Source organism: Hypanus sabinus, chromosome 24 (assembly GCF_030144855.1).
Source record: "Hypanus sabinus isolate sHypSab1 chromosome 24, sHypSab1.hap1, whole genome shotgun sequence".
Taxonomy (NCBI): Eukaryota; Metazoa; Chordata; class Chondrichthyes; order Myliobatiformes; family Dasyatidae; genus Hypanus; species Hypanus sabinus.
Genome location: NC_082729.1, coordinates 19,593,163 through 19,737,341, shown reverse-complemented (window position 1 = coordinate 19,737,341; position 144,179 = coordinate 19,593,163). Strand labels below are relative to the sequence as shown.

General features: G+C 42.7%; 1 protein-coding gene across 1 annotated transcript; it reads right to left on the bottom strand.

Moving 5' to 3' along the window:
- Positions 1-34,318: 34,318 nt before the first annotated feature.
- On the bottom strand, positions 34,319-131,458 carry LOC132380688 (deleted in malignant brain tumors 1 protein-like). The gene is given in 18 exon segments (XM_059949674.1): positions 34,319-36,416; positions 46,862-47,176; positions 48,894-49,154; positions 49,157-49,207; positions 50,063-50,163; positions 51,272-51,665; positions 53,404-53,718; positions 56,062-56,376; positions 81,869-82,183; positions 83,720-84,034; positions 84,976-85,336; positions 86,964-87,262; positions 95,474-95,788; positions 112,225-112,539; positions 125,342-125,377; positions 130,402-130,513; positions 131,035-131,091; positions 131,423-131,458. Coding segments are annotated over 16 exon segments (3,894 nt in total). The 5' UTR covers positions 130,433-130,513; positions 131,035-131,091; positions 131,423-131,458; the 3' UTR covers positions 34,319-36,261.
- Positions 131,459-144,179: the final 12,721 nt, after the last annotated feature.

Sequence of the window (144,179 nt, the reverse complement as noted above, 5' to 3'; positions counted from 1 at the left end):
AATTCATTTGTAGGGTGATATCCAACTTTGCCTACCTGCGTGTGAAGAGTTGTATGCCTGAAAAGTACTTCGCATGTCAATGGTTTAATTTATCGAAGGGCGAGACATCCTTTCTGACTAGGAAAGAGACGTTTGGTTTCACTGAGTGTACACCAGGCTACATAAGAACGGTGGCGACATTAAACCTGATTCTGATTCTGGTTTTGGCTCCAGATCTGCAGCTGACCGTTACTGTTATTCCAACTACTTGGCTCGCTGAAGAACGTACCCAGTAACGTGATAACTGGGTCAAAAAGGACACAAACATAGTTGTCTTTACTGACAGAATTCTTCTTCATAATTTGATAAGCGAGTAACAGTCAGGAGAGAAGGGCAAGAAGCAGATTCTACAGTGTACCCCTGTCGCTTTCCCCTTACAATAAGTACTATTTGAGTACTGATCAGGAGTATGTCCTACCTAGGGGAAGTTACAGTGTATGCGCCTTGGTACAGAGTCTGCCCTGTGGCACAGAAGGGTAGGGAAAGGAAGAGGATGGCAACAGTGATGCGGACTCTGTAGTTGGGGGGTCTTACAAGCAATTCTGTGTATACAGGAAAGAAACGAGGATAGTAGTTTGCCTCCCAGGTGCCAGGGTACGGGATGATCTTGTTCGCCTCCAGGACACTTTCATGTAGGAAGGAGAACAGCCGGAGTTCATGGTACATATTACTACCAAGGACATAGGTAGGAAAAAGGAGGAGGTCCTCACAACAGGCTACAGGGAATTAGGAAGGAACATGAGAAGCAAGACCTCAAAGGTGGTAATCTCGAGATTACTGTCTGTGCTTCGTGACAATGGGTATAGGAATAGAATGAGGTGGAAGATAGATGCCTGTCTGAGGGAACGGGGGCAGTGATTCATATTTGTGGATCATTAAGAACTCTTCCTGGGCAGAGATGACCTGTACAAAAAGAATGGGTTGCACTTGAATCCCAAGGCGACCAATATTCTGGCGAGGTGGTCTGCTAAGGCTGTTGAGGAGAATTTAAACTAGATTTGCTGGGGACTGGGAACCGAAATGAAGTGACAGAGAAAAGGGGGATTGGCTCACAAATAGGAAAAGCTTGGAGACAGTGCGAAATGGAGGATAGGCAGGTGATAGAGAAGGGACACGATCAGACCGCTGTTTTGAGATGTGTCTACTTTAATGCGAGTGTTATTATAAATAAAACACAAGAGCTTAAATCATTGATCAGCACTTGGAGCCATTTCAGAGACTTGGATAGTGCTGGGGCAGGAAAGGCTACTATATTTGCCAGGCTTTAGATGTTTCAGAAAAAAAAGGAAGAGGTAGGCAAAAGAGTTGTGGGCGTGGCACTATAGATCAGAGTTAGTGTCACGGCTGGAGAAAAGGAACAAATCATGGAGGGGTTGCCTACGCAGTTACTGCGGGTGGGAAATGGGAATAGATCGGGATCAATAACTCTACAGGGTGTTTTTATTACATATAGTGACAGGGATATCGGGGAGCAGATAGAAAAACAAATTCTGGAAAGGTGTAATAATAACAGAGTTGTTGTGGGAGATTTTAATTTCCCAAATATTGATTGGCATATCCCTAGAGTGAGGGAATTAGGTGTGCTGGAGTTTGTTAGGTGTGTTCAGGTAATTTTCTTGACACAAAATGTAGATAAGACTAGAAGGAGAGAGGCTGTGCTTGATATGGTATTGGGAAACGAACCTGGTCAGGTGTCAGGTCTCTCAGTAGGAGATCATTTTGCAGATAGTGTTCACAGTTCTATACCCGTTACCATCGCATTGGAGAGAAGTGAACAGATAAATTAGGAAAAAGTTTATTTGAATTAAGTGGAAACATGAGGCTATCAGGCAGGAACTTGGAATTATAAATTGGAAATAGATATTCTCAGAAAAACGTATGGAAAAAAAGTGGCAAATGTTCAGGGGATATTTTCATGGGATTCTGCATAGGTACGTTCCAATGAGACAGAGAAAGGATGGTAGCGTACCGGAGCCGTGGTGTACAAAGTCTGTTGTAAATCTAGTGAAGAAGAAAAGAAGAACATACGAAAGGTTCAAAAAATCTAGGTAATGGTAGAGATCTGGAAGATTATAAGATTAGCAGGAAGGAGTTTAAGAATCAATTTAAGTGAGCCAGAATGCGCCATGAGAAGGCATTGACGGATAGGATTAAGGAAAACCCCAAGGAATTCTACAATTATATGAAGTGCAGGAGGATAAGACGTGAAAGAATAGGACCAATCAAGTACGAGAGTGAAAAAGTGTTGATGGAAACGGAGAAGAGAGCAGAGGTATTTAATGAATACTTTACTTCAGTATTCACTACAGAAAATGACCTTTGCGATTGTAGAGATGACATGCAGTGGACTAAAAAGCTTAGGCGTGACAATATTAAGGAACCGGATGTGCTGGAGCTTTTAGACAACATCAAGTTGTTTAAGTCACAGTAACCGGACGGGATGTACCGCAGTGTACTGTGGGAAGCGAGGGAGCATTTGCTGAGCCTCTGGCGATGATCTTTGCATCAGCAATAAGGACGGGAGAGGTTCCAGTGGAATGGAGGGTTGCGGATGTTGTCCCCTTATTCAAGGAATGGAGTAAGTACAGCCCAGGAAATTACAGACCTGTGAGTCTTACTTCAGAAGTTGGCAAGTTGATGCGGAAGACCCTGACAGGCAGAATTTATGAACATTTGTAGAGGAATAATATGATTAGGAATAGTCAGCATGGCTTTGTGAAAGGAAGGTCATGCCTTACGAGCCTGATTGAATTTTTTGAGGATGTGACTAAACACATTGTTGATGGTAGAGCGTACATGTAATGTGTATGGATTTTAGCAAGTTTTGATAAGGTTCCCTGGCAAGGCTTAGGATCCAAGGGGACATTGCTTTCTGGATCCTGAACCGGCTTGCCCACAGAAACTAAAGAGTAGTTCTAGACTGGTCATATTTTACATGGAGGCTAGTGAGCAGTGGTGTGCCTCAAAATCTGTTCTGGGACCCCTACTCGTTGTGCTTTTTATAAATGTCCTGGATGAGAAAGTGGAGGGATAGGTTAGTAAATACGCTGGTGACACAAAGGTTGGGGATGTTGTAGACAGTTTGAAGGGCTGTCAGAGGTTACAGGGGGACATTGATAGGACGCAAATCTGGGCAGAGAAGTGGCAGAAGGATTTCAACCTGGAGTATTGTGCGGTGGTTCACTTTGGTAGGTCAAATATGTTGTCAGAATATAGTATTAATGGTACGACTCTTGGCAGTGTGGAGGATCTGAGGGATCTTGGGGTCCAAGTCCATCGGACATTCAAAGTGCTGCGTAGTTTGACAATGTGGTTAAGACAGTATTCGGTGCATTTGCTGTCATAAATCATGGGCTGAGTTTAAGAGCCGAGAGGTAATGTTGCACCTATGTAGGACCATGGGCAGACGCCAGTTAGTGTATTGTCCTCATTACACGAAGGTCGTGAAAAACATATAAAGGGCGCAGAAGAGATTTTCTGGGCCATTGCCTGGATTGGGGAGCATTCCTTATGAAAATCGCTTGAGTGAACTTTGCCTTTTCTACTTGGAGCGTCGGAGGATGAGTGGTGCCTTGATAGAAGTGTACAAGATAATGAGAGCCATTGATCATGTGGATAGAGGTTTTTTTGCAAGGGCTGAAACGGCTAGTATGACAGTACATAGTTTTAAGGTGCTTGGAAGGAGGCATGGAGGTTATTAAGAAGTAGGATTTTGTGCAGAGAGTGGTGAGTGCCTGGAATGGGCTGCCGGCTTAGAAAAATAGAGGGTTATGGGTAACCATTGGTAGTTCTAAGTTTACGGCAGATTCGGCACAGTTTTGCGGGCCGAAGGCCTGTATTGTGCTGTAGGTTTTCCATGATTCTATGTTAGTGTAAAGGGAGTATCTTCTTTTTCATTGTTACTGTGTATGTTACTCCGAATGGCTTATTTGTTTTGTTAAAAGTAGGAAAGGTTTTTGTTGCGAGAGAGTGCTGGAAGCTTGTTTGGGTTAAAATTTACTGATAAGGAGAATTGTATTCCTTTGTTAACCAATTGGGATTAATGTTGTTCCTTCTTCTGAGTCTGTAAAATATTGTTGGCGGGCTTTTGGTAGATTCGGCGCGAGGGGGTGAGAGAGAGAGGACACGATACTGTAAACTGAGCGAGGAACGGGCCAAGTGGGGGTCCGAGGCTAGGAGGTACCCCGAGGAGAGGAGACGCAGATAGATGTGTTTGGTTGACCACTTCGGAGGGTCCTGAGCTGCGAATCGAGGAGTTCGGAGGGGGTCGAATGGTCGCAAGAAGACTTCAATAATTGAGCTCCAATGGTTGTGCACGAAGTGGTTTGAACTTTGATAAGTCTGGCGCCTTTTGCTCTTTCTTTTCTGTCATATATATATTGCATTGTCTAGTACGCTTCTAGTTTTAGTAAACTCTTTAAAGTGTATTCCGTAACGGTATCTGGTGTGAGTTTGATATTGTGTGTGTACGCACGGCATAACCTTGATTCCCACAGCTCCTGCGTGTAAGGGAGGTGGCGTTGGTGAGTGGCTGGATCTCCTTTTCCCCTGGGCATAAACCAGCCTGTTGGATAAGTGTTACAATTCTATAATAAATAACGTGTCGTTGGTCACTACTGTTGTAGAAGATTGGCATGGGGCTCTTGAATAATTGGATTCACCAAATGGAATTATGGTTTATAACCGTCATTCACAGTGATCGATGCTCCAGTAACGTATGCCGAGTAGGCTGGTCTCTTAACAATTCATGGCTGAGGAAAAGTTTCTGAAAAGACAATAACGAGGTATTATTTTCGTGGGTAAACTTTCTAAAATATAAGTAACTTAAATACGCGAAGTTTTGATGCTGCTGTATTAAAATACAGCATGAGAGTTCGTCCACTTTTTCCTGTCGGTGCTTACTGCTGGGACTACCATTCTCCACCTTACATTGATAGAACTTTTTCAAATTTACCGATATCGCACCTAATTTTCGCAAACTTTTCGGGACGAAACGGGCTGCTTTAATCGTAATTGCATTTACCTATTGAGCACAGTACAGATCCTCTGAAAGAATAACACCAAAAAGTTTAAACTTCCAATACGCTCGACTTCTGATGAGGACTGTTTTTGGACCTTCGATTTCATCCTCCTAAAGTTAATAATCAGCTATCTGGTCTTGCTGTCTTGTTGTTTTTCTGGTATAACTCACCACGATTTCAATCTCCCTAGTCACTGCCTATGATTCCACGAACGATGTTACTGTCGTCAGTAAACATATGACATCATAACTGTGCTTAACCTCATATTCATAAGTATATATTTATTTTTATTTATTACTGAGAAACAGCACAAAAGTAGACACCCCAAGCCCTCAAGCCACGCTGAGCAGCAATCCCCCGATTTAATCCTAGCCAAATCACGGGATAATTTACAATGGCCAATTAACCTACAAAAGGGTGAGTCTTTGACCTGTGATAGCCAACAGGAACCCTAGGTTGTATCAGAGAACGTACAAAATCCATACAGTCAATGGCAGAAATTGAACACTCGTCATCTGTGCTGTGAATTGTCTGCTAACCACTATAAAACGACTGTGCACATGGTGATGGTGAGAAGATGCGGTTAACAAACCGAATTCACTGAAATTTACAGTGTCTTGAATTAAAGTTCCTTTAGAAGGGAACTTCTGGTCCAAAGTCATAGCTCCCTGAAAATAACAACACTGGTTGACAGAGTGCCAAAGAAGGGAAACAAAAAAAAAACGCTACCTCCGTTTATTGGCGGAGGAGCTGAGTTTAAAAGTTATAAAATCATGTTCTACTGTCAAAAATCTCCAGGCAGACTGCATCCGGTATATTCCATTCAGCTAGTATAGGAAGGCTGGGGAGATTTTGCGACGGCTGGGGGATAGCTGCAGCAGATGCTTACGAGAAAGCTACTTGGATTTAAGGGCATGTACTGTCAGAGATAATGGAAAACACCGCGTTGTTTTCTCAGGAGCGACGGAGATTCAGGTGAGATCACGTATCCATCAAGCAGATATTTGTGTCCGCAGAACGCAAGCGTAGAAGCCGACCATATTTTTTGCTCACAATTTTTCATGATATAAGTGACATCTCGTCGGTATTTTTGGTGTTCACTATTGTTGATGAGCGGGGCGCTGTCTATCGTTAACTGAAGCAGCCCAATTTCAACGGGATGTTCACCAACGCATGTTATGTTGATTGTTTCCCCTGGCACATAGTGCGCATGATCAGGGCTCTTGCAGATTTTGGGTCCAGAGGGAGGATCTGAAACGAAAAACGTGCAGAAGTATTTCATGAGTGCCCGTTCAAACATGCGAAAAAAACATTCTCCCTCATCTGCTGCTGTATTAATTAATTAGTCGAAACACAGGTGAAGACTGCATGTTCAATTACCAACTGAACAAACAGCTGAAATTGAATTCAGCGATGTTTATATTCAGGAGTTGACGAAATAATGCTTTCCCTTTGCTCTTATGCAAGCTGTGTATGTTGTCACGTGTAGGACACAGTGTAACATTTTTGCATTGAAGGTGAAAGTTCAAGGTGAATGTATATTTACTTAAAAATGCGTCAATACTGCTGGCAATACCCTGACTGTTATTTTCTACATTCATTTACAACAAAAACAAGGAACACAAGAAAGAGACGTTGCACAGAAAGGAAACTGTGTAGAAAGGAAATACTTAAAAGATGAGTTGTAAAGACTACGCCATTAAAAAGTAGCATATGGCATTTGATTAAAATCATCCGGAACCTGGTGATACGCAATCCATTCATAAACAGTTGTACGTAAACAGTGAATTGAACAGAATTACGGAGAAAGTTGCCAGGCCAATTCCAAAGATTTGCAGGTCTGAATCCCTTTTCCGTGGAATTCAGAAGAATAAAGGGGACTTTGCGTTTAACGTTGAGAGGCCAGGAATATGTCTGTCTCGCAGGCAAATAACCTCTGCAAATCTCTGCATACGTGGCTGGTAGTGACTTGATCGTTAAATATTATAAGCTGATCATAGATACATGATTGTAAACTCGGAGGTCTGAGCGCTTTGGGAGCTGAATGTGGAAGCAGGCTTCTGGGAAGCATACAAGCAGCCTTACAGTATACGAATCTTATAAGGGTATGACCTTGTAGCCTATGCCTGCTGGTATTTTTTTTCAATTACTGTGTAGTCCTCCTGTTTTTATTTTCCCAATGTGTCGCAGCTTTATAATAATCTTGTGAGAGCGAATTGGAAGTATTGGATTCAGTTGGCTTAGGTTTTGGTTCGGCAGGATTTTTCTCTCTCCTGTACACGCTAAGCTCAGAAGGCTGTCATCTCCAGCTCTAAAATCAGTGATTCATTTCCTACTCTCGCATTTTCCTCAAAGCGTTCTTAGTACATTTTGCTGCGTTTCGGTGAAACATGAAATTTTCAGTTGGCGATGCAGCTGACGATGGTGGTTTCTGAAGAGCTGGAAAATCTAACAATCAGGGAGCACGAAAGCTTTGCTATCCCGAGGATATTACATAAAAGTACATTGAAAGTTAAAGTAATAAATGTAATAAATCTTTCTCAATTTAGAGTGTACAGGGGGAAGATGTGTGCAGAAAACATGTAACAATCGCAGGTTGGCTGGGCGGTTGTATTACCGGTTGTATTATCACTTACATTTTGCTCTGAGAACATTCCAGGGAAAAAAAACAGCTGATCTGTGAGATTTTTTAAATAGATTGGCTTGCGAAGGAACGCAGTCATCGACCAGAGACTTGTGTCAGAAGGAAACAGGTATATTTTCCTTCGCTGTTGGAATTCAGGTTGTTAGTTCGATGGGCGAAATAATGTTGGTCGCTGGTGCTGCTCATGACTGGTATGGAATCCGTCAATGACTGAAACTGTCCAGGATATCAACCAAATGAGAACGCTTAATTATATACACGCAAGTTAAATGCAATTGATCGATGAAGCTCCTGAGATGTAGCACAAGATATTTACAAATCAACATACATGTACGCATAGTTCAGTTTGGAGAGATGAAAGGAGTTCGTAAACAGAGATTTTTTTTTTTGCCTAAGTCCATCTGGAAGGTAAAATAGAACCACGCTGCTACATGGATATTATATTGTCTGAGCGGTGCATTAAAGAACGACAAATAAATATTAGCAGCTTTCCAGGGAGATTAGAGATACACCGGTGCCAGAAAATTCATTTCATAACTCCAGAATATTGAATGTAGTATTTGTCTACCTTAACCTAAACACTACAGTCCCAATGCGTGAGACTCACCTGTGGCATGAACGCTAACAACATTGCTGGCTGGTGTCTGGATCCATCGGCCGGAGACATGCGGCAACATGATGCAACTGTAATTTCCAGCTCTGGACTTGCTCACTTGTTGAATGCGATAGGTGAACTCCCGTAGATTTCCGGTGCTGTTAATATGTGGAACAGCTTTTGTTTTTCAGCTGAAGCTGGCCGGCTGTTTGGGAATTGCAGCAGTGCAAGTGATAATGATAGATTCCCCTGGCACATACGCAGGATATTTCGGAATCAAAGAAATTTGACGTTGTGGTGGTAAATCTGAAATACAAATATCGCATGCCCTTTACATAGGTAGTGATAACAAAAGGAAATTATAATACCAATATAAAACACTACATTGTAAAATAATTATTGCTAAACAGTCTGTCACGCCACGTTATGTTAACTCTCAAATAGCATGTATCTAAATAAATTCATTGGCTTACTAGCGATTAAAATAACGTGGGCAGGTGCCGTTGCTCCGAATATGCCAAGTGTCATTTCGGCTTTGCGTACCAGGAAGACACTAAATTCTATAACAGCGATTAAAATAGCATTAAGTCCTGAAGCCTCTCAGGCACATTCTGCAAATGTTTATACATGAATGCTCGGGTTGTAGAGGTAAAAATTAGTTCGCCTAAATAATTTTCGACTAAGTGCGTCACGGTTATACAGCTAGAACGAAGAAATGTTCAGCACTGGTAATGACATTCGGCGCATCATGCGCTGCACTCCTGATGCCCAATTATAGTAAAAGTCTTTCTCCTATTTATCAGTCATACCATTCAGATCACTTTAAAGCCATCTCCTGAACTAAACATATCTAGCATCCACTATTACTTCTGATAATCCGTTCCAGGGACATACCACACGATACATTCTATCTCTCATATTCCACGAGAAACTGATATTTCCTTATCAATAGCCCAGTGAGTTTTCGGAAATTTTCACTTAAAACGTCCATGTTTGTTATGCTTATTTTCTTGTAAATTAGGAAACACGCTGATACCTCCTTATAGTTTTGGCTTATCAACACTGACAAGGCAGGAACTTAATTAGAGCCATAAAATATCGACAGTGCTCCACTGAACAGACAGTTGGATTGTGATTATCGCTGTACCTTTAGAATCATTTCCCAACTGCATCGTATTAAATGAGCTGATTTCTTTATCTCTTGCTAAATATTACAGTCCCAATGTGTTTGATTGACCTGCGACAATAGGATGCCTGGAAGGCGATTGTATCCATTGACCTGAGACTTGAGACATCGTGACGCACGTGTAGTTGCCTGTTGTGGAATGGCTCACGTGCCGAATGTGGGAAGTGAAGTCCCCTTGGTCGCTGGCGCTGTTTATGAGAGTGATGGAGTCTTTTGACAACTGAAACTGGACAAGTACCTTAGGTTGCGCAGCCGTGCAATTGATAGTTACCGATTCTCTGTTATATACACTGGGAATTCCGGAGTCAAGTGAGATTTTGGGCCGAGGCGGAAGATCTGCAATGGTAAGTTCAAAGCGAATATTGACATAGATTCTTATGGCGAAGGCAAATCATGCAATAACATAATTTAAATCCGCATAAACAGTCCTAAGCCTGAAGACAAAAGCTGGAGAGTTGGAAATGCGTTTAGCAGAAATCCTGAAAATCCTCAGACCGACAGAAAAGACCATCAAAGCAACAATGAGCAGATCCCTAGGAGAGCATGGATCGTCTAAGATGTGCTTCCCCTGGGGAACATTTTAAAGACTGAACAAACACAAGTACTCTGGCGAGCTGTTGTCAACAGTCTACGAAGCAATAGGGGTGACAGTTTATCCAGAAGAATAAGAAACACAATACTGCCCCACAATGTTATACGAATAAGTGTCAACTTCCATCTACCTAAAAGCAATCAGCAGTTTACTTGATAGCGATAGAATTACCGCACGCAGGCGTTCGTTTTACTGATTCATCATCATATAAAAATAGTTCCACCTATAATCAGGCTGCTATTTCCATGTTGCATTGGCTTTACGGTGAACTGCATAAAGGAAAACGCATTAGCATCTCTACAATGAACAGATAGGTGTGTTGAAGATATCGTAGTACCATTATTGTATACCTCGTTAATTTCCAACGTGCTATTTGTTGATCACAGGCTAAATACTGCAGTTGCAATGCGTCTGAATGACCTGCCGCAAGTACGCTTCACGTGAGCTGGAAGGGGAATGCATCCCTCGACCAAAGTCCTGCGACATTATTACACACATGTAGTTGCCTGTATTGGGGGGACTTCCTCAGCTGCCGAATATAACAGGTGACCTCCCTTTGGCAAACACTGCTGTAAACAATGCAGCTGTGATTGGTGGATTGCCGTCGCACATGCGTTGGGAACCTGGCCTCAATGAGATTTGCGCTTGACGTGGAAGATGTCAAATTAAATGTTACAATAAACATTTTACATGAATCGAGGTTTACATAAATGTCAAGTATATTAGAACATATTTAAACTCCAACAATTGCAAAATAAGTACTGATTAACATAGCATCACGGTCGACTATTTTGCAACTAATTCACAATTAACATGCTTATCAACAAATTTACTGGTTTAGTTGCTGCAGATAAACATAATATAACTAAGGGTCTGTCGTTCCATATGTGCAAAATGCCATTAGGGGACGTAGTAACAGGAGGACGCTAAATTCTATAAACACAACTGAAACATTAATTGTAGATTTTAGGGGACTTTCTACAGCTGTTTAAAAATGGAATGTATCTCTGGGTAACTTTCGGCTTGGAGAGGTAAAATCAGTTTGCAAGGCGGAGTTTTCGATTCAGTGTTTCATAAGTTGTACAGCAAGAACGTAGAAGTGTACGGCGTTGTTAAGACAATTCAGCACGGAATGCTGTTCCTCTTGATCCGGTTTCATAGTAATTTTCCGGTTCCTGTTTGTTGCCCAACTACCTTTGTTACGTATTCAGGCAACAGTAAATATATGAGTTAGGCAAGGGTTTATATAACAAATAACACGTTTATTAAACACTGAAAACAAACCCCCCAAAATGTAAACAAACACTGACGTAACCGGAAATCAGATGCTATGCGGCAGCTTAAACAGTTCTGAAATCGATGAAGCTCAAACAGTTCTTAAAGCGATGCAGCTCAAATAGTTCTTAAACGCAGTTTTGCCAAAAGATCAAAAATGCTCACAGTCCATTTGAAAGGCGAAACTTTATAAGACGATTTAAATTCTCTTCCACGTCGTTTTGCTTCGATCCCCGACGTCGAACTTTTCCCACGAAAAATTTACGAAACGAAACGAAACGGCTTAAAGGCACTGACCTTTCCTTTATCACACTGTCCTCAATCTTTTCTGCTATCCCGCAGAGATTAACACGAGAACAGTCAACGATATCCTTCCGAATAAGGATTAAACAAGGTCGAACCCGTTTCACCGTCGAGAATCGATTCTCCTCGATCTTTAACTCCGGAACTCCGATCTTCACTCTCCACTGATTCTCAACTAGCAGTATTGTAAAGGAACTGCTGGCAATGACCTTTTAAACTTTAGGCATTAGATAAAAACTTCATCTTTCAACTAAACTGCGTCATCACATTAAATCACGCAGCGGCATGAAGTCAACATGGCAAATCCCGCCACGAACTGCCCCCCCCCCCTCACAGGGTGGGGTCTTCCTTTTATAACCTTTAAAAAAAACCTGTCACATGATCTCTACTGGCGGGAAAACGACATCACTACACCATCACAAGACCATTACCTCAAGTCCAGTATAGATTCAACCCCAGTCAAGTGACAAGGGTACCACTGTCATGTGTCACGAGTACGTAACACCTCCCTCCAAAAAAAACATTTTTGGTCTGACAAGAACAAACATTTTTAACAATTGCTTGCAAGAAAAACAAATGTATAAATTTTATCACATGCATAATATACAATACCATCATGTAACAGCTTATAACTCACAATATAGTAGGAGTGTTACAATTGAAAAAGAAACTCCAAAAAAAAATTGCATTGCACATTCAACATCGAGATAGAGAATCAGCAACCACATTATCTTTACCTTTAAAATGAGTTATAACAATATTATACTCTTGTAACATCAAACTCCAATTTAATAATCTGTTTTTGTTTTTCATCTTTCTCAGAATAACTAACGGATTATGATCAGTGTAAACAATGTGGTTTTTGAGTTACACCAACGTATACCTCAAAATATTCTAAAGCTAAAACAAGAGATAACAACTCTTTCTCTATTGTCGAATAGTTTCTTTGATGCTTATTAAATTTTTAGAAAAGTAAGCTACTGGATGATCATCCTCATCACCCTCATTCCTTTGCATTAATAATGCTCCCGCAGCCTCATCACTCGCATCTACATCTAATGAAAAATGTTTTTCAAAGTCAGATGCCTTAAGCACAGGTTGTTGGCATATCATTGTTTTCAATTTTCCAAATGCTTCTTGACAAGGCACTGTCCACACAAACTGCACATTCTTCTGCAGAAGGTTAGTTAATGGAAGGGCAACATTAGCAAAATTCTTACAAAATTTTCGATAATATCCTACCATTCCCAAAAACCTTCTGAGAATTTTTTCCCCCCGTTGGAGTGGAAATCTCTAAAATTGCCCGAACTTTTGCCTGAACAGGTGCTACCTTACCTTGACCCACAACATAACCAAGGTAAGTCACAGTGGCATGTCCAAATTCACTCTTAGCTAAATTAATAGTTAAGTTAGCTTTTGAAAGCATTTCAAACAATTTCTCCACCGCAATAATGTGTACTTCCCAAGTATCATTTCCTGTCACTAAATCATCAATATAAGCATCAACATCTTTCAATCCCTGAATCACTGAGTTAATCATCCTCTGGAAAGTACCTGTGGCATTCTTCATCCCAAATGGATGAACATTATACTCATATAACCCACATAGAATTATTAATGCAGAAATCTCTCTACCTCTGTCCGTTAATGGAACACACCAATACCCTTTCAATAAATCAATCTTTCTAAGGAACTTTGCTTTTCCAACTTTAGCTACACAATCATCTACACTAGGAATTGGATATGCATCTGTTTTCGTTAGAGCATTCACCTTCCTATAGTCCGTACAAAACCTATTACTACCATCAGGTTTTGGCACCATATCACATGATGAACTTCAATTCGAGTTAGAATATCTAATGATATTATTCTCTAACATATATCCAATTTCTTTCTCCGCAAGTTCACATTTTTCTATGTTCATTCTAAATGGATGTTGTTGAATAGGTTTGGCATCTCCAATATCTACATCATGTGAAGCTGTAATAGTCCTTCTCGGAACATCTAGAAACAACTCCTTATATTTAAAAATTAATTCCTTCATCTGTTGTTTCTGCTCTAGCTGTAAATTTGCTAATTTCTCATCAATACTTTCCAGAATGGTTGGATTTGGTTACCTAACAGAAACAATGTTGGATTTAGAATGAAAGTCAGATGAATCATCTATCATGTTCCTAGTTAAATGAAATTCATTCTCACTAACCACAACAGTCACAGTATTAGATTGTTTCTCAAAATATGGTTTTATCATATTTATATGGCAAATTTGTGTTAACCTTCTACGATTTGGATTTTTTTTTTATCACGTAATCCACATCATTGATTTTCGACACAATTTCATAAGGACAATGAAATCCAGCTTCTAAAGGATTGGTCTGCACTGGGAAAAGAACCAACACCTTATCTCCAGGCTTAAACATCCTCATCCTAGCTTCTTTATCATCCCAAGGCTTCATTTTCTCCTGAGCCAATTTTAAATTTTCCTTGGCTAAGCTACACGCTTTATGTAACCTGTCCTTAAATTTCAAAGCATAGTCCAACAGGTTTGTGTGTACTTCCTTACTAATCCACTGTTCTTTCAATAAAGCTAAAGGTCCTCTAACTCTATGCCCAAACACAAGTTCAAATGGACTAAAACCTAAAGATTGCTGTACCGATTCTCTTACTGCAAATAAAAGTAAGTTTATACCCTCTTCCCAGTCACTTTCATTTTCCACAAAATATGTCCTAATCCTATTCTTGAGGTTAGAACGTAACCTCTCCAAGGCACCTTGCGATTCTGGATGGTATGCAGAGGAAATGATTTTTTTAGCTCCCAATTTATAAAATATCTGTTGAAACAATCCAGACATAAAATTACTGCCTTGATCAGTTTTTATTTCCTTACGTAATCCAAAATAAGTAACAACTTTTGTAAGAACCTTTGTCAGAGTTTTAGCTTTTATATTCCTAAGTGGTACTGCCTCTGGAAACCTAGACGAAGTACACATGATAGTCAACAAATACTGATAACCAGTTTTTGTCTTTGGTAATGGACCAACACAACCTACAATACCTTTAGAAAACGGCTCACCAAATGTTGGAATAGGTTGTAATGGAACCTGATTTGGTGTAACCTGATTTGCTTTACCCACAATTTGACAAGTATGGCACGTTTTACAAAACATCTCCACATCTTTTCTTAGACCAGGCCAGTAAAAACGTTTTAAAATCTTGTCCACAGTTTTCCTTACCCCGTGATGTCCACCTAAAGGCACACTATGAGCTAAAGTCAAAATCTCATTTCGATAAACTTTAGGGACAACTACCTGGTAAACAACATTCCAATCCTCACTTGCAGGAATTGCAGGCGATCTCCACTTCTTCATCAACACTCCTTTTTCCTAGTAATATACTACTGGCACATTCTCAATTTCACTACCTAGTAAAGCTTGCTCTCTTAATTTTATAATCTCAGGGTCTCTATTCTGCTCTGCTACCATCTTTTCCACCTGCCATGTAATTACCTAACAATAAAGAAATACCCTTCACAGGTAAGCTATGCTGTAATCCTACTTTAACAAATCCTGTAACTAACCCTGACTTTCAATTTACTTTATGCAAATATACAGGCATAAAGTCACTCCCAACACCTCTTATGTAATTTACCTCACCAGTATCAGACTCTTCATTAAACTTCAACACACTGTCTAACATCAGTGATTGAGAAGCTCCAGTATCCCTAAGGATTTTTTTTGGCACCAGAGTAGATTCTTCTTTCAAGGATACAAACCCTTCCTTGATAAAATGATCATATCACTTTTTAACTTGGTCAGACTCTATCAAAGCCTCATTTGTGTTTATCAAACCCTGTAACTTTACAGGTGCTTTGGTATGTTGCACACAAGCATCTGGAACTGCTTCCTTCTCCTTCTTTTTCAATCTGAAACAATTAGCTATTACATGGCCAGGCTTCTTACAATAGTTACAAATAAGACCAAACTGTCTTTCCTTCACACGTTCTCCTTCCTCCTTACCTTTCTCGTTAACTTCTGATTTAATTTCTGATTTACTTTGAGTCTCCATGTTATTTTTCCTCTGAAAAATTCTGCCCTGAGAAAATTTATTCTTATGAATTAAAACATACTCATCAGCTAATCTAGCACAGACCTGCAATTTATCAGTATCCCTCTCATTTAAGTAGGTCCTAACTTCAACAGGAATGCTTCTTTTATATTCCTCCATTGAAATCAGCTCTCTCAGTATATCATAGTCCCCATTTACATTTTTAGAAGAAACCCATCACTCAAAACACACAGCTTTATCATAGGCAAATTCCAAATAAGTTTTTATTTTCCACAGACTTTTACAAACTTCTGAATCTTTCTCTATATGCTTCTGGGACTAATTCGTATGCGTTTATGATATGCCTCTTCACAATATCGTAATCAAGTGCTTGCGCAGCATTTAAAGCTGCGCCAACTTGCTGTGCTTTACCTTTAATTACACTCTGTAACAACACTGACCATTTATCGCTCGGCCACTCTGACATCCGAGCAATAGTTTCAAAATGCTGGAAATATCTTTCCACTTCTGTTTCACTAAATGGAGGGACCAGTTTAATTTCTTGAGTAGCAACAAACGGATTTCCATAACCAGAAGACTGATTCCCAGACCTTAATTCCGACATTGCATATTCAAATTCCCTCTTCTTTTGATCAGCTTCTAACTTACAACGCTCCAAATATGCTTTACTTGGTTCCAACCTCATTTGTTCGATTTGGATCTGCATCTCCAGATTACATATTGGAAATGACCCTAAAATCTATCCATCAAACACACCCGAATCCACATAGTGTGACGCAATTTTCCTCTATATAACAGCTTTAGATGTCGTCTGCAAAATACCTTTCAGTTGAAATTTACTAGCTATCTCAGACACCTCAGTCTTATTCGCCTTCGCTAACAACTCCACATCAGGCGAAACAAGAAACTCATCAATATTTATTGTTGCCGAATACCACTCACAAGCCAATCAAACAAATGAATCGAGTATTCCCCTTTTCCAAAACACCGATTCAAAAGTTAGCAAGCAGTTAAACTCAAACGATCCAATCCGGACGCAGCCCCCACATTTATGTTACGTATTCAGGCAACAATAAATATATGTGTTAAGCAAGGGTTTATATAACAAATAACACGTTTATTAAACACTGAAAACAAACCCCCCAAAAGTAAACAAACACTAACGTAACCGGAAATCAGATGCTGTGCGGCAAGTTAAACACTTCTTAAAGCGATGCAGCTCAAACAATTCATAAACGTAGCATTGCCAAATGCTCAAAATACTCACAGTCCATTAAAAGGAGAGACTTTATAGGACGATTTAAATTCTCTACCACGTCGTTTTGCTTCGATCCCCGACGTCGAACTTTACCCACAAAGAATTTACGAAACGAAACGAAACGTCTTACAGGCACTGACCTTTCCATTATCACACTGTCCTCAATCTTTTCTGCTATCCCGCAGAGATTAACACGAGAACAGTCAACGATTTCTTTCCGAATAAGGATCAAATAAGGTCGAACCCGTTTCACCGTCCAAAAATGATTCTCCTCGATCTTTAACTCCCGAACTCCGATCTTCACTCTTCACTGATTCTCAACTAGCAGTATTGTAAAGAAAATGCTGGCAATGACCTTTTAAACTTTAGGCATTAGATAATAACTTCGTCCTTCAACTACACCTCGTCATCACATTAAATCACACAGCGGCATGAAGTCAACAAGGCAAACCCCGCCATGAACTGCCGCCCCCCGCAGAGGGTGGGGTCTTCCTTTTATAACCTGTAAAAAACGGTCACATGATCTCTACTGGCGGGAAAATGACATCACTCCACCATCACAAGACCATTACCTCAAGTCCAGTATAGCTTCAACCCCAGTCAAGTGACAAGGGTACCACTGTCATGCGTCACGAGTACATAACACCTTGTAGAAATGCTTCTATCTAAAATCTTCTTAACACCCACTTCTAACTCTGGAAACACAGTCCTGGCTGCTACCAAGCTTTCCATCTCTAAAATTCAATCTCTCACATTCTATCAGACCGGAAGGTTATCGGAAATTTTCACGCAAACATCATCGACTATTTGGTTTTTCTACCGTAAGTTGGCATCACGCTAATGCTTTCGCATTCTGTTGGCTGAGCCAGACGAAAAAGTGAGGAAGAATATAAAAGCAGTAAATTATTATCGGTTTTCCAACGAACGGGGCGAACAGTTTTATTTAACTATTTATCTATCTATCTATCTATCTATCTATCTATCTATCTATCTATCTATCTATCTATCTATCTATCTATCTATCTATCTATCTATCTATCTATCTATCTATCTATCTATCTATCTATCTATCTATCTATCTATCTATCTATCTATCTATCTATCTATCTATCTATCTATCTATCTATCTATCTATCTATCTATCTATCTATCTATCCAACTATCTATCTATCTATCTATCTATCTATCTATCTATCTATCTATCTATCTATCTATCTATCTATCTATCTATCTATCTATCTATCTATCTATCTATCTATCTATCTATCTATCTATCAGTTAATTGGTTTCTTTGTTTACTGACATATAGCTAGGAATATGCCGTACAGGCACTTCGGCTGCGCCGCCGAACAACTCCCGAATTAATCTCAGCCTAATCACGGAACAATTTCAACTAACAAATTGACCTACCAGCTGGTTCGATTTTGGACTGCAGATGAAGCGGAGCTCTCGGAGGGAGTACATGCAGTCACGGGGAGAATTTAAAACTACTAAAGACCCATTATGGGTATTCTTCTACCTTGCCATTCTTGCCACATCACGACGATATTAATTGCGCCGATTTGTATACCTGATACTATATGCTACATTCTCGGTATGTCAAATTGACCTGTGCCAAGTACGCTCACTGGAGAGCTGGCAGGTGAATGGATCCAGAGACCGGAGATCTGCGAGATCATGACGCACTTGTAGTTGTCTTCTTTGGACTGTCTCAGGTTTCCAATATCATGGGTGAACTGCCTTTGGCTTGTTGTGCTGTTGATGAGAGTGACGGAGTCTTTTATCAACTGAAACTGACCAACAGTATCAGGGCGTGAAGCAGTGCAGACAATAGTGATGCATTCACCTTGCACATACACGGGTTATTCCGGAATAATGGAGATTTGCGGATGAGGCGGAAGCTCTGAAACATAACATCACGGGAAGCATTAACAACAATCGTAATGTTATAAGGTAAATACGAAATAACACAATTTAACTCTCCCAACTGTAAAATAAATGGTTATAAACATCGCGTAGAGCCACATTGCTCTGCAGTTAATTCTCAGTCTCCATATATCTAACTAAATTTAAGATTTGTATTTGTGGACAAAAAAAGTATACTTAATGTAAGGGTAACCGTTTCATTCCTGCTCAAGTTTGGCAACTCTATTTCGAAAGAATTAACATCTGACAGTTATTGACTATATAAAATATTGGAAAGAATAAAACAAAAGAATGCCTATGCTGTAATATGCGGGAATTAATACTGTTGGAAGGACGCAGCTGTATCTGGCGAGAGAAAAAAAATGTTTGATTTGCAACTGGACTGGATTTGCTTCGTTCCTATACACAGTGATATATGATCAACTTTCAATAAACGGGAACCGTATTATTAGCACATTACATATATAGAACCATGATAAATGATGGGGGGGGGGGGGTGCGGGAAGAAATAAGTACAGCCCACCATTATTGACTTATTGTAGTGTTCCAATTCAATGGACAAGATTCACATTTTGCCTCGGCATATTTATCAATAAGTAATGGACGGAATTATTTATCGGGTTTCTCCTCATTTGTTACGCGTGCACTCGTTGCTGCCCTTTGGAGAAATCTTGTTACGACACACATCCAACAGACCCGGCTTCCGCGTTTAGGCTCCCCGGAGTATGGAAAGCTTGCGCTGTGTCTTCAGTGATTTAAAGAAAGTGTTTATTGCTGTTTGGTTCTCGATCTAGTTTGATACACTGTCTCGATTCTTGCTTCGGATACTACAGCATTTGGGTTCAAGCCATCCTCGTCGAGGACTCTCGGCCGAAATCCACACTTTATCAGGACCTGGAAATGCAGCATCTGGTGAAGTACTATCGCAGCAAGAAAACAAAGTAAGCCTTTTTGAATTTGTAGTTGCGTAATGTTGAAAGCGACATTTCCTTTTCGGCTGCCATCCTGGATGGTAATGCTGCTTTGCTAAAGCGTAATAATTACTCTGCAGAATATTTAGAAAATAGAATTATGACAACAAACTAATCGCTCATGTTACTAATATAAATTCGTTCACAAACTGACGAGTGGCATTAGCAGTGGTTATCGTGTTTATACCTCTGTTGTATTTGCAACAGGACAATTTTGAAGGAAGCTGCGGACAATTACAGGTTCCTACATTCATCGAAAAATTGCAGGCAAAGTGTGATATTAGATGACAAGACCTTGAGGCTTTGGGAAGGATCTAGTAAGCTGAACACCTGAACATCAGATTACAAAATTATGAATGATGCTGTCAAGGAAACTTTTTAGGTACCAGTGGTAAAACCCTCAGAGTTCGTAGATCGTTGTAGGGGAAAAGGGCTGGATATAATAGACTTACGGAAAGGAGGTACAGCAGTTGTCTTGCTGGACTGTGGTCCAGTGTGCATCAGTTGACAATGTTGAAGGAAAACTCAAAATAAATGCTTGAATATACTTTCACTGGGGCAACGTCGGTGCAAGCCAATGAATGCAAATTACTCCTTCTCCATCCGGAATCTGTAAGACCACGCGTGTATTAACGGACAGAAATCGAATAAAAATGAGATTCGGCAAATCCATCAGCATCAGATAAAAAAAACTTGCATTACGTAGTCACTTATCAACAATGCCAAATTAACTCCAGAGAGCAGAAAATGTCATTCATCTTCCGCCAAATATGACAGCTGACAATAATCATGAAATCCTGATGCTGACATGTAAAACGCGTCATTAGGTGTTCTGAGCACATGAACATTACAGTGGATCTCTGAACGTGAGTTTTCGGTTCTTTAACTTGAGACCGTATCTTACGTCCATGTTTGTTCTTCGTCAACAATGATCGGCTACGCCTTGTGGGCTGTGACATGACCAGTTATTCTGTTTTTGTGAACTGCACATTCGTTCCGTTTCTTTGTTGCGACCATAACGTTTCTGCAAATATGTATTCCAGCCAACAACAGGGCGAGAATGAAAGCTGAGACTGATCACCAACATACGTGCACCGTTGACTGTTAGTCTTCACGCTGACTGTTAACCCTGTACTATAAAAATTCCAGACAACTGCACTCGAATTCAACCATCAGAAATCAGGGGTTATAATTGCGAATTACCAGCCATCATTTGGCGTCCAGGCTTACGTGTATAAGGCAAAAGAATAGTTTCTAAAAGGACAATATGTTAACCATGACTGAATGGCGAAGCAGACACGATGGCTCCAGTGGCCCAATACTTTCCATGTCCCTTGAGGCGTTATGATCTAAGATAGTAACCAGCAGCCTTCTGTTGAGTGTACGAGGTAGAATGCAGCTTTTACTGTTTATAGTGTTTTTCCAATAGTTGTGATTAAATTTAACTCTGGAATACGGAACCACAATTATGAATAAGTTTACATCTAATATTTTGTTTGATTTTTTTTGTATTCTTGTTGTTGCCAACTATTAATGTTAGCGTTCTTCAGATTTACGATATAGTCCCAACTCGATGTCCTTTAATAAAATCCAAACATTACCTTTTCAGAAGGCCAGTAATTTGGGGCATTTGCTGAAGTGTCATTTAGTTCAGAAAGTATCAATAATAATTGGTAAAAAGTAAACATATCTAAATTGAGTATCAAACGCTCTTAGTTCTCCTTTAACAAATGGAAACGCGTCATAAAATAATATGCGTAATTCAGCTGCAAATATTTCTTCAGTGTTCAGCACTAGGCTAGAGATTTGCCAACTTAACTATACAAACCCTAAGTTGAAAGTAAATATAAATAAGTATCTGACAGAAAGTTTATGCTTGACATACCTTTCATTTTTTTTTTATTTTCTGGAGCAAGCAATTCAGGATGATCCTAGAGTCTGCAACTCTATACGCCAACGAATGAGACGTTATTGTTAACGAAAGACACTTGCCAGCGTATTAATCAATATTAAACTAACAAATCTTGAATTCACACCACTATCAATACTCGGTATATAAAAAAAGACTCTGTTGGGCCTACAAAGTCATTCTATACCTAGCGGAATTCAGAAATTATAGAGTATTCGATGTTAACTGTAGCCAGAATGAAGTACCAAAAATGTCCGTCGTTCTATATTTGCTTTCGCACAGTTCTCACTAGCATCTATTCCGTGACAGCAATTATTAATCCCCATACTGCGAAAGAGCATTCCAAAAGGGAGGATACATTTCCATTTCAGGTAACATCAAGTATCCAGATATTCCCGCTGCTTTCCCCGAAGTGTGATATCCGGAGGGCTATTGCGCAGGAGGGACAGCCCAATCGATTGCAGTCATAGAAAAAATACACCACAGACGTAAGCCCTTCCGCCAGTTCGTGCCGTATAATTTAAGCTGCCTCGTCCTATCGGCCTGCGCGGGAACCACAGCTCACCGTACATCAAGCATCTGTAAACCTATTCAAACTTCTCATAGATTTTGAAAGCGAGTTCACATGCACCACTTCAATTCCCCCCCCCCCAAATTCCCCTTAAAGATTTTATATTTCAATCAGAATCAATGACCTCTTGTTTTAGTGCTACCCAAACTGTGGAAATAGCCTGCTTGCATGAAACCTAAGTACAGCCCTCATAAATTTCTATACTTCTCCAATAAATGTCTTCGCAATCTACTATGTTCCAGGAATAGAATCCGAACCTATTAAATCTTCCCTTAAACTCCGTTCTTCTAGTCCCAGCAAAATCTTCGAAAATTGTCTTTTCACGTTCCCAAACGATTGCATATCTTTCGTGTATGTAAGAAACCAAAGCTATACACAATGTAGCAAATTAGGCCTCACCAGAAATTTATAAAACTTCACCATAACTACTTCTGTATTCAGTACGTTGATTTATGAAGAACAATGTGCTATAATCTTCCTTTGTGACCCTATCTAATTCAGGCGTTAAATTTAATGAATGATGGATCTGTATTCCGAGATTTATTCGTTGTAAAACTCCACAGTAATCTGCTGTCCACTTACTAAGACCTGTAAAAAAAAGTTGAACGAAGTGCATTATATGATAAACCTATAGTGGTGAGTATGTTGGTGGACAAATCAACACGTACAAAAGCTGGATGAACTTAGCAGGTAGGACAGCATCCATTGACTGCTCATTTCAACGGCTGCAGATCGACCTGCTGAGTTCATCCAGCTTTTGTGCGTGCTGCTTTGACCACAGCATCTGCAGTGTACTTTGTGTTGGTGGACAAGATACTCATAGGCAGAATTTATCAGAATTTGGAGAGCCATGATCTGATTATAGATCGTCATCATGACTTTGTCAAAGGCTTACGAGGCTAAATGAATTCTTTGATGATGTAACAGGACAATTGTGATGAAGGTAGTGCAGTGGGTGTGGCGCAAGGGGATTTTAGTAAGGCATGTGATCAGGTTCCCCATGAGAGGCTCAGTCAGAAGGAAATGAGGCAAGCGAACCAAGGTGTCCTTGCTTGTTGGATCTAGAATTGGTTTGCCCACAGAATGGAAAGGGTGATTGTACATGGGTCTTATTCTACATGAAGGGCGGTGAGCAGTCGTGATTTTTTGGGAAATGTTCCGGGACCCAGCCCCATTGTGATTTTTATAAATGACCTGAATGAGGAAGTGGAAAGGTGGGTTAGTAGGTTTGCTGATAATACACAGTTGGGGTTGTTGCCGAAAGTCTAATGCGTTGCTGAGAGTTACAACGCGACATCGATAAGATGCAGAAATGGGCTAAAGATTAATAGATGGAGCTCAGATATGTGACAAGTGGTTCATTTGGGTAGGTCAAATTTGATGACCGTATATAGCATTAAAGGAAAGACTCTTAGAAGAGTGGAGGACCAGCGAGATCTTAGGGTCCATGTCCATGACATTCAAAGCTGCTGCACAGGTTGACAGTGGTGTTAAGAAGGGGTATGGTGTGTTGGCCTTCATGGACCGTGGGTTGAATTCAGGAGCCGTAAGGTAATGTTTACAGCTATGTGAGACCTTAGTTCGACCTCCATTTGGACTACTATGCTCATAAAAAGGATATGGATACTACAGAGAAAGTGCAGAGGAGATTTATGAGGATTATGCCTGGATTGGGAGCATGCGTTATGAGGATAGGTTGAGAGAACATTGCCTTTTCTTCCTTGTGCGACACGAGGGGCATTGTTTCAGGATGCATGGAAAAAAGAACAAGGGGGATTTCAGGGGCCTGTTTTAAACACAGAAGGTGGTTGTTGCGTGCAATACACTGCCAGTGAAGTTAGGAGATGAGGATAAAATAGGGTCCTTTAAGAGACGCCTAGATACGTACATCGGCCTTGGAAACACAGAGGGCTATGCAGTAGGGAAATTCTGGGGAGATTCTAGAGTAGCTTTCATGGTCAGTACAACGATCTGGGCCAAAGGGCCTATAATCTGCTGTAGATATTTATATTTCAATGTAAATGCTTCCATCCAGCAGTTGTCTGCATTAAATGCAATCTGCTCATTTTCACCCTATTGCGCCAGGATTTCTGGATCATGCAGCAGGCTCTGAATGTCATCCTCACCAGGTAAAGGCTTCAACTCAAAGTGGAAATGATTTCCTGACAGTCTCTTGGTCATCCCAAATCCCAATGTTTATCTAATTTGCTACCTCATCATGAATGCCGAGCGACTGAATCTTCGTGACAGACTTCCATTGCTGAATCTTTTTCAAATGCTTGCTAACGTCCATGTAGACAGCATCCACTCCTTAGCATTTATCCACCTTGCAGTTAATTTCCTCGAGAAACTCTATACGTTTGGTGAGGTACGGTCTACAACGCAAGAAACCGTGCTGACTCTCCATAATCAGTCCACGTCTATTCAAATGTTTATATATAATGACATACCTATCTGTATATTTTTACTGCCTTGCCCGAAGCGTGCACTTACTGTTGCTGCAGCGACAGTGGGGCAGCCCAACTGTCTGCAATCAACCTTGGAGTCGTCTGTTCCCCATCCATCGTCGCATTCCGTTCCCCATTGTGAATTGTACCACACATCCACTCTCCCTGAGCAACGATCGCTGCCGGCTACCAGTCTTACCTCGGAATCTGGAATGATATTCAAAGAAGAAATTACTCTGTGACGCAGAGGTACCTGTACTTTTCAGAGTGACCCTTACAGCTGAATTCAGTTCCATGTTTCCAACACTAACACAACATCTGAATGTTTCCTCAAGTGGAGCCAGCATTGCTGTAGTGGTAGTTGTTGGTCTAGGCCAGCACTGAGAGTTGTATTATTGCAGAAACAGAAGAGGGAGTGTCGTGTGCGCGTAAGGAGCACTCAGTAGTCAGACGGATGGAAAAATAAAGTTCTGTTGATGTAAAAGGGACACACGGATGGTCCTTTTCCTCGCTGTGCTAGTGTAATGCACAATTCCGATCGCGTACATAGCATTTTGGAGAGCGACTGCGACGGATACTGTTACGATACGGCAACAATGAATATAGAAATTAGACAGGTCTTTTTAATAAACAAATAAACATTTCTTTAAACTTTGCTAAATTGATAATGAGAAATAATGAAACGGCTAACTTAACCGGAAGTTAAATGCTATTACGTGCAGAGCTTGGAACTGTCGACATGATATTTGCTACACGCCAACTCCAGGAAAAATGTCACGAGCAGCATAACAACCTCGTTATGACCTTCGTCGATCTGACAATGACATTTGATATGGGCAGCAGCGATGGCTTATGGGAGACAATGGAGAAGTTTGGCTGCCCTATCTGGTTCATCGCTATTGTTCGGCAGATCCACGATGGCATGTTGGTGAAAGTTTTGGATGATGGTGACGAGTCAGATGCCTTCCCAATGACGAATGGTCGGAAGCAAGGATGCGTTCTCGCCCCTAAACACTTTAGCATGGTCTTCTATGCTATGCTGACTGAAGCTTTCCGCGATTGTCAGGATGGTACACACATCAGATACAGGACTGGCGGTGGGCTATTCAACCTCCGGCGTCTACAGGCTGTTACAAAGGTAAAGGAGACGGTCGTCAGAGACCTCTTATTCGTTAATGATTGCGCCCTCAACGCCAACACAGTGCAGAAGATGCAGCGAGAAATGGACTGCCCCTCAAGAGCCTGTGACAACTTCGGACTTACAATCAGCAACAAAAAGACCGAAATTCTGTACCAGCCTGCACCCTGAAAACCCTGCCAGGAACCCCACATCACAGTAAAGTGGCAGAAGCTACTGGCAGTCGACAGCTTTACTTATCTGGGCAGGACTCTATTACGAGCGTTGAACAGAGATGCAGAGATCAGCAACAGAATTGCCAAAGCCAGTGCCGCCTTTGGGAGACACCGTGAGAATGTATGGGAGCGGAGAGGACTCACCCTTACCACCAAGCTGAAGGTCTACCGAGTAGTGGTTCTCACCATCCTCCTCTGTGGCAGCGAGACCTGGACTGTCTACAGCAGACATGCTACGCAGCACAATCACTTCCATTTGAGATGCCTCCGCAGACATCACCACATACGATGGCAGGAGAAAGTTCCAGACACGGAGGTCCTGGAGCGGGCTAGCACCCACAGCGTCTACACCCTCTTACAGAAAGCCCAAGCCAGATGGGCTGGCCATGTCGTCAAGATGTCTGACAGTCGACTACCAAAACAGCTATTGTATGGAGATCTGAGCCAGGGCAAGCACTCGGTTGGAGGGCAGAAGAAATGTTTCAAAGACAGCCTCAAAGTGTCCCTCAAAGACCTCAACATCAATCCCAGTAGCTGGGAATCGGTTGCTCTGGACCACCCAACCTGGTGGAGCAGGAACACTAAAGGAGCGTATGCAGCAGAAATCAGGCTCACCACAGAGGCTCTGAGGAAATGCAACACGATCAAGGCTCGAGCTACCTCCATCTACACGGCAGCACCTACCCTCATGTGTCCCATATGTGGGCGAGCATTCAGGGCCCGAATTGGCCTCACCAGTCACCTCCGAACCCACAGTCACAAACCCTCCACCTGACAGAAGTCGTGGTCGTCTTCGACTCCGAAGGACGAACAGCACCAACAACAACAACATTATCATATAGCACTTTACAAACTAATATACAGTAGGAGTGTTACAGACGTTAAATTCACACTCCAATAAAACATTACATTGTGCATTCAACATCTAGATAGACAGTCAGCAATCACATTATCTTTGACTTTAATATGAGTTATCAAAATAATATATTCTTGTATCATCAAACTTTTGTTCCTATATTGGAGTTTGATTTTGTCATAAGGTGAGCGTTGGTTCAGGACCCAAATGCAAGACACAGACACTGACGTACTAGCGAGGGGACAAGGTGTATCAGGAAAGCAAGGAAAGTGGGGAAGAAAAGCGGAACCAGGAACTGGAAACTAGGAAGTAGGAACCTGGACAAGTACTCCGAACCAGAGACTGGACTGGGACCCGGAACCTGGGTCTTGACTGAGGATTTGACTCAGGACCCAGGCGAGGACTGCACGTGGGAAAGCAACAGGGCTGGACGTGTGGGCAGGACGCGGGAATCCAGGGCTGGACGAGGACAGGAAGCTCAGACTTTGACGAGGACATGAAGCTCAGACTTGGTCTTGATCGAGGAAGATCAGGATCGCAGAGCCTAGGTCGAGGAAGAACAAAGCAGCAGCGGGGAGAGGCATATCGGGACAGCGACACTGAACCTGGACGACCCCAGGACTCAGGGCCTAGGCTACGGCTTGGACTTGGACACGGACTGGAACCTCCTTGGTTCCTTGGACACGGACTGGAACCTCCTCGGAGCCTTGGACTTCAGTACAGGAACACTGAGCCTTAGACTGGTGCACAGGAACACAGAGCAGAGAGCCGGGACCCATCCTTGGGAACAGGAAGTAGGGCCGGCGCTTTACACAGAGTCAAGACCCCTCCTTGGGGACAGGACATACGGCCGGGACTCATATGCGGACACTAAACACAGGAAAACCAAGAGACAGCTCCAAGATCAACGATAGATAGTACCTTCTGATGGCGTGGCAAGGCTCCAGTCTCACTCCGGAGGCTGAACTTGACGGCGATACAGGCCAGGACGCAGGCGAATTTACCGGGCAGGCTTCAGGCGTGGGTAGCAGGCAGTGCTTCAGGCCAGGCTTCAGAGAGAAGAAACAGAACAGTCCATCCTCAGGGTAACGGCAAAGACGGCCTGACTTACCTAACGGAGGCAAGGACAGTAAGGGACAGATCCCACCGTAGTGTATCGTCAGGAACGGCCTGCCTTACCCCACAGAGGCTAGGACAGGATACCAACGAAGCGATCCAGCCACCCAACTCGAACGCAGACCCACCTATATTCCAAACTCAACCTGAGAATCAGGTGCCTGTGATTAAGCCCAACTGAAATATCGGACAGCCAGAAGACGCAGAGTCCGGGTTCCACGGAACAGACAGTGAACCAGAATGCGATTTTCATGGACCAGATAATGACAGGTTTATTTCCTTAACCATTTTCCTTAACCGAGCCTGGACCTACAACATAACGAAGGTAAGTCTCAGTGGCATGGCCGAATACACTTTCAGCTAAGTTAATAGTTAAGTTAGTTTTGAAAAGCCTTCTAAATAGTTACTCCACCGCAGTAACATGTGCTTCCGAAGTATCGTTTCCAGTAACTAAATCGTCAATATAGGCATCTCCAACATTTACATCATGGGAAGCTACTGTGGTTCTTTTAGAAACGTCTAGAAATTAATCCCTATATTTAAAAATATAATTGCTTCATCTGCTGCTTCTGCTCTGGCTGTGACTGAGCTAATTGCTCATCACCATTTTCCAGAATTGCTGAGTTTTGTAATCTGGCAGAAATAATATTGGATGTAGAGCGAGTTTCTGATGAATCACTCATTAATTTCCCAGTGAGATAGGACTCATTATTATTGACTACAACTGTCATAGTAGCAAACTGTTTCTCATAATATGGTTTTATCATATTTATATGACAAAGCTGGATTTGCCTTCTTCGAACTGGCATTTTTATCACATAACTTTCAATTTATTGTACTCCGTATTCATATCTTCAGAGGAGAAATACCTCTCAAGACACACAGATTTATCGTAGGCAAATTGCACCTAAGTTTCTCCCACGGATTTCTTTAAGTTCGGGATCTTTCTCTGTAAGCCTCTGGAAGCAGTGCATGTGAATTCAGTATATGCTGCTTCATAATATCATAATCAAGCGCTTGCTCAGCAGTTAAAGCTGTATGAAATTGTTGTGGCTTGCCTTCAATTACAATCTGTAACATTACTGGCCATTTCTATTTCGCCCACTCTGGAATCTGAGCAGCATTCTCGAAATGTTGGAAAAATTTGTCCACTTCTGTTTCATTAAATGGAGGAGCCAACATAATTTCTCGACTAGCACCAGAACCTAGAACCAGAGGACTGATTCTCGGACCTTAATTTCGCATCGCAAGTTCAAATTTCCTATGATATTTGCAGCTTCTAACCGACTTAGTTGCAAGTCAGCTTCCAGTTAGTATTGTTTTAACTTAACTTCTATTCTAAACTTTTCTAACCCTACCTGTTCCAGGTGTAACTGGATTGCTGCTTCATTTACGGAGCCTCCATTGCTGGAGCGTTGATTGTTGCATAGGCCAGTAGTGATAGTGGCATTGTTATGCTTTGCATGAAAATTTTCGAATGGGAAGAGGTCCTAGCTCTGGATAACTTGGCAGGGCTATTTACTGTAGGTTAAAGATCCCTTCGGTGTTATTCACATCGATGTTAGAGTCATGGAGCCACACGGGCAACTATATGAGCGTGAGGTGCATCCAGCTGCAGCTACTGCAAGACTGTATCACGGATCGAGAGTAACAGCTGCAGGACCTTCGGCATGTAGAAGACAGTGAGGAGATCGTCCATCGCAGCTTCTGGGAAATAGTCTCAACTAAAGTGCAGGAGCTTAAAAACTGTCTGACTATAACTGGAAGTGTCAAAGCCGGATCGAGCCATTGCAATAGCGCGAAGTTGCTCGAACTCAATAAAACCATAAAACAAGCGATACTTCATCAAACGTCACTCTTTGTTCATTACATGCTATGGGGAAATTACAGACTAATCAAGGAGCCACTGTGGGAAATCCACCCTGATTTCCAATTCTGCACTTTTTTATAACATTAATCGCAGGAAACCTTACAATTACGCGCATTCAGACATTTTTAGAATAGTTTCGATCACATGTTAAAGTACAATTAGATGTAAACTCATTATTGGTCAGTTATAATTATTTTTGCCAAAGCTATCCTGGATACAACGCCAGTTCCCCATATTGGCACATCCCCTCGACTCTTACCCCTTCTCTGGAAAGTTTTGTCCCACATTTGGTTATATCATGAGATACATCTTCAATCATTCTATACCCGTATTTGGTTGTGCTTCGCACGTTTAGAAAACAATGCCTAGTACGTCACCTGTTGCTGGGTAGAGTTTATTTGTTACTACTCGTCAGTATAAAATACCTATATGACAATGGATCATAAGCCAATCATTTCCCACAATCCATTCCTCATTTACCTATCCCTCTACCTAACTTTACCTCTTCCTTCTTCATTCCCCCTTTTATAATTTCATTATACCCAGATAAACGGGGATCGAAAAGGGCATCATCATCAGCCTCTCCGCGAAGATTCTTCTTCCAGTATTTAGGCAGATCTTCATCACAGAACAGACAACAATTATTACAAAGAAACCAATCAGCCCCTCTAGTAGATAACACCCCCCCCCCAAGATACTCCTATCAAACATCCTGCCCAACTCACTCCTGTCTTAAGACCTTGCCTGAAGTCATCCAGCTGTTTCTTAATAGACTGGATGGCATGGGTTACATTGTAGGACTAATCTGTAACTTTTGTCTCCGAGGACGGCGCAGTCCCCTCCATGCTGGGCCGGCTTATAGTCTGGTTTGCTGTGCATAGAGTCGTAACTCCAACAATTCTGTTAACAGCTTCCAGGCCTTCCACCGTACTGTTTCCCAATGCCGTTATCCCACATTTAAGGTCGTTACGGATCTTTGCAGCTATGACTCCTGCCGAACCCCCGAAAGAGAGAGAGCACACAGAAGCCCAGAGACCAGATTAACAGGATTCCTCCAGTCAGCGCCGAATTATTACACACAGCCCAGGCTGTCAGTCGTAGTCGAACGTGGGCCTTCTGTAGGCAGGGAACTGAAAGTGGTACAATTGTCCCTAACGCAAAGAGGGTAGATGGGGTGCTGTTTGCCGTACTACAGGTGCCGCTAAACAGGAACACATATCCTGGCTTGGCCCCGCAGCAAGAGTTTTCAAGGATTCATTTTCGATCATACCATGAACTCTCCTCAAAGATACAGGGAGGCACATTCAAAAGTCTCTGAACCAGCTGACACATGCGGCCCATTACAATATCCATATATATACCGAACTCCCCGAGTGAGGAGCACACATTGTTCCTCTATGCTTTCACAAGAGAATATTCCCTTCTCCATCTTACATCGGATGTTCTATCACTGTTACTCCAGGAAAAGTTTTTCCCGGGGTACCCTGGCAAGGACACATCCCCATCCCTTCCCTGTGAAACAGAGGGAATAAACCCTGATGATTTTACAACGTGCACCAGGTACCCACTCGTGCTTGTCCCCTGTTACACGCCGTTCGTACGTCTCCACACCTCAGGTGGTCCGGCATTGTCAGCACCTGTGCTATTTTCTCAGTACAACGTCTGTTAGCCCCTCTACGAAACTTTAACTCTATTCCTTTACATTCTGTCCCTGATCAATCCTCCACTATTATGTTATCCTTCCCACAGAATGGCCCCGACCTGTTAGCTACAAACGGTGCTTCCACAGATTGTACCATAGGGTAGCATGCAGTACGGTTACCGTGCAGGCGTTTATGTGCTTGATAAAAACAAGTTGTCCTCTGAGGAATCAGTTGCAACACACAATAAAGAAACAAGTCTACAAATGGTTAATTGCGGCCAGGGATCCATCTTTTACAGTCACTGAGCTGTATTTTTACTGCCGTCAGTGTCTGCAGTAATATCTGGAACGGTCCCTTCCACCGGGGTCCACGTTTGAGAAGCTTCCAATCCCTGATCAGCACCGAAATTCCAATTTTTAGCACCGCCAGCTCCGTTTCTTGGAGTCCGGAATCCTAAAGAGTATTCTTTACCTGGGACTAGAGAAACCTTAGAGAGTATGTTAATTGTCGAAAGTAGTTCTGCAATTCGACCCCCATGACGTTAAGGTCAATTTGGGCTGGGGACTGCATGTCATCGTCATATGAGATCCTTCTAGGACGCCCGTAAGCAATTTCGGCTGCAGATACCTGGGTTTTGGAATGTGGGGTAATTCACATATGGTATAAGGCTAATGGAAGGACCTTTAGCCAGCTCAGTCCGGTTTCGCATATTGAATTCGTCTGCTTATATTTCAGGGTGCCGTTAGCCTGTTCCACTATTCCTGCAGCCCTTGGGTGGCAGGCAGAATGGCACTGCTGTTCAATGTGCAGCACCCGGCAGAGTTCTTAATTTATTTTCACCACAAAAGGAAGGCCATTGACCGAACGTATCTGTATGAGTACCCCGAATCTTGGTATTATTTCTGTAATCAACGATCTTACCACCGTGAAGGGTTTATTACTGATAGTCGGAAAGGCTGCAATCCACCTACCGAACACATCTACAATCACTAAACAGTACTTATAACAGTGTACACGCGGTAGATCAATAAAATCAAGCTGAATGCATTCAACAGGAGAACTTGGCAAGGTTTTTTTTCTGGGGTACACTTTACTCCCTTTCCCGTATTTGTCTTTTGACAAATAAAGCAGGCTTTTACTTTTGCTGTGGCAGCCTCCTCCAGACTTGGGTTTCACCATGTGCGCAGCAAAATATTACTCATTCGCTCCTTGACAAGTTGGGTGTCTGTATGCAGGCAATGAATAAGCAGCGGTAAGAAAGCATGAGGAATACAAACGTAGCCACCTGGAGTATGCCAGTCGCCTGTGGACCCCGAATACGCACATCCGTGTGTCTTACAGAGTTATTTCTCTGAATCAGGGGCGTCCCGCTGGAGTTTCAGAACTATAGTCCTGTCTGGGATGCCCGGCGCCCGAAGCGATTTAGTCGTGCTTAAGGCCAATCGCTCTGCAGTGACAACTATAATAGTCGCCGTATCCGCAGCCTGCTTGGCTGGCAAGTCGGCCCTGTTGTTCCCCTGAGTCTCTGCCGATTCATCTGTGAGGTCTGCCGAACGTCTAATACCGCCCAGTTGTTCGGTGAAGAGTGTAGCCTGGAGGAGTTTCTTTACATACATGGCATTCTGGATGGGGCACCCGGAAGAGGTGACAAATCCACTCTGTGCCCAGCCTTGTTTAAAAACATGGGCAACCCCAGATGCGTATCAAGAGTCTTTATAAAGTTTGGCCCTTTTATCCTTGGCTAAAATGCAGGTTCAAATGAAAGCAAAAGTTTCTCCTTTTGGGCAGGGACTGGGGTCAGGACAGCGCTACTTTTAAGCAAGTGGTCGTCGCCGACAACGGAGTACCCACAGAGGCGTTCCCCCGTCTCAGAGACTGTGGAACTGCCGTTCATGCAAAGGCTTAGTTGTGCCTTTGAATCAGGTGCATTGAGGGGACGGAGCGTGGTGAAGTGAGAAAATGGTTCCGGAACAGGTAGTCTTGAGAAGGCTTAGTAAACTCAACGGGGGTCGTCTCTAAAAACGTAGCGGGGTTCATGGCAGTACAGTAGGCAAAGGTGAGGAGTGGGTAATATTATTTGATAGCGACTCAGTCTGGCTCGAATAAGATGTTGTGTTTGGTGGGAGGTCAGCAGAGCTGCAATAGCGTGGAACGAATACACTGTACAGATGATGTAATGTTGGAAGCAGCCGTCACCAGGGAGTAAATGGCCGGGAGCATCTGCGAGCTAATCTCTGGCTACAGCATCTAACTTGTTGGAATAGTAGGCAACAGACCTACATCTGTCCCCATGAGCCTGAGTGAGAACTTCAGTGGCGCAGCCTTCAAAAACATTCACAAAAAGCTAGATCGAACGGTCATAGAGTGGGCGGCCGAGCGCGGCCCTACTCCAGCGAGTTTGCTTCACTTTTGCAAAGGCATGTTTCTGTTGCTCAGTAAGAGACAAAGGCCCCTTAAGTGTACTGGAAGCCAGAAGGCTCAAATATCTAGTATACCGAGCAACAATGTTAATCCACTGTCTACAAAATTTAACCGGGCCAAGGGAAGCACACATGGCTTTCGGCGTCAAAGCCGGATCTACCCGATGCAATGGCGCAATTGACCATGAACTCAATAAAACCATGAAACAAGTGGTACTTCATCAAATTTCACTCTTTATTCATAACATGCTGTGGGGAAATTACAGACAAATCAAGGAGCCAGTCTGGGAATTCCACCCCGACTTACAATTCTACAGTTTTTATAACATTAGTCGCAGGAAATATTACAATTACGCGAATTCAAACAATGTTAGAATAGTTTCGATCACATGTTAATGTGCAATTAGATGTAAAATCATTATTGGTTAGTTTACATGTATTTTTGCCAAAGCTATCTTGGAGCAACAGTAGTTACCTATATTGGCACCTCGCAAAGACGACACTTCACCCTTCTCTCGAAACATCCTTTCCCAATTTTAGCTATGCCTTGAGATACTCCTTTAATCATTCTATACCCATATTTAGTTATATTTTGCACTTTTAGAGAAAATGCCTAATACGTCACATGTTGCTGGGTCGAGTTTCTTTCTGACTACTCAGCAACATAAAGTAACTATAAGACAATTGATCATAAGCCAATCATTGTCCCCCAGCCCATCCACCTATTTACGTATCCCTCTACCTAACTTTCCCTATCCATTATCATTCCCCCCTTTTATCATTCCATGATACCAAATAAACGGGGGTCGAAAAGAGCATCGTCATCAGCCTCTCCGTGAAAATTCTACAGCCAGTATTTAGGCAGTTCATCATCACACAACACACAACAATTATTACAAAGAAAACAATCAGCCCATGTAGTAGATTAGCCCCCGCATCCCAAGGTCCTCCTAGCAACCATCCTAACCAAATCTCTCCTGTCTTAAGACCTTCCCTGAAGTCATCTAGCTGTTTCTTTATAGACTGAATGGCATGGGTTACATTGTAGGACCCATCAGTAACTTTTCTCTCGTTCTATGGCGCAGTCCCCTCCATTCTGGGCCGATTTATAACCCACTGCATACCTGGTTTTCTGTGCATAAAGTCGCAATTTCATCAGTTTTCTGTTAACAGCCTTTAGGCCTTCCACTGTATTGTTTCCCATTGCCGTTAGCCCACAAATAATGTTGTTACCGTTCTTTGCAGGTATGACCCCTGACGCACCCCCTAGAGAGAAAGCACTCAGATGCCCATAGCCCAATGAAGAGCCCAGAGTAACATAATTCCTCCAGTCAGCACAAAATTCCTTGCTCACGACCCTGGCTGTCAGTCGTCGTTCAAAGTGGACCTTCAGGGGCAGGGAACAGAAAATGGTCTAATGGTCCCTACCTCAAAGAGGGTAGGTAGGGTGTTGGTGGCCGAAGTATAGGTGCCGCTAAAACCATATCCCGCCTTGGCCGGAGCAAGAATTCTCAAGGATTAATTTCTGATCATACCATGAACTCTCCTTGGGATACAGGTAGGCATATTCAAATCTCTCTGAACCTGCTGACAAATGCATCCCATTACAATATCCACAGACACACTGAACTCCCCAAGTGAGGGGCGCACATTTTTCTTTCATACATTCGCGAGAATATTCCCTTGTCTATCTTACATCGGCCGTCCAAACACGGTTTCTCCAGGCAAGGTATTTCCCGGGGTTCTCTGGAGAAGACACATCCCCATCCCTTCCCCGTGAAACAGAGGGCATAATCCCTGTTGCTCTTATAGCGTGCACTAGGTAACTGCTCTCGCTTGTCCTCTGTTACACGCCGTTTGTAGGTCCTGGCACAATCAAAGGCTCCGTCATTGTCACCACCTATGCCTATTTTCTCAATACAATATCCCCGAGCCCCTCTACGAAACTTTCACTCTATCCCTTTAAGTTCTGCCTTCTTTGGTTACAAACAGTGTTTAACAAACAGTGGTTGTACCAAAAGATTGCATGCAGTACGATTACCGTCCAGGCGTTTTGTTTATGAGCTTGATAAAAGCAAGTTTTCCTGTAAGGAATGAGTTGCAACACACAATAAAGAAATTAGTCCACAAATGGTTAATTGCGGCCAGAGAGCCATCTTTTAGAGTCACTGAGCTGTATCCAACGTTCCTGGTCTTGTACTTTAACTGCCGTCGGTGTCTGCAGTAGTATTTGGAACGGTCCTTTCCAGCGGGATCCAAGTTTGAGAAGCTCCCAATCCCTGATCAGCACCGAATCTCCAACTTTTAGCTCCGGCCACTCCGCTTCTTGCCCTCTGGAATCTAGAGTATTTTTTATCTGTGAGTGGGGAAATTTTAGAAAGGATGTTAATTGGCGATAGTAGTTCTGACATTCGTCCACCATAACATTAAGGTCAATTTGCGCGGGAGGTTGCATGTCAGCATCCCATGGGGACCTTACAGGACGCCCGTAAACAATTTCGGCTGCAGCTACCCCTGTAGTGGAATGTGGGGTAATTCTCATATGGCATAAAGCTAATGGAAGTACATTCAGCCAGCTCAGTCCGGTTTCGCATATAAATTTAGTCATCTTATATTTCAGTGTGTCTTTAGCCTGTTTCACTGTCCCTGCAGCCCTCGGGTGGTAGTCACAATAGAACTGTTTTTCAATGTGCAGCACCTCACATAGCTATTTATTTTCCCCCCACAAAATGTGTGCCATTGTCCGAACATCATTCTGGGTATCCCGAATCTCGGTAATATTTCTGTAAGCAACAACCTAACCACCGTGCAGGCTTTATTATTAGTGGTCGGAAAGACTTCATTCTATCTACTGAAGACAGCAACAATCACTCTACAGTACTTACAACAGTATACATGAGGTAGCTAAATAAAATCAAGCTGCATTCATTCAAAAGGACCACTTGGCAAGCGGGTATTTCCTGAGCCACAGTTTACTCCCTTTCCCTCATTTGTCTTTTGGCAAATCAATCAGGCTTGTATTTTTGCTGTGGCAGCATCCTCCAGTCTTGAGGCTCGCCAAGTGTGGAGCAAATTATTATTCATTCCCTTCTTGCCAAGGTGGGTGTCCGTATGCAGGCAATCAATAAGCAGCGGTAACAAAGAATCAGGAATACATCCTTGGCCAACTGGTGTATGGCAGAGGTCTGTGGGCACCGAATACGCACATCCATGAGTCTTACAGAGTTGTTTCTCTGAATCAGGGCGTTCCGCTGGAGTTTCAGAACTATAGACATGTCTGGAGTGCCCGGCGCCCTTAACGATTTAGTCGTGCTTAAGGCCAATCGCTCTGCAGTGGCAACTACAATAGTCGCAGCCTGTGCAGCCTGTGTGGCTGGTAAGTCGGCCCTGTTGTTCCCTTGAGTCACTGCAGATTCGTCTGAGGTGAGCCGAACTTTTAATAATGGCCAATTGCTCGGTGAGGAGTATAACCTAGAGTAGTTTCTTTACATACATGGCATTCTGGTTGGGGGTCCCGGAAGAGGTGAGAAACTCACGCTGTGCTCAGAGTTGTCCAGAATCATGGGCCACACCAAATGTGTGGCGAGAGCTTGTATAGACGTTGACCGTTTTGTCCTTGGCTAAAATGCAGGCGCGAGTGAGAGCAAAAGGATCTGCTTTTGGGCAGAGTCTGGGGGCTGGATAGCGCCACCTTCAGGCGTGTGGTCGTCAGCGACCACGGCGTATCCGCAGAGGCGTTCCCCGGTCAACTGCCGTATATGTAAAGGATAAGTTGTGCCATTGGAACAGGTGCATTGAGACGTCAGCGCGTGGTGAAGTGAGAAAATGTTTCCGGAGCAGGTACTCATGAGGAGGTTCAGTCAACACAATGGGGGTCGTCTCTAAAAACTTAGCGAGGTTGATGGCAGTACAGTCAGCAAAGGTCAGGAGTGGGTCATTTAGTAATGCTATTTCATAGCGACCCAGTCTGGCTTGAATAAGATGTTGGGTTTGGTGGGAGGTCAGCAAGGCTGCAATAGCGTGGGACGAATACACTGTACAGATGATGTGACGTTGGAAGCAGAAGTAACTAGGGAGTAAATGGCCGGGAGCATCTGCGAGCTAATCTCTGCGCTACAGCATCTAACTTGGTGGAATAGTAGGCAAAAGGTCTACCCTGTCCCCGTGAGCCTGAATGAAAACTGTAGTGGCGCAGCCTTCGAAAACATTCACAAAAAGATGGAACGGACGTTCATGGAGTGGGGGGCATGGAGCAGGCGCCCTCGAGAGCGATTGCTTCAATTCCGTAAAGGCCCGTTTCTGTTGCTCAGTTAGTTCCCGATGCCCTTTAAGTGTACTGGAAGCCAGAGGCTCAAATGTCTAGTATACACAGCAACATTGGTAATCCACTGTTTACAAATTTTACCAGACCAAGGAAAGCACACATGGTTTTCGACGTAGTTGGCGGGGTGCGGGGGAGGTCGCGGGGATCAAGGTCACCCTTTCAGGAGTTGGTGCATTTCAGTTGCGCTCGAAAGCGTTCCCAGAAATCTCACTTGCGTTGGGCTCTCCGTACCATGTGGGGATTAATCACGTAACCTTACAAGTGCAGCCATTCAGAAGTGCATTGGTGTCCTGCTCATTTGCTGTTTCTGACAGGCTGGCCAGTGGGAGGTCGTCTACGTACTGACTTACCGTAAGCCCCCCGGGAAATTGTAAATCTCTCAGCTGCCTATGCAAAATCTGCGAGAGAATGGTGAGCGAGTCCACAGACCCTTGGGCTAACCGAATCTAAGTGTACTGCTGACCTTGAAAGGTAAATGCAAAAAGGTATTGCGAATCAGGAACCAGGGGAATCGCAAAAATACATGCTGCGATCTACTATGTTAAAGACCTGGGTGTTCCATGGGATGCTTCTTATAATCGGAGCGGGATTAGGAACTACGGGATGTATGGGCTGCACAATTCCATTAATCTTACGGAGATCCTGCACTAGCCGCCAATGTGGCCTTCCCGGCTACGGATCCAGCAAGATATTGCAAGGGGATTGGCACGGGACTAGAATGCGCTGCTTGCAGAAGGATTCAGTGAGATGGGTTATGTCTTCAAACGCCTCCTTCTTGAGAGGATAATGAGATATAGATGGGAACTGAGTCCCTTCCCGAACGTCTATTTTTAACGGAGGGACCGAGCTGACAGCGACCTTCAATTTTGGAGACAGCCCAAAGATCCTGTACAGTTTCATCAGTTGACATGTGGCTAGGGTAATGGTACTGCAGCCAGCCCAGGACACTGAAGGGTTGTTGGTAAAAGGTGAGTGTCATATAAAACATAAAAATCTGTGGCATGTCTACCACTGCTAGATTAGCCTCTCCTTCGAGTTTGTTGGGCAAAAAGCCCAACTCCATGGGTTGGTGTCCCTCCGTGACGGTGAGGGTCTAGTGGGGAGAGACCAATCCCGATTGGTGCTATAATTCCACGGGCACCTCAACCAGCAGAGCCAAGCCCTCCTTTCCTTCCACAGTACCGTAAACTGTCTCAGGGACAGAAACCCCAAGATAAGGAGAGTAAATAGCCTCCGATTACCGTGAATTGCTCAAGAGGTAATATGCTAGAGTCACACGGTGATCAAGAGGTGCTTGCTCATAAGTTAATAGGTCGTCCCCTGTGATATCATGGGACTACGACTGGGGTGAGTGGTTGACCAGAAATCCTTCCGGGAATCAGAAATACCGACTGGAAACCCGTCATCATAAGCACTGGATGCGCAGGTGGAAGGCGCATAAAAGATTTCGGCCGGCTAGATTGAACCCAATGTCCGGGGTCATAGCAAACCGTACCGCGCCTTGCCGTTCCCAGTAAGATACCCGCAGGGGAATGGTGAGCGAGTAGGATTTTTCCTTTCCTGCCAGGCCACTTAATTTTAAACAAGTAATCTGACAGAGCAAAGCTATGCTGAGTAAAACAAGAAACCCATAGGGTTGATGCAGTGGCATTGGTGTCCACCATAAAGGCTATGATTGCCCTTCTACGGGCAGACTGATAATCGGCTGGCTTCGGGGTGGCATGTAAGGGCAGGGAACTGTCGTTGCCCTCCTTCTCCGCCCCTATTTTCATCGGCTAGTCAGGAGGCAAAGGGATTGTCGGCTGTAAAGTGCTGGCGCATGCCGGGCTGCCTTGATTGATGTTGGCGCTGGGGGCAGTCACACAGCCACTGATCAGCCGCACCGCAACCATAGCACCCGGTAAGACTAACATCTCTCAAGGCGGGTGGCTGCTGAGTAGGTTGGGAGCAGCGGTACCTTGGTCCTGTGTAGCCCCTACGGGTACCTCGACAAGGGTGGGGTATGGGGTGGTTCGCGGGCCGAAGCCTGAGGCCCATTCGGGGAAGTTATATTCCCATATCCATAAGGGGCCACCCATCCGGACTCCCTTTGTTATCCTGCACTGTGCGGCTGCCTTTATTGTGGCGCGGCAGGACGCGGCATTTCTTGCTTTAGTCTGGTTGGCCTGGAATCCCTACTATGATTCCAGAAATTCTCAACTGCCCTTTTCATCTGCTGTTTATTCTTATCATGCCAATCCATAGCATTAATTCTCATAGTCTTGTGCAGATCCTCGCGGAGACACTGCAAAATCATCGTGTTAAACTGGTGCGAGGTATTACGGGCAATATAAGCAGCATCCCCTGCATAGGTTGCATGGACATTGCAAAAGTGAGCCCAGAAATCGCTGCCGTCTTACCCCGCCTTAGGGTAGCACTCAATGGCCTTTGTAACGTCTACTGGCTGCTGCAGTGCCTTTCGCAAAGCCCGCCGAATCATATTCACCTGATTTCCTGACTGTGGAACAACCTGCTCGAACGCCTGCCAATCTGGATGATTTCCTAATACCTCCAGCCATCGCTCCTGTTCACTAGTGGTGAGGGACATGCAACACAAACTAAAGAGTTCCCGAAAGAGTTGCCTGGAACATTCGTATTGTACCAATCATAGAGTCAATAAATCCCTCACGTTCATTTTTCCTATTTGGAGACTGATTCATTATCAAACACATCTCTGGGGGCTTCCAGGTAGTACAGACATTTATCGTTGGCCGCTGACCCGCTTGTCTAGCATTAGGATTAGGCAGAGTGCGCATAGGAAATTACCTACGATGTGCTCTATTTGTGGCAGGGGCTGGTCGGGGTCCTCAGAGGCATCACTACCCGTGCCTGAATCTTACTCCGTATCTGCCTCAGGTTCCACGAGGGGTCCATCACCTACAAGAAAGTTTTGTCGTCCCCTACTCTGGCGCCTGTTATCCTGCCTTTGCCGAATTGTCCCCTAGATCGGGTGACTATCGGGCTTGAGGAGGGCGTATTCTGGGGTTGGGCGGCGGTAGCGTTATATGGGGGTGGCAGTGCTGAGGGTTGGGTTCGCCAGGCTTCCTCCATCTCAGGCTCATTATCGTCAAACAGAATGGGCAATCCAGACAGGACAAGAGGTACCTCAGTTTTTCCTTTGCCGGCTTCGCCTTTATCTTGTCGCCTGTACTTAACCGCCTATCTTTCGTCTCCCTATCCTGTTTTACCTTATTGTGATAACCCTCACACAGTCCTTTTAATTTCGCCCACCATTTCATATTTCCATCATAGACATTTACAATAATCCCTCTTCGACGTGCATTGTGCTCCCAACTACTTTGCTTAGATTTGTTAATTCTTCGACCGTTTTTCTCCAATTGGACATTAAAACCTCCCATTTTTGTCCAGCTTTACATTTCCAAATTGCTTCTTCTGCCTTTAGACATTGGTCCAAGTCCCAGGTCCCACCCAAAGGCCAAATTTCACTACACAATTTCAGATTCAGGCTCCGGAAATCATTTTCTCTCTCCGGGTCATCTTTACATAGTTTAAGTAATGGCGTCACGTGTGTATCTGCAGATGCTGGAAATAAATAAAAACACAAAATGCTGTCAGAACTCAGCAAGCCAGACAGCATCTATGGGAGGAGGTGGTGATGACGTTTCGGGCCGAAACCCTTCATCAGGAGTAATGGCGTGTTATGTACAAACTTATCTAATGTTTGCCCCATACTTCCTAATAAAGTGGGTCAGCCGCCTCCTTTTCTCACATCCACTTCAGGGTCCGGACATTCGAGTTGGAGATTTCCCCTCTTAACAACCAGTTTAAGGCTGGATGCTGATACTTCGGAGTGCAGATTTACCACCAGATAACCTATAACGCCCCTTCCCCGTTAATCTTTTGCCGTGTCTCCCTGCATCCACTTCAAGTCCTGACCTTCGCCTGGGGGATTTCCCCTCTCAACAACCGGTCTAAGGCAGGATGCTGAGACAGGCAAATTATTGCAAGCCTACTCCAAAACATATTTACAATGTAAGTATAGACTGAAGGGGAGAGCCTCTTCCCCTGTGTTTGGCCAAGCTTCTGTTCTGTCCTTCTCTGGTAAATTTACTGTGCTACACACCCCGGCCCCCACGTCAATTAAGATGCTCACCAGCTTCAAATGTAAGTCACTGTCTATAACCCACTGCCCAATTCGCCGCGATGCACCCAAAGAAAAATTTAATAGATCACTGATGATGATCCACTGCCCCATTCTTCAGCACGCACATACTTCAATACTCACAATACCTCGTAAACTTTAATACTCGCAATAATCCCTATACCTAGTCGGGTCCTGTATCTACCCAAATCCGCTGACCTGTGGCAATATGGCGATCTTTAACTCAGGTTTCAGAAGGAGTCCGTCAGAGAATTATCCGCCAGACGAAGGGGTCGCCGAGGTGGACAATTACTGAGAGAAAGCAAGGTCAATCTTTCCTCGTAGGCCCAATCCGTCTCAGGTCACTGCCACCCAGCAATCACTGACCCTGTCACACGGGAATACGTCGTCCTGCCTGGCTAGCCAAATTTTCAAAGGCGGATCAACCCGACGCAACAGCGGAAGGTACCACGAACCCAACACAACCATAAAAGAAGCGATACTTCATCAAACTTCAGTCATCATTCATAGCATGCTATTGGGGATATTACGACTGATCAAGTAGCCAGTCTGAGCAATCCACCCCGACAGACAATTCTACACTTTTTATAACATTAATCGCAGGAAACCTTACAATTACGCGAGTTCAGGCAATTTTAGAATGGATTCGATCACATCTGAATATACAATTAGATGTAAAATCATTATTGGTTATAAATAATTATTTTTTGCCAAAACAATCCAGGATACAACGCTAGTTCCCTACATTGGCACCTACCCCTGACGCTTCCCCCTTCTCTCGAACGTCCTGTCCCATATTTGGTTATAACTTGAGATACCCCTTTAAACATTCTATACCCATATTAATTGATGCTTAGCACTTTTAGAGAACAATGCCAAGTATGTCACCTGTTGCTGGGTGGAGTTTCTTGCTGACTGCTCGGCAACATAAAGTGCATATAAGACAATTGACCATAAGCCAATCATTGCCCCCAATCAATCCGGCTATTTACCTATCCATCTACTTAAGTTTACTTCACTCTACGTCAGAAGAACTGGATGCTGAATTGGCATTCAACTCAGAACAGCTCTTGGGTAATTCCCCTGAACAATAACTGTATCATTTGTGACACCGTGTTCACAAAACCTCGTAGGGGAATGCCACTGAGAGCACGTGAGTCGCACTGAGCATAGGGCTTTCTTGCAGAAACGGAAGAGGGAGGGTTGGATGCGGATAAGAGGGTGTATTCAATCGTCTGACGGATAGAAAATAAAATTCTGTTGATATAAACGGGACACACGGGTGGTCTTTTCCGTCCCACGTGCTGGGGTAATGGACAATTCCGATTGCGTCCGTAGCATTTTGGAGAGTGTGCAGGCGCAAGCAGTGTGTTGGTACAAAGTGTCTGCAGAATGGATTTAAAAGATTTAACAGAAAACGGTAACGCAGGGAATTGCGCATTATGGCAAGTGGCATGCCTCAGTATGTGTAGAAACAGAATGATTTCTCTGGCTGAGAGTTTGGAGCACGGAGGGCATTGCTTCAGATTCTTGCATCATTGGAATCTATTCTGCGGGCCGTTTGAACTACACAGAAGCGAAGAGTTGCAGCTTAAGGACCACTATACTCGCACAGTCGTTTCTACCAGCTATTGAAGGAGAGATTAAACGAATGTTGCAGGGGTAGAAACCGAAGGGAATGGGCTTCGGATAAGGCAGATGACGAACAAGCAAAGATAGGATGCAGTCAGACTGATAAGGGGGCAGGCTGATCGAAATAAACTGCTGCCGGCAGAGTGCATATCAGTGCATTGCGATGCAGAATTAAAAAGGCCTCTCAATACTGTTCTTAAAGTCCTATCAAGTATATAAAACGAGTGTGCTCGCAGATTATCACTCATACAGAGACAGATGCCAGGGAATAACACAGTTCTGCTCTCCCTCCATGGGAATGTTACATGTACCCACGCTAACTGCAGTCAATAGTATCGTATCTCAAATCACATGCGGCGCTGTAGAATCACCGACAATATTTACTGCACACGCGTCCTATGTCAGCCAGAGAATGTAGTAATATGAAGGGTTGCTGTGCTCAAGCTGGTCGCTGTAATTTGCCACTGTATGCTATCATGTGGGGATCATTACATACATTCACATCGTTTTACACACAGCAACTGGAAGTGGATGGCCGAATTATTAAAAGGTAAACTCTTCATTATTCCCAATAGAGAGAAAAAAGGAAGAAATATGTTTTTAGTTCTCTGCCTATCATCTGTACAATTCACTCCCGCATCCTGTCCGTGACTGCAGTTATGACTACCCCACCCTGGGAAAGAACATTCCCCAAGGGCGGATTCATTTCCATTGCATGCAACATCATCCATCCAGATCTTGCCGCTGCCTTGCCCGAGGTGTGCACTGGCTATTGCCGCTGGTCCAGAAGGGCAGCCCAACTGTCTGCAGACAAAGTTGGCCTCGTCAGTTCCCCATCCATCGTCGCATATCGTTCCCCACTGTGAATTGTACCTCACTTCCACTTTCCCTGAACAACGATTGCTGCCGCCTACCAGCCTAATCTCGGGCTCTAGAATGACATTCAAATAAGAAATTACTCTGTGACGCAGAGGTACCTGCATTTTTCAGAGTATCGCTTCCAGCTTCCAGCTGAGTACATTTCCACGTTCCTGACTATAACACAGCATGTGAGTGTTTGCTCAAGCGGAGCCAACATTGCTGGAACGCTGATTGGTGGCATAGGCCGAAAGTGAGAGTGGTATTGTTATGCGCTGACTGAAAGGAGTCTTCAACACGGAAGAGGACCTTACTCTGGGTAAGTTGACAGTTCTGCCTACTGTAGTTTAAAGGACTCTTGCGTGTTATTCCCGTCGATGTTAGAGTCAAGCAGCCTCACGGGCAACTACATGAGGGTAATGCGCATCCAGCTGCAGCAAAGTGAGGACTGTATTATGGATCGACAGCAACAGCTGCAGGACCTTCAGGATGTAGAAAGTGTGGCGATCGTCAATCGGAGGTTTTGGGTAATATCCATAACTGATGAGCAGGAGCCTGCAAACTTCCTAGCTGTCACTGGAAGGAACTGGAAGGTGAATAGGATTTCAGCTCACAGCAACTCTTGGGTAATTCCTCTGAATACTAAATTAGCATTTTGGACACTGATTTCCAGATAACCTCTTAGGGAAATGCCATGGAGATCACGTGTGTCGCACTGAGTATGGGGCCGTGTTGCATAACCATAAGTGTTAGAGTCGGGTTTGGGTTAGAAGGTGTACTCAACAGTCAGTCGGAGCGAAAATGAAATACTGTTGATATGAAAGGGACACATGGGTGCTATTTTTCCCTACCAGGTACTAGGGTAATGGACAATTTAGATCATGTCCATAGCGTTTTGGAGAACGTGCGGGAGCAGGCAGATATGTTGGTTTCCGCAGAATGATTTTCCGCAGATGAGTTTCCACGGAATTGATTTAAAAAGCTTGACAGAAGGCTGAGACACAGGGAATTGAGCATTTCTGTGAAGCTTCAGTGTGGGTAAAAACAGAATGATTCGGCAGATAAATGTGTGCCTGAGAATTTGGAGCAAGGGTTAATGATTCAACTCATCGGTTTATTGGTATCTCTTCTGAGGGACGTATGACCTATGCAAAATCGAAAGGATGCAGCTGAAGACGATGGGGACCACTATACTCTCGCCCTGGTTTCTATAGTCTATTGAGGAGAGTTTAAGCGAATGCTGCAGGGGGGTAGAAACCGAACATAATGGACTCAGGATAGGGCAGATGATGTACGAGCAAAGATAGCGTGCAGGTAGATGATAGAAACAAACTGCTGTCAGCAGAGTGCATATCCGTGCATTAGGGACACAGAATCAAAGAGCGTCTCAATACCGTTCTCAATCTCCTAAAAAGTATAAGAATAGAGTGTGCTCACATATTATCAATCCTACAGAGACAGATGTCAGTAAATCTCACGTATTAGTGTCCCTCCACATGATTGTTACAAGTTGTCACGCTAACAGAAATACCAGCCAATAGTACCGTAACTCAAATCAGATGCGGTCCAGTATAATCAACTACAATATTAATTGCACACCCGCCTTACGTCAGCAAGAGAATGCAGTCAACATGACGGGATATTGTGCTCTCACAGGTCAAAGATATTTGCCTCTGTATGCTATTATGAGAGGATCAATACATAAATTCATATCGTTTTACTCACAGCAACTGCAAGTGCCTGGCCTAATCATTTAAAGATAAAATTTTCATTATTCCCAATAGAGTGAAAGTAGGAACAGGGATGTTTTTAGTTCTATGCCTACCTCCTTTACAATTCACTCCTGCATCCTCACTGTGACTGCAGCCATGAATACCCCATCCTCGGAAGGAACATTCCTCAAGGGCGGATTCAGTTCCTTTGCATGTAACATCATCCATCCAGATATTCCCGCTGCCTTGCCCGAAGCTGGCACTCAGTATTGCCGTTGCGCCAGAGGGGCAGCCCAACTGTCTGCAGACAACCTTGGCGTCCTCATCATCCCACAAATCGTCGCATACCGTTCCCCACTGTGAATTGTGCAAAACCTCCACTCTCCCTGAACAACGATCGTTGCCGCCTACCAGCCTTATCTCGTGCTCTGGAATGAAATTCAAAGAACAAATTACTCAGTGACGCAGAGGTACCTCTATTTTTCAGAGGATCGCTTACAGCTGAGTTCGTTTCCACGATCCTGACCATAACACAGCATGCGTATGTTTGCTGAAGCGGAGCCACCATTGCTGGAGCAGTGATTAGTGGCATAGGCCAGTCGTAAGAGCGGCATTGTTCTGCGTTGGTTGAAGGTAGTCTTCGACATGGAAGAGGACCTGGCTCTGGGTAACTTGACAATGACATTTACTGCAACTTAATGGCCCTTTTCGTGCTATTCACGTCCGACATTGGAGTCATGGAGCTTCACAGGCAAACACATGAGCGTGAGGTGCATCCAGCTGAGCTACTAGGAGTCTGTATTACTGACCGAGAGCAGCAGCTGCAGGACCCTCATTATGTACGGAATAGATTGGAGATCTTCCATCGAAGCTTCTGTGAAGTAGCCTCAACTAAAGTGCAGGAGCCTGAAAACACCCTGAATGTCACTTTAAGTAAATGGATGGTGAAAAGTCATTCAGCTCAGTGCAGCTGTTGAGTTATTCCCCGGAATAATAATTATATCGTTTTGGACACTGTTTTCCACATAACCTCTTAGGGGAATGCCACGCAGCCCTCGTGTGTCACACTGAGTATGGGGCCGTGTTGCAGAAATGAAATTATGAGAGTCCGGTGCTTGTGAAAAGGGGCATTCAATGGTCAGACGAATCGAAAATAAAATTCTGTTTATGTGAAAGGGACACACGCGTGGTCTTTTCCATCCCAGGTGCCCGTGTACTGGCCAATTCCGATCGCAACCATAGGATTTTGGAGACGGTGCGGGAGCGGGAAGATGGGTTGGTAGAAGAGACATTCCGCAGAATGGATTTAATGAGCTGGAAAGAAGACTGAGATGCAGGGATTTGAACATTACTGCCAGTGGCATGTGTTGTAGTGGGTAGAAACGGAGTGATATGGCAGATAATTGCGTGGCTGAGAATTTGGAGAAGAGGGGCTGTGCTTCAGCTTCTTTGATCATTGTGATCCCTTCTGGGAGCCGTTTGATCTATACAAAAGCGAAGAGTTGCAGCTGAAACCAATTAACCAATTATCATGCGCATTGAATTCTTCAAACTATTGGGGAGAGTTTAAACGAACGTTGCAAGGAGGTAGAAACCAAAGAGAATAGGCTCAGGATAGGGCAGATGATGAATGAGCCATGATAGCGTACAGTCAGGCTGAGAGGAGGACAGGCAGATGATCGAAACAAACTGCTGCTGGCAGAGTGCATATCAGAGGATTAGGGGCGCAGAATCAAAAAGCGTCTCAATACGGTTCTCAAATTTCTGTAAAGTACAAGAATAGAGTGTGCGTACACAGGATCACTTCTACAAAGAAAGATGTCAGTGAATACCACGGTTCTGCTCTCCCCACACAAGAATGTTCCATGTTGTCACTGTAACAGCGGCCCATATACCTGTCAATAGTATCGTAATAGGAACACGTCTTACGTCAGCGAGTTAACGTAATCGTATGAAGGGTTATTATGCTCGAACAGGTCGCTGAATTTGGCCCCTGTATGCTATCATGTGTGGATCAGTATATATATTCACGTCGTTTTGCTCACAGCAATTGCAAGTGGCGGGCCTAATTATTGAAGCACAAAATTCTCGTTATTCCCAATAGAAAGAAAGAAGGAACAAAGATGTTTTTAGTTCTGTACCTACCATGTGTACAGTTCACTCCAGCGTCCTCTCCGTGATCGCAGAGATGAATACCCCAACCTGGGAAGGAACACTCCCAAAGGGCGGATTCATTTCCCTTGCATGCAACATCATCCATCCAGATGTCCCCGCTGCCTTTCCCAAAGTGTGCACTCGCTATTGCCGCTGCGCCAGAGGGGCAGCCCAACTGTCTGCAGACAACCTTGGCGTCTTCAGTTCCCCATCCATCGTCGCACACGGTTCCCCATTTTGAATTGTAAAGAACTCCACTCTCCCGGAACAACGATCCGTGCCACCTACCAACCTTATCTCGGGCTCTGGAATGACATTCAAAGAAGGAATTATTTTCTGACGCAGAGGTACCTGTGTTGCTCAGCGTGGCATTCACATCTGATTGCAATTCCACGTTCCTGACCATAACACAGCATATGAATTTTTGCGCAAGTGGAGCCAACATTGCTGTCATGTTGATTGTTGGCAAAGGCCAGTAGTGAGTGTGGTATTTTTATGCGTTGTCTGAAAGGGATCTTTGACAAGGACGAGGACCTGGTTCTGGGTAATTTGAAAGGCCTATTTACTGTAGTTTAAAGGCCCCTTGCTTGTCGATGTTAGAGTCATGGGGCCACACGAGGGTGAGGTGCGTTAAGTTGCATCTGCTAGAGGACACTAGTACTGCTCGTGAGGAACAGCTGCGGGACATTAGGCATGTCGGGGACAGTGAGGAGATCGTCTGTTGGAAGTTCGGGAAATAGCCTCAAATACAGTGCAGGAGCCTGGAAACTGCCTGACTGACACTGGAAGGAACTGGATAGTGAGCAGGAATTCAGCTCAGTATTCCCGAGTAATCCCCTGAATAATAACTTATAAATTCGGACTCTGATTTCCAGATAACCATGTAGGGAATGCCACGGAGACCACGCGTGTCGCGCTGAGTATGGGCCGTGTTGCGGAAACGAAGGAGTTAAGAGTCGGATGCGGGTTAGAAGGAGTACTCAATAGTCAGACGGACCGAAAAAGCAGGCTTGGATACGGAAGAGGAACTGACCCCGGGTAACTTAACAGGGCCATTTACTGTAGTTTAAATGTCCCTTGCTTGTTATTCACGTCGATGTTAGAGTCATGTGGTCACACGGGAAACTATATGAGTGTGAGGTTCATCCAGCTGTAGATACTAGAAGACTGTATTGCGGAAAAGAGCAACAGCTGCAGCACCTTCGACATGTAGGGAACAATGAGGAGATCGTCCATCGGAGGTTCTGGGAAATAGCCGCAACTAAAGGGCAGGAGCATAAAGGTTGCTTGTCCCTCGAAGGAATTGGATAGTGAATATGTATTCAACTCAGAGTAGCTCTTGGGAATTTCCCTGAATAAAATCAATATCATTTTGGACACTGTTTTCCAGATGACCTCATAGGGGAATGGCACGGAAAACACTTCTGTCGCAATGAGTACAGGGCCGTTTTGCAGAAATGAAGGAATGTGAGTCGGGTGCGGGTGAGAAGGGGCACTCAATAGTCAGACGGATCGAAAATAAAATTCGGTTGATGTAAAAGGGACACACGTGTGGTCCTTTCCCTCCCGCGTGTTCGGGTAATGGACCATTCGGATCCCGTCCATACAATTTTGGAGTGCGCGTGGGAGCATGCAAATGTTTGCTAAAAAGAGTTTCCACAAAAAGGATTAAAAAAGCTTGACAGACGGCTGAGACAGAGGTAATTGAGCAATACAGACAGTTCCATGCGTCAGTGCGGGTAGAAACAGAATGACATGGCAGATCAATGTGTGGCTGAGTCTTTGGAGAAATAGTTTCCTGGATCATTGGGTTGCCTTCTGCGGGCCGTTTGACCAACTCAAAAGAAAAGGCTGAAAGCTGAAGCCCATGTGGACTACGATACTTGTGTACAGTTTTCTGGCAGCTTTTGGGGAGAGTTTAAAGCAATGTTGAGGGGGTATCGAAACAAAATGCTTCCAGCAGTGTGCATATCGGTGCATTCGGGTCGAAATATCTAAAGGTGTCTCAATAATGTTATCAAAGTCTTGTAAGATTAAAAATAGAGTGTGTTCACACATTCTTACACCTACAGACACAGATGTCAGTGAATACCACAGTTCTGTTCTCCCTCCACATTAATGTAACAGGTTGTCTCTCTAACTGCATTCCCTATACCAATCAATAACATCGTAACTCAAATCGCATGCGGTGGAGTAGAATCACCTACAATATTTACTGCACATGCTTCTTACGTCAGCGAGAGAATGTAGTCACATGAATGTCTATTCTGATATAACAGCTCAATGAAATTCGCCACTGTATGCTATCATGTGTGGATCAGTACATAAATTCACATCGTTTTTCTCACAGCAACTGCAAGAGGCTGGCCTAATTGTTAAAAGACAAAAAGTTTGTTATTCCCAAAAGAGAGATAGAATGAACAGAGATGTTTTTAGTTCTATGCCTACCTTTTGCACAAACCACTCCCACATCCTCACCGTGACCGCAGTTATGACTACCCCACCCTCGGAAGGAACATTCGGAAATGGCGGATTCATTTCCATTGCATGCAACATCATCCATCCAGATCTCTCCGTTGCCTTGCCCGAAGTGTGCGCTCAGTATTGCCGTTGCGCCAGAGGGGCAGCCCAACTGCCTGCAGACAACCTTGGCGTCTTCAGTTCCCCATCCATCGTCGCATACAGTTCCCCATTTTGAATTGTACAGCAACTCCACTCTCCCTGAGCAACGATCGGTGCCACCTACCAACCTTATCTCGGGCTCTGGAATGAAATTCAAAGAAGAAATTACTCTGTGACGCAGAGGTAGATGTATTTTTGGAGTGTCGCTTAGAGCTGTGTAGATTTCCACGTTCCTGACCAGAACACAACATGGGAATATTTGCTCAAGTGGAACCACCATTTCTGTAGCAGTGATTGTTGGCATAGGCTAGTAGTGTGAGTGGCATTCTTCGGCGTTGTCTGAAAATGGTTTTCGACACGAAAGGGGACCTGGAACTTCGGAACTTGTCACCTGGTTCTGGGTAACTTGTCAGGGCTATGTACTGTAGTTTATAGGTCTCTTGCGTGTTGCTCCCGTCGATGTTAGAGTCATGCAGTCACACGAGCCACTATATGAGCGTAAGCTGCATCGTGCTGCAGCTACTAGAAGACTGTATTACGGAACGTGAGCAACAGCTGCAGGACCTTCGACATGTAGGGGACAATGAGGAGATCGTCCATCGGAGGTTCTGGGAAATAGCTGTAAATAAAGGGCAGGAGCCTGAAGCCTGCCTGAGTATCACTGGAAGGATATGGATGATAAATAGGCATTCAGCTCAGAGCAGCTCTTGGGTAATTTCCCTGAATAATAACTGTATAATTTGTGACACTGTTTTCCGGAAAACCTCTTCGGTGAATGCCACTTAGTCTGACTGACTGTGGGCCTTTCTTTCAGACATGGAAGCTGGAGAGTCGCGTGCGGGTAACAAGGGGTTAGTCGATAGTCAGACGGATCAAAAATAAAATTCTATTGATGTGAAAGGGACACAGGTGTTGTCTTTCCTCTCCCTGGTACTAAGATAATGTACTCTTCCGACAGGGTCCATAGCATTTTGGAGAGCGTAAGCCAGCATACAGGTGTGTTGGTACAAAGAATGGATTTAAAAAGCCAGAAAGAAGGCTGAGACGCAGGGAATTGATCATTATTGCATGCGTCAGTATGAGTAGACACAGAATGAGTGGCTGAGAATTTGGAGCAGAGGGGCAGTGCTTCGGCTTATTGGATAATAGGTATCTTTACACGGTGCTGTTCGGCGTATACAAAAACCAAGGGTTGCAGCTGAAACTGATTAGTACCAATATTCTCGGCACTGGCTTTTACCAGCTATTGAGGAGAGTTTAAAGCAATATTGCAGGGCGGAAGAAAACGAAGAGAATGGGCTCAGGACAGAGCAGATGATGTACGAGCAAAAATAACGTGCAGTCAGACTGATTGGAGGGCAGGCAGATGATCGAACCAAACAACTGGCAGCAGAGTGCATATCAGTGCATTAAGGACCCAGAATCAAAAAGCGTCTCAATACTGTTCTCTATGTTTTATATAGTATAAGAATTGAGTGTGCTCACACGTTATCACTCCTCCAGAGAGGCATGTCAGTGAATACTATAGTTCTGCTCTCACTCCACAAGAAAGCTACAAGTTGTCACACTATCAGCAGTCCATAAACCAGTCAAAAGTATCGTAACTCAAATCGCAAGCAGTGCAGTAGAATCACCTGCAATATTTATTGCACACCCATCTTAGGTCAGCGAGAGAATGTAGTCGCATGAGGGGATATGGTGCTCGAACAGGTCGAAGAAATTTCCCTCTGTGTGTTATTATGTGAGGATCAGTACATGAATTCAGATCGTTTTACTCACAGCAACTGCATGTGTCTGGCCTAATCATTTAAAGATAAAATCTTCGTTATTCCCAAAAGAGAGATAGAATGAACAGAGATGTTTTTAGTTCTATGCCTACCTTTTGCACAAACCACTCCCGCATCCTTTCCGTGATTGCAGTTATGAATACCCCACCCTCGGAAGGAACATTCTTCAAGGGCTGATTCAGTTCCTTTGCATTTAACTTCATCCATCCAGATCTTCCCGCTGCCTTGCCCGAAGCGTGCATTCCCTATTGGTATTCCGCGAGAGGGGCAGCCCAACTGTTTGCAGACAACCTTGGCGTCCTGATCATTCCACAAATCGTCGCATACCGTTCCCCATTGTGAATTGTGCCTCACCTCCACTCTCCCCAAACAACGATCGTTGCCGCCTACCAGCCTTATCTCGTGCTCTGGAATGACATTCGAAAAAATAAATTACTCTGTGATGCACAGGTACCTGTATTTTTCAGAGTTTCACTTACACCTGAGTTCAATTTCACGATCCATGCTGTGATAACACAGCATGCATATGTTTGCTAAACTGGGCCCCCGTTGCTGGACCGGTGATTATTGGCACAGGCCAATCGTCAGAATGGCATTGTAATAAGTTGGTTGAAAGTTGTCTTCGACACGGAAGAGGACCTAACCTGGTTAACCTGACCTGGCTATTTACTGCAGCTTCACTGTCCTTTGCGTGCTATTCAAGTCGGACATTGGAATCCTGGAGCACCACAGGCAACGACATGAGCGTGAGGTGCATTCAGATGAGCTACTAAGAGTTTGTATTACGGATCGAGAGCAGCAGCTGCAGGACCTTCGTCATGTAGGGGATAGTGAGGAGATCGTCCATCGAAGCTTCCGGGATGTAGCCCCAACTAAAATGCAGGAGCCTGAAAAGTCCCTGGCTGTCACTTGAAGGAACTGGACGGTGAAAAGTCATTCAGCTCAGTACAGATGTTGAGTTAATCCCCTGAAAAATGTTTAAGTCGTTTTGGATACGGTATTCCACAAAACCTCTTATGGCAATGCCACGGAGACCTATTGTGCCGCAAGGAGTATGGGATCGTGTTGCAGAAAAATTGTGAGAGTCGGTTACTTTTGAGAAGTGACACGCAATAGTCAGGCGAATCGAAAATATAATTATTTTTAAGTGAAAGAGACACACGGGTGGTCTTCTCCCTCCCAGGTGCTAGGGTCATGGCCGATGTTGATCACGACCATAACGTATTGGAGACGGTGTAGGATAGGGTAGATGTTTTGGTATGAGAGCCATTCGGCAGAATCGATTTAAAGAGCTGGAAAGAAGGCAGAGATGCAGGGATTTGAGCATTACTGCCAGTTGCACGCGTCGTCATGGGTAGAAACGGAATGATTTGACAGATAAATGTGTGACTGAGAATCTGGAGCAGAAGGGCAGTGCTTCAGCTTTTTGCATCAATGGGAACTCTTCTGGGAACCGTTTGACCAATACAAAAGCGAAGGGTTGCAGCTGAAACCGATTAACCAATTGTCACGCGCATTGGTTTCTTCCAACTGTTGGGGAGAGTTTAAACAAATGTGGCAGGGAGGTAGAAACCGAAGAGAATGGGCTCAGGATAGGGCAGATGTTTTATGTATTGCTCGGCCTCCACAGGAATGTTACAAGTTGTCACACTAACGTTAGTCCATATAGCAATCAGTAATATCGTAACCCACATCGGATGCGCACCGAATCAAAAATAAAATTCTGATGATCTAAAAGGCACACACGAATGGTCTTTTCCCTCCCAGGTGCCAGGGTGATAGCCGTTTCCGATCGCGACCATAGCACATTCGAGACGGTGCAGGAGAAGGAAGATGTGTTGGTGCAAGAGACATATTGCAGAATGGATTTAAAGAGCACGACAGAAGGATGAGACTCAGGCAATTGAACATTACTGCGATTAGTGCGTATCACTGTGGGCAGAAAAAGAATGATGTGGCAATGAAACGTGTGGCTGAGAATTTGGAGCAGAGGGGCAGTGCTTCAGCTTCTTGGATCACTGGGATCTCCGCTAAGGGCCGCTTGACCTACACGAGAGGGAATGATTGCGGCTGGTGGCGTTTCAACCAACATTCTCGCGCAATGGTCTATTCCAACAATTGGGGAGAGTTTAAACAAATGTGGCAGGGAGGTAGAAACAGAAGCGAATGGGCTCAGGATAGGGCAGATGATAAACCAGCAATGAAAGCGTGCAGTCAGGTTTTTAGGAGGGCAGCAGATGATCGAAACAAACTGCTGCCAGCAGAGTGCATATCAGTGCTTTGAGGACGCAGAATCAAAAAGCGTTTCAATGCTGCTCTCAAAGTCCTATAAAGTACATTAAACGTGTGTACTCACACATGATCACTCCTACAGAGACAGACGTCAGTGAATATTTATGTTTTGCTCGGCCTCCACAGGAATATTACAAGTTGTCACACTAACATTAGTCCATATAGCAATCAGTAGTATAGTAACCCACATCGGATGCGGTGCAGTGGGATCTCCTACAATATTTACTGCACACACGTCTTAAGTCAGCGAGAGAATGTAGTTATATGAAGGATTATTGTGTTCGAACATCTCGATGAAATTTGCCCCTGTATTCTATCATGTGAGGAACATTGCATAAATACACATCTTTTTACTCACAGCAACTGCAGCTGACTGGCCTGACTATTACAAGATAAAATCTCGGTTATTTCCAATAGCGAGAAAGAAGGAACATAGATGTTTTCAGTTCTATGCCTACCTTCTGTACAATTCACTCCTGCATCCTCTCCGTGACCGCAGTTATGAATACCCCACCCTCGGAAGGAACATTCCCCAAGGGCGGATTCATTTCCATTGCATGTAACATCATCCATCCAGATGCTCGCGCTGCCTTGCCCGAAGTAGGCACTTGCTGTTGCTGCTGCGCCAGAGGGGCAGCCCAACTGTCTGCAAACAACCTCGGCGTCGTCAGTTCCCCATTCATCGTCGCATACCGTTCCCCATTGTGAATTGTACAGCACCTCCACTCTCCCCGAACAACGATCGCTGCCGCCTACCAGCCTTATCTCGAGATCTGGAATGACAATCAAAGAAGAAATTATTCTGTGACGCAGTGGTAGCTATATTTTTTAGGGTGTCGCTTACAGCTGAGTTCATTTCCACGGTCCTGACTATAACACAGCATCTGAATGTCTCTCAAGCGGAGCCACCATTGCTGGAGTGGTGATTGTTGGCATAGGCCAGTAGTCAGGGTGGCATTGTTATGCATTGTCTGAAAGGAGCCTTCGACACGGAAGAGGACCTGGCTCTGGGAAAACTTGACAGTGCTATTTATTGTAGTTTATAAGGCCTTTGCTTGTTATTCATGTCAGTGGTTGGAGTCATGAAATCCCACGGGCAACTACATTTGCGTGAGGTGCATTCAAATGCAGCTCCTGGAATTTCGTCCAACGGATCGGGACCAGTATCTGCATGACCTTGTTATAAGTTAAGCGTTGGGAACGGATCCAAATGCAAGACACAGGCACTGAAGTACTAGGGGAAGGACCATGTGTGTCAGAAACCAAGGGAAGTGGGGGAGAAACAACGCTGGAAAAGACTAGGGTGCAGGGTCTGGTCTAAGACTAGACTAGGAAAGTGGTACCTGGACGAGGAACTAGGAACTGGGAACTAGAAACTACGAACCCGGACAAGGGCTCCGAGCCAAATCCTGGACAGGGATACGTTTCATGTGTCTTGACTCGGGCGATAACTCCGGATCCAATCCTAGACGTGGCAAGGCAACAGGACTGGACGTGGGAGCAGGATGCGGGATGATAGGACTGAACGAGGATATGAAGCTCAGGCTTGGTCTTGCTCGAGGGAGAGCAGTAACGCAGAGCCTTGGTCAAGGGAGAGCAAAGCAGAATCGGGGCGAGGCGTAGATGGAACAAGGACACTGGCCATTAACGAGACTAGGACTCAGGGCGTGGGCTAGGACTTGGAGTAGGACACGGACTGGAACCTCCTCGGAGCCTTGGAGACGGACTGGAACCTCCTCGGAACATCGGACACGGAATGGAACACCCTCGGAGAACTGGATACGGACAGGAACCTCCTCAGAACCTTGGACACGGAATCCAAGATCTGCTGAGCCTTGGAGACGGAACAGAACCTTCACAGAGCCTTGGACAAAGAATGGAACCTCCACAGAACCTTCGATTTTAGCACAGGAACAGTGAGGCTTGGACTGAAGCACAGGGACACAGAGCCGGGACCACTTCTTGGGAACCGGACGTAGGGCCGGGACTTTAAACAGAGTTCGGTCCTCTCCTTGGGGAAAGGACATTGGGCCAGGACTCATACACGGACACTAAACACAGGGTCACAAAACTACAGTTCCAAACTCAACGATAAATAGTCCCTTCTGTTGGCCTGGCACGACTCCGGACTCTTTTCAGAGCGGGCAACGTCGAGCGGGCAGCGGAGTCCGTGGAAGCAGAGACCTGGGCTCTGGCTAAGGCGGAGTCCGTGGAAGCAGAGTCCTGGGCTTTGGCTAAGGCGGAGTCCGTGGAAGCAGAGTCCTGGGCTTTGGCTAAGTGGGTTTCGGCGTAAGGGGACTTCGGTAAGCCTGTGTGATTGCTCGCTGAGGGGAAGAAGGTAAGGTCGCTAGGAGCTTTTTAGACTTATTCTATTAATTCAGTTCAGGTATGGGGGAGACAGTCAGAGCAGTGGTGTGCTCCATATGCAGTATGTGGGAAGTCAGGGTCAACACAGTTGTCCCTGATGACCACACCTGCAAGAGGTGCGTCCAGCTGCAGCTCCTTTCAGCCCGAGTTAGGGAGTTGGAGCTGGAGCTGGATGAACTACGGATCATTCGGGAGGCAGCGGCAGAGATAGATAGGAGTTATCAGAAGGTAGTCACACCAAAAAAACCAAGAGGTAGTCATGTCGGTGACGGTCCAGAGAGGCGGGGGAGCAGGCAGAGAGAGCAGAGCACCCCTGCGGCCATTCCCATTAACAATAAGTATACCGTACTGGATACTGTTGATGGGGATGACCTAACAGGAATGAGTTGTAGTGGTCCTGCCTCTGGCACAGAGGTTGAACCCTCAACTAGAAAGGGGAGGAGGGAAGAGAAGAGAGCGATGGTTTTAGGGGTTTCTATAGTTAGGGGGGCAGATCGGGAGTCTCGGATGGTATGTTGCCTCCCTGGTGCCAGGGTCCGGGACATCTCAGATCGGGTGCAGGCTATTCTTGAGAATGAGGGCATGAACCCAGATGTAGTAGTCCATGTAGGGACCAACGATGTAGGTAAGGTGAGTGAGGGGGTCCTGCTTAGAGAGTTCAGGGAGTTAGGAGTGAAGCTGAAAGGCAGGACCTCCAGGGTGACAATCTCGGGATTGCTACCTGTGCCACGTGCGAGTGAGGCGAAGAATAGAATGATTATGCACATTAATACGAGGCTGAGAGCATGGTGCAGGAAGGAAGGGTTCAGGTTTTTGGATAATTGGTCTTTGTTCCAGGGACATTGGTATCTGTTTCGAAGGGACGGTCTATATCTGAACCGGAGGGGTACTAACATTCTTGCAGGAGTGTTTGCCAGTGCTGCTCGGGGGGGGGGGGGGGGGTTAAACTAGATGTGTGGGGGGGGGGATCCAGATCCAGAGGGTTGGTCAGAAGGAGCATGGGGTAAAATGTGTAGAAGGTTTGGGTGATCTTAAGAAGGTCATCACAATTCAGGGTGCAATTAGCCCGATGGAAGTTCAAGGAGCTGGGTTAGGTACTGTAGACAGTGTCTTAAGGAAAGAGAGGAGGAATGGGCTAAGAATTCTATAATTGAATGTGCGTAGTGTCAGAAATAAGACAGATGAGCTTGAAGCTCAGATGAAAATGGGGAACTACGATATAGTTGGGATAACGGAGACATGGCTGCAAGGGGATCAGGCCTGGGAATTGAGTGTACCAGGGTATACGTGCTATGGTAGAGACAGAAATATGGGAAGAGGGGGTGGGGTGGCCCTGTTGGTGAGGAATGAGATTCAGTCCTTAGCAAGAGGTGACTTGGGAACAGGGGAAGTAGAGTCTGTGTGGATTGAGCTGAGCAACAGTAAGGGTAAAAAGACCCTAATGGCTGTTGTGTACAGGCCCCCAAAACAGTAGCGTGGATATTGGGTACAAGTTGATTAGGGAGTTAACATTGGCATGTGCTAAAGGTAATGCAGTCTTTATGGGAGATTTCAACATGCAGGTGAACTGGGAGAATCAGGTAGGTGCTGGACTCCAGGATAGGGAGTTTGTGGAGTGTCTAAGGGATGTATTTTTGGAACAGCTTGTACTTGAGCCAACCAGGAACGAGGCTATTTTCAACTTGGTGATGTGTAATGAACAGGAATTGATAAGTGATCTTGAAGAAAAGGAGCCATTAGGAAGTAGTGATCATAACATGATAAGTTTTTATCTACAATTTGAGAGGGATAAGGGCAGATCAGAGGTGTCAGTGTTGCAATTAAATAAAGGAGACTACGGAGCCATGAAGGAAGAGCTGGCCAAAGTTAAATGGGCGAATGCCCTGGCAGGAAAGACAGTGGATCAGCAGTGGCAGATATTCTTGGGCATAATACAAAAGATGCAAAAGCAGTTCATTCCAATGAGAAGGAAGGATTCAAAGAGGGGGAAGGGGCCACAGTGGTTGACAAAGGAAGTCAGAGATTGTATAGCATTAAAGAAAAATAAGTATGACACGGCTAAGATGAGTGGGAATACAGATGATTGGGAAAGTTTTAAGGAACAGCAGATCTTAACTAAAAAAGCAATACGGAGAGAAAAAAATCAGGTATGAGCTCAGTCTAGCCAGGAATATAAAAGGGGATAGCAAAAGCTTTTTTAGCTATGTGAAGAGAAAGAAGATAGTTAAGAACAATGTTGGCCCCTTGAAGAATGAATTGGGAGAAATTGTTATGGGAAACAGGGAAATGGCAACAGAATTTAATGAGAACTTTAGATCTGTATTCACCAGGGAGGACACAAGCAATCTCCCAGATGTATGGATGGGCCAGGGTCATAAGATATCAGAGGAATTGAGACAGATTGACATTAGGAAAGAAACTGTGATGAGTAGGCTGGTAGGACTGAAGGCTAATAAATCCCCGGGTCCAGATGGTCTGCATCCGAGGGTTCTAAAAGAGGTGGCTCAGGAAATTGCGGATGCATTTGTAATCATTTTCCTATGTTCCTTAGATTCAGGATGATTTCCTTAAGATTGGAGAGTGGCTAATGTTATCCCACTTTTCAAGAAGGGAGGGAAGGAGAAAACGGAGAACTATCGCCCTGTTAGATTAACGTCAGTCGTGGGGTAGATGCTTGAATCCATTATTAAGGACGAAATAGTGGCACATCTTGATGGCAGAAATAGGATTAGGCCGAGCCAGCATGGATTTACCAAGGGCAAATAAAGCTTGATTAATCTGTTGGAGTTTTTTGAGGGTGTAACAAGGATGTTAGACGAGGGTAAGCCAGTGGATGTTGTGTACCTAGATTTTCAGAAGGCATTCGATAAGGTGCCACATAGGAGATTGGTGAGTAAAATCAGAGCTCATGGCATTGGGGGCAGGGTTTCAACATGAATAGAAAACTGGTTGGCAGATAGAAAGCAAAGGGTATCAGTGAATGGGTGTTTCTCGGACTGGCTGGAGGTGACTAGTGGGGTACCACAGGGCTCTGGATTGGGACCACAGGTCTTTACGATTTATGTCAACGATTTAGATGAGGGCATTGAAGACTATATCAGCAAGTTTGCTGACGATACTAAACTGGGTGGCAGTGTGACATGCGAAGAGGACGTTAGGAGAATACAGGGAGACTTGGATAGGCTGGGTGAGTGGGCAGATACTTGACCGATGTCATTCAATGTGAATAAATGTGAAGTTATCCACTTTGGAAGCAGGAACAAGAGGGCAGAGTATTGACTGAACGGTGTAGAGTTAGGTAAGGGAGAAATGCAAAGAGACCTAGGAGTCCTAGTTCACCAGTCAATAAAGGTGAATGAGCAAGTGCAACAGGCAGTGAAGAGGGCAAATGGAATGTTGGCCTTTGTTACAAGGGGAATTGAGTACAAGAGCAAGGAAGTCCTTTCGCATTTGTACAGGGCGCTGGTGAGACCACACCTGGAATATTGTGTACAGTTTTGGTCCCCAGGTTTAAGGAAGGACATTCTGGCAATTGAGGAAGTGCAGCATAGATTCACTAGGCTGATTCCTGGGATGGCAGGGCTGTCCTACGCAGAGAGATTGGAGAGATTGGGCTTGTACACGCTGGAATTGAGGAGATTGAGAGGGGATCTGATTGAAACGTTTAAGATAATTAAAGGATTTGATAGGATTGAGGCAGGAAATATGTTCCAGATGTTGGGAAAGTCCAGTACCAGGGGGCATGGATTGAGAATAAGAGGTCAGTTATTTAAAACAGAGTTGAGGAAGAGCTTCTTCTCCCAGAGAGTTGTGGAGGTGTGGAATGCACAGCCTCGGAAGACGGTGGAGGCCAATTCTCTGGAGGCTTTCAATAAGGAGCTAGATAGATATCTGATGGACAGGGGAATCAAGGGATATGGAGACAAGGCAGGGACTGGGTATTGATAGTGAATGATCAGCCATAATCTCAGAGCGGCAGTGCAGACTCGAGGGGCCGAATGGTCTACTTCTGCACCTATTGTCTATTGTCTATTGTCACTCCGGTGTCTGAACTTGACGGCGATACAGGCGAGGACGCAGGAATCGTTTGTCGGCAAGGCTTTAGGCGTCGGTAGCCGGCAAGGCCACAGGAGTCGGTAGCATCAAAAAGGGGAAGGGAAGGGAACTGTCCAGCCTCAGGACAACGGCAAGGACGGTCTGGCTTACCCAACGGACGCAAAGACAAGGAGGATCAGATCCAACCGCAGGATAACAGCAAAGACGGCCTAACGTACTACATAGAGCCGAGGACAGGATACAGACAAGACGAACCAGCACCACTTATATTACCGAAGACGAGATTCAGGTGCCTATCATAAAGCCCAAATGAAACAAGGGTCAGCCGTGAGATCCTGAGTCTGGGATCCATGCACCGGACAGTGAACCGGAAAGTGGATTTCACGGACCGGAGCATGACAGACCTTCGGTTTCTACGGGAGAATGAAGAGATCTTCCATCGGAGATTCTGGGATGAAGCGACACTTACGGTGGATGTAGCCTCAAATCAAGAGGTATTGAGTATAGAAGTAAAGAGGTCCTTTTGCAGCTGTACAGGGCCCTGGTGAGAACCCACCTGGGGTATTGTGTGCGGTTTTGGTCTCCAAATTTGAGAAAGGACATTCTTGCTATTGAAGGAGTGCAGCGTAGGTTCAAAAGGTTAATTCCTGGAATGGCGGGACTCTCATATGTTGAAAGATTGTAGTGACTGGGCTTGTATGCACTGAAATTTGGAAGAATGAGAGGGGATCTGATTGAAACATATAAGTTTATTAATGGATTCTCGGTACAATTCACTGTACCAGCTGTTATGGTCGAAATGACAATAAAAGTTTCTTGACTTGACTTATCCCCTGCCTGACCTCCGTATTGCTTCATGTCTTGTCATCACGTATCTATCAACCTTTGCCTTAAATATACTCGATGTCTTGGCCTTCACAGCTGCCTTTGGCAACGGATCCCACACATGGGCCACACACTGGGATCTTATTCCCTCCACTTAAATTTCCTCCAGAAATGTAGCATTTGAAATATTAGTGTGGTTCTCCGCTGCATATACATTATAGATGTCGTCGCGTATAAGACAGGCGACTAGAGTATGAAAAAGGATGTAACCATTCTTTGACGAGGCACTTGAAAATATAAGTAACGTTTAACAGATGACTTGCCGAAATTATTGAAAATAGACTCGTGTTATATTCCGACAGCGTAGAAAACTCATCTATTCTCTGCCAGAAACCAACACAGTAGTTTGTTTGTTTGCTTGTTTCGTAGCGGGACTAATGCTTCCACACACGAAAAGTAATTTGGAGAGTCATTGATGTGCATGCCACCCCGGGAACATGCTCTCCTCCCAGTCCATGTAGTCCAATCTGGTTCAATCATTCGTCATGTCCTCTAGACCTGGCAATATCCTTGTAAATTTTCTCTGTACTTTTTCAACAATATTTACATCTTTCCAGTACGCCGGTAATCAAAACCGCACCAAATTCGGCCTCAAGACAGGTACAATTTCAACATACAGCTTATCTCAACATCCCATTCCTGTACTGAATACATTGATTTGAGAAGGCTAATGTTTCAATTGTTTTCTTTATCAACCCACCGACAGCTGTCAAATTGTGAATCTATATTTCCAGTTCCCTTTATTCTACCACAGTCCGTTTTACACTCGCGAATTTCTATGCCATTTCTCAGCTGATGCAGAATTCTCTGGAAGCCATGATTACCTTCCTAGCAGTCCAGTACATCCCCTTACAATAGCGGGTACAGGACATATTCCTGCGACACAGCATTAGTCACCGTACTCTAGTGAGTGAGGCAACCATCTAATATCACATCTAATATCTAATATCACTAATGTTGCTATTTCAAAAAGCCAATATGCAGTCCAATTTACTGCCTCTTCTTGAAGGCCAAGCGACCGAATCGTCTTCACGAACCCCCTATGCGCGACTCTGTGTAATGCTTTGCTGAAGTCTATGTAGACATTATCCACTTGCTTACTTTCATTTACTTTCCAGGTAACTTCCAAGAAAAAATAAATTAGATTGGTTAGACATGACATACCACGCAGGAAGTCATGCTGCATATTCTTAATCTGTCTATTTCTTCCCATATACTTATGCATCCGCCCCATTAGAATACCTTCCAATAGCATCACTCAACAGTTTCACGCAACCGACACATCCACAAATAAAACACCCGTCAATATGAAACACGAAACAAAAGTCCGGCCAAAGCAAATTCCTGCTGAACTGAAAGAGGACAAGTATACCAACCGGATGGTTTGCAAGTACTGTCCGGGGTAGGGGAGGGTGGGGCTTTAATCTGGAGCTGCAGGCAGTGGAACTGAAGTGCCAGAACAGATAGTGCGGAGGTTGATAAAGCAGATGTTTTAAGATTTCAGTCAATATCAGAAATCACAAGATTGAGCATTGAGCGACTAATGACATGAGCTGCCTATATTGCAATGACAGGAATATTGTAGGAAAGACAGATATCCACAGGACATGGATCAACAGAGGATGGCATGCAGGATATTGCAGCGATTAGTTCGACTTCTTTGCTGGACGGGCAGGACTGGCACCACAATATTCCGGGGCTCAAGTTCTTAAAACGTGACAAACCGTCAGGTGTTCAAGAATGAGGGATGTCGTTGCAAGTCAGGAAAAAAGTGTCACGGCTGTGCTTAGTCATGACAGACCAGAAGACTCACCTAGTGAGGCATTATGGGCGGCACTGAGTAATTATGAAGTTATGACGACATTAATGGGACTGCATTACAGACCATACAACAGTCCGAGGTATTTAGAAGAACAAAGTTGGATAATTCGCAGACTGTTGCAAGAAAGGAAAGGTAATTTTAACTTTCCAGATTTTGACTGGGACTCCCATACTGTAAAAGCACTAAATGGGGCAGAGTTTGCCAAACGTTTTCAGGAAAGATTCCGCAATCAGTACATAGAACCCCCAATAAGAGAATCGGTGATGCTTGAAATTCTATTAGTGCATGAGACCGAGCAGGTGACAGCAGTATGTGTCGCAGTACTCTCTGCATGTAGTGATCAAAGTGTCGTTAGTTTCAAAGTATTTGGTTAATATATCGGTCTGGTCCGTGGGTTGAGATTCTAAACTGAAGAAAGGTCAATTTTGATGGTATTGGTAATGGTCTGCGAAGTGTAGTCTGGGACACGTTGCTTGGTTTGGGAGAAATGCGTCTGACTGAGAGCAGAGATTTGATAGAAGTGGTGTGCATTCACACGAGAGACAGCAACGAGTTTAGAGCACATATTTCAACCGACAATTACAATCTATCACTGCTCCCGTTTTCCGTCGAAGTGAACTTCAAGTCGTCATTATCAATGTTCAGCGATATCACATAGACGTAAATGTTATTCCCACTCAATACCATAACCCTTAATGGGAGAGAGTGGAGAACAATTTGAAAACTGGCCCATCGTGTCTGTTCCAGCATCCATCATGGCCGAATTATTATTCCTGCCAACACCATTCACCTAACTTCTTACTGTAACAATTTGAAGCCCTGAAAATATATATCAGGCTCCACTTTAAAGGTATCCAATGATTTGCCCTCCAGTGCCGCCTGTGGCAATTAATCCCAGAAATTCATTGTTTTCTAGCTAAAGAAATTCCTCATCTTCGTTGTTCAAAATGAAACTGTCCCTATTCCCTCTGTTCCTAGACTTCTCCACTATAGGTAATATCTTCTTCAAAATACTTACTTAGTTTTCTGAATATTAGAATGTTTTCAACAAGATAGTTCATCGTTCTACTAACCTCCAGCGCGTACAGGACCAGATCTATCAATCCCATCGTATATGGCAGGCTTTTTATTTTTTTTGGAATCACATTGCTGAACGCTCTGTTAACACTTTTGAATTAACAACCTGCGTTTGTTTTGTAATGTTTCTTAATTCATCTGATAATACTACAACAAAATTAGTAATCTGAGATTAGAAAGCAACGTTGCAGAATTATTTGGCAATTAACCCGATTACTCTCTGCCAAATTTCGATTGCAATATGTCCTCGATGTGTAAATAAATGAAACTGCAAATCTGAGAAATCTTAAGCGGAAACAGATAATGATGCTAATTTTCAGCAATTCATGGAGTTACACTTTGAGCGAAAAGATGTTAACTTTACTAATCTGTGGCCCTTCTGAGCCTGTGACTTAAATGCCTTATATGTGTGTAATTTTTTTTAATGCAAATCACTTATTTCGGCTATGGCATGCCCAAGATTGCAAAGATATTCCTCTGGGTACATTTTCTTAAATGAAGTAGTAATAGCAATTTATCTTAAAATGTTTCCAATAAACAACTTGACTATTACCCAGATAATTTTGATACTCCTTTCAGTTATAATGAAAGTGAACTTGCTTCAAATATAGAGTACGAGACTGCTACCCGTCTCCGGGATTGAGTTGCTTCGCGTAGTAAATTCCATGTTGCCTAACTCCTCTCCCCACCCCTACTCACTCTCCCCCTCGCTTTCTCTTCCGCTCTCTCTCTCACACTCTGTCTCTGTTTTTCTTTCGTAAACAGCGGAGGTGCATTGTTTCTAATTCTACGGTAGCACACACTTTGCTAAAGATGATTAAAGTAGTTCGGCTGGGGCCACGGCAAAGTATCCATAGGATCCGAGCTTTAGGGATTTATGCAACCGATTTAACTCAAGACAGCAGACGCCTTCTCCTTCGGAAATCTGTACAGGACCATTCACGCGCTGCTGATTTGTCTCCTTTCAATAGACTGTGTTCATCTCTCGAGTAAATAAAGCTGTAAAAGTCCATTTAACATCACCCCATCTCATGGCTGCACGCATGGATTAACATTCTGCTCTTCCCGTGGATCAATTCTGTACCTTGACATCAGTTTAATCTTAACATGTGTTTTGAATGCCTTCGGATTCTTCTCTCCTTGCCTGCTGGTACAAATTCATTCCTTCTTTTATCCTTCCTGACTTCTTTCTGGTGTTCTTTTGCATTTCTTATATTACATTACTTACTAGATCCATCTGGCCTATTCCTGCTGTGCAGAATATTAATGTTTCTCAATATCTCTTGAGAATCATAAGATCAAAAGTCAGAGGAGCGGGATTAGGTCATTCAGACGATCGAGACTGAGCCATTCCATCATGGCTGATACCGGATTCACTTGCCTTCTCGCTATATGATTTGATGTCCTGACCGAAAAGGAAACTATGAACTTCCGCTCTAAGTATACACTGCTCTGCTCTGCTCTGAGCTGCTCTGCTGTCTCTAGCAGAACATTCCACACATTCCGAGTTTCTTGGTAAAACAAAATCCTTCTACCTCTGTCCTAACCGGATGCTGCTCAATTTTCCGGCAGTGTCTTCTTTTTTCAAAATGGTACACGATTGCAAACATCCTTTCCACATTCATCCTATCTAGTCATTTCATATAACCATATAACAATTACAGTACGGAAACAGGCCATTACCACCCTTCTAGTTCATGCCGAACGCTTACTCCCATCGAGTCCCACCGACCTGCACTCAGCCCATAACCCTCCATTCCTTTCCTGCCCATATACCTATCCAATTTTACTTTAAATGACAATATTGAACCTGCCTCTACCACTTTTACTGGAAGCTCTTTCCACACAGCTACCAATCTGAGTAAAGAAATACACCCTCGTGTTACCCTTCAACTTTTGCTCCTTAACTGTCAACTCATGTCCTCTTGTTTGAATCTCCCCTACTCTCAATGGAAAAAGCCGATCAACGTCAACTCTATCTACCACCCTCATAATTTAAAATACCTCTGTCAAGTCCCTCCCACACCCTCCTACGCTCCAAAGAATAAAGAGCTAACTTGTTCAACCTTTCTCTGTAAGTTAGGTGCTGAAACACAGGTAACATTCGAGTAAATCTTCCCTGTATTCTATTTTGTTGACATCTTTCCTATAATCCGGTGACCAGAACTGTACACAACACTCCAAATTTGGCCTTACCAATGCCTTGTACATTACAACCCAACTCCTGTACTCAATGCTCTGATTTATAAAGGCAACCATGCCAAAAGCTTTTTTCACCACCCTACCCACATGAGATTCCACCTTCAGGGAACTTCGCACCATTATTCCTGTATCACCCTGTTCTACTGCATTCTTCAATGCCCCACCATTTACCATACATGTCCTATTTTGATTATTCCTACCAAAATGTAGCACCTCACACTTACCAGCATTAAACTCCATCTGCCATCTTTCAGCCCACTCTTCTAACTGGCTTAAATCTCTCTGCAAGCTATCAAAAACTTACTTCATTATCCAAAACGCCACCTAGCTTCGTATCGTCTGCATACTTACTAGTCCAATTTACCACCTCTTCATCCAGATCATTAGTGTATATGACAAACAACATTGAACACACTGCAGATCCCTAAGGTGCACCACTAGTCACCGGCCTCCAACCTGACAAACAGATATCCACCACTACTTTCTAGCATCTCCCATCACGACACTGTTGAATCTATTTTAGTACTTCTATAGTACACCTAAAGATTGAACCTTCCTAACTAACCTTCCATGCGGAACCTTGTCAAAGGCCTTACGGAAATCCATATAGACAACATCTACTGATTTACCCTCGCCAACTTTCCTAGTAACCTCCTCAAAAAAATTAATAAGATTTGTCAAACATAAGCTACCACGCACAAATCCCTGTTGACTGTTCCTAATCAGATCCTGTCTATCCAGATAAATATACATATATATAATCTCTAAGAATACTTTCCATTAATTTACCCACCACTAACGTCAAACATGCAGGCCTATAATTGCTAGGTTTACTCATAGAATCCTTTTTTAAACAATGGAACAACATGGGCAATACCCCAATCCTCCGGCACCATCCCCGTTTCTAATGACATTTGAAATATTTCTATCAGAGCTCCTGCTATTTCAACACTAACTTCCCTCAAGGTCCTTGGGAATGTCCTGCCAGGACCCCGTGATTTATCCACTTTTATATTCCGTAAAAGTGCCAGCACTTCCTCCTCTTTAATCGTCATGGTTTCCATAACTTCCCTATTTGTTTCCCTTACCTTACAGAATTCAATATCCTTCTCCTTAGTGAATACCTAAGAAAAAAAGTTTTTCAAAATCTCTCCGATCTCTCTTGGCTCCACACATAGCTGTCCACTTTGATTCTCTAAGGGACTAATTTTGTTGCTCACTATCCTTTTGCTATTAATATAACTGTAGAAACCTTTTGGATTTATTTTCACCTTACTTGCCGAAGCAACCTCGTATCTTATTTAGCTTTTCTAATTTCTTTCTCAAGATACTTTTTTACATTTTTATATTCCACGAACACCTCATTTACACCATGCTGCCTATATTTACTGTAAATCTCTCTTTTTCCGAATCAATTTTCCAATATCCCTTGAAATCAACGGCTCTCAAACTTTTAACCATTCCGTTCAACGTAACAGGAGCATAAAGATTCGGTACCCTCAAAATTTCTCCTTTAAGTGACCTCTTTTTATATATTACACCCTTCCCATAAAACACATTGTCCCAATCTACTACCCCTGCTAAATCCTTTCGCATCTCCACAAATTTAGCCTTTCTACAATCAAAAATCTCAACCCTGGGTCCAGTCCTATCCTTTTCCATAATTATTTTGAAACGAATGGCATTGTGATCACTGGACCCAAAGTACTCCCCAACACATACCTCCGTCACCTGACCCATCTCATTCCCTAATAGGATATCCAACACTGCCCGTTCTGTAGTTTGTACCTCTATGTATTGCTGCAAAAAAACTATCTTGCTTACGTTTTACAAACTCCAAACCATGCCGCCCTTTAACAGAATGGGCTTCTCAGTCTATGTGTGGAAAATTAAAATTTCCCACAATCACAGCCCTGTGCTTACTACAAATATCTGCTATCTCCTTACAAATTTGCTCCTCCAATTCTCGTTCCCCATTAGGTGGCCTATAATACATCCCTATAACTGTTACTGCGCCTCTCCCATTCCTCAATTCCACCCAAATAGTCTCCCTAGACAAGCCCTCTAATCCATCCTGCCAGAGCACCGCTGTAATACTTTCTCTGACAGGCTCTGCAACACCTCCCCCACCTGTCCTTTCGATTCTATCACACCGGAAGCAACGAAATCCGTGAATATTTAGTTGCCATTCACACCCCTCCCTCAACCATGTTTCACTGATAGTTAAACGTCATATTTCCTGGCACCACTCCATGCTCTAAGCTTATCCACCTTTCTTTGACGTTGCAAAGAAATTTACTATATTCTTCTTTCTCCCATACATATATTCCTACACTCTGGTTCCCCTCCTCACTTTCATCTATTTTAAATCCACAGCAGCCTCTCTTGCCAACCAACCTGCAAGAATATTTGTCCCCCTCCAGTTCAGATGTAAACCGTCCAGCCGGAACAGGTACCACCTTCCTTGGAAAAATGCCCAATTATCTATAAATATGAAGCCCTCCCTCCTGCACCATGTCTTCAGCCACGAGTTGTCCTGGGCTATCTCACTATTTCTAAACCCACTTGCACGTGGCACTGACAGCAATTCTGAAATTGCTAATCTGGAGGTCCTGTCCTTTAACTTGGCGCCTAACTCCCTAAACTCAGCTTTCAGGACCTCCTCACTCTTCCGACCCACGTCATTGGTCCCTACATGGAACACGATATCCGGCTGCTCACCCTCCCTCTTGAGAATACTGAGAACTCGATCCGAGATCACACGGACCCTGGCACCAGTGAGGCAACACACCATCCGGGATTCCTCTATCACTACTGCTCTCCTCTTTTCCTCCTTCCTTTCTAAGCTGAGTGTCCGGTCTCGGTTCTAGAGACGTAAACACTTCAACCTGTCCCTGGTAGGTCGTCCCCACCAACAGTGTCCAAAACGGCACACTTATTATTGATGGGATCGGCCACAGGAGTGCTCTGCTCATTCTATCTAATGCTCTTCTCTCTCTCCTGACTGTCACCCATCTATCTACCTGTCTCCTGAATATTAGGGGTGATAATCTCCCTGTAACTCCTGTTTATTTCAGTCTCTGCCTCCCGAATGATCCGAAGTTCATCCAGCTCAAGTTCCCTAACACGGTTTTCAGATGATGCAGCTGGATGCACCTTTTGCAGGTGTCGTCATGAGGAACAATGGTGCTTGGTCTGACTTCCCAAAAACTGCTGACGGAGCACTCAACTGCCCAACCGCTGCCTCCAGTACCTACTCCTAAGCTAATTAGGTTAATTAAAGGAGCTTACTCAGCCTAACCTCACTTGGAGTGAAGCTCGTCCTCAGCCTCTGCTCGCTTTTTTAAAATTCTTCCGCTGATCTGAGGCCGACTTTCACACGCTTGCATAGACGTGCCCCGTTTAAAGCACGCCTCTGCCTGCTCTTGCCCAAGCCCGATTGAGTTAAAGCCTTCCCACACTGCCTCAGTCCACTTCGACTATGGCCACTGTATATGGCAGTCTTTAAAAAAGAAACGTTTGGGGCTCTGTGTCACGCGCCTGCGCAGTCTAGCCTCTTTTCCCCGATCATTTAAAAAAAACGGCTTCTCTCAGAGATGCCTTTACTTTTACCCATACACTTTGCCACAAACCACCAATTACATCATCCAATTCACTGGCAAACAATATGAAGAATGGCTGTACCAACAGTGACCACGAAGGAACACCACTATTCATTGGCAGCAAACCAGAAAATACCCCCTTTATTAACTCTAGCTGGCAGCCATTTCTCTATCCCAGTATCTTTCCTGTGACGCCATTAAATGTCAACTAGTTAAGCAGCTTCATCCTTGGCTCCTTAACAAATGGTTTCCAGATATCCAAATTAGTTACATTCCCTGCCACTGCTGTGCCTATTCTGCTTGTATCTTCCTCGAGAGTCTCTAACAGATTTGTCAGGCAAGATTTCCATACACAGAAGACCTGCTCACTTCCACTTATTTTATATTTAGTCTCCAAGTACCCCGAAACCTCATCCAACCAGGGAGGTCAGGCTAACTGATCGATAATTTCCTGTCTTTTGCTTGTCTCCCTTCGTTAAGATGGGAGTATCATTTGCAATCGTCCTGTCCTCCAGGATCATGCTATCAATGAATCTTGGCAGATTATGATCAATGCATCCATAATCTCTTAAAAAATCATTTGTCATAAACCTATCGTCACCTATGATCCTGAAATTCCCATAGAATATTTCTTTTCCACTCAAAGTCTCGCATTGAACAAATCGCACCTCCAACTACACATTTGTCAGAAAACATTTTCCAGTCCACACCTACCTTTCTCATACCATGAAAATCCGCCTTTCTTCAAATTAAAACCCGTGGACCAGAACTATCTCTTTTGTATCATGACTTTTAAAATAACGGCACTATGGTCCATAAATGTAAAATGTCCCACCACACTAAACTTTGACACCGGTCATATCTGATTCCCCCACATGAGTTCAAGTACCACACAACCTGTCCTGAGGACTTCTACGTATTGATTAAGGAATTTTTTTTCAACACAGTTGACAACCTCTATCCCAGCTAGATTTAAATTAAGTAGCCATAGATTTAACGCGAATCAGCAAATATTTAAGTGAGGGAGATGACTATAACGGGAATCCAAGTGAAATATCCTGACAGAGAGGGGGGTTCGGGTGCATATAGGGAACGAGCTGCAGCAAGAAACGGTGAGGAAGGTACAATCATAAAGGTGTCCAAATAGCGTGTAAATAGCCATTAGGACAGCTTCATCGATAGCACAGTTTCAGAAGAGTATGCAGCAAGCCCGAGCAGAAAGGACGATCCTAGCTCAGCCAGCATTGACGAGTGGCGCCAAAGGAACGTTTTGCACGTGGTTTTCGTCAATTATAGACAATAGTTGCAGAAGTAGACCATTTGGCCCTTCGAGCCTTTACAGCCATTTTGAGCTCATGGCTGATCATCTACTATCAATACCTGGTTCCTGCCTTGTCCCCATATCCCTTGATTCCCCCATCCATAAGATACCTATCTAGCTCATTCTTGAAAGCATCCAGAGAATTGGCCTCCATTGCCTTCCGAGGCAGTACATTCCAGACCCCCCACAACTCTGGGAGAAGACGTTTTCCCTGAACTCTGTCCTAAATGACCTACCCCTTATTCTCAAACCATGCCCTCTGGTACTGGACTCTCCCAGCATCTGGAACATATTTTCTGCCTCTATCTTGTCCAATCCCTTAATAATCTTATATGTTGCAATCAGATCCCCTCTCAATCTCCTTAATTCCAGCATGTACAAGCCCAGTCTCTCTAACCTTTCTGCGTAAGGCAGTCCAGACATCCCAGGAGTTATCCTGGTGAATCTACGCTGCACTTCCTCCACAGCCAGGATGTCCTTCCTTAACCCTGAAGACCAAACCTGTACACAATACTCCAGGTGTGGTCTCACCAGGGCCCTGTACAAATGCAAGAGGATTTCCTTGCTCTTCTACACAATTCCCTTTGTAATAAAGGCCAACATTCAATTAGCCTTCTTCACAGCCTGCTGCACTTGCTCATTCACCTTCAGTGGCTCATGAACAAGGACTCCTAGATCTATTTGTATTTCTCCCTTACCTAACTTTACACCGTTCAAATAATAATCTGCCTACCTGTTCTTACTCCCAAAGTGGATATCCTCACACTTATTCACATTAAACGTCATCTGCCAAGTATCTGCCCATTCACCTAGTCTATCCAAGTCACCCTGAATTCTCCTAATTTCCTCATCACATGTCACACTGCCTCCCAGCTTAGTATCATCAGCAAACTTGCTGATGTTATTCTCAATGCCTTCATCTAAATCGTTGACGTAAATTGTAAACAGCTGTGGTCCCAATACCGAGCCCTGTGGCACCCCACTAGTCACCACCCGCCATTCCAAGAAACACCCATTCTCCGCTACCCTTTGCTTTCTATCTGCCAACGAGTTTTATTTCCATGTCAATGTCTCCCCCCCAATGCCATGAGCAGTGATTTCCTAAGTGGGTCCTTATCAAATGCCTTCTGAAAATCGAGGTACGCTACATCCACTGGATCTCCCTTGTCTAACTTCCTGGTTACTTCTTCGAAAAATTCCAATAGACTAGTCAAACATGATTTACCCTTGGAAAATCCATACTGTCTCGGCCCAATCCTATCACTGCTATCTAGATATGCCAATATTTCATCTTTAATAATGGACTCTAGCATCCTCCCCACTACTGATGTTAGGCTGACAGGTCGATAATTCTCTGTTTTCACCCTCCCTCCTTTCTTAAAAAGGACTGTATCAGTGTGACTGTACGCAGTTTATCGACCGAATATAACTCTATTACCTATCACAGCTTGAAAAGTTTTGCAAACTGCAGAGGAGCAGTCAAAATGAGAAACGTGAAAGCACACAGATACAAAACTATTGAAAAAACATTATTGACATTAGATCGAGAACTAATCCGGGAGCATCAGCACCATGAACTGGCAACTCAATTAACCTTATTTGAAAAACGATATACATTTTTTTTGAAAATTAAAGTCATTTATCTTGCGAATTAACAGAACTGAACGTGCTGAACGGCCTCTTCACATTCAGCATACTATCTCGTTCCAAGATGTTCCTAAGGGCCAAGATAATCTTTGCCATCCTCTCCTATCCCCTAATCTTTGCCTATCCTTCCTTCCCAAGGGATGATAACAGAAGCTGATTTAAAGGATAGCTGACTTTAGAGTAATCCTTCAAGAACGTCCGCTAGTACCCACTGAACCCAAGGAAGGAGCCCAAGGCGCTAACAGTCTGGTGGCTTAGCCATGTGGTCATCATATCGACTTCAGCCGAATCCGTAGAACTCCATCTCATGATTCTATCTGCCCAACATAGCTGACAAGTGTCTTGGAGAACTGGCACTTCTTCGGAGGAAAGTATTAACCCTTCAGCTTACAGGCAGTCAGCAACTTCAGCAGCCTCCCTTCATAATCCTGCAAAGTGGACCTGCACTCTATGAGATCTTCCAGGTATACCAATACCTCAAGCAAGTTCATAACCCCCATTTCGCCACGACATGCTGGAAAGTCGCTGGAACTCCTGATAAACCGTGGCGCATTTTCTTAAAATGGAGGAATCCCAAAGGAGATATGAATTCCGCCTTTTCGTTGTCAGCCATGGGAATATGATAATCCGCAATCGTCAAGTCTAGTACACTGAACGGCTGGCATTAATTATGCATGTCAGCGTGTCCTGACAGTCGGGACCGTATGCTGCTCATGGACCGTATACAGCTCTTCAGAGTCTGAAGGATTCTCCCAGTCCTCAGATGTGCCGCTTTTTCTGGCTAATTTGTATGTTTCTTCTTTGGAAATGATACTATCCCTAATTTCCCTTGTCAGCCACGGGTGCACCACCTTTCCTGGTTTATTCTTTTGCCAAACTGGGATGAACACTGCTTGTACTTCATCCATGCGATCTTTAAATGCTCCACATTGCATATCCACCGACAACCCTTTAAGTGTCATTTGCCAGTATATCTTAGTTAATTCACGTCTCATACCTTCAAAGTTACCCTTCTTTAAGTTCAGAAACTTTGTTTCTGAATTAACTATGTCACTATCCATCTTACTGAAGAATTCCACCATATTATGCTCACTCTTACCCAAGGGGCCTCGCACGACAAGTTTGCTAACTAACCCTTCCTCATTGCTCAATACCCAATCTAGAATGGTCTGCTCTCCAGTTGGTTCCACGACACGTTGGTTCAGAAAACCATGTATTCCATGTATTCCAAGAAATCCTCATCCTCAGCACCTTTACCAATTTGGTTCACACAATCTATATGCAGATTGAAGTCACCCATTATAAATACTGTTCCTTTATTGCAAACATTTCCAATACCTTGTTTAATGTCATCCCCAACCTCACTACTACTGTTAGGTAGCCTGTACACAACTCTCACCAGTGTTTTCTGCCTCTTAAAGTTATGCAGCTCTCCCCATATCGAATCCACATCCTCTACGCTAATGTCCTTCCTTCCTATTGCGTTAATCTACTCTCTAACCAGCAACGCTACCCCATCTTTTCTTTCCTGTCTATCCCTCTTGAATATTGAATATCCCTGAATGTTGAGTTCCCAACTTTGTTCACCGTGGAGCCATGTCTCTGTGATCCTAACTATATCATATTCATTAATAACTATCTGCACATTCAATTCCTCCACCTTGTTACGAATGCTCCTCGCATTGACACACAAAGCCTTCAGGGTCGTTTATACAATACTCTTAGCCCTTATACAGTTATGTTGAAAAGTGGCCGTCTTTGACTTTTGCCCTGGATTTGCCTGCCTGCCACTTTTACTTTTCACCTTAGTACTTTTTGCTTCTACCCTCATTTTCCACCCCTCTGTCTCTCTGCATTTGTTCCCATCACCCTGCCTCATTAGTTTAAATCCTCCTGAACAGCAGTAGCAAACGCTTCCCCTATTGGTCCAAGCCCAGCCCAAGTACAGACCATCCTGTTTGTACCGGTCCCAACTCCCCCAGAACTGGTTCCAATGCCTCAGAAATTTGAATCCCTCCACCTTGCACCATTTTTCAAGCCACGTGTTCATCTGAAATATCCTCCTATTTCTACTCTGACTAGCACGTGGCACTGGTAGTCATCCAGAAATTATTACCTCAGTGGTGCTACTTTTTAGTTTAACTCCTAACTCCCTAAATTCACCTTGCAGGACCTCATCCCGTTTTATTTATATCGGTGGTACCTATGTGCACCAGGACCAATGGCTGTCCACCTTCCCTCGCCAGAATGTCCTGCTGCCGCTCAGTCACATCCTTGACCCTTGCACAAGGGAGACATTATACCATCCTGAAGTCTCGTTCGCGGCCGCAGAAACCCCTATTTATACCCTTACAATCGAATCCCTTTTCACTATAGCTCTCCCAGTCCTTTTCCTTCCCTCCTGTGCGGCAGAGCCGCCCACTGTGCCATGAACTCGACTGCTACTGCCTTCCCCTGATGAGACATCTCTCTCAACAGTATCCAAAGCAGTATATCTGCTTCGGAGGGAGATGACCTCAGGGGAACCTTGCACTACCTGCCTACTGCTACGCTGTCTAGTGGCCACCAATTCCCTTTCTGCCTGTGTAGCCTTTACCTGCGGTGTGCCCAACTAACCGAACGTGCTATTCACGACTTTCTCATCATCGCGGATGCTCCAGTATGAATCCAATCGCAGCTCCATCCGCTCAATGCGGTCTGCCAGAAGCTGCAGCTGGACACACTTCTTGCACACATAGTCGTCAGGGACATTAGAAGTATCCCTGATTTCCCACATGCTGCAGGATGAACAAACCACGGGGCCGATCTCAGCTGACATGACCTACCCAATTCCTTGCCTCAACCTTTGAAACGTTCTCTTTTAAAAGAACGGTGGTTTGGACTGGTGATGCCACACAGTCCCCCGTTTATGCTCATCATCCACCCAGTGCCGCATCGCACTTTCTCAAAAGCAGATGGGAACAAATGATGAATGCACTTTTTTTAAAGAACGTTTTCTCCAACTTTCTCCTTGAAGGCTTAAAAAAACAAGCCTCCTCACAGTAGGACTATTTGTCCCACAACAATTAGTTACGCCCTTCTCGTCCAGACAAACCAACACTAATGTAACAAGGACATCAGCTACTCCCAAATCTGCCTCCAAAATACTCGAGCTGCAACGAGAAGTAATCATCATACAGATGGTCATCCGTACTAAGGACCATAAAAGTATAGAAGAATAGGAGGGGAACTAATAGAAACTTCTCGAATGCTGAAAGGGTTGGACAGAGTATATGTGAAAAGTCTGTTTCCCTTGGTGGGTGAGTCCAGGACAAGACGCCACAGTCTTAGAAAAAGAGTGTACCCATTTAAAACAGAGAGGAGGAGACTTTTTTTAGCCAGAAGGTGGTGGATTTATGGAATTCGTTGCCACATGCAGCTGTGGAGGACCGATCATTGAGGTTGTTTAAGGAGGAAATGGATAGGTATCTAATTAGTCAGGGTTTCAAGGGATATGGGGAAAAAGCCGAAAATTGGAACTAGATGTGAGAATAGTTTAGCTCATGGTAGAGTAGCGGAGCAGACTCGATGGGCCAAATGGCCTAATTCTGCTCAATTGTCTTGTGATATTGTGACCACAGATCTCTAGAGCATTGAGTGGCGTTAATGGCAAATGCGTTAAACACCGGTCGTAAAACGAAGCAGAGTAACCTTTGGTCCGCTGTCAAGTATGGCTCTAGCATAAAAACTGGTGCTAGGCCCCACTAAACCTTCGAGAATAGGGTTTTTATTTTGCTTTAAGAGAAGTTCCTTGATATTGCTGGAAACGTGTTCCCTACGACAGGCCAGGCCATTCCGTCACTAGGTCTGCCTGCTCAGGTAACCGGAAGCTTACCCTCTCAAGGTTTTCCCATCCTTCAGACTCTCGAATAGAGTGTCCGTTTTCTTCACAGTTGCATCATACAATAGCGGTCGCTCCACTGCTCGAGGGGCCTCGTTCACTAGCAGCCCCTAATTATTCCTCTTCTCATCTAAGTATTGGCGAGAGTTCCCATGAGGTTTAAAAGAAAAATTCTGGGAATCAAACTGTCATCATACGAGGAACATCTGATGTCTCTGTGTCGGTACTTGCAGGGATTTAGAAGAATGAGGGGAATCTCACTGGAACCTTTAGAATGTTGAAAGGCCCAGACAGAGTAGGTGTGGAAGGGATCTCTCCATGGTGGGGCAGTCTAGGACGAGTGTATACAGCTTCAGGATGGAGGGGCGTCTATTTAAAACAAAGATGCGTAGAAATTTCCTTTTCCAATGTGCGGTGAATTTGTGGAATTGCACATTCAAGGTCGTTAGCTGTATTTGTCGCAAAGATTGGTAAATTTTTGGTTGGCCTTGGTATTGAAGGTTACGGGGAGAAGGCCGGGGAAAGCAAAGGAAGGGCGGGGGCATGGCGGGGCAAGGATCAGCCAGGACTGAATTACGGAGCTGCCTCCATGGGCTAATGGTCTAATTATGCTGTTATGTCTTCTGGTCTTATGGTTGATAGAGATAGATGTCATGGAATATCGTAGTTTTGTTTTTTTTCCTGCACTTGAATATGATAGGACTTCACGGTAGCAGCAGCATATACGCCAGACAATAATGTCTCAAACCACAGTATACGCGCTGCAGCAGAAACAGCTATGCTGCGAACTGTGGACGAGGTTTGTCTTTCTAAAATATCATGTAAAAAAAAATAGAAGAACATCAAGCACATTCGTAATCGTGGCTCCGTGTTCCCGATTTAAAATTGTATCCAGTTAATTAGAAGCTTTGGAATACTAAATTCGTACCTTTCCGACGGCGGGAAATTTGTGGATTTCATAGGGACGTTGTTTCAAAAGAAACAGGAGCAGAATTAGGCCACTGTGGCCATCGATTCTGCTGCGTAATCTCATGAAGGTTGACATATTCTCCCTCTGCGCTACATTCTGTTGCGTTATTCCCGTAAACTTTGGTGTCAAACTTTGGTTGACTGAAGCGGATATAAGACCTGATTTCTGATCACTGATTTCGATCGAGGACGTCAGCGGTAATGCTGTTACTTGGAAGAGAAATATCGATCAGTTCTGAAGATTGCATCAATGCCTTTACAATGAACCAAACCTGGTCACTCTCAGCTGCCATTCTCTCATTGCAAGTTTCTCGACATATCATGGCTATAAACGTGGAAGAGAACGGAAGAGCAAACATGGTTGACAAAAATCAGAACTGGTGCCCGGCCATGTTACAGCATAGTAAGTGTTAAGGAATTGTTGTTCAGAAATAATGAACCTCAACTCAAATTATAGAATCACTTTAATGGATTTTCCACTCGTATTCTCAAAATATCCATTTATCTATCTATCTATCTATCTATCTATCTATCTATCTATCTATCTATCTATCTATCTATCTATCTATCAACCAATCAGTAATTTATTCATTTACTTAACCATCCAGCTATCCATGCGTCCATCTGTTCATATTTGGACCAGTTTATTATTATTATTATTATTATTATTATTATTATTATTATTATTATTATTATTATTATTATTAGTAGTAGTAGTAGTAGTAGTAGTAGTAGTAGTAGTAGTAGTAGTAGTAGTAGTAGTAGTTGTAGTAGTAGTAGTAGTAGTATAGTAGTAGTAGTAGTAGTAGTCGTAGTGGTAGTGGTAGTAGTAGTAGTAATAGCAGCAGTAGTAGTATTGTTATTAATATTATTGGTGTTGTTATTATTATTAATTTGAACTAGTAACTCACTTCATACTGTTAATATCTGAGTTTATGGCATAGATAATTGCACATTTTTTCAACTGCTCATCACTTTCGCACTATTCTAGTTGTGTTTATTCTTTAGGCTTTTTTGGGGAATTTATATTATTTTACTACTTAAGTCATCTAAATCTAAGTCCTTAATACAGAGATGGCAGTAGTTCTACAAATTAATATTTAGGACAATATACTCCTTGTTCATGTTCCATACTATTTCAATTTGCACTATTTCAGCACAATTCTGGTGCTTCCACTTATTTATTTCTGCATTTTATGTATGTGTTGGAATTGCAACATATATTAAGTAAGTTCTTCTTGCTAGTTCGACCTGTAATGTTTTATTCGGGCAGGTATTATGCTCCCAAGGAGGCACAGGAGAGTTTAGTACAAAAGTAGGTATTTCCGCCCACCCAGTTTGCTCTGAGCAATTTAAAATGACACCTATCGGCCTACACCGAAATCATAGCCCAAATCAACGAGCGTCCAACTATTTATACAATCTGCTCATAGACTTCGCTTACACAGCTTCAATTACAAGCTCCATCCATACTCTATGATGCTCTGAAAAAGCAGGCGTTTACCCTCAAGTTCCCCTTTAACATTTCATCTTTCACTCTCAACACGTTTCCCCTCGTCACATGAAACCTGCCTGGAACACATAAGGTTCTATACCTCTGTCAGATCCCCCCTCATTATACAACGTTCCAAGAAAAAAAGATGAAAGCCAATTAAAGCTTTTCTTATAATCTGTCGTCGAGATCTGGTGACATCCCTGTAATCTTCCTCAGTTCTTGTTTTTTTCAAAATAATTCACACCTTCCGTGATGTGAAGTAACCAAAACAGTACACAATACTCCAAATTAGCCTCACCAGCTTCTTATAAACTTCAACAGAACTTCTTCTGTACTCAATCCTTTGGTTCATAAAGGACAGTGTCCGAAAAAAAAATCTTTGCGAACTATAAAACTATGACACACATATCAATGAGTAATAGAATTGTACTCCCAGATATAATTGACGTAAAGTACTCCACAGTGCCACGCCGTTCACTGTGTCAGACTATTCCTAGCGAATTATCCTGCCGAAATGTAACGGTTTGTACCTGTGTGCATTAAATCCATGCTGCAATTTTCAGCCCATTTGTCCAGTAGGTCCAGATCCTACTACAGGCTCAGATAATTAGAATTTTCTATCCTGCATACATAGTTATTTCCGCTCAATCCTTATATTTTCTGATACGATGAGGCCAACACTATATGCTTCTGAAATCTGCACATATGCTCGATTAACTGGGATATAAAACTTTGCCGAATTAAACACGCCAGCAATTTAAGCGACACGGAATAAACGTTAATTAAGTGCCACATACCTCAGCAACGTCAACGATTAGCACATAAATTAATCTTGATATGACCACAACTGTAAGCAGCTGGTTGAATTATTAAGATCTCGATTCATTTTTGTTCCGTGTATGTGTGAAGAAGAAGCAACGATGTTTTTAGTTGTATACCTACTTTCCGTACAATTCACGCCCGCATCTTCTCCGTGACCGCAGTTATTATTCCCCCATCCTCCGAAGGAACAATCCCAAAGGGCGGATTCCTTTCCATTGCACGCAACATCATCCATCCAGATATTCCCGCTGCCTTGCCCGAAGCGTGCCTCCGTTGTTGCTGCTGCGACAGAGGGACAGCCCAACTGTCTGCAGACAACCGTGGCGTCGTCAGTTCCCCATCCATCGTCGCATACCGTTCCCCATTGTTCATTGTACCGCACCTCCACTCTCCCTGAACAGCGATTGTCGCCGCCTACCAGCCTTATATCATGTTCTGGAATGACATTCAAAGCAAAAATTACTGTGAGACAGCGGCATATATTTACTTTTCAATTTTCTACCTTCCTGGTCATAACAGAGCGTATGAATGTTTGTTGATACGGAGCGGCCATTGTTGGAGCAGTCACGGTTAGTAGTAGGCCACTGATTTGTCAGGCTATGGCTCACAGTAGGATTCGGCTCGGAAGAGTTGTTGGCTCTGGATAAGATGTCTGAGTAACTGTGTTACGTTTCGATTTTTTCTCTTCTTGTTACTTTCTTACTTTCATGTATTGGTGTACAGGGAGAGTCCAATGAACTACAGATGCGTGAAGTGCATCCAGCTGCAACGACTTCAAGAGCGTGTTAGGGATTCAGGTAGCATATCGATGCACTCACCAGAGCTTCTACGGAAGGGACAAAAACAACAAAGCGGACTGGCAGCAAACACGTCCATAACTGTGACTCCTTGTTCCGGATATAAAATTGAATCCGGATAATTGGAAAACACAGAACGCTCAATTCCCAGCACTCCGACAGCGAGAGACTTGTGGGTTTCATCGCTGAGCAATTTACGCTAAGGAAATAGGACCTTAATTATGCCAGAATAGCAACGAGTCTATTGTATAATCTGCCACCTGTTGTCTATTCTCCCTCTGAAATACATTCTGTTGCCTTCCCCCTGTGATCTTTGACCCCAAGCTTTGGTTGACGTGAATCGATTATAAGCCCCGAAGTCTGATAATTGAATTAAAATGTGGTTTATGGACTGCGATTATCTCTTTGCTTTTCTGTTCTATCCCCCTCGAAATATATGTCAACTTGTCATTTGCCTTCTTCACCATAGACTGAACCTGTAAAATAACATTGCGGGAGTTTTACACAAGAATTCCTATTCTCGGCACTGGTTTCTACCAGCTATTGCGGAGAGTTTAAATGATTGTTGCGGGCGGTAGAAGCCGAAAGGAATGGGCTCAGGATAGGGCAGATGATAAACTAGGAAAGATAGCGTGCAGTCAGATTGTTAGAAGGGAAGGCTGGTGGTCGAAACAAACTGCTGCCAGCAGAGTACATCACAGTGCATTACGGACGCAGAATCAAAAAGCGTCTCAGTACTGTTCTAAAGTCCTATAAAATATAGGAATAGAGTGTGCTCACGCATTATCACTCCCATAGAGACAGATGTCAGTGAATACCACAGTTCTGCTCTCTCTCCACTGGAACTTTACTAGTCGTCATGATAACAGCAGACCATATACCAGTCAATAGAATCGTAACACACATTGCATGCGGTGCAATAGAATCACCTACACTATTTACTGCACACACGTCTTACGTCAGCGAGAGAATGGATTCGGATGAAGGGAAATTGCGCTTCAACTGGTCGATGTAATTTGCGCATGTATGCGATCATGTGTAGATCAGCACATAAATTCAGATCGTTTTACTCACAGCAACTGCAAGTGGCTCGAATAATTATTAAAAGATAAAATATTCGTTATTCCCAATAGAGACAAAGAAAGAACGAAGATGTTTTCCGTTCTATGCCTACCTTCTATACAATTCACTCCCGCATCCTCTCCGTGACCGCAGTTATGAGTACCCCACCCTCGGAAGGAACATTCCCCAAGGGCGGATTCATTTCCATTGCATGCAACGTCATCCATCCAGATATTCCCGCTGCCGTGCCCGAAGTGTGCACTCGCCAAAGCTGCTGCGCCAGAGGGGCAGCCCAGCTGTCTGCAGACAACCTTGGCGTCTTCTGTTCCCCATTCATCGTCGCATACCGTTCCCCATTGCGAATTGTACCGTACCTCCACTCTCCCTGAACAGCTACCGCTGCCGCCTACCAGCCTTATCACGGGCTCTGGAATGACATTCAAAGAAGAAATTATTATGTGACTCAGTGGGAGCTGTATTTTTCAGGTTGCTACCTACAGCTGAGTTTATTTCCACGATCCTGACCATAACACAGCTCTGAATGTTTTGTCAACCGCACCTACCATTACTGGAGCGGTGATTGTTTGAATAGGCTAGGCGGGCGAATGTCATTGTCATGCGTTGGCTGAAAGGAGTCTTCTGCATAGAAGAGGACCTAGCTCTGGGTAATTTACAAGGCTATTTACTATAGTTTATAGGGATTTTGCGTGTTATTCACGTCCGATGTTGGAGTCATGGAACCCCACGGGCAACTACATGAGCGTGAGATGCTTCTAGCTGCAGCTACTAGCAGACTGTATTACAGATCGAGAGCAGCATCTGCAGGACCTTCAGCATGTAGGGGACAGTGAGGAGAGATCGTCCAGCGGAGGTTCTGGGAAGTAGCCTCAACTAAAGTGCAGGAGCCTGACTGTCACTGGAGGGAAGTGGATGATGAATCGACATTAAGCTCAGAGCAACTCTTGGGTAATTCCACTGAATAATAACTAATCAAGTTGGACACTGTTTTCGAGATGACACCTTAGGGGATTGCACTGACACCGCGTGTGTCGCACCGAGCATGCGGCCGTGTTGCAGAAACTAAAGAGTGAGAGCTGGCTGCAGTTGCGAAGAGGCACTCAGTAGTCAAACGGATCGAAAATAAAATTCTGTTGATGAGAAAGGGGCACACGGGATACACGGGATATTGCGCTTCAACAGCTACATGTATTTTGCTCTGTCTGCTGTCAGGTGAGGATCAGGACATAAATTCACATCGTTTTACTCATAGCAACTGAAAACGACTGGTCTAATTATTAAAAGATAAAATGTTCGTTATTCCCAACAGAGAGAAAGAAGGAACAATGATGTTTTTAGTTCTATGCCTACCTTCTGTACAATTCACTCCCGCATCCTCTCCGTGACCGCAGTTTTGAATACCCCACCCTCGGAAGGAACATTCCCCAAGGGCGGATTCATTTCCATTGCATGCAACGTCATCCATCCAGATGTCCCTGCTGCCTTGCCCGAAGTAGGCACTTGCTATTTCCGCTGCGCCAGAGGGGCAGCCCAACTGTCTGCAAACAACCTTGGCGTCGTCAGTTCCCCATTCATCGTCGCATACAGTTCCCCATTGTGAATTGTGCCGCACTTCCACTCTCCCTGAACAACGATCGCTGCCGCCTGCCAGCCTTATCTCGGGTTCTACAATGATATTCTGAGAAGAAATTATTCTGTGACGCAGAGGTACCTGTATTTTTCAGAGTGTCGCTTACAGCTGAGTTGATTTTCACAGTCCTGACCATAACACAGCACGTGAATCTTTACACCAGATGAGCCACGTTTGCTTGCGCGGTGATTCTTGGCATAGACCAGGAGTGAGAGTGGCATTGTTATGCATTGGCTGAAAGGAGACTTCGACACGGAAGAACTCCTGTTTCAGGCTAACTTGACCGGACTCTTTACACAAATAGTCAAAGACTGAAATAGTCAATAGTCAAAGACTGTTTCTCAAAGGCTGTATTACGGATCGAGAGCATCAGATGCAGGACCTTCTCAATGTAGGGGACAGTCAGGAGATCGTCCATCGGTGGTTCTGGGAAGTATCCTCAACTAAAGTGCAGGAGCCTGAAAACTGCCTGAATGTCACTGGAAGGAAATGCATGGTGAATAGACATTCAGCTCAGAGCAGTTGTTGGGTCATTCTGCTCAATAATAACTATATCATTTTGAACACTGTTTTCCAGATAACATCCTAGGGGAACGCAACGGAGACCACGTGTGTCTCACTGTGTATGGGGCCGTGTTGCAGAAAGGACCGACTGAGAGTCGGGTGCCGGTAAGAATGGGCTCTCAATGCTCAGCCAGTTCGAAAATAAGATTCTGTTGATGTGAAAGGGACATAAGGATGGCCCTTTCCCCACAGGTGCCAGGGTAAAGGACGATACAGATCGCGTCCATAGCATTTTGGAGAGCGTGCGGGAGCAGGCAGATGAGTTCGTCCAAGGAACTTCCGCAGAATAGATTTAAACAGATAGACAAAATGCCGAGATGCAGGTAATTGAGCATTACTGCCAGTGACAAGCGTCAGTGTGGGTAGAAACAGAATGACTAAGCAGATAAATGTGTGGCTGAGAATTTGGAGCAGAGGGTCAGTGCTACCGTTTCATGGATCATTGGGATCTCTTCTGGGGGCCGTTTGACCTATACAAAAGCGAAGGGATTCAGCTGAAGCCGATTAGGACCAATATTATCGCGCACTTGTTACGAATCTGGGGATAGAAACAAGAGAAAATGGGCTCAGGATAGGGCAGATGATAAACGAGCAAAAACAGCGTGCAGTCAGATTGTTACGAGGGCAGGCAGATTATCGAACCAAGTAGTTGCCAGCAGAGTGCCTATCAATGCATTAGGGACGTGGAAATAAAAAAATCTTTCAATGTTGTTATAAAGTAGAATAATAGAGTGTGCTCACACATTCTCACCCCTACAGAGATAGATGTCAGTGAATACCACAGTTCTGTTCTCCCTCCACAGGGATGTAACAAGTTGTCACTCTCTGAAGTCCATATACCAGTCAATACTATCGTAACCCACATCGCATGCGGTGCAGTAAAATCACCTACAATATTTACTGCACACACGTCATACACCAGCGAGAGAATATAGTCGTATGAAGGGATATTGGGCTCTAAACGTTCGATGAATTCTGCTATGTTATCATGTGCGGATCAGTACATAAATTCAAGTCGGTTTACTCACAGCAAATGCAAATGGCTGGCCTAATTATTAAAAGATAATATCTTGGTGATTCCCAACAGAGAGAAAGAAGAGAAAACGTTGTATTTATTTCTATGCCTAACTTCTGTGCAACTCACTCCCGCATCCTCTCCGTGACCGCAGTTATGAGTACCCCATCCTCGGAAGGAACATTCCCCAAGGCCGAATTCATTTCCATTGCATGCAACATCATCCATCCAGATATTCCCGCTGCCTTCCCCGAAGTGAGCACTCGCTTTTGCAGTGGCGCCAGAGGGGCAGCTCAACTGTCTGCAGACAACCTTGGCGTCGTCTGTTCCCCATTCATCGTCGCATACCGTTCCCCATTGTGAATTGTACCGCACCTCCACTCTCCCAGAACAACGATCGCTGCCGCCTACCAGCCTTATTTCGGGCCCTGGAATGACATTCAAAGAAGGTAACTGTATTTTTCAGAGAGTTGTTTACAGCTGAGTTTAATTCCACGGTCCTGACCATAATATTACTCAAGCGGAGCCACCATTGCTGGAGTGGTGATTGTTGGCATAGGCCTGTAGTGGGAGTGGCATTGTTATGCCTTGGCTGAAAGGAATCATCGACACGGAAAAGTACCTGGCTCTGGGAAACTTAACAGGGCTATTTACTGTAGTTTAAAAGGCATTTGCGTGTTATTCATGTCAGATGTTAGAGTCTTGGATCTCCACGGGCAACTAAATGTGCCTGAGGTCCATCCAAATGCAGCTACTGGAATTTCGTCCTACAGATCGGGAGCAGCATCTGCATGACCATTGATTTCTAGGGGACTTTAAAGAGACCTTCCATCGGAGGTTCTGGGAAGAAGTCCAACTAATGATGGATGTAGCCTGAAAGCTGAGTGACTGTCAGTGTGAAGATGTTGGCTAGTGAATAGGCATTCAGTTGAGAGCAACACTTGGGTTACTGCCCTGAATAATAAATATATCTTTTTGATTTTATTTAGATAAGCTCCCAGGGAATGCCACGGGTGTCTGGTGGATCGCATTAAGCATGGATCCGTGTTGCAAAAGAGAACGAGGGTGAGTTGGGAGAGTTCGAAATGAGGGACTCCGTAGTCAGAAGGATCGAAAAACATTCTGTTGACATTAACATAACACAAGCACGGACTGTTGCCTCCCAGGTGCTGGAATAAGGGACGACTCCGATAGCGTCCACAGCGTTGTGGATGGGGAGGAAGAAATTCAGATGTGATGTATGTGTGGAATGACAAAATCTGTAAAGTTTGCTGTTCATGAGTGTTTATTCAGTCATGTTTTATTCGACTGGTTGTTTTATCATAGGCTCAGAGAAATCCCTGGCACAACAGCAGGCCCTTCCTCCCATCTAATTTCTACTGAAAGATTCAAAATCTCTCCTCCGTGCGAGCAAAACATCAGAATCATTGCCAGCCACATTCCAAACATCCATGCACCTATCCAAACCTCTCTTAATAGTTGAAGTCGAAATCGCTCGCAGAATTTCAGTTTGGAGGTTGACCCACACTCTCAAGACTTTCTGAGTGACGACATTTCCCCTCAAGATCCCCATTAACATTTTAACATTCATTCCGAACTTATGACCTCTATTTGCCGCCCCACCCAACCTGCAAAACGAGCTTGTTTGCAATAACCTTACATATACTTCTCATAATTGTGTAAAGGGAAGTAGAAGAAGAAGAAGAAAGTTCTTAACTCGGAGTGGAGTCATCATTACGCCGTCATGACGCCGGTTTTTTTTTAGCAGGCTTTCTTATTTTTATGAGGCCGTGTTGCTAGCTCGACGCTAACCCAACACTTATGGAAAGCGTGCAAGGGCACGGCTGGATTCGAACTCGGGAACCTTCGCTCCAAGGTCCGGCGTTGATGCCACTACGCCAAGAGCCGGCAAAACCTAAAACTTCAGCAAATTTCCTTTGTTGCGTAGTGGAGCGTATATTGACAAAATACATTATGGTCTGGGAAGGGGCACCAGTGTCCATACATTCCTACAAAAACTTGTGTATATGGCCAAATACATCAAGAATAAAGCCCTTCTCTCTATTGAGCACATCAACACTTCGTGTTGTTGTAGAAAAACAACATCCATCGCCAGGCAACCACATAACCCAGGTCCAGCACTCTTGTTGCTGAAGGTATAAGAGCCTCAAGACTCACAGCATCACGTTCAGGACAGGTATTACTCCTGAACGATGAGGCTCTCGAACCAAAGGGTACAATCACTCAACTTCATTTGCCCCTTCACTGAACTATGCCCACACCTGCGGAAATGAGTTCAAGGACTCCTCACCCCAACTTTACAGTATCTAGTATGTATTTATGTTATTGTAGTTTGTGTCTTTTTATTTTCTCAGTTCAAGCTGGTAAATCTTAAGGTACGGCCATAGCCAAGTGCATTCGTTTCACAAACAGAAGTAACCTACAGATGCTGGAAATCCAATGCAACACAAAGGAATTGCTGGCGGTAATTCTATCGAAATGTGTGATCCTTCGACGTGCCGGATCGTAACCCCACAACACACTGATTTCGTTATCTAAGAAACTTCCAGACTATTTTAGTGGTGTTTACTAGCGTAAATTTGACTGAGATTTATATAAATATTGCTGTGCATTACCAACTGTTTTATGGAGTTGTCCAGTGTCGTTTGGATGACAGTAGCTGCACTATGTTAATTCGTTCTACTTTTTTTTTCTTTGCTCCCGCTCACTGATAATGAGAACCTGAGCATCTTTAGATGAACCTCAGCAGAAGATGCCAAGGATAATAACTACCCTTACGTCAGCCAAATGTTTGGAGTGAAAGTCTACGGGGAGAGAACAGGTTGCAGTTCAGAGGGATATTAACTCAGCTATTTTGAATAGGTGCAGCAGTTTCTATTGCCCCACAGGTGAACGTTTTCTGTTATCTCTTACGGACCTATGCTCTACGAAAGTTGTCGCAAACTAAGTCGCACGACCCCTAGGTTAATGGTAAGGCTCCATAGCATTAATAGAAGAGTATCTAAGATAATATCCACTTGAATCCCGCTGAATGAATGAGGCAGAATTTAGCTTTTTGTGTCTCTATTGACCACGACTTAATTTTAATTCCGGGACATGGAATGACAATTCTGGACGTGATTGCTCCTAAGCTTTTGTTGATTAGATATTTGCATTAACGAGAAGGTGTACATATACACGTAACAAAGTAGCCATTTATCACAGACAGGACCCAGGCTGTAAAAATAAGGGAAAAGCTCTCCACTGCAATCACTCTGCGCACCGGTGCCCCGCAAGGCTGTGTACTCAGCCCCCTGCTGTAGTCACTGTACACCCATGATTGTGTAGCCAATGTACCATCGAACTCAATATATAAGTTTGCTGATGACACCACAATTGTAGGCCGTATCTTGGGTAATGATGAATTTCAGTACAGAGAGGAAATTAAGAACCTGATGGCATGGTGCGAAGACAATAACCTATCCCTCAACGTCAGCAAGATGAAGGAATTGGTTGTTGACTTCAAAAGGAGAGGCGGATCGCACAACCCCAATTACATCATTGGTGCGCAGGTGGAAAACGTTGACAGCTTTAAGTTCCTCAGGGTTAATATCACAAATGACCTGACTTGGTCTAACCAAGCAGAGTCCACTGCCAAGAAGGCCCACCAGCGCCTTTACTTCCTGAGAAAGCTGAAGAAAATTGGCCTGTCCCCTAAATCCCTCACTAATTTTTCTAGGTGCACTGTAGAAAGCGTTCTTCTAGGGTTCATCACAACCTGGTATGGAAGTTGTCCTGTCCAAATCCGGAAGAAGCTGCAGAAGATCGTGAACATAGCCCAGCACATCACACAAACCAATCTTCCACGCTTGGACTCACTGAACACCGCACGCTGTCGGAGCAGTGCTGCCTGGATAATCACGGACAAGACCCACTCAGCCAACACACTTTTTGTCCCTGTTCCCTCCGGGAGAAGGTTCAGGAGCAAGAAGAGTCTTACGGCCAGATTTGGGAAAATCTTCTTCCCAACTGTGATAAGACTGCTGAACGGATCCTGACCGGATCTGGGCCGTACCTTCCAAGTATCTCTACCTGACTTGCACTACCTTTCTTTCCCTTTTCTATTTTCTAATTATGATTTATAATTTAAAATGTTATTATACTTGCTTCGATTTGTACTTCAGGGAGCACGAAGCGCAGAATCAAACATCACTGCGAAGATTCTACGCTCTATAATTATTTGGTGACAATAAAGTACAGTAAAGTAAAGTTATTTGGTTGTTGCTGATGCCAAGTGGTGTTCTACAGGGGTTAGTCTTGAGACTGATTCTTTTTACGCTTTATGTCAATTATTCTGATGATGGCATTGATGGCATTGTTGCCAAGTTTGCTGCTGATACTAAGATCCGTGGAGGGACAGATAGTTCTGAGAAAGTAGGAAGGCTACAGAAGTATTTAATCTGAATTGGAGAATAGGTAAAAAAAGTGGCAGATGCGGTACGGTGTCGGGTAGTGTATGGTAATGCACTTCGGAGGAAGCTATGAAAGCTTTGACTATTTTCTGAATGGAGTGGCAACAAAAAGTCTGAGGGATTTGAGAACCGTTGGGCAGGATTCCCTAAAGTTTAATTTGCAGGTTAAGACTTGGTGAGGAAAGCACATACAGTGCTAGTACTCATTTCAAAAGGACTAGTTGTCAGCAGCGGACATCGAATGGACCCAAATGCAAGACGCAGACACTGAAGTACTAGGGGTAGGACAAGATGGGGATGCCATGGCATGCAAGAGGTAATGCATGCAGGGCTGGATCCCGGAGGTCCGGCAGGCGGAGCAGGATCCCAGAGTTCAGGCGAGGCAGGAGGATCCTAGAGTTCAGGCGAGGCAGGAGGATCCCAGAGTTCAGCCGAGGCAGGAGGATCCCAGATTTCAGGCAAGGGAGGAGGATCAGAGAGTTCGTGGCAGACAGGAGGATCCCTGAGTTCGTGGCAGGGTAGCAGGATCCCAGAGTTCAGGCGAAACAGGAGGATTCCAGAGTTCAGGCGGAGCAGGAGGATTCCCCTGGGGCGGGCGCAAAACTCCTGGACAGGGCCGCCTCCCAGGCAGGAACACGGAGGCCCGGGCAAAGCGCGGAACACCTGGGCAGGTACGGGCACAACCCGTAGGGAGCAAGGCGTGGAAAGGGTCGGAGTGTTCAGGGCGGACCGAATGGATCCCGGGTAGGGCCTCTTCCCACGCGGAAACACGGAGGCCTGTGCAAGGCGCGTACACCTGAGCAGTTGCGGGGCACAATCCATACGAGGTGATGGGTAGGAAGGGGACCAATTTCTCCCGCCGGGCAACGGCAGAAGCCCTGGCTTCCCCGAAGGAGGAAAGGGACAGGAAGGACAGAAACACCCGAGGGGTAACGGCGACGGCCTGGTTTACTCGACGAAGGTAAGGGACAGGAAGGGACAGAACCACCCGAGGGGTAACGGTAACGACCTGGCTTACCCGATGGGGGCAATGGACAGGAAAGGAGCTGGGTCATGGGTGAGCAGCAGGACTACGGGGTTACACCGGTAAATAGGGAGAAGCAAGCAGACAGCGCGACAGCGCGCTCAAGGCGTATACGGCGGAACAGCGGGACCAGCGCACACGAAAGAAGCAGGAAAACAAGACGACCCTGGACAGAACCGATACAGAGCAGGTCAGAAACCGGGCAGGGTAAACAGGGTATGGAACAGGTCAGAACCCGGGCAGAACAGGATGCACAGCAGGCCGGCAACCAGTGCAGAACAGGATTCGGAGCAGACGAACCAGGTACAGAGCGGGTTAAACCGGCTTCGGATCAAGACGACCCCCAACTAAGCTCAGTCCCCGCGCCGCTAATAAACACCTGCCCTCAATAGGCGACAGGTGTACCACCTTAATCCAAGATGATCCAATGGCTCCGGGTGACAGGAAAGCTGGCTGCAAGGACCGGAGTCCGGTGCATGCGGACCGGAGCAGGACCCGGAAGACTAGTATATTAAAGCAAGGAAATAAAGCTGAAACTTAGAAGACTAGGGAGAAGCCTCTCTCGGAGTATTGTGAGCAGTTTTCGGCCCTTCATCTTACGAGGAATGTGTGTAAACTGGAGAGTTTTCAAAGGAGTTTTATGACAACTGCTGTCTGCAAACAAATTTTCAAGCCGCATTCATCATCGCAAACGGTGCCCCACTGTCTTTGTGGTTCACCTTAACTTTTCCCGAGGAACGAATGTTGCCTCCTGCTTGATTGATATCCAGAGGTGAAATGAAAGACGATGAATTTGTTTATATCTGCGGCCCAGAAGGCTTTCGTTTGAGTTTTCTTCACCGTCTTGTTCTATTCCGTATTGTTGCTCGCCATGATATCATAGTGAATATGTGCTCCAATATCGGTAGACTTACAGTAATATCTGGCAGTGATCATTTCAGTTCTGCTGTCCCTGTGCTATCGCACTAACAAGGTGACGCTATTCCAGAGAATTAATTACAATTATCTTCAAATGAGTTCCATTCATTTCAGTAAATGTGTAGTAATTTATTTTACTTGAGTCTCACTATTATGTCCAAGCGTGACGTTAAGTGAGAGCACCAATCGAAAAATACAGCTTAGGTGCTCCCATTCTATAGATTCCCACGTAAGCTAATCCCGTTTGCCCACCTTTGGCTCATATCCCCCTAAAGCTTGCCTTGTTATGTAACTGTATAAATATATTTTACTGAAGATAAATGCCTGTTTCATTCGCTTCATATGAAAGCTCATTGCATGTACTGACCACGTACCGGAAGAAAAAACTCCTCAGAATCCTGTTAAAGTTGCTTACGCCAATTGCTGAAAGTAGCATCACAGGTATATAGGGTGATAAAGATAGCGTTGGCACAAAAGTGTTCATAAACCGGGGTACTAAGTGCAGCAGATGGGACGTTATTTTGAAATTGCATAAGACATTTATAAGGCCTACTTCGGAGTATTGTGTGCAGTCCTGGTCACCTACCCACAGAACGTGTGTAAATATTGTTGAACGGGTACAGAGATAAGTTACAAGAATGGGGTCGTGTCTATAACGTCAGTTATAAGGAAATATTGAATAGATTAGGACTGTATTCCAAAAAACGTAGAAAATAGAGAGGAGATTTGACAGGTGTATACAAAATTATGTGAGGTGCATATCCGGGAAATACTGGCATGGTTTTTCAACTGTGGTTCGGTAGGACTGAAAGCATTGTTAATAGGTGCTGTGGAAACGTGAGAAGTTCAAGGGGAATATAAGGGGAACCTTCTTCACTTAAAGGGTCTTGAGGGTGTGAAGTAAGCTGCCAGCACTAGGGTGCATGGGAGCTCGCTATCAACATTTAAGGGACCATGGAGAGGTACATGTATAGTTGGCGTGTGGAAGACAATAGTCCTGGTGCAGGTCGATAGATGAAGGAAGCTTAACTGTTTTCCGCATGGAGCAGATTGGCCGAAGGACCTGTTCCTCTTCTGTTCTTTTCTCTGAATCTATGCCTAAGGTTCTGCTGTTCCAGAATCTGAACATAGGAAAGCGACTGCACAATTTCGTGCAGGATTAGCGCTACAGAACAGCCTGAAAGTTTAACTTCCATTTGTCCATCACCTGAAAATACTCTGAAGATAAATTTATTTTACCATTTCTTGGCTCACACACACAGCAGAACAAGATCCTTCTGTAAATCTTGACAGCCGCCCTCGCTGTCAAAAACACTATTTGTTTTGTGGCGTCTGTTAACTTTGTTGTCTAATCCCACTCAGATAATTGATCACAATCATACGGTGTATACATTTGTATTAGTTGCAAATCCTGTAGTATATTAGCCAATGTGCACTTTAAAGTGGCGCAATGTGATATTTCTTCTTATGCCTCTCCCAGTGATCGGTATACTTTCAGTTATAAACACAGCTGTGAAAGTAGTTTATTTTAATCATTCACTTCTATGAATTGTAGCAACGGACATTGTTGGTGCCCTTTGAAGAAATCTAGTCCTTGCCGATGTTCAGGACTAGTAATTTCAGAAGCGTTCTGAAGTATAGACTTGTGGTGAAAAGGCATATTACTTATTAGGGTATCTCTCAATTGTGGCATTGGTTTATATTCTGTTGAGTATGTAAACAGAAATAAGCATCTCCATCCTTCTGGAGCTGAATAATCACTAAGTATAAATTTTGGCAAAACGTTATAAATTTAGCTTAAATATCCGTCATTTTCCACAGCGACACGTGACAACATTAACCGAATTTTTTTTCACAAGAGGACCTACTGATCTATGTGATCTTCCGTGAGGTCTCAAGTCCAGGCTCCTACAAATCTGTACCTTTATTTATGACTATGATTATGTTTCAGGGAAACGGATTATGTCTTTACCACGTTCTTACAGATTCCGAATTTTAAAATAAAAACGTAAAGGGAATTGCTCGGGGACACTTCCAAACTAAAGATCGCAGAAATGTAAGAAACCTTCTCACAGGGAAGCCGAGGGGCAATAAAGGAAAAGGAAAGTGGTTGAATTTGTTAACCAAACTAACGTTGAATAATTATGGATAACCATCATCATTATGTATGAGTTTGCTACTTAATGCAGCATATTTTTCTTCAGTTAAATGTTAGTAAGGCATACCTGATTGGCAAGTAACACCTGCATCTTCGCTATGTGTGCAATCATGAACGCCCCATCCCCGGAAGCGGCAATCAGACAGGTCAGTCTCAGAACCTATGCAGGCCACGTCGTCCATCCAGATTTGCCCCAGGCCAGTCCTGAATGCTGCTGATCCAATCGCAGCGGCATGCGAACCACAGCCAAGTTGACGGCAAACAACCTCTGCATCTACTGTCTCCCAATCGTCGTCGCAAACCGTACCCCATTGGCTATTGTGCAGAACTTCCACTCTCCCGGAACAGCGATTGCTCCCACCTATCAGTCTCACTTTAGGCGCTAAAATTAAATATAAAGACACCGTTAGTCGTGGCAGTTGATATTTTGTTCAGTTTATATCTATCTCATATAATTATTTCGAAATAGAGCTCAGAATAGACCACTTTACCCCATCGATCCAGGCAATCCATCTGTCTAATACTGGCCTAATTACAGGACAATTTGCAATGGCAATCTATCTAGTAACTCGCATAGTTTTGGACTTGGAACAAACCGCACCAATCAGAGAGTCTGGATGGTAATGGGAAGAATGTACAAACTTCATGCAGATAGCGGCAGGATTGAACTCAGAATACCGGCACGCCCACTGCTGTAAATGCTTTGCTCTAACCGATACGCTACCATGGTGTATATTCTTTCTATTTTTCCCTTCTGCATTTGAAAAGTTAAGGGAAAATACCTTCATATTTGAACACACATTTAATGAAATAATTCATTAAATTTCTACCCGTAGATTGCCTCCATCTCAGAAGATGGCTCATTTCTAATGCTCTTTGGAAATACTAAATGATGGGAAACACGTTATATGCATAAATCATGCAGAGCTTTCAGGACTGCAGATGGAATAGTAGTCTTATTTTTGAAATCTTTTTATTAATTTTTAAACAAACATAAATGAAACATGAATACAAAGTGTTTGAGAGTACATAATTGATAGTTTAAGTAGACATTCAAATAAATAATAATTAATATATATAGCCTCCCAAACTCACAGTATTTATGAACAAAAGAAACAAAAAGAAAAAAAAAAACAAAAAGAAGAAAAATAACACTAACCAACATGGGCCGTTGCATAATGTTAAATGCATACAGTAGTGCCAATAACTCCGAACCTCCATCCAAGTAATTAAGGATAATAAAAGTAAGGTTTAGGAAAAGACAATTTAGCTCATATAAAAATGTTCAATAAATGGTCTCCAAATTCTTCTAATTTAACTGAAGTATCAAAAACAACTCTTCTAATTTTTTCTAAGCTCAAACAAGAGATAGTTTGAGAAAAACACTGAAATATAGTTGGAGGATTAATTTATTTCCAATTCAATAACATAACTCTTCTAGCCACTAATGTAACAAATGCAATCATTCGTCGAGCTGAAGAGGATAAACGACTATTATCCACCATTGGTAAACCAAAAATTGCAGTAAAAGGATGTGGTTGGAAATTGACATTCAAAACTCTTGAAATAATACTGAAAATATCTTTCCAGTAATTTTGTAAACAAGAGCAAGACCAAAACATATGGGTCAATGAGGCAACATCAGAATGACATCTGTCACAGGTTGGATTAACATAAGAATAGAATCGAGCAAATTTATCCTTAGACATATGAGCTCTATGTACAACCTTAAATTGTATTAGGGCATGTTTAGCACAAATAGAGGACGAATTGACTGATAGTAAAATTTTCTCCCACTGCTCAATGGGTACAAGACAATGAAGTTCTTCTTCCCATTCCTTAATTTTTTCTGATAACTCTGGCTGAATTTTCATGATCATATTATAAATAACAGCTACTAAACCCTTTTGACAAGGATTCAGAGCTAAAATTCTTTCCGCAATGTCCAATGGACATAATTTCGGAAAAGACTGTAACTCATTATACAAAAAATTTCTAACTTGGAAATATCTAAAAAAATCGGTTTTAGGTAAATTATATTTATTAGATAGCTGTTCAAAGGACATAACGCTGTCGTCCAAAAACAAATCACGAAAACATGTTATACCTTTTGTTTTCCATAAAAGAAAAGCTTGATCCATAAAAGAGGGCCGAAAGAAATAGTTAGACATTATAAGGCATGAAAAAATAAACTTATTCAAACCAAAAAATTTACGAAATTTAAACTAAATTCGCAATGTGTATTTGACTATAGGATTAGTTATTTGCTTATTCAATTTAGATAAAGAAAAAGTAAGTGGAAATCCTAAAATTGAAAACAATGTTAAGTCTTGTACAGATTTAGATTCCAAATTTACCCATTGTGGGCAAGCAGCTATAGTCAATTCTTTTGTCCAAAATATTAAATATCGTATATTAACTGCCCAAAAGTAAAATCTTAAGTTTGGCAAAGCCAAACCGCCCTCCTTCTTAGGCTTCTGTAAATATTTTTGCCTAGTCTAGGATTTTTATTCTGCCACAGTTAAGAAGATATTTTGTAGTCAATAATATAAAAAAAAACATTTACGAATAAACATTGGTAATGCTTGAAGTAAATATAAGAATTTGGGTAATACCATCATCTTAATAGCATTAATTCTACCAACCAATGACAAAGATAGTGGAGACCACCTGATAGTAAGTTGATTAATTTGGTCAATTAAGGGTAAAAAGTTAGCTTTAAATAAATCTTTATGTTTCTTAGTAATTTTAATATATAAATAAGTAAAATAATCTGTATCAACTTTAAATGGTATATGTTTATAAATTGCACCTTGCATATTTAATAGAAATATTTCGCTCTTATTAAAATTCAATTTATAACCAGAAAAGTTACTAAACTGAGCAAGCAAGTACGAAATAGCAGGAATAGATCTTTCAGGGCCAGATATGTATAGTAACAAATCATCAGCATATAATGATAACTTATACGTCCCCTCCCCACGAGTAATACACAAAATATTAGGTGATTCACGAATGGCTATAGCCATAGGTTCTAAAGCGATGTCAAATAGTAAAGGACTTAAAGGACAACCTTGCCTTGTACCACGGAATAACTGAAAAAAAGATATTTGATTATTGGTAAAAACCGAAGCCAAGGGTTTATGATTTATTAATTTAATCCCTGATACAAATTTTGAACTAAAATTAAAATGCTGCATCGTATTAAATAAATATGGCCATTCAACTCTATCAAATGATTTTTCAGCATCTAAAGAAATGACACATTCTGGTATTTTGGGTGAAGGAGTATAAATAATATTAATTAATTTTCTAACGTTAAAAGATGAATAGCGATTTTTAATAAATCCAGTCTGATCTTCAGAAATGATTCTAGGTAATATATTTTCTAATCTAGTAGCCACAATTTTACTAAAAATCTTAAAATCCGTATTCAGCAAGGATATAGGCGGATAGGATGTACATTCATTAGGGTCTTTATAATTTTTAAGAATTGAAGAAATAGAAGCTTCATATAAAGTTTGTGGCAATTTGCCTATAATTAACGCATCATTAAAAATTTTTCCAAGCCAAGGAGAAAGCATAGAGGAAAAGGATTTTAAAAATTCTGCAGAATAACCATCTGGACCAGAGACTTTACCGGAATTCATTGAAAAAATAGCCTTTTTTATTTCAGTTTCCGTGAAAGGTGTATCTAAGAATGCACTATCTTCTACTGTTAATTTTGGAATATTCAATTTCCTTAAAAATTCATTTATTATAGAAGAATCCTCAGCAAATTCTGATTGATATAAGGAATTATAAAATCTTGAACGGCTTTATTTATCCCTTTATGGTCGATCGTCAGAGTGCCATCTTGTTTACGAATCCTAGTAATCTGTAGTTTAACCGAAGCAGTTTTCAATTGATTAGCCAATAATTTACCAGACTTATCTCCATATACATAAAACTGGGTTCTAGATTTAATTAACTGATTTTCAATCGAAGAGGATAATAACAAACTGTGCTCCAGTTGAAGTTCCGCTCTTTCTTTATAAAATTCTTTGCTAGGGGTCACTGAATAAATCTTATCAATTGCTTTGATTTTATCAACCAATGTTAATCTTTTAGAATTAGTTCGTTTCCTAACTCCAGCAGAGTATGAAATAATCTGTCCACGAATAAATGCTTTAAAAGTGTCCCATAAAATTCCACTAGAGAGCTCTGCTGTAGAATTTGTTGAGAAAAACAATTCAATTTGTTGTTTGATAAAATTGACAAAGTCTAAGTCCAGCAATAAAATAGAGTTGAACCTCCACAATTTAGCATTAATAGATGAATCCAATATCTTAATAGATAACTTCAAAGGTGCATGATCAGAAAGGGTAATAGAGTCATATTTACAATCGATAACATCTGTAAGTAAACGGTGATCAATGAAAAAGTAATCAATTCTTGAATAACTATGATAAACATGAGAAAAGTATGAAAACTCTTTGTCATTGGGGTGTAAAAAACGTCAAATTTCGAATATTGCAGAATCAGTCATAAAGGAGTTGATAAAAGAGGCCGATTTACTCGGAAGAACTTGAGTGGACTTGGATGTATCCATCGAAGGGTTGAAACAACAGTTAAAATCCCTACCCATTATCAGTCTGTACTGGTTCAAATTTGGAAAGGATGTAAATAGACACTTTAAAAATTCAGGACAATCAGTGTTTGGAGCATAAACATTAACTAAAACAAATTTTTGATTAAAAAGGAGACCAGTAATAAGCAAAAAAATCTACCTTGTGGGTCTGAAATTGTTTCATGATGTATAAAGAAGGTTGAAGAATCTTTAAAAATAGAAACGCCTCTTACTTTGGCTTGAGAAATCGAGTGATATTTTTGTCCTTCCAAAACCGAAAAAAGCGTTGACTATCGACCTTCCTGACATGAGTTTCTTGTACAAAGATAACATTAGCATTCATTCTATGGAATACTTTGAATATTTTTTTCCGTTTGATCGGATGATTTAAACATTAGTATTCCAAGAAACAAAATTAATAACCCTATCCATATTGAGAATATTTATTACAATTAACACATAAGGTTAAAAAAAAGATGAACTCATGAATCCGGAAGAGGGAAGTAGGTTCAAGGAGAAACCGGAAGTCACGGCACAGCAACCATTTTTGTAGTTTCATATGAGCCCATGAAATAAAACTAAGCATAAAGCAAGCAAAAAGAAAAGAAAGAAGAAAAATCCCCTCCCCCCTCAAAACCCCAGGAAAAAAGCCAAAAAGAGGCAAGCAAGCAATCTAACACTAAAATTACCCTCATGTCTCAAGACGGCAACTTAAACAAAAAAAAGTTGACTGAAAGATACAAACCGCCCATATTATAAGAAAGGTTGGTATAACAAAAATCAAAATATAAAATTGGTATTATATATATATATATATATATATATATATAAAACAAAAGGATTTTAAAAAGTTAAAATGATAAAACCCATAAAAGAATAATACTGATTAGTGATTTAAAAGAGAGTTTTAAACCTATTCAAAACGGATGTGACGTTCCAAGCACTAAAGCCTTTCGGGAAGAAGAAACAAAATTTTATTTAAAAAACAAATCTTAATATTTAAACGTTAAAAATATAACAAATTATAAAAATTAAGTTGTATACGAACTTAAAAGAAAACCCTAATAAATTATTTTCAAAACTAACAGATTAATAATATGAAAAAATAACAAACTCAGAATAAACCAAATACGAACTTTTACCATGTATAAAAAATACATGTAAGCCATACATTAAAAAACCATCATTTTATAGAAGATCCAAATCTTATAAACTAATTATGACATTAGTCATCCCGATAAAATGTTATTCTTCCAGAAAACTTTGAGCATCTGCTGGAGATTTAAACAGCCGATTAGTTCCGTCTTCGAGAGAAACTCTCAAATGTGCTGGGAATAACAGCGTTTGCTTGTAGCCTTTCTGATGAATTTCCGACATAACCGATTTAAAAGCCATACTTGCCCGTAAAACTTCGGGACTGTAGTCTTCCAGAATACGGAATTTAAAATCTTGAAAGCTGATCATACCCTTTTTCCGTGCAGCCCGAATCAAACGCTCTTTGGATCCGGAGAATTACTTGTCGCGGTTTCAAACTTGAATCCAAATGAAAACGAGAAATGCGAAGTGCACGGTCGATTATTAGAGGGGGATCCAGTACGTCTGAGCCAAAGACATCCATTAAAAATTTGGAGAAAAAAACAGTGAGAACGCCATTTTCAAATTTTTCCGGAATCCCAATTAACCGAAGATTTTGTCTTCGAGAGCGTTTTTCAAGATCAGTAATTTTAGAGTTATAACGATCCATCTGTTGAGAAGTCGAAGTTTGCTGTTGTTGTAAAGTTTCAATTATACGATCTGTCTTGCGAGCTGCTTCTTCAAGAACTAAAATACCTGTCTTGTTGTTTTTGTGACACCAGTCTAAGTGCCTGAAGTTTTGCGTCAAATGTCTTTAAAATTTCATCGAATGTAGAAAGCTTTGTGGTTAATTTACTCTCCAGTTTTCCAAGACTGTCGTCCATAAGATTCGCAATTGCTTCTAAAGTTACCGGTTCTTTCGTCTGTTTCGATTCCTTTGCTTCAGACATTTCAGCGAGTAGAAAATTATTCAGAATTGAAAAAAAAATCGTATGTTTAAACCCCTTTAGAATAGGTATAAAAAGATCAATTAGGGGGCGTTTGTAGGTTAAAAAAAAGTAAAAGGTTTGGAGCAAAGCCTAAAACTTCTTCACTCCATAAGCGCCATCTTGAGACCTCCCGGAGTAGTAGACTTATCGACTGATAACTCTCCGGACAAAAATTGTAGCTCTCACTTAATATTACCGTGGGTGCACTTGTTCAGTTCTACATCTGTCTACACGAAAGCATTGCATTAGACAATTAAGGCACAACATGGTTTTGAAGGTGTAAATTGGAGTAGCTCAAATAAGTGCAAAATGGTTATTGGAAGCAATAATTGTAGATTATTATCTCAGATCCGACTAGGAGTTGAGGATGCCATCATCTAAATGCTGAACCATGTCTACGCCCACCTGGACAAACCGGCGAGCACTGTGAGGGTCATGTTTTTTTGACTTCTCCAGTGCGTTCAACACCATCCGCCCTCTCTGCTTGGTGTGAAGCTGACAATGATGCAGGTGGATGCTTCCCTGGTGTCATGGATAATTGATTACCTGACTGACAGACAACAGTACGTGCGCTTGCAACACTGTGTGTCAGACAGAGTGGACAGCAGCACTGGGGCTCCAGAGGGGACTGTCCTGTCGCCCTTTCTGTTCACCATCTACAACTCCGACTTCAACTACTGCACAGAGTACTGCCATCTTCAGAAGTTTTCTGATGACTCTACCTTAGTCGGGTGCATCAGCAAGGGATATGAAGCTCAGTACAGAGCTACGGTGGGAAACTTTGTCACATGGTGTGAGCAGAATTAACTGCAGCTTAATGTGAAAAAGACTAAGGAGCTGGTGGTGGACCTGAGCAGGGCTAAGGTACCGGTGACCACTGTTTCCATGCAAGGGGTCAGTGTGGACATGGTAGAGGATTACAAATACCTGGGGATACGAATTGACAATAAACTGGACTGACTGGTCAAAGAACACTGAGGCTGTCTACAAGAAGGGTCAGAGCCGTCTCTATTTCTTGAGGAGACTGAGGTCCTTTAACATCTGCCGGACGATGCTCAGGATGTTCTACGAGTCTGTGGTGGCCAGTGCTATCATGTTTGCTGTTGTGTGCTGGGGCAGCAGGCTCAGGGTAGCAGACACCTACAGAATCAACAAACTCATTCGTAAGGCCAGTGATGTTGTGGCGGTGGAACTAGACTCTCTGACGGTGGTGCCTGAAAAGAGGATGCTGTCCAAGTTGCATGCCATCGTGGACAATGTCTCCCATCCACTCCATAATGCACTGGTTAAGCACAGGAGTACATTCAGCCAGAGACTCATTCCACCGAGATGCAACAGTGAGCGTCATAGGAAATAATTCCTGCCTGAGGCCATCAAACCTTACAACTCCCTCCTCGGAGTGTCAGACTCCTTGAGCCAATAGGCTGGTCCTGGACTAATTTCCACTTTACATAATTTACTCATTATTGTTTAATTATTTGTGGTTTTGCATTGCTATATTTCTACACTATTCTTGGTTGGTGCAACTAGAACGAAACCCAAATTCCCTGGGGATCAATAAAGTATGTCTACCTGTCTGTCTCTCTGTCTGTAGATAAGGTCAACTTGACCTATGAAAACCTCTCTGCCTTTTCAACATGCTGAGCCATTTACCCTCTCAGCCCCAATCTCCTGGCTTACTTTCATATTGCTTCATGTCTTAAGTAATCAACAATCTATCAGTCTCTGCCTTAAATATACTCGATGTCTTGGCCTTCACAGCTGCCCTTGGCAACACATCCCAGAGATGTGCCACACACTGGGATCTTATTCCCTCCATTTAAATTTCCCAAAATAATGTAGCTATATAAATATTAGTGTGGTTCACCGCTCGCCATATATATTGTAGATGTCGTCGCACAGATGAAAGGTGACTAGAGTATGGAAAAGGATGTAACCAATCTTTGACGAGACAATTGAAAATATTAATAACTTTCAATAGAGGGTTTGGCAAAAATGTTGACAATGTACTCATGGTTCCTGGGAACCACCATCTCTCAGGATCTGAAGTGGGAGCAGAACATCAGCTCCATCCTGAAGGAGGCCCAGCAGCGGATGTACTTCCTGCGGCTCTTGAGGAAATATGGTCTGCCTCAGGAATTGCTGCTGCAGTTCTGCACTGCAGTCATTGAGTCTGTCCTGTGCACCTCGATCACGGTGTGGTTTGGAGCCGCCACCAAGCAGGATAGAACCAGACTGCAGCGCACAGTGAGGACTGCCGAGCGCATCATAGGAGCGTCCCTGCCCTCTATTGTGGACCTATAATCTTCCAGGTTCAAGAAGACGGCGGGGAACATCTTAAAGGACTCCTTCCATCCTGCGCACGGACTGTTTGAACTGCTTCCGTCTGGTAGTCGCTTCAGATCCCTCCAGACTAAGACTAATAGGCACTGGAGAAGTTTTTTTTCCCTACGGTTTGAAATCCACCTGCCACTTCTCAGCCCATTTCTGCATCCTATCAATGTTTCTCTGCAATCTTTGACAATCCTCTACACTATCTACAACACCACCAACCTTTGTGTCGTCTGCAAACTTGCCAACCCACCCTTCTACCCCCACATCCAGGTCGTTAATAATAATCACGAAAACTTCAGATCCCAGAACAGATTCTTGTGGGACACCACTAGTCACAACCCCCCAATCCGAATGCATTCCCTCTACCACAAGCCTCTGCTTTCTGCAGGCAAGCCTATTCTGAATCCACCTGGCCAAACTTCCCTGGATCCCATGCTTTCTGACTTTCTGAATAAGCCTTCCGTGTGGAACCTTGACAAATGCCTTACTAAAATCCATGCAAATCACATCTTCTGCACTACCCTCATCTATATGCCTGGTCACCTCCTCAAAGAACTCCATCCGGCTTCTTAGGCACGATATGACTTCACAAAGACATGCTGACTGTCCCTGATCAGACCTTGATTCTCTAAATGCCCATAGATCCTATCTCTAAGAATCTTTTCCAAAAGCTTTCCCACCACAGACGTAAGGCTCACTGTTCAATAATTACCTTGACTATCCCTTCTACCTTTTTTGAACAAGTGGACAACATTCGCCTCCCTCCAATCCTCCAGTACCGTCCTCGTAGACAACGAGGACATAAAACAAAACATTTCAAATAAAGAACTTATCTATTACCCAGACAATTTTGATACTCCTCTCAGTTATAATGAAAGTGAATTTGTTTCAGATAGAGTGTACGAGACTTCTGTCCGTCTCCGGAATTGAGCAAGGGCCGCGGCAATATCCATAGCAACCGAGAGGACATAACAGGCTCTAGGGATTTATGCAACCGATTTGACTCGACAGCAGACGCCTCCTCCTTCGGAAATCTGTACAGGTCCATTGAAGCGCTGGTGATTTGTCTCCCTTCGATAGACTCTATATTCACCTCTCGAGTAAATATAGCTGTAAAAAGTCCATTTCTGATCACCCCATCTCATTTGGTTGCAAGCATAGATTACCATTCTGCTCTTCCCGTAGACCAATTCTGTACCTTGATATCAGTTTAATCTTAGCATGTTTGTTGAATGCCTTTGGATTCTGCTCCCCTCGCCTGCTAGTACAAACTAATTCCTTATTTTATCCTTCCTGACTTTTTTCTGGTGTTCTCTTGCATTTCTTATATTCCAGTAGTGCCTCACTTGATCCATCCTACCTATTCCTACTATGCAGAAGCTTAATGTTTCTCAACATCTCTTGAAAGTTTTAAGACCATAAGACAGATGAGCGGGATTAGGTCATTCGGACCATCGAGACTGCTCCATTCCATCATGGCTGATACCGGATACATTTGCCTTCTCGCTATATGCTTTGATGTCCTGACCGAAAAGGGAATTATTAAATTCCGCTCTAAATATACCCAGGTGTTCGGCTCCGCGGCAAAATCTGTCAGTGTATTCCACAGATTCCCAGTTACTTGGTAAAACAACATCCTTCTACCTCTGTCCTATGTGGTCGCTGCTCAATTTTCCGGCTGTGTCCTCTTTTTCATCATACGATTGCAAACATCCTTTCCAAATGTATCACATCTAGTCCTTTCAACATTCGCTATTTTTCAATGACGTTACATCGCTTTCTTCTACATTCCATTGAGTACAGGCCCAAAGCTAACAAACGCTCCTGATATGTTAACTCTTTCAGAGCCGGAATAATACTCGTGAACCTCCTCTGGTCTCTGTTTAAAGACAAGACATTCTATCTAAGATATGGGACCTCTCAAATCTGGGTCTGATTCGTATCTTATTAAGACTTAGCATTATCTCCTTGCTTTTCTATTCTATTTCCTTTGAAATAAATATTAACTTTGCACTTGGCTGCTTTACCACAGACTCAGTTTGTAAACTAACATTCTGGGAATCTTCCACATGAACTCTAAATTTCCTCTGCACTTTTGATGTTTGAGCCATCTCCACAATTAGATAATCTCAAGCATTAGATTAAATAATAATCCACATTATTGATCATTTCATGAAAATGTATTATCATTCGTTTCCTAACATTGTATTCCACCATCCGGATTTTTGCATATTCTTCTGATTTGTCTAAGTCCTGCTGCAATCGCATTGCTTCCTCAGCACTATCCCACCCTCCACTTTTCTTCGTATTATCCATGAACATTGCCACAAACCACCAATTACATTATCCAATGCATTGGCAAACAATATGAAGAATAGCTTTTCCAATGTTGTCCACTAAGGAACACCACTATTCATTGGCAGCAAACCAGTAAATGCCCCCTTTATTCCCACTGGCTGGCAGCCATTCCTCTATGCCAGTACCTTTCCTGTAACACCATAATCTCAGCTAGTTAAGCAGCCTTATTACTGGCTCCTTAACAAGTGGCTTTCGAGAATCCAAGTAAGTTCCATCCCTTGCCTCTGATGTGCCTTTTTTGCTTGTTGCTTTCTTGAGAAATACTAAGAGATTTGTCAGGCAAAAGTTTCCTTCACAGAAGCCCTGCTCACTTTCATTTATTTTATCATTAGTCTCCAAGTACCCCGAAACCTCATCCAAAACCAGGGAGGTTAAGCTAACTGGCCGATAATTTCCTGACCTTTGTTTGTCTCCCTTCTTAAAGACTGGAGTAACATTTGCAATCATCCTGTCCTCCGGGATCATGCTGGAAAAAATAAATCTTGGCAGATTATGATCAATGCATCCGTAATCTCTTTAAAAAAACAAAAAATCGTAAACCTGCTATCTTCAATATTATATTGAAAGTCCCATAGAATATTTCTTTTACTCAAAATCTCTTGTTGAATAAATCGCACTAGCAAGTACACATTTGTCAGAAAACAATATTTTCTACAAAATATTTTCCACTCCATACCTGCCTTTCTCATACAATGAAAATTGGCCGTTCTTCAAATTAGAACCCGTCGACCAGAACTATCCTTCTCGTATCTTTACCTTTAAAATAACGGCATTATGGTTCCTAAATGCAAAGTGTCCTACCACACAAATCTTTGACACCTGCCCTGTCTTATTCCCACACAGGAGGTCAAGTGCCACACAACCTCTCCTTAGGATTTCTACGTACTGATTAAGGAAATTTTCTTCAACACAGTTGAAAACCTCTATCCTAGCTAGAGTTAAATTAAAATGTCGTACATTTAACGAAAATCCGCAAAGATTTAAGTGAGGGGGGTGACTTTAAAATTAATCCAAGTGAACGAGCTGCAGCAAGAAACGGTGAGGCAGGTACAATTATAAAGGTGTCCAAATGGCATGCAAAAATGCATGAAAGGACCAGCCCAGCTCGGCCAGCATTGACGAGTTGCGCCGAAGGAACTCTTTGCATGTGGTTTCGTCAATTAGTGTGACGGTACGCAATTTATCGACGGAATATAACTCTATTACCTATCACAGCTTGAAAGGTTCTGCAAACTGCAGAGGTATAGTCAGGTACAGTAATGCACAGAGTTAGAAAAATATTGAAAAAAATATTGTTGACATAATTAGATCGGGAACTAACACGGGAGCATCGACACAATGAACTAACAACTCAATTAACCTCGTTTAAAAACCGATATACATTTTTGTTTGTTTTTTTTGGGTCTGGTGTCTTAGCCATGTGGTCACTCCATCCCATCAGTCTATGTTCCCAACATAGCTGACAGACTTCTTGCAGAACTGACACTTGTCCGAGGAAACCATTAACCCTTCAGCTTTCAGGCAGTCAGCACCTTCAGCAGCCTCGCTTCATAATCCTGATAAGTGGACCTGAACTCTATGAGATTTTCCAGGCACACCGGTACCTCAAGCAAGTTCATATCCTCCATTTCGCCACGACGCGCTGGAAAGTCGCTGGGGCTCTCGATATGCCCTAGCCATTTTCTCAAAATGGAGGAACCCTAAAGGATATACGAACGCCGACTTTTCTTTGTCAGCCAAGGAAATATGATAATACGCAATCGTCAAGTCTAGCACACTGAATGACTTTGCACCACTTGTGCATGTCAGCGTGTCCTGACTCTCGGGACAATATACTGCTCGAGGACTCTACGGCTCTTCAGAGTCCGATATCCATATACATCCTTATCTTACCATTCATCTTCCTGGGCACTACTATTGGAGACGGGTGAGGACCTGGATTCAGAGTTGATCAGAGTTAACTTCAGCTTCCACAGCTGCTGCCGAACGTATTTTACCTCTGCAGGCACCAGTTGCAGCGACTTCTATCAGAACGGGGTGCCCTCTGTCACCCGTATGGTGTGGTGAGGACTCTTAGAACAACCCATATCAAAACATGTCAGTAAAAAAAGATATCTTCCAGATTCAACTTCTTCTCCATCAACTTCTTCGTTCAAAGTTGAATAACGCTACAGTCAGCTTTCCCTTTTTCAGAGAGAGTTTCTCCCCGGCAAGTCTCACAGGGAAACTAGATAATACCATCACCGGAAAGAGATGCAACATCGTCATCTCCTGCCTGAGGGTTCCCTCCCTCTCCAAATCGTTCATGCGAATCACTGTGATTCTGTTCACCCGTACAACAGAGGGCTTCTGCAGTTTGGACCTCACAAGTACAAGTACAGGGAAATATGCCTCCTCCTCGTGGTCTTCTTGAGCATCCACAAGGAGGGCATTGGTATCAGAATCTTCGGGGGTTTTGTGGTTTCCCGTCACCCTAGTTACTTCCCCAGGGCGTATCACGACGAGTTTAGGCTCATCATCCAGCCCAGTGCCGCCACGCACTTCCTCAAAAGCAACTTGGAGCAGATGATAAGTGGACAATGTTTTCAAAAAGTTTTCTCCAAGTTTCACCTTGAAGGCTTCCACAAACCTCCTCACAATTAGAGTATTTGTCCGCACAAGAATTAATGTTTCGCTCTTCTCGACCGGGTCCAGACAAACCAACACTAGTGTAACAAGAATCTCAGCTACTCCCACATCTGCCTTCAAAAACTCCAGCTGCAACACCAAGTAAACATCATGCATATGGTCAACCGTACTCAGACCATAAGAGCATGGAAGAATAAGAGGGGATTTAATAGAAACATTTCGAATGTTGAAAGGATTGCACAGAGTAGATGTGGAAAAGCTGTTTCCCATGGTGGGTGAATCCAGGACAAGACGCCACAATCTTAAAATTAGAGGGTGCCCATTTAAAACCGAGATGAGGAGATTTTTTTGTTTTTTATCCAGAGGATCGTCAATTTATGGAATTCGTTGCCACATGCAGCTGTGGAAAGCTGCATGTGGCAACCTGCAAAAGAGCTCTTTTGTCTTGTGATCTTGTGACCATAGATCTCTAGCGCATTGAATGTCGTTTATGGCAAATGCGTTAAACACTGGTCGTAAAACGAAGCAGAGTAACCCTGGGTCCGCTGGCAAGTATGGCCCTAGCATAAAAACTGGAGCTAGGCCCCACTGAAACTTCGAGAATAGAGTTTTTGTTTTGCTTTAAGAAGTTCCTTGATATTGCTGGAAACGTGTTACGCACAAGAGGCCAGGCCGTTCCTTCACTTCATCTGTCCGCTTAGGTAGAAAGAAGCTTACCCTCTCAATGTTTTCAAGTCCTTCAGACTCCCGACTGTAGTGTCCCTTTTCACCACAGTTGTATCATAGAATACTGGTCGGTCCGCTGTTCGAGGGGCCTCGTTCACTAGCAGCTCCTAATTCTCCCTCTTTTCATCTAAATATTGGCGAGAGTTCCCATAAGGTTCACAAGAAACATTTCTGGGAAGGGAACTGTCATCATATAAGGAACATCTGATGTTTCTGTGCCTGTCCTTGCCCGAATTCAGAAGAATGAGGGGAATCTCACTAGAACCTTCCGAATGTTGAAAGGCCAAGTCAGGGTAGGTGCAGAAGGGATCCTTTGCATGGTGGGGCAGGCTAGGACGAGTGTCCACAGCCTCAGAATGGAGGAGCGTCTATTTAAAAGATATGAAGCATCTTTTTTGCTAGAGTGCGGTGAATATTTGTAATTGTGGATGCCAGGTCGTTGGCTGTATTTGTCATAGAGATTGATAGATTTTTAATTGGCCGCGGCATCAAAGGTTACGGTAACAAGGACAGGGAGAGGAAATGAGGAGGGTGGGGACGGGAAAGATCAGCCATGGCTGAATTAAGGAGCTGCCTCCATGGGGTAATATCCTAATTCTGCTGTTCTGCTTTACGGTCTTCTGGTCTTATAGTTGATAGACTTGGGTGTCATGGAATATCTCAGTTTTGTATTTCCTGCACTTGAATATGATAGGGTTTCACGCTAACAGCAGTAGATACACCACACAATAATATCTCAAACAATATTATATGTGCTGCAGTAGAAACAGCTATCAACATTTGCTGCACATGCATTGGATGTAGTTGTATGAAGAGAAATAGTGCTGCAAGTGTCGTCGAGGTTTATCTTTCTATGATATGCCAAAAAAAAACAGACCAATAGCAGGCACATTCGAAATTGTGGCTCCTTACTTCCGATTTAAAACTTCATCCAGTTAATTGGAACCATTGGAGTATTAAATGCACATCGTTCCGAGAGTGGGAAATTTGTGGTTTTAATTGGGACATTATTTGAAAAGATACAGGAGCAGAATTTGGCCACTGGGGCCATCGTTTCTGCTGCGTAATCCTATGACGGCTGACATATTCTCCCTCTGCGCTACATTCTGTTGCGTTATTCCCGTAAACTTTGATGTTAAACTTTGGTTAACTGAAACAGTTATAAGACCTGATATCTGATGGCTGATTTCGATCGAGGACGTGAACTGTGATGTTGTTATTTGGAAGACGAATATTGAGCAGTTCTGAAGACAGCATCGGTACCTTTACAATGAACCCAAGCTTATTACTCTCAGCTGCCATTCTCCCAATGCAACCTCATCTCAAATTATAGACTCACTGTTATGTATGCTTCCACATCCCTGTCATCTTCCTCGGTTCTTTTTTTTTCAAAATAATTCACATCTTCCGTGATGTGACGTAACCAAAACAGCACACAATCCTTCAAATTAGCCTCACCAACTTCTTATAAACTTCAGCATAACTTCTACTCAGATTCAGATTTGATTTATAAAGGCCTGTGTCCGAAATCTCTCTTTGCAACCTATAAAACTGTGACGCCACTGTCAATAAATAATAGAATTCTACTCCCAGATATATGTGACGTAAAGTACTCCACAGGGCCACGCCATTCTCTGTGTGAGACCAGCCCTAGACTATTTTATTGAAGTGCAACAGTTCGTAACTGTGTGCATTAATTCCAAGCTGCAATTTTCAGCGCATTTATCCAAAAGGTCCAGATCCTACTACAAGCTCAGGTAATTAAAATTTTCTATCCTGCATGCATATTTATTTCCGGTCATTCCTTATATTTTCTGATACGATCAGGCCAACTATATATGATTCTGAAATCTTCACCTATATGCTCGACCAACTGGGATGTAAACTTTTGCCGAATTAAACACAACAGCAATTAAAGCGACATAGAATAACGTTAATTATATGCCACATACCTCAGCTTCGTCAATGATTACCACATAAATTAATTTCGATACGACAACAACAACGAGTAATAGTTTGTTGAATTATTAACGTATAGAGTCTTCGTTTTTCCCAGTAGGTATGAAGAGGAAGCAAAGATGTTTTTAGTTGTATACCTACCTTCCGTACAACTCACTCCCGCATCTTCTCCGTGATTGCAGTTATTATTCCCCCATCCTCCGAAGGAACAATCCCAAAGGGCGGTTTCCTTTCCATTGCACGCAACATCATCCATCCAGATATTCCCGCTGCCTTGCCCGAAGCGAGCCTCCGTTATTGCTGCTGCGACAGAGGGACAGCCCAACTGTCTGCAGACAACCGTGGCGTCGTCAGTTCCCCATCCATCGTCGCATACCGTTCCCCATTGTTCATTGTACCGCACCTCCACTCTCCCTGAACAGCGATTGTCGCCGCCTACCAGCCTTATATCATGTTCTGGAAAGACATTCAAAGCAAAAATTACTGTGGGACAGCGGCATATATTTACTTTTCAATTTTCTACCTTCCTGGTTATAACACAGTGTATGAATGTTTGTTGATACGGAGCGGCCATTGTTGGAGCAGTCATGGTTAGTAGTAGGCCAATGATTTGTCAGGCTATGGCTCAAAGTAGGATTCGGATCGGCAGAGAGTTGGCTCTGAGTAAGCTTCTGTTACGTTTCGCTATTTTTCTCATTGTTACTTTCTTACTTAATTATATTGGTGTACAGGGAGAGTCTCATGAACTTTAAATGCTTGAAGTGCATCCAGCAGCAACGCCTTTCACGACCGTGTTAGGGATTGAGGTAGCATATAGATACAGTCACTGGAGCTTCTACGGAAGTGTCAACAACAACAACCAGACTAGTATCAAACACGTCCATACCTGTGACTCCTTGTTCCGGATATAAAATTGAATCCGGATAATTGGAAAGCACAGAACGCTCAATTCCCATCACTCCGACAGCGAGAGACTTGTGGATTTCATCGTTAAGCGAACAACGATAAGGAAATAGGAACTTAATTATGCCAGAATGGCCATCAAATCTACTGTTCAATCTACCATCTATCGTATATTCTCCCTCTGAGATACAGTCTGCTGCCTTCTCCCTGTAATCTTTGACACCATGCTTTGGTTGATGTGAATCAGTTATAAGCCACGGTGTCTAATGATTGAATCAAAATGTGTTTTTTAGACGGCGATGTTCTTCTTTGGTATCAATGTTTTGAAGACCTTGTCGGTGTCCAAACAGGGAGCCTAACCTATCATTTTCAGCTGTGTTAGAACTGCTGGTAGACGGGACGGAAATTTCTCTTCATATCATTGCCTTAAATGGAAGGATAAAACGATTCACAAAAACAATTCGGGTCGTTCCTGATTGTCGTTCAAGAATTGGGAATCTCAGCCCAAACTATGGAATCACTTTAATGCATGCTACAAATCATGTTCAGAAACTATTTGTTTATTTATTTATTTATCAATGCAGGGATGGCAGAGATGATAACTGCTTTACTCTCAGCCAAATGTTTTGCGTCAAAGTTTAAGGGGAGATGACGAGTTGCTGATCAGAGTGTCAATAAATCAGCTATAATAAATTGATGGAGAGTCTCGATTGCCCCACTGATGAAACTCCGCTGTTATGTCTTATGGACTTATGGTCTAAGACAGGGGTACCAAACAGAAGTTCCACGGACCACCGGTAATGATAAGGCTCCACGGTATTAATAAAATGTTAGAAACCCTTTGTCTAAGGTCATATTCACATATCTCCCGCTGAGTAAGTGATAGAGAATTTAGCTTTTGGTGCCTTCTTTTCACTACGGCTCAATTTTAACTCCGGGTCATGGAACCACAATTCGGGACGTGATTAGTCTGGACGTAATCAATCTTTTTGTAGATTAACCATTTGCATTAACCAGCAGGTGTGTATGTACGCGTACAAAGTAGTCATGAAGTGAGACTTTTCTTCTGGTTGTCGGCGTGACTAGTCGCGTTCCACAGGGGTTAGTCTTTGGGGTTATTCTGTGGTGAGGAAGGCAAATGCAATGATACTATTCATTTCAACAGGACTGGAATATTAAAGCAAAGATGCAATGTTGAGGCTTAGAACCCTTGGGAGCGACCGATATGTGAGTATTTTACTGCCCTTCATCTTAGAAGGGCTGTGCTGAATCTGGAGAGTTTTCAAAGGGGTTTCTGGAAACTCGTATTTGTGAACAGCCTTTGCGTCATTCAAGCCCGATGCCCGATTCACCAACGCTAACCGTTCCCCACTATCCTCTGACATTCACCTCCCCTCTTCCCGAGCAACGACGGTTACCACCGACTATTCTTACAATTAGACATGAAATGAAAGGAAATGACTACATTTTGTCTGTTGCACAGAAATATTTCATGTGTGTTTTTCTTGCCGTCTCGTTGTCTTCCATATTATGGCCATAATATCTCTTTAAATATGTGCTTCAAATATCGGCAGGCAACCCAATGATATCTGGAAGTAATCATTTCAGTTCTGCTGTACCTATGCTGTAGCACTTACGAAAAGACGCAATTCGAGCGGATTGATTACAATTATCCTCAAATGAGCTCCGTTAGTTCAAAAATTGTCATGCGTTAGTATTCTTTTCACGTGAGCCACAGTATTATATCCAAACGTCCCATTGAGTGATAACACTAATTGAGGAATACAGTTTCGGCGCCACCATTCCATACTCGCAAGGATTTCCATGAAAGCTAATCTCATTTGCCTACCTTTGGCGCATATCCCTCCAAAGCTCGCCTGTTCATGTAACCGTCGAACTGTATCTTACTGTAGATAATATGCCTATTTGAATCGCGTCATCTGGAAGCTCATTGCATTTACTGACCAATCTCTGGGAGAATGTAGTCCTCTTATTACTGTTAAGGTTGCTTTTATCAACTGCTGAAAATGCCATCACCGGTAGATAGGGTCATGGAGACAGGTTTTTGCACAAAAGTGTTCATAAATCAATGTATTGAGTACAGGAGACAGGATATTAAGTTGAAGATGTATAATACGTTGGTGAGGCCTATTTTGGAGTTAATGTGCAGTCTTAGTCACTAATTGAATGGAAAGATGTAAATAAGATTCGAGTACAGAGAAATTTGCAAGGATGGTGCCATGTTTGAAAGACGTCTGTTATAAGGAAATATTATAAGGAAATAAGGATGGGGGTGTATGGAGGGGTAAGTCACTGGGACTAGGCAGAAAAATGATTCGGCACAGCAAGAAAGGGTATAAGGGCTGTTTCTGTGCTGTAATGTTCTATGGTTCAATGGTTCTATTGAATAGGTTAGGACTGTATTCCACAGAACGTAGAAAATTGGGAGGATTTTTGACAGAGCTAATAGTATGCGGAATTCGTGGATAGCAGGCGTGTGGAAAGCAATAGCCCTGGTGCATGTCGATGAAAGTAGGAAGCTTATATGTTCTTGACATGGACTAGATGGGCAAAAAGGACTGATTATGTGTTGTTATTTTCGATTACTCTATGCCCTAATGCTCTAGAATCTAGATTCTAGAATCAAAATACAGGAAAGCGACTGCGCAATTTCGCGCAGGCATAGAGCTACAGAGCACAATAAAAATATAACCTCCATTTTCCTTCTCCTCAAAATAATCTGAACATAAACTTATTTTACCATTTCTAGGCCCCCACACACAGTAGATCAAGATTCTATTCTATGTTCTATGTTTAAGATCCTTCTGAATCTTGAAAGCATCCGTTTTGCTGTATCTGGGAAGGTTCTTCTGCAATCCCACTTAGATAATTGATCTGGATCATACGGTATATGCATTGGTAATAATTCCAATTTCCAAAGTATTTTAGCCAATCTGCTCCTTGAAGTGGTGCAATACACCATTCTTTCTTATGAGTGCCCCAGAGATCCGTAAACTTTCAGTTACTACCTATTGATACATTTCTGTGAAAGTAATTTATTTTATTAATTTCCTGTTATGAATTGCAGCAATGGATATTGTTGTAACCCGTAGGGGAAATATAGGCCGTGCCGACCTTCTGGGCCTGTACTTTCTGAAGCGTTCTGAAGTATAAAAGTGTGATGAAAGGGTGTATTACTTATTAGGAAATATCTGAGGTACCTCAGATTTAAAGAAACATTTAATGAATGTTTTTCATTAAATTTCTCCCCGAGATTGGTCATTTCATTTTCTCTTTAGAAGCAGGTATTACGTATGTGTATTAGAAATGCTGTGCATTGAGGACTACAGGTGAAACTTTGACCATATCAACTGATAACTCGTGGGACAATCGTTCTAGTTCTCATTTGATGTTACGTCGGTGCATTTATTCGATGCTTGATGCTTCTATACGAAAGCAATGCATTAGACAATTAGGGTACAACATGATTTTGAAGGTGTAAATTGGAGTGGCTCAAATAAGTGCAAAAAGTTTCTTGGAATCAACATGTACAGTGTGAGCAAGGAATTGAAGGACATTAATAAGGGGAGGTCTTGACTGTATTAAAACTCAACTTGACCCATCGGGACTACTCTGCTATTTCATCATGGCTGATCCATTTACCCACTTAGCCTCAATCTCCTGTCTTATCCCCGTATTTCATGTTCTGACTAATTCAGAATCTATCAACTTCTGCCTTAAATATATCAACTGAATTGGACTTCACAGCTGCCTTTGACGACGTGTCCCACATGTGTACCACACACTGGGATCCAATTCTCTCCATTTAAATTTCCCTCCCAAAAGAGAAGCTATGGAATTATTAGTGTGGTTCACAGATCCACAAGTACATTACAGCTGTCATCACGCATATGAAAAAGATGTGGCCATTCTTTGACGAAGCTTTAACAATAAAAGTGAAAATCTAAGTAACGCTTAATAGATGACTTGGTAGAATTGTTGAAAATGTACTCATTTTATGTTCCAATAGCGTGGACAGGAGGGTTCAATTCTTCCAGAAACCAACATGTTAGGTTTTTTTTTTGTTCTTTGTTTGTTTGTTCTCTGGCGAGACAAACACTTACACAGACAAAACCGGATTTTAATGTCAAGAGTCATTGAGGTACAGCTCTGAAACAGGCTCTTCGGTCCATGTAGTCCATGTCGAAACATTTCCCCAATCGGCCTGCGCCGGAACCATAGCCCTTATCAAATATATAGTTCATGTACCTATACAATTTTCGCTTAAAAGCTGAAATCGAGCTCGCATGCACCACTTGCCTGGCAGCTCATTTCACACCGATGCCCCACGAAGTGAAGAATTCGCCTATCATGTTTCACTTAAGTTTTCACTGTTTTCCCTTTACCAATGACCTCTGGTTGGTTTCCCACCCAACCTCGGATTGCATTTACCCTCTCTCTACCCCTCATATTTGTGTATACATCTATCCAATTTTCTCATAATCTTCTATATTCTAAGGAATGTAGGCCCATCCAATTCAATATTTCATTATACCTTAGGTCCTCCAGACGCGGATGTGCCCTTGTAAAGTTTCTTTGTACTCCTTCAACCTTATTTACATCTTTCTTGTTCGCAGGTAACGAACAACGTGCCACATATTCCAAAATAGACCTCCTTAAGACATAAACAACTTCACCATATCACCCAAACTCCTGTCCTGAATACACTGATATGTAAAGGCTAATGTGCCAATCCTTTTCTTTACGACCGGACCAAGCTGTGTCGCCACTTGAAACTAATTATGTACCTGTATTCGCATATCCCTTTATTCTACCACAATCAATAAGGTTCTACGCAATTAGCAGCGCCTTTTTGCAGGTGTTTAAGTTCCCTCTGAAAGCCATATAGCCTTCCTTGCTGTCCACTACACACCAAACGATGTGGCCATCCGCAAATTTGCCTATCCAGTTAATTACATTATCGCCCACGTGGTATAGATGACAACAACGGATCCAGCACAGATCCCTGCGGCGCAGGACTCTACTCAGAGAGGAAAGAAAACCTAATGCTAGTCTCTTGCTTCTGTCACAAAGCCAATAGCTAATGTAATTTATCGCGTCAACTTGAATACCAAGAGACTGAATCGCTATGACCAATCGCCCGTGCGTGACCCTGTCACATGCCTTGCTAGAGTCCATGGAGACATTTTCTACTGCCTTAACTTCATCCACTTTCCTGGTGACTTCCTTAGAAAACGATATATGCTTAGGCCACGCTGCCTATCCTTAATCAGTCTATGTCTTTCCAAATATTTATGAATCTGGCCCCTTGGTATACCTTCCAATAACTTTACGCAACTGTTGCACGCATCCGGAACATCCAGAAATAAAACGCTTATCCGCATGAAATTGGAAACGAAGCTCCATCTAAAGCAAATTCCAACTGAATTTAAAGGATACATATGGTGGAATGCGGGGCTTTAAATTTGAGCTCTACGGGGTGCAAACTGAAGTAGCAGAACAGTTAATGCTGAGTAATTACAAAGTACACTGCAGATGCTGTGGTCAAATCAGCACGCACAAAAGCTGGATGAACTCAGCAGGTCGGGCAGCATCCGTTGAAATGAGCATTCAACGTTTCGGGCCGAGACCTGACGAATGTTGATTGCTCATTTCAATGGATGCTGCCTGACCTGCTGAGTTCATCCAGTTAGTGGGGAGCTTGTTGAGACAGATGTGGCTAAGACCTCAGTCAATGTCAGGTAATTATAGGATAAGCATTGTGCGCAAATTCCTTAAGCTGCGTATGTTTCAGTGCCAGCGAAATCCTATGAAAGATAGATGACCACAGGACATGGATCAACAAACAGAAGTATGATATTGTAGACATTACGTCGACGTGTCTGCTGAAAAGGCCAGAACTGGCACCCCAATATTCCTGGGATTCCTTGCCTTAACGGTACAAATCTTTAGGATTTAATGAAAGGGGGCTCTCATCGAAAATATTCACGACAGTACTCTGTCAAGACAGAATATTGCACTCGTCTTGTGAGGCATTATGGAATGCACCGAGTAATAAAAAATGTATAACGACGTGAATGGGACTGTATTGCAGGCCTCACAACAGTCGGAGGGATTTAAGGGAATAAACTTGCAGACATCACAGACTGTTAGGAAAAATATAAGTTTGTTATAGGTTCAATTTAATGTCGAAGAAATGTATACAATATGAATCCTGAAATAGTAGTCAGATGTATGTGCCGTGGTACACTTTGTATCCAGTGATCAAAATGTTATTATCTTCAAAGTAAATGAGCAAACGATAGCTCTGGTCCAAGAGTTGAGATTCGAATTTAAAGAAAGTCCAATTTTACTGCTATCGTTATTGGTCTGGCAACGGTGTACTTAAGGTGGAAGGCTTTCAAAATTACACTTTGAGAGTGCAAAGCTTGTATTTGTCTTTCAGAATAAAGGGTAAAGATAACCGGTGTAGGAACCCATGATTTTCAAGGAATATTGAGGCTCTGGCTAAGACAGCAAAGCAGGTGCATAGCGGGTATAAGTAAGCATAACAAATGTTTATATATGATACGAAATAAAAGAAAACGCTTTCAAACGAATCGGGAGGGCTAAAAGACAGAGCGAAACAGAATACTGAGCAATTTTACAGATACGTTAATAGCAAGAGAATTGCAAAGGAAACGTGTTCTACTGGAAGATCAGAAATGTTTTCGATGCATGGAATCAAAGGAGATGGGGAGATCTTAATTTGTGTTTTTCATTCTTATTTACTTAGGAGATGGATTTAGAGTATTTAGAAAAGAGGCAAAATTGCATCGACCTCACGGGGCCTATACAGATGACAGAGGAGAAGGTGGTTGATGTCCTGAGGCAAATTAGGTTGGATAAATCCCCAGAACATGACACAAGGCAAATGTAGAAAATGTCGGGGCTCTAGCAAGGATATTTGAATAACCCTTAGCGACGTGTGATGTAGCGGAACATTGGAAGAAATACATTTTTCCCGTTGTTTATGAAACACTCTCAACATTAACCAGGAAATTAATAATCAATGATGCTGACGTCAGTAGCATGACTGTTATTGGAATGTATTGTGTAGGACGAGATTCATGTGTATTTCAATAGACGTGGAAAGATGAATGGCTGACTTCTCATCTTTTTTGCCGGTCCTGACGAAGGGTCTCAAGCACGGTAAGTTTCACACAGTGAACGGTAGACAGTAGGGAATTGGGGAATGCAGGTCCATCATTCATTAAAGTTGGCAGCACAGGTTGATGGCGTCGAAATGAAAGCTTTCAGCAGATTGTCCTTCATAAATTAAAGTACTGAGAATAGCAGCTAGGATGTTACGTTCAAGTTGTATAAGACACTGGAGAGGTCGAATTTGAAAAATTGGTGACCTGCCTACAGAAAACCTGTGAATAATATTAAAAGACAACAGAGAAAATTCACAAGTAAGCTGTCGGAAATGGAGGATCTTTCTCATAAGGAATGATGGAATAGCTTCGGAGTTTTTTTTTAATTTTGATCGTAGTAAATTGGGAAGAGATTTGATAGAGGTATAGAAAATATAAGGTATAAGTAGGGCGAATGCAAGCAGAACATTTCCCATTGTAGATTGGGTGGGACTACGACGAGAGATCATGGGTTAAATATAAAAGGTGAAATGTTTAAAACTTCTTTGGTTGTGAGAGGGTTGTGAGAATGTCAAACGAGCTGCCTGCGCAAGTGGTGCACGACTGCAGCGCTTATTAGAAGTTTGGATATGTACATAGATAGTAGATGTATAGAAGGTTATAGACACCGTGCATGTCAATGGGAATAGGCAGTTCAATTGGCTCTGCATGCTCCAGTGGGACCGAAGGGTCTGCTCACGTGCTATGCTTTTCGGTGACTCTTGGACACTGTGTCACAGGCACGCATCGCTAGACGTCTGGTCAGAAAGTGACATTGAAGCGTGAGCTAAGGAAAGTTAAATTGAGAGATATCAAAGACTAAGAGGGATGCTTTCATTTCAGGATGTGTGGCCAACCGGGAAGTGCCTCCGAGATTTCTGCTGGAGCACAGACAGTGTGAGCTATAAATTGGATGATAAGATTCTGCCAGAGGATTTTAAAGATTTGCAAAATACTTGAACATAAAGGAACAGAACCAGAATGTGTGAGTGCATTCAATGTCGTTGGTACTAGCAGGTAGTAGATTCAAGTATATGCAAATGGCGGGAAATTGAAATTTTCTGATATTCGGAGGATCAACCTGCTCGAATCACAAACAGGTAATAAAAAGAAAGCTTTACCCCCTCTCTCACTCCCCCCTCTCTCTCCCCCCACCTCCCTCCCTCCCCCTCCCTCTCCCTCTTCCTCTGTTTATATCTCGCTCTCTTTCACTCTCGCTCGCTGTTCCTATCTGCTTACATGAGAGAACATAGAGAGGTAGAAACGGTTTGTGACAATGCACATGCGCACGCGTATGCATGAGCATGTTTGTACTTGTGCATGCGTGCTTCAGCGAAAATGTTAAAAAAGACTAAATTAGATATATAATTGGCTGGATATAAAATTATATTCAGGACACAATTCTGTTTATAGAGTTATGAAACCAGTCCGATCCAAACTCTGTGAAATATGCCTGTTTGCATTAACCGCAACAATAATCCTTATAATTTTGTAAACCTCTTTCAAATCTGCCTTTAATCTTATACTGTCGAAGGAATAAAGTCCTTACCTATTCAGTCTTTTCTAAACACTCAAGCCCTCCAGACGTGCCAACTTCGCTGTTCCTTGTCAGGCTTATTTACAACTTTCCTCCAGGTAAGTAACCAATGCCCACTACTTCAACATAACACCCCATTTCCTGCATTCAGTAGTTGGATTTCCGAAGTCGAATCTGCCATGGTTTCTTACCGAACCAGTCAACCTGTGACGTCACTTTCAATGAATTCTGGACCTGTATTCGCAGATACCTCTGTTCCATAGAATTCTTCAGTGCCCCACTGCTCATTTTGTAAAGACTGCCTGGTTGCTCCAACCGAAGTACAAAACCTCGCACTTGTCTGCATTAAATTCCACATGTCATTCACTTAGCCCATTGTTTTTTACAGCTGGTCCAGATGCATATGCAAATCTGAGAAGTCTTTCTCCAGTCAGAGAGGCAACAACGTACTACCAGTCTCGGTTTTCTCACAGGATATTATTGTCTAATCCCATTTACTACCTCATTTTGAATGCAAAGCGACTGAACCTTCTTGACTAACCTCCCAAGCGGGACCTTTTCAACATTCCTACTGGAGTCGAAGTAGCCAACATCCACTGTCTTGTTTGCATCAACTTTCCAAGTAACTTCCTCAAAAAAACACTCTATAAGATTCGTTCGGAAGGAACTTCGAAGCATGAAGCGATACTTGCTATAATTAATCATTCCTTGTCTATCCAAATACTCATATATCTGGTCCTGTAGAATACTAGCCAATCACTCTCCTTCTACTGATAGCAGGCTCACCGGCCTATAAATTCCTGATTTCTTTTTAGTGTTTTTCGTAAACAGCGGAAGAACTTTGTCTCCAATCCAAAGGGTCCACACCTGTCGCTAAGGAAGATTTAAGTATCTCTGCTAGAACCACTACAATATGCATGCTTATCTCCCACACGATCCGAGGAAACACGTTGTCAGGCTCTTGGGATTTATCCACCCGAATATGACTCAAGACAGCAAACATCACCTCCACTATAATCTGTATAAGTCCCATGATCTCGCTGCTAATTTGCTACCTTTATATAGAAACTGTGTTCGTCTCCCAAGTAAATAAAGTTGTAGAATTCAGTTTCAGATCACCCGATATCATTTGGCTCCATGCATGGATTACCATTCTGATTTTCTCATGGACCAATTTTGTCCCTTGGTATCCGTTTGCTCTTAATATGCTTGTGAATGCCTTTGGAATCTCATTTCCTTCTCCGGAGGTGTAAACTCATTTCTTCCTTTAGCCGTCCTTAATTCTTACTGAAATGTTCTCTTGCATTTCTTATATTCGGTAAGTCTCTCGTTTGTTCATTTCTGCCTATACCTGCTATGCAGAAGGCTTATATTCCTCAATATATTTTGAAAATCATAAGACTGTAAGACACAGGTGCGGAATTAAGCCATTCAGATGATCGACCCTGCGCTATCCCATCATGGATTATCACGGATGCCACTCAAGCTCAGAGTTAACCACTCGCCATATCCTTTGAAGCCCTGACCGATCAGAAACTACCAGCCTCCTCCTTATATATACCCACGGATTTGACCTCCACCGCAGTCTGTGGCAGAACACTCTATATATACACTCCACTCTGGATAAAAAATAATTATTCTTACCTCTGTTCTATCAGGTCATTGAACAAATTTGCAGTTGTGCCCTGTTGTTCAGGATAACCCCACTACTGGAAGCATCCTCTCCACATCCACACTGTCTAGTGTTTTCAACATTCGCTGTGTGTCAATGAGATTCGTTCGCTTTCTTCTATATTCCAGCGAGCGCAGGCCTAAATCTACAAAACGCTCCTGATATGTTAGGCCCTACAGTCCGAGAATCATTCTCGCGAACCTCATCTGAACTTTCTCCGAAAACAACGCATTATTTCTGAGACATGGAGCCTCTCCAAGGACGGCCTGTCTAGTGTCTTATGAAGCCTCGGCATTATCTATTTGGTTTTCTCTGCTATACCCCTCGAAATAAATGTCAACTTGGTATTTGCCTTAGCCTCAACATGTAAATTAACCTTCCGGGAGTTTTACACAAGAACTCCTAAGCCTGTTGCACCTCTGATATTTGAACATTCTCCACGATTATATGATAGTCCACACTATTGTTCCTTTCATCAAAATGTATTATCGTATAATTCCAAACACTCTATTCCACCAGCCACATTTTTGCACAATCATCCAAACTGACTAAGTCGAGCTGCAAACAATTTGTTTCCTCAGCAGTACCTACCCTTCCACTTCGTGTCATCCTCAAGCTTTGCCACAAAGCGATCGAATACATTATCAAATTCATCGAAAAACAATCTGTAAAGTGGCTGGCCCATACAGAGGAATACCGTGGGTCACTGGCGGCAAACGAGAAATGCTCCCTGTAATATCTATTTGTTTCTTCCTGGCTATCAGCCATTATTCTATTCTTGCTCGTATTTTTCATGTAACGCCATAAAAGTTTAATTAGTTAAGCAGCCTCGTATGTCTCCTTATGAAATGTCTTCTGAAAATCCAAGTTAATGACATCTAGGGCATCTCCTTTGTCCATCTTGCTTGTTACTTCCTCAAAGAACTCCAACAGATTTGTCAGCTAAAATTTTCCTTCACAGAAGCCATTATTACTGTTTTCACTGGTCTCCAAGAACCCCTAAACCTCAACATATTAACAGGCTCCAACAATTTCCCAACCACTGAGATTAATTTAACTGGCCAATAATTTCCTTTTTCTGCCCTCCTCCCTTCTTATACAGCGGAGTGAATCCAGTCCTCTGGGACCATGCCAGTGTCAAGTGATTCTTGAATGATCATGACCAAGGCATCCGTAATATCTGAAAAATTAGCGTTGCATACACCTGCTATATTTACATATTATCTTGAAAGTCCAATGTATATAATTGTTAACTCTCAAAAGATCATACTTGAAGAACCCACACTTATCCAAGTATACATTTGCTAGAAAACAGCTTTCTAAATTCACATCAGTCATTCTATCCTCGCTGATATGTCCCTTTCTTGATTTTAGAATCTCAACGCGTGGAACAGAACTGCCTTTCTTGCATATTTACTTTGAAAGTAATTGCAGTATGGTCACGAGATCCAAAGTGTACTACCACACAAGCTTCTAACACCTGTCCTATCTTATACCCACACTAAAGTTAAAGTTTCGCACATTCTCTCGTTTTGACTTCTACGTGCTGATTAAGGAAATGTTCGTGAACACTGTTGACAAACTCTAACCTAGCTAGATTTAAATTAGGAAGACATAGATTTAAGGCGATGGGAGTGGATTCAAAAAGGACAGAGGGGGAGAGGGAGAGGGGGAGAAGAGGGGAGAGGGGAGGGAGAGGGAGGGGAGGGGAGGGAGAGGAAGAGGGGAGAGAGAGAGAGAGAGAGAGAGAGAGTGAGTTACTGGAAATAGCTTTATCTTTGACATAATCAAATCGAATATTCACACCATGAATGAACAATACATTTAACCGCATCTGATAGGCTATATGTTGGAGTGTGTGTGTGTGTGTGTGTGTGTGTGTGTGTGTGTGTGTGTGTGTGTGTGTGTGTGTGTGTGTGTGTGTGTTATTTTCGAAAAAATGTCACTAACCTTGCGAATGAACATTCTCTTGAACCTTTAGAAGCACTGAAACAAGAAGAAGAAAATAAGTTTTTGTTTTATTTGCAAAAGCAACAGCTGAAATTAATTCTTAATTAATTTCACATTGAAAACAAGGAAGGTTTTTTTTTATTTCATATATTTGTATCCCATATCATTCTTCAACTTATCAGCAGTTCAGTCACGTCTTTTGGAGAAGAAATACAGTTAACTGTTCACGTCTTAGATCTCACAGTAGAACTAGCAGGAAATAGAAGAAGGATTTAAGTATGCTGGGAGGATGGCAGAGACGAAGCAGATATCTGATCAGTATTCTCACAATAATGCCTATCAGAGGACTGGGGAACTGCATCTGAGCTTGCATCTGGGCACTCTAAAGCCTTACAGACGCGGTATTGATATTAACAAATTCAATAACTTAATTTTTCGGTTACTGTCATACGTCCAGCTGTAATACTTACACTGCTAATTTAATTGGTCATTGTAATTTGACCTGTGGTGATGTTAGTGATAATTTGATTTCTGATAGATTGCTGACGCACCGTTTTCCGAAGATCTGGAAGGGCCTACTTCGCGCTGTCACACTAAATAAACAAATACCATCTCAAGATTGATGTTTTTTCTCCGAGTGGAGTTACTTTCAGCTTGTTATACCGATATGGTTCAACTGCTCTGCAATGCGCAACTCACACCTAATTTAACCAAGGCTCTTATTCGATGTCCTCACTCTCTAACTGCTACCAATCAACACCTGATAGCATTGGCTAAGCTTCATTCTCACTGATACCCTACTGTTGCTCTATAAGAACCATTTGCTTCAGCAGTCACCCTGTTGTTTAACTTTCTGTTCTCACGAAGTGTCTGAGATGTGAGAACATGATTTCCAAGCTCATGGCACGGATATGAAATGTTACTGATGATGATGGTTGTGATAATGATGATGATGATGATTACAGTTATAGTTTAATGCTTGTCGGGTATTTCAAATTACCAATTCTCTAATTATATATTGTATGATGAAGTAGTTTGGAACACAGCCTCATTCAAGTGGAACGAAATCAATATCGAACAAATAGAGCAAAGAAACAATACTATAATGTTGATTGAAGTTATTGGGGTGATTAGATGTTCAGTGAAATATTGTGTGATATAGAAAGCAGTGTTGGTTGCCAGTAATATAAATGTTCCGACTTGCGTGATTTAAGCCAATAGATGTTAAATACCATATACTTTATATCCATATTTAAGTAGATCATTAGATCAGTTTGCGATCGATGTCCGTTTATATGCACACTTCCCTATGTCCTGCTTGTTTCTTTGTTTATTTAATTAATTATCCGTTTATTTATTGGTTATTAACGCCTATCCATCTGTTTATTTAAGTATATATTAATTTATCTATTCCTCTTCTGGTTTATTTATTCATTCGCTTATTTATTATTTTTTGTTTATTTGTTCATTCATTCAATTGCCTGTGTATGTGATCGTATACTTTTTCTTAGTTTACTTATTTACCTCCGACCTTATTTGATTATTTATTCTATTGAAATAAATATTGAAATCCAGATTGCGGTACGTATAAATGACAGCCACATATCAAAGAGTAAATAGCATTGGTTGTTGCGAAGTGATGGAGAATATGCAGCAATTGGATTTGAAACAAGTCACATGTTCGGTGCGCGTTCCTGATGGCCACAGTGTCTATTTACGTTTGACAAGAACATGCACGCGGTATATGCAAATAATAGACAAAGCAGGGATTCGAGGACCATTACAGGAGATCTGTGAAAAGACATGAATTTCTTAAAGTATACTTCATTGACAAAATGAAATACATTCACTTTTAAAGCTGATTGTTGAATGGACACATCAATTTAATAAATAGTGAAAAGAAACCGATACAAATGTGAGCATATACAGAAGAGAAAACATCAACATATAATGCATCTTGTCTCTTTATGCTGGCATTGATGTCCAGTTCAGCAAAGCAAAGTCATGGAGTTATTGAGAAATACACCTCAGCAACAGTCCCTTCGGTCAATCGAATTAATTCCAAAACCTTTTACACTGCCTACTTCATTCAGCTCTTGCACCGAGACCTTTGCCTTTCATATAACTAAAGGCCATGTCCCTGTATCAATTTATCTTTAACGTTAAAATCAAGCTCGCACGGGCCACTTGTGCTGGCAGTTCATTCTATACGTTCATGACTCTAAGTGAAGAAGTTTCCCCACACATATTCCATTAAAATATCTCACCATTGAACTTTAAGCCATGAAGTCTGGTTGTACTCTCACCCATCTACTACGAAAAAACACTTGGTCGTATTTCCCTACCTAATCACCTTATTATTTCAAATCTCCTCTGAATCTCATACCTTCTGAAGAATAGAGTACTAACCTATTCAATCTTTCCTTGTGAAATCGGGCTGCTTCGCTTGGCTGCATAAATCGAGGGAATACTGACACCGGTCCCGCGAAAACCAGATTGAGACGGCTCACCAACCCCAAACCCCAGTTTGTGTGGACGCTGCGTATTTTTCTACCCTGTTACAACTCGGTGCCAAGAGATAGCAGATAGCAGACTGCAAACGATTGAAGGAGATATGTGTATGAATCTTAAGTAATGGCTTTTTAAAGAAAAGAAAATGGCAAAAATGGTGTGTTATAATTAAAAAGCCAAATGTGCACAAGTTAGAGTCCGAGTCTTCCAAAAGTAATATTCACCTCAGTGGACTGCGGCATTCGATCTGCTGGAAACTCGGCTTCCGTGTCGGCACGCTTGCCGACACTCTCTTCCACCCGAAAAGTATGGACAGCCCACGACGTCGTCCCTACCGGGGTCTCAATAGTACCCCGCAGATCCACTGCCGTTACATTAGCGCTAGTCTGAACTAAAACAAGTTTGCCCGCCTTTTTGTCACACATCCGGTCCATGATCGGAACATTTCCTAATGATATGAACAGTACTTAAACTCCGAATTAACAATTCATTGGTACTATCAATGTCTACCCCACTCAATACACACGCATTCTTGTCGATAACCCCGTGGATTCGCACAATCGCTGCAACCCACAGCATCCATAGCCATAAACCTTAATCGCTATCCTGGACTATGGTTTAACGCAATCTTAAACACACAACCATCGAACCATAGAAAATTACAGCACAGACACAGGCCTTTTGGCGCTTCTTGGCTGTGCCGAACCATTTTTCTGCCTAGTCCCACTGACCTGCACCTGCACCATATCTCTCCATACCCCTCTCATCCACGTACTTGTCCAACTTTTTTTTAAATGTTAAAAGTGAGCCCACATTTACCACTTCATCTAGCAGCTCATCCCACACTCCCACCACTCTGTGTGAAGAAGAACCCCCTCCCCCGCGAATGTTCCCTTTGAACATTACCCCTTTCACTCTTAACCCATCTCCTCTTTTTTCTCCCCTAGTCTCAGTGCGAAAAGCCTGCTGACATTCACTCTATCGATACCCATCATAATGTTATATACCTCTATCAAGTCTCCCCTCATTCTTCTATGCTCCAAGGAATAAAGTCCCAACCTATTCAATCTTTCCCTGTAACAGCACGAGTGGATTTGCAGATGCTGGAAATAAATAAAAACACAAAATGCTGGCAGAACTCAGCAGGCCAGACAGCATCTATGGGAGGAGGTAGTGACGACGTTTCGGTCCAAAACCCTTCATCAGGTGTGAAGTAACATGGGATGGTCGAAGGGGGAAGAGAAGTGGGGGGATGTATGAAGTAGTGAGCTAAGAAGTGATAGGCTGGAGGGAAATGAGCTCGGGTGAAGGTGGAGAATTATGGGGAAATAAAAGAGAAAGAAAGGTAGGGCTGGGGGGAGATTATAGTGAAGGGGAAACAAGAGAGAGAACGAGAACCAGACTAAAATAATAGATAGGGATAGGGGTAAGTGGAGGGGGCAGGGGTATGAACGGAGGTCAGTGAGTTGGATGATCATGCCGTCATGAATGAGGTTACCTAGGCGGGAGATAAGGTATTGCTCCATTGACCTGCGTGTGGCCTCATCTTGACGGTAGAGGAGGCCATGAACAAACATGTCGGAGTGGGAGTGATCTGTGGAATTGAAGTGCGTGGACACAGGGAGATCCCCCCCACCGCTGGAGGACTGAACGCCGGTGTTCGGCGAAACGGTCTCCCAGTCTGCGGCGGGTCTCCCCAATGTATAAATGGCCACATCGGGAGCACCGGATACAGTATATCACCCCAGTTGACTCGCAGGTGAAGTGGTGCCTCACCTGAAAGGACTGTCTGGGGCCTAGGATGTTTGTGAGAGGAGAATTGTGGGGGCAGGTGTAGCACTTCTTCCGTTTGCAGGGATGAATGTCCAGAGGGAGTACGGTGGGGAGGGATGAGGGGAATGAATGGACAAGGGAGTCGCGTAGGGAGCGATCCCTGCGGAAAGCCGCGAGTGGGAGGGGGGAGAGGAAGATGTGGCTGGTGGTGGGATCAGGTAGAATGTGGCGGAAGTTACGGAGGATTATACGTTGGATCGGTCGGCTGGTAGAGTGACAGGTGAGGACCAGGTGGACTCTATCCCTGGTGGGCTGGCGGGGGTATGGGGTGAGGGCAGAGGTGCGTGAAATACGGGAGACGCAATGGAGGGCAGAGTTGATAGTGGACGAAGGGAAGCACCTTCCATAAAAAAGGAAGACTTTTGTCCTAGAATGAAAGGCTTCATCCTGAGAGCAGATGTGGCGGAAGCGGAGGAATTGAGAGAAAGGGATAGCAGTTTTACAGGAGGCAGGGTGGGAGGCGGAATAGTCTAGGTATCTGACAGGGTGGGAGGAGGAGGATCTCCCTGTGGTCACACACTTCAATTCCACAGACCACTCCCACTCCGTCATGTCTGTTCATGGCCTGCTCAATCGTCAAGATGAATCCACGCGCAGGTCGATGGAGCATTTTTCTTCTGTTCCTCAGCCATACGACACTGCAGCCTGCTTCTTCCTGCTGCTAATGCGGTAGCATGCATTGAAGGGATTGTTTAACAGAGAATCGTTTCACTTACCTAAGGTCAGTATCGTTAACATGTAAGTCATGTTTTACTGTCCACAAGTTTCTGAACTCAGGAAATTGCTTCCCTCTCCTTTAGAAACAGTCAGCAGATCAGAAGGAGGAACCTAGAGAAGCAAATAAAGTATCATTTTAAAAGTGTAGAAGTGTTGTAAAAGATCTGAACAGCTGGCAGTGACTCATGTTAATCTAAGTCTTTAATTTTAGCCCTACAACTAGTTTTTCTTTCCAAAAGTGCAGTTTGGTCTTGTGCTATTTCCATAATTTCCTTCACCCACATCCCCATCTACACGTTCTAATACACTGCACCTGACCGAGATCAACCTAGCTCTTTCCGAGTTTTCATTCAGAACACACATTTCACTTATTTGCACAGGCTATGTCTCCTCAATATTTTCAATTAACATGAAGGGCTCGACTCGAAACCTTAAACTTTCGTTTTCTTCGACAAATGCTGCTTGACACATAAATTTCCCCATTAGTTACCCGTAATCCAGTACTCTAGGTTTCACCATCTGCAATCACACGGGTCTGCCCTTTCTTTTATATTAACATTTCTATTGAAGTATAAAATGCTGTCTGACCAGACTCTCCGCAGCGGCTCTCCAATTAATAACGATATCCTTACTTCTTTCACTCACTGAATCTTTCCCAGTCCACGATCATGCCCTCCCCGTGGTCAAGCCTGCGCGTGTAGAGTAACAGAGTTAGAGTATCGAAACAAATCCTGTGGAAGATGTACGGGAAACAGACCAGAAGATACAAACCCCAGGGCTTGAAGGCACTGATATTAATTAAAAGTTATATTCGGAATTTAGCTAAAACGTGAAAAACAAACGAAATAAAATAGAATATAAATGTTTGAATTTTAGTCGGAGCTTCATTTCAGCCAAACAGATTTTTTTTCTTCCGAAACCCTTCCATAAGACACTGCAACCTGCTTCTTACTGCTGTTAATGTGGTAGCCTGCCACCATTCTTTAAAGGGATGGTTTTACAGAGAATCGTTTCAGTTACCTGTGATGAGTATCGTTAACCACTATCTCATGTTTTGCTGTCCACGAGAGTCTGAACTCAGGAAAATGCTTCCCACTCCTTTATAAACAGTCAGCAGATCAGAATGAGGAACCGAGAGAAGTAAATGATGTATCATTTCAAAAAGAATAGAAGTGTTGTAAAAGTTCTGAACAGCTGGTGGTGACTCATATTATGGTAAGTCTTTAATTTTAGCCCTAAAACTAGATTTTCTTTCTTTTTTTACCGCACCGAAAGTACAGTTGGGTCTGTTGCTATTTCCATAATTTCCTTCACCACACCCCCCTCCAATCTCCACGTTCTAATACACTGCACCTGACCGAGATCAGCCTACCTCTTTCCAATTTTACATTCAGAACACACATTTCAGTTATTTCCACAGGGTATGTCTCCTCAATGTTTTCAATTAACATGAAGGGCTCTACATGAAACCTTAAATTTTCGTTTTCCTCCAAAAATGCTGCATGACACATAAATTTCCCAATTAGTTACCCGTAATCCAATACTCTAGGTTTCAACATCTGCAACCCCACGGGTCTGCCCTTTCTTTTATATTAACATTTCTATTGAATTATAAAATGTTGTCTAATCGGATTCTCCGTAGCGGCTCTCTAATTAATAACGATACCCTTACTTCTTTCACTCACTGAGTCTTTCCCAGTCCACGATCATGCCCTCCCGGTGGTCAAGCCTGCGCGTGTAGAGTCACAGAGTTGGAGTATCGAAACAAATCCTTCGGTCTAACTCGTTCATGCTGACGAAGATGTACGGGAAACAGACCAGAAGATACGAACCCCAGGGCTTGAAGGGCTGATATTAATTAAAAGTTATATTCGAATTTTAGCTAAAACGTGAAGTACAAACGAAATAAAATAGAACACAAATGTTTAAATTTTATTCGGAGCTTCATTTCAGGTGAACAGATTTCTTTTCTTCCGATCCCCTGCCATAAGACACTGCAACCTACTTCTTACTGCTGTTAATGCGGTAGCCTGTCACCATTCATTGAAGGGATTGTTTGTCAGAAAATCATTTCAGTTACCTAAGATGAGTATCAATAACCAGCAAGTCATGTTTGCTGTCAACAAGAGTCTGAACTCGGGAAATTGCTTCGCTCTCGTTTCTCTAAGGTCAGCAGATCAGAAAGTGGAACCTAGAGAAATAAATGAAGCATCATTTCAAAAATAGTAGAAGTGTTGCAAAAGATCTGGACAGCTGGCAGTGACTCATATTATTGTAAATATTTAATTTTATCCCTAAAACTAGCGTTTTTTAAAAAAAATAGGGCACCAAAATTGCATTTGGGTTTGTTGCTATTTCCATCTTTTCTTCCCCCCCCCCACCCGATCTCCAAGTTCTAATACACCGAACTTGACCGAGATCAACCTACCTCTTTCCAACTTTTCATTCAGAAAACATCTTTCACTTACTTGCACGGGGTATCTCTCCTCAATATGTTCAAATAAAATGAAGGACCCTACTCGAAACCATAAACTTTAATTTATCTCTTCAAATGATGCTGATACATAAATTTCCCCATCAGTTACTTGTAATCCGGTACGCTACGTTTCAACTTCCGCATTCCCATGAGTCTGTCCCATCTTTTATACTAACATTTCACTGAGGTATAGAATATTGGCTGAACGGATTCTCCATAGCGGCTCTCCAATCAATAAAAAAAAAGTAAATGGAACGGTTAATTAATCAAATTAATTAATTAATTGATTGATTGATTAATTGACTGAGTAATTGCTTTATTTCTTTCACTCACTGAACATTTCTCAGAGCACGATCAAGCCCTACCAGTGGTCAAGCCTGCGCGTGCAGAGTCACAGAGTTAGGGTATCGAAACAAATCCTTCGGACTAACTCGTTCATGCTGTCGAAGATGTACGGGAAACAGACCAGAAGGTACGAACCACAGGGCTTGGAGGGCTGATACTAATTAAAAGTTATATTCGAATTTTAGCTACAACGTGAAGTACAAACGAAATAAAATAGAACATAAATGTTTAAATTTTATTCGGACCTTCATTTCAGGCAAACAAATTTCTTTTCTTCCAATCCCCTGCCATAAGACACTGCAAATTGCTTCTTACTGCTGTTAATGCGGTAGCCTGCCACCATTCATTGAAGGGATTGTTTGACAGAGAATCATTTCAGTTACCTAAGTTGAGTATCAATAACCAGCAAGTCATGTTTGCTGTCCACAAGAGTCTGAACTCGGGAAATTGCTTCGCTCTCGTTTCTCTAAGGTCAGCAGATCAGAAAGAGGAACCTAGAGAAATAAATGAAGCATCATTTCAAAAATAGTAGAAGTGTTGCAAAAGATCTGAACAGCTGGCAGTGACTCATATTATTGTAAATCTTTAATTTTAGCCCTAAAACTAGATTTGAAAAAAAATTACCGCACCAAAATTGCAGTTGGGTTTGTTGCTATTTCCATTTTTCCTCCGCCCCCCCCCCCACCCCCGATCTCCAAGTTCTAATAGACCGCACTTGTCCGAGATCAACCTACCTCTTTCCAACTTTTCATTCAGAAAACATCTTTCACTTACTTGCACGGGCTATCTCTCCTCAATATGTTCAATTAAACTGAAGGACCCTACTCGAAACCATAAACTTTAATTTACCTCTTCAAATGATGCTGATACATAAATTTCCCCATCAGTTACTTGTAGTCCAGTACGCTACGTTTCAACTTCCGCATTCCCATGAGTCTGCCCGTTCCTTTATACTAACATTTCATTGAGGTATAGAATATTGGCTGAACGGATTCTCCATAGCAGCTCTCCAATCAATAAAAAAATAAATAAATAGAGCGGTTGGTTAATTAATTAATTAATTGATTGATTGATTGATTGCCTTACTTCTTTCACTCACTGAATATTTCTCAGAGCACGATCAAGCCCTGCGCGTGCAGAGTCACAGAGTTATAGTATCGAAATAAATCCTTCGTCCGAACTCGTCCATGCTGACGAAGGTGCACGGGAAAACAGACGATGCACATCCAACTTTAAGCATAATATAGTTTGAGAGAACCAATGAAATATGATAGATATGCAATCATCCAACGAGCTGAATGAATTGACTCTATCATTGGTAAACCAAAAATTGCGGTAACAGGGTGAGGCTGTAAATCTGTTTGCCTGAAATGAAGCTCCGATTAAAATTCACACATTTATATTCTATATTTCGTTTTGTACCTCATGTTTTAGCTGAAATCCGGATATAACTTTAAATTAACATTCATGTCTTCAAGCCCTAAGTTCATATCTTCCTGTTTCAATGGATCATTATTTAGACATTCCGCATCCTTCAGCCTTTAAAACAAATGTCATATTTGGGTTTTTCCCCCCTATACTCTCTGCAAAGTTTCTCGTCAATTAGAGTTGACTTGGCTTGGTTACTTTCACAAGGGTGATCTACGATATTCGTTTCTTTCTGCCTCTCACTCCCTCTTCCTCTCTTATTATTCTCATCAATTTTTCATCCATGAACTTTCTCACAGATTAACTTTACACAAAGAGCGCAACACAGCGAGGAAGAAGAACAGGACATCCAACCCACGCCTTCAAGGCGTCTAAAATGTCAAAGTAAACAATACATCTATCGAAAATCTGTGAACACCTCCCCAGTGACTCTCTGTTGATGTGTCAGTCCTAATTCTCCCAATAGCCACGTTATTGGAATGGTTATTTAAAATGTCCAGCTCACATGAGGTGATGGAGGATTGGAAGATGGCTAATGTTCCGTTAAGTAGATTTCAGAAGAAAAGGGGAAGGTGCAGTAAGAACACTTAAGTTAAAATTAAACAGAGAAATTATAGGCCGACGAACACGACTTAAGTCGTGGGTAAATTAGCGGAAGTGATTGTAACTGGCACAGTATATAATTATTTGTATTGCCACACATGACTGAGAATAATTGACATATTGTCGCTCCTGCTTGGTAGGTGATGTCTAATCAAATCTGTAGAGTTTTTTTGGAGGTTACCGAAAAGGTCCATGAGAAGAAGGCTGCGCATGTGAAGACTAGAGTTAGAAAGACATCTTAGTAGAAGGATCATATATAACCCTTCTAATTTTTCCAACATGGATGAATCCTTCAGCTCGTTGAATGATTGCATATCCTACATTAATGGCTAAAAGATCTATTTTGTTGAACTGGAAATAGATTAATGCCTCTACCATATTTCATTGGTTCTCTCAAACTATGTTATGTTTAAAGTTGGAAAAATTAGAAGTGTTATATATGATCCTTCAACTAAATTTGTAAAGACTCGGAGGATATTTATTCAATATTTTCATATGATGTAATCTGTCCTTTTCCAAACCTATTTCTCTTTTTTTTTTCTTTTTTTTGGTTTTATACATGTCGAGAGGATCGGGGTTGATGAAACTTATGTTTTTCTTTTCTTTTTTTTAGATAACCGAACTCCGACATCTCGCAGTTGTCTGCATTAAATTCCACCTGCCATTTCCGTAGCCCATTTTTTACATGTGTTCCAGATGCATATCTAAGAAGTCTTCCTACAGTCAGAAAGGTAACAGTCTCTGGTTTCTCACACATTATAATTGTCTAATCCAATTTACTATCTCATTTTGAATACAAAGCGACTGAACCTTTTTGACTAATCTCCCATGCGGGACCTTTTCAACATTCTTAGTTGAATGTTGTCCAATTCTTAGTCCAAGTCTTGCTTGCATCAACATTCCAAGTAACCTCCTCAAAAAACTCTGTAAGATTCGTTTGGAAGGAACTTCGCAGCATAAAACGATGTTGGCTCTAATTAATCATTCCTTGTCTATCCAAATAGTCATAGATCTGGACCTGTAGAATACCAGCCAATAACTCTCCTTCTACTGATATCAGGCTCACTGGCCTATACATTCCTGATTTCTTTATAGTGTTTTTCGTAAACAGCGGAAGAACTTTGTCTCCAATCCTCCGGCGCCACACCTGTCGCTAAGGACGATTTAAGTATCTGCTAGAACCACTGCAATATCCGTGCTTATCTCCCACACGATCCGAGGAAACACGTTATCAGGCTCCAGATTTATCCACCCGAATATGACTCAAGACAGCAAACATCGCTTCCACTATAATCTGTATAAGTCCCATGATCTCGCTGCTAATTTGTTACCTTTCTATAAAAACTGTGCTCGTCTCCCAAGTAAATAAAGTAAAAAACAGATTCAGATCACCCTATATCATTTGGCTTCATGCATGGATTACCATTCTGATCTTCTCATGGATCTTTTTTTTTTCCTTTGGTATCCGTTTGCTCTTAAGTTTGTTGAATGTCTTTGAATTCTACTCTCGTTCTCTGGAGGTGTAAGCTCATTTCTTCCTTTAGCCTTCCTGAATTCTTACTGAAATGCTTTCTTGCATTTCTTATATTTGATAAGTGCCTCCTTTGTTCCTTTCTGCCTATACCTGCTATGCAGAAGTCTCATACTCCTCAAGATCTCTTGAAAATTATCAGACAGTAAGACATGGGAGTGGATTTAAGCCATTCCGACGATCGAGCCTACGCTATTCCATCATGAATGGTCACGGATGCCACTCATCCTCGCCATCCTCACCATCGCCATATCCTTTTCAGCCCTGACTGATCAGAGAACTATCTGCTTCCACCTTATATATACCCACAGACTTGGCCTCAGCTGCAGTCTGTGACAGAGCAGTCCATAGACACACTGCCCTCTGATTTTTTTTTAAATCATTCTTACCTCTTTTCTATCAGCTCGCTGAACAGATTTGTTGTTGTGCTCTATCGTTCAAAATAATCCCACAAATGAAAGCATCCTTTCCACATCCACACTGTCCAGTGCTTTCAACATTCGCTATGTTTCAATAAAGTCCGATCCCTTTCTTCTATATTCCAGCGAGTACAGTGCTAAATGTACTAAATATTCCTGATAGGTTAAACCCTTCAGCCTTGGAATCATTCTCGAGAACCTCATCTGGACTCTCTCCAAAAACCACATTATATCTGAGACATAGAGCCTCTCCAAGTGCGGCCTGATTAGTGTCTTATGAAGCCTCCACATTGTCTCTTTGCTTTTCTATTCTATCCCCCTCGAAATAAATGTCATCTTGGCATTTGCCTTCTTCACCATAGACTCAACCTGTAAAGTAACCTTCTGGGAGTTTTACAAAAGAACTTCTAAGCCCATCTGCACCTCTGATCTTTGATCATTCTCCACGAGTAAATAATAACCCACAATATGGTTCCTTTCATCAAAATGTATTGTCGTCTCATTCCCAAACCTGTATTCCACCAACCACATTTTTGCACAATCATCCAAATTTTCTGTCCAGATGCAATCAATTTGCTTCCTCAGCAGTACCTACCCTTCCACTTCGTATCATTCTCAAGCTTTGCAGCAAAGCGATCAAATCCAATATCAAATTCATCGAAAAACAATCTTTAAAGTGGCTGACCCCCTGCAGAGGAAAACGGTGGGTCACTGGCAGCAAATCAGAAATGTCCCCTTAATATCCATTTGCTGCCCGCTGGCTGTCAGCCATTGTTCTATTCTTGCGAGTATTGTTCATGTAACGCCATAACCTTTTAATTAATTAAGCAGCCTTGTATGTCTCCTTACCAAATGTCTTCTGAAAATCCAAGTAAATGACATCCACTTCCTTGCCTTTTTCCATCCTGCTTGTTACTTCCTCAAAACACTCTAATAGATATGTCAGCTAAAATTTTCCTTCACAGAAACTATGATTACTGTGAATTATTTTACACTGGTCTCCAAGAACCCCGAAACCTCAACCTTAATAACAGGCTCCAATACTTCCCCAAACACTGAGATTAATCTAACTGGCCAATAATTTCCTTTCATCTGCCTTCCTTCTTCAAAAGCGTAGTGAATCCACTCGTCTGGGGACATGCCAGTGTCAAGTGATTCCTGAAAGGTCATGACCAATGCATCCATAATATCTTAAAAATAGCATGTTTCATCGACCTGCTATCTTTACCTGTAATCTGAAATGTCCATGTATATAATTGTTGACTCTCAAAATCTCATACTTGAAGAACTTCCACTTACCAAGTACACACTTGCAAGAAAACAGCTTTCCAAATTCACATCTGTCATTATATCCTTGCCGTTACCATGAAAATCTATCTTTCTTGAATTTAGAAACTTAAAGCGTGCAGCAGAACTATCTTTCTTGCATATTTACTTGGAATGTAATGGTATTAAGGTCACTCGATCCAAAATGTTCCACCACACACGTTTCTCACATCGGTTTTGTCTTATACCCACACAGAAAGTCAAGTTTCGCAAATTCTCTCCATTTGTCTTATACGTACTGATTAAGGAAATGTTCGTGAACACAGTTGACAAATTCTATCTTAGCTAGATTTAAATTAGGAAAGCATAGATTTAACGCGAAGGTGGAATGATTTAAGGTGATGGGAGTGTATTCAAAAAGGAACCCACTCCTTAAAAGGACTCTGTCTTGTAAATAGCCGCTTGGACACGTTCTTCGATAGGACACTTTCAGATTAATATGGATAAAACCAGAGCAGAAGGGACGAACCCAGTCCAGCCGGCATTATCGAGTAAGGCCAAAGGAATGTTTTGCTTTTGTTTCGAATTTTTGTATGACTGCAAGCAACTTATAGACCAAAAATAGCTCTATTAGCACACAGATACAAAATTAATGGAAAAAAAGTTTATATATTATTTTCGAATAAAAAGTCACTAACCTTGCGAACGAACAATCTGTTGAAACTTTAGAAGCACTGAACTAAGAGGTAGAAAATAAGTTTTTTTTTTTGCAAAAGCAACAGCTGAAATGCATTCTTAATTAATTCCACGTTGGAAACAAGCAACAAGGACGTTTTTTTTTTCATTCTTTATTATATTTGTATCCCAAATCATGCTTCAACTTACCAGCAGTTCAATCACATTTCTAGAGAAGAAACACCTTTAACTCTTCACGTCTTAGATCTCACGGTAGAAGTAGCAGGAAACAGAAGAAAGATCTGGAAGGGCCTACTTCGCGCTGTAACGCTACATAAACAAATACCATCTCAAGCTTGATTTTTTTTTCTTGGAGTGGAGTTACTGTCAGTCTGATATACTGACAACGTTCAAATGCTCTGCAATGCGCAACTCCCACCTAATTTTGCCAAGGCTCCTGTTCGATCTCGTCACTCTCTAACTGCTATCACTCAGTGACCTGATAACTTTGGCGGAGCTTCATTCCCATTGATACTCTTCTGTTGCTTTTGTTACGTATTCAGGCAACAATAAATATATGAGTTCGGCAAGGGTTTCTTATAATAAAAGAACACGTTTATTAAACACAGAAAACAAACCCCCCAAAAGTAAACAAACACTACCGTAACCGGAAACAGCTGCTGAGCGGCTGTTCAAACAGTTCGTAAAGTGATATTCCCAAAACAGTTCTTTGAAGTGATATTCCAAAACAGTTCTTAAAGTGATATTGCCAAAAGTTCGATATGCTCACAGTCCATTTAAAAGGAGAGACTTTACAGGACGATTTAAGTTCTCTTTCACGTCGCTTGCTTCGATTCCCGACGTCGAAATTCCCACGAAGAATTTACGAAACAGAACGGCTTAAAGGCACTGACCTTTCCTTCTCCACTACCTTCAATCCTTTCTAGGTAAACCTAGGGATTAACACGAAGATAGTCAACGAAATTCTTCCAAATAAGGATCAAACAAAGGTCGCCCCCGTTTCACCGTAGAAAGCGATTCTCCTCGATCTTTAACTTCCAACCTTTGAATCTTCACTCTCCTTTAATTCTCAAACTAACAGAATCATAAAGAACCTGTTGGCATTAACCTTTTAAACTTTAGGCATTAAATAAAAACTTCATCCTTCAACTAAACTGCGTCATCACTTCAAACACGCAGTGGCATGAAGTCAACTTGGCAAATCCAGCCACGAACTGCCCCTCCTCACAGGGTGGGGTCTACCTTTTATAACCTGTAAAAAAAACCCATCACATGATCTCTACTGGCGGGAAAATGACGTCATTCCACCATTACAAGACCATCACCTCAAGTCCAGTACAGCTTCAACCCCAGTCACATGACAAGGGCACCACTGTCATGTGTCACGAGTACGTAACACTTTATTAGAGCCATTTGATTCAGCAGACCCCTATTGTCACACTTTCTGTTCTGTTGCTGCTGATGATAGTGGTAATGATGATGATAATAATGATAATGATGATGATTACAATTATAGTATTAATTATTAAGTGTCTCCGACTAACAGCATGTGTCACGCTTGTCGAGTATTTCAAATAAATATTTCTCCAATTATATCTGGTATGATGAAGTAGTTTGGACCATAGACTCATTGAAGCGGGAACGAAATCAATATTTGACAAATAGAGCAAAGCCACAATATTATAATGTTAATTGAAGTTATTGGGGTGATTAGATGTGCAGTGAAATACTGTGTGAATTAGAAAGCAGTGTCGTTGCCAATAGTATAAATATTCCGATTTGCGTGATGAAAGCTAATAGATATTGAATACTATACACTTTATTTTCACATTTAAGTAGATCAGTAGGACAAGGCTGATCCGTGATGTATATCGAGTCTACTTAGATCAAAACAAGTTTGCTATCGAAGATGTACATGTATATGCACAATTGCATATTTGGCTGCTTGTCTCTTTGTTTATTTAATTAATTATCGAGTTATTCATTATTCATTAAAGTATATCAATCCATGTATTTATGTATATATTTATTTATTCCTGTACTTGTTTATTTATCCATTCGTTTATTTATTATTTTAGTCACATGTTCGCTGCGCGTTCCTGATGGTCACATAGCCTATGTACGCTTGACAAGAACACGCACTCGGTATTTGCGAATAACAGACAAAGAGTGGATTCGAGGACCATTACAGAAGATCTGTGAAAAGACATGGATTTCCTAAAGTATACCTCATTGCAAGATGAAACACATTCAATTTTCAAACTGATCGTTGAATGGATATATCAATTTAATAAACATTGCAAAGAAACTGATACGAATGTGAGCATATCCAAAAGAGAAAACACCAAAATATAATGCATGTTGACTCTTTTTGCTGGTATTGATGTCCCATTAAGCAAACCAAAGTCATGGAGGAATTGAGAAATACTCTAAAGGAACAGCCCTTTCGGTCTATCGAATTAATTCCGAAACCATTTACACTGCCTACTCCATTCGACTTGCTCCGGGACCTTTGCTTTCATATAACTAAATGCCATGTCCCTATATAAACTTTACTTAAACTTTAAAATCGAGCTCGCACGGGCCACCTGTGCTGGAAGTTCATTCCATACTTTCATGGCTCTGTGAGAGAAGAAGTTTCCCCACCCATGTTCCCTTAAAAATTCTCACTATTCAACTTCAAACCATTAAGTCTGTTTGTACTCCACGCATCTACTATGAAAAAATAACATGTTCGCAATTAGCCTAGCTAATCACCTTATTATTTCAATTATCCTCTGAATCTTATACGTTCTGAAGTATACAGTCCTAACCTGTTCCATCATTCCTTGTAAAATCCGGCTGGTTTCCTTGGCTGCAGAAGTCAAGGGAGTACAGTCACCGGTCCCGCCAAAACCAGATTGAGACGGCTGTCCTACCCCAAACTCCAGTTTGTGTGGATGCTGTGTAATTTGCTGTCCTGTTACAACTCGGTGCCAAGAGATAGCAAGGGATTGAAGGAAATATGTGTATGAATCTTAACTATACGGTTTGTAAAGAAATGAAGAAGTCAAAAATGGTGTATTATAATTAAAGAGCCAAATGTGCACGAGTCAGAGCTCAATTCTTCCAAAAGTAATATTCACCTCAGTCGACTGCGGCACTCAGTCTGAGGGACACTCGGCTTCCGTGTCGGCACGCTCGCCTACACTCTCTTCCACCCGAAAAGTATGGACTGCCCAGGACTTCGCCCTTCCCGGGGTCACAATAGATCTAGGCAGATCTTCTGCCGTTCCGTTAGCGCTTGTCTGAACTAAAACAGAGTTTGCCCGCCATTTTTACAAACTTCCGCTCCATGATCGGAACATTTCATAATGCTGGAAAAAATCTTTGCGACTGCGAATGTCTACCCCACTCAATACACACGATTTCATGCCGGTAACCCCGTGGAATCGCACCATTGCTCAACCCCACAGCTTCCATCGCCACGAATCTTAATCACTATCCCAGACAATAGTTTAACGCAGGCTGAAACTCGCAACCAACTGGATTGATTCTCAGGGCGATCGCACAGATTCCAAGTAAATCGATCTAGGACGTTAACCTCACAAATGAAATCCCATTGATTTCCTAAGATGTGTAAGTCTGGGGAAGTCACTCTCCAGTTCCGCCAAATCCGTGTGACTGAGACAGCTTGTCCACCCTTAAATCGCTGTGATTGTAGATGCTGTGTAATTTGCTACCCGTTTACAACTCAGTGCACAGAAATCGCAGACAACACACTGCATCTGATTAAAGGCATTATATTTATGAATCTTAACTAAAGTGTTAATAGTGAAAAAGAATACAAAAACAGGGTATATGATAATTAACCAGTCAGTTGAGCCAAGTTGGAGCTCAAATCTTCCAAATGTCATTGTCACCGCTCCTCAGTCGACTGCGTCACCTTCCGCGGTATCGAATCAGCACCACCCTACCCCCACCGTGTCGAAGCCTCCGAATGGTTCTATCTAACATCTTCCCTCTTCATTTCCCGCCGAACAAAGAAGCCAGTTCAAGTTCCAAAGCACCCATTATCTCTAATCATAAAGTAAACACTGCTTCTACAAAAAAACCATTACGGAAGCAGTGTAACCTTCCCCAGGATGTTACACATGTAACTGCGGTCCTTCAGAGCCAGCAACATCCTTGTAGATTGTTCGTGTCCTCATTCTACCTTACTTACATTTCTCTTGTAGGTAGGTGACCAGAATTGCTCACAATTCTCCAAATTAGGCCTTACCAACATATTATACAACCTCAACAACTCATCCCATTATCTATATCAAATACTTTGATTTATGAAGTGTTAAAATGAGAACAGCCGTGTTTACGACTCTATCTCCATATGATTTCACTTTCAAAGAAGTATGTACCTCTATTTCAGATCCCTTTGGTCCAAGACATTCCCCAGTGCCCGACGGTTTAACTCTGTTAGACCGACCCTGATGACGTTACCGATGAACGGGGACAGTTGTGCGTGCGTGTGAGGAAACGCAACGTCTATATTGCAGAGAAGACGTTTATTTTGTGCGTCTCAAAACACTGGAGAATCTGGAGATTATAGTTGCAGAGTGTTAACTCTGCGAGTAAAGGGGGGTGATCGTGAAAACTCCTGAGTGAATTTGTAGCATTTGTAGCATCCTAGTCAATTACTGGATGTAACCAGCCGATCAAATTATGCTGCATTTATCAATGGATGTTTTATGCAGTTAAATTCATTTAGCAAGTCGGAAAAAGAATCACAAAATTCATAAGCTCTGAGGAACTCAACCAGAAAACAATGTGCGACGTCATTTGTTTTCACTTAACTGTATGCTCCACCTCTCCCGACACACTGCTGGCAAGATTAAAGAGGTGTGTTTAAACACTTCTAGATCTGTGCACTGGAGCACATCCATGACTAAAAGGCGCAAGCTTCGCAAAGAATTGTTTTTTGATAGTCAGCAGCTACGGAAATATGCTGACAGGGTATGGTTGATATTAGAATAAGGT